The sequence below is a fragment of the Diplotaxodon limnothrissa genome, linkage group LG5 (genome assembly GCF_057381915.1).
Source record: "Diplotaxodon limnothrissa isolate DT_005_m linkage group LG5, D_limnothrissa_male_GT1.1, whole genome shotgun sequence".
NCBI classification, from domain to species: domain Eukaryota; kingdom Metazoa; phylum Chordata; class Actinopteri; order Cichliformes; family Cichlidae; genus Diplotaxodon; species Diplotaxodon limnothrissa.
The window spans coordinates 37863496-37986522 of NC_140600.1; the positions used below are offsets into that span (position 1 = coordinate 37863496).

The following is a 123027-nucleotide window of genomic DNA, read 5'->3' on the forward strand; positions in this document are numbered from 1 at the left end:
CTATGATGGAGTTAGGTCAGGAGTGAGCTGTCCGTGGTACTGTTTAGAGGCTACAAAATCCAAAAGCAATAATGCACCAAATACACTCAGTAGACCTGGCAGCATGGACAGAAATAAGACTATGCTTAAATGTTCACAGGCAAAAACAAAACAAAAACACAACAAAATAACTAAATTCATTGCAAATGTTTAGCCTTGTGATATCCCTCCCAGGGTTTACCCTGCCTTTTGCCCTATGACTATGGATGAACGGACAATTGGACGTTTTATTTTTCCATTTATACTGAAACAGCTGAATGTCTCCTTGGCACAGGATGGTAAATGCCAAAAATTTATTTCTATACATTTTTCTGATCCCAGAAATACACTCATTTAACCTTTTGATCACTGTGCTTTTCCCTGAAATGAGAACATAAAGGATCGGACTGTTTTTTTTCCCACTTTCAAAACAGACTGATAGGCATAACTTCTTAATTAATCCCGTTCTTTCATTCATTCACTTTTAGTACCACACATATAGAATATTTAATAAAGCTCCCTTCTGAATTTTGTTATGAACAATAAGAAGGAGTTGATAGCTAACATTTCTGAACACAAGAATTACATCAGAAAAAATGATGAGAGGTCCCCTACAGCCAGACATTTTCAGTTAGCTGGAGGGTCAGTGGTTACGGGGAATGGTGGTTGGGCTGTTGAAAAGAGTTGTTGACAGGGAAGGGAAATCATCAAAGGGAAGCCCATTGGATATATAACAGTGTATCCTGGAGGATTAAATGAGGAATTGTTGTTGTCCTGTTTTTTACGATTATTATATGTAGTGGATGGGTTCCAAGGACCTCTAGTAAACTGACGTATATTGTTCCATATAATGTTTTTTTAAGGTGTTCATGGACTACTAGATGTATATTTGATCTTTCTATTGAATCCGACAGACTGTATCATCTAAGATATTTTGTTCCTGTTATGGGAAAGGTGTTTTTAAATTCATTTCTTCTTTTGTGAGGTTTGGCTTTATATCCAGCTATATATGTGATGTTATGTACGAATAAAAATACGTATACAAATAAATATAAATCCACTACTGAGCAGGTTCCTGTGTGTCCCAGTGCTTTATTGCTGGTGATGTCCACATATGCAGAGGAAAGCCATTGACAGAAGCGCGTCCATTTTTTCTTATTGCCATTTTATACTAAGTAGTTTAACAGCATATAAAATAGTATTATATATGCAATTGTGAGTGCTTAAGTTCTATTAACAGTATGGCAGTTTAATGATTTGGAGGTGAGCACGACGTTTGTTTTTCTTTGTTTTCTGTTTGTCTCATATCCTTTAAATCTCTCCGAGTTGAGCTCCGTTTCTCCGAGACACTTAAAAAAAATCCCTCGTAGTCTTCCATAAAATACAAGTTGTGTATTTTGACGAATAACATCGGGGCTTCAGAGGAAATACATAGAATGATGGAGTGTGGGCGTCGACTTCTTAAGTCCCTTTACAGGAGAAACCCTACACCGGCCTCTCTGTGGACTCCCCCACTCCAAGTCAATGTTTATCGATTTCATTAGGCTGAAATAAAGACTTGCCAATGTGCCCGCTGAACTGGTGACACAGACGATGAAGCAACTTGGTTAAATGACCGAGACACAGCGCCACCTGGTGGTTCTACGTCAGACTAACATCGCAGCAAATATTCTCTGACTGTATTTACCGTTTTAAATGTGTCAGGCTTCATGACTCTTTGTGCCGATATTTGGGGAACATCTGCATTGCAAAGCAGCTGCAGTATGAATTGATGCCAGTGAGACATTTGCGTGCGATCGTTAAAACTGGACAGGAAGAATATATTACCGACATCGGAAGAATGAATGAGGCTCTGCAGGAAGCAGGCTGTGCCTTCATAACGCTAATACAAAAGCCTACCTTTTGCAGGCTTGCTGTTTGGTTTCCGCTGGTAGATCGGTTTGTAAAGCAGGAAAGTGCAGCTGTTTTTCACACGGGAAAGCCCTGAAACCGTGCTACCTCCGTTCAGCCCTGCTGCTACTACTGGGGTCCCATCTGGCTAATTACCTTGTCAATAAACCTTGAAGGTAATACCGCGAGAACGAGAGTTGGGGGTGAGCGCTGATCCTGACCCTCACTAATTATCCCATCCCAATTCCAGCACGGCAGGAAAAACAGTCCAAGGCAATAACTCAAGGTTTCAATATTATTCATGCACGTGTCCATTCATATTAAAAACCTGTCACTGTATTGCAGATTTCATTTAAAAAGGAACAACATTACAGTTTTTGCCCATCAAGGTGTAAAAAACAGTGTAGAACAAAGCTGACCAGGAAAATGTTTATTTGCATTCATATTTATATGTCTTATGCACATTTCTAATGCACTAACTTTTTTACTGTGCTGAGACTCTTTTGTTGTCACGTGCATCTTTTTTGTTGACATTATCCTTGAGATGGAAAGTTGACAGTGATTGGATGTAATATAGAAAGACACACACCCATGAGCTTTCACACTGCCTGTCAGGACAAACACTAAGCCATCAATCTCCAAAGATGACTTTATCTAACTCTAAACCTTTTCTTGTGTCATCCCAGCAGGAACAGTGGCCTAAATAAGTGTAAAAGGGAAAACCCCCCAAAAAGGTTTATAACCACCAAGACCTCAGGTTGCACTAAAAATGCACAAAGCTGTGAATAGGTGAAAATAAGACAAAATGGACTTTCACCTCATCCAAGAGGTGTTTTTTTTTAGTTTAAAAATAACTGATGGAGAGTCCCAAGTATTTAATACGTAGTGGATGCGTCAACCTGGAGGAGATCCTAAGGGATAACCCAGCTAGGTGTTAAATACCTGGAGTCTCCATCAGTTGTAGAACTGAAGATTCCTCTTGAATGAGAGATACAACGTCTTCACAGACAAAAAGTGCACAGCCTGTCGCAGTGTCTGTGTTGCTTTTTATTTAATCTTCTTGTTCTATTGGTTCTTCAACCTGTTTTCCTCCTGCCTACATCTCCATCTTCAGGATCCACTGAACAGTGTACACTATCCCTCTTCTGTACATGTCCAAACAGTCTCAGCCTTGCCTCTGTAACTTTGTGTCCAAGCTGCTCAACCGGAGCCCCATCACATTTCTGTAGTTTACCTTCCTGCTTCTGTTTCTTAGATTTAAAGTGTGCACGTTATTATCTTCTAATGCCATTTCTATACTCTTTTGCACAATCTCTGTCTCATTTCTTTTACATTTTTTTTAAACTCCATTTACTTATTTAAATTTTCATCACTGCTGTAAATATCAAATAGTGCTAAACATAAAAAATAGATATGAGACGATTTTTATTTATTTATTGCACTACCTCACACTATAGGCCTGAAAGTCTTAATCTCTGCCTCCTGTCATTTTATCACTGCCACCTTCTCCAGCACGTCTCATTACAATCTTGTAAACATTTCCTTTGAATCTTGCTACCATCCTTCTCTCACAAATCACCTACACCCTCTCCACCCTGCCTGCACTCTCTGCTTCACCTCTCTTGTGCACTGTCCCCTGCTTTTGATAGTTGACCCCAGACATTTAAACTATTCCACCTTCACTTCACCTCCTTGTATCTTTTCTTTCCTCTCTCATTGACAAATATCTATTTTGTATGAGAATACGAAACCGCGAATCCTTATAAATTTAACATAATATTTTTATTATTATGTAATTGTAGAATATACTTTTTAAATAAAATAAATCATGTACAGTAGTACATAATTAACTATTTGTGCACTATACAGTGTCCAAGTCCTGCTTTTTTAACTCTGCAGCGTCCTCTGCTGTACACAAGTTGAGCTAGCATAAAATCATTCTCCTGCAAACGAGCTTCTGAGATAATGTAATCGCTTTAATTACCTGTGTTGTTGTCACCAGTGTTGTTTATCACTGTCTGCGTGAGTTATTTAAGCCCATAAAGGCAAACAACACAACGATAACAATGGTGACAACAACAAAAATGCTCCCGGCATTTTTAGTTCTCTAAACAGGAGCAGCACATCCGGTCCGGCTGTCAAACCTGTCCGCCATTGGCGCGTCTCGTGGATTACTCTCTGGATGTGGGTCGTGCGTGTTTTTTCTTTGGCGCTTAAATTAACAAAAAACAGATATTTTCTGGTAACCAGTGAAACAGCAGGTGTGTCACGAAGGGTATTTTCGCGGGTTAGCTGCTTTAGTTCGCCCGTGCACTTTGCTAACGGAGAAACGCGCTACATGTCAAGTGAGCCGAAGAGACTCTGCACCGAAAACATGACCGTTACAAAGATCGGAACCCACAACGGGACCTTCCACTGCGACGAGGTTCTGGCTTGTTTCTTCCTCCGGCAGTTACCCGAGTACTCGGTGGGTGCAGCACGCTGCCGATTGATAGAAACATGTTTGGGGTTATTGCTAACTCCACGCTGTGCTTTGAATTTTTTTTAATGTAATCACTGTGCTCATCGTTACTGGCTAGGTAGAATTTAAATCCTCCCAGGAAGTCCTCACAGTAAGGATAAAGCCACATCTGCATTTTTGGAAACAACACTTAATCTTGTCTTCTGTTGATGGATCCAGTGTAATGCCAAAAAAAAAAAAAAAACCACCAAAAGGGGGCGCTGTGTGTAAACGGATTGCAAAAACGATTACAGCATAAGACGTAATACGGTGAATATGTCACACATTTCAGTGTTATGGTCTGAATAAACTAAAAATACATTTTTTGTGTGTGTAGCCAGGTTTGCAGAACATTTGAGGGAGTTTTAAATTAAGTTAATCTCAACCTAATAGCACATTTTGTCTCTAAATACTTAATATGGGTGATAAAATAATATTGATCAGAGATTTGCTGCACTGCCCTAATAAAACCTGTGATCAAACCCAGGTTATAGCCTGTCGTAGCTGTACCGTTGTTTTGTGGCACTCTGTTGTTTATATTTGTAATTTTTATAATTTATATTAGTAACAAAAATACCATATTTGATTACCTCTACATGTCTGTGATTTATGCGCAGTTTAACAGAAACATTTTGATTACATATTTGAATTGACGTATACCTCCAAACACAGGGCTGGGCTTCTATGGTCTAATTTTTCACGTGTTTTTTTTTTCTTTTCCCTCCGGTGAGATTGTTGTAATGGTCTTTTAACAGGTATCAATCAGAAAGCATTAAATCGACTTCAGATGGTGAAAAATTCAGCAGCCAGACTTCTTAGAAGAACCAAGAACACTGAACATATTACGCCAGTCTTAATGACTCTACATTGGCGGGCCATTACTTCTAGAACTGATTTTCAGATTATAGTCATTACTTTAAAAGCCCTTCATGATCTGGGCCCAGAATATATACTAAAACTGCTGTTCCCGTACCAAACACCAAGCAGCCTCAGATGCTCAGGCAGAAACATGTTAACTGTTCCCACATCGCATTTAAAGACTAATCGTTTTAATTTCATGCTAGTTTGTTCTTTTTTCCTGTGTTTCTGGAAAGCACTTTGAATGTTGGTGTTGATAAGTGTTATACAAGTAAACAAATAATAAAATAATAATTATTATTAATTTAGTTTGACATACATTTCTTTTTGTTTGCTGCACAGGATGGAGAAATCATTCGCACCAGGGACCCTGCACAGCTGGCGGAGTGCGACATTGTTGTGGACGTTGGAGGAGAGTTTGACCCAAAGAGGCACCGCTATGACCACCATCAGAGGTGCAGTTCTGGCAGTAAGCTGCTGAAAAGAGAGAAATTTATAGCTGTAGATTTCTAAAATATTATGTACTCTGAACTAAGACTGGGGGAGAGATTAATCTTCACTGTTCATCAACAGTAAGGGTCAGGATCATATCACAGATTAATTTTATGCCAGCTGAAAAATTTGACTTCAAGTTTAAGATTAAAATCTTGCTTTGTTCCAAGTGCTGTAAAAAACATGGTGTTGCATTTTGAGCTGTTCGTGTTTTCTGTCTGTATTGGTAGTTTTAAGGATCAACAAAAGAATGTTTTAAAAGATAAAGAAGCTTCAGGAGAAACACCACTCAGCCATGTTATGAGTGTTGATGTTACATAGTTTGTCCAACAGAGGGAACTCTCTATTTCCCTGTCAGCCACTCTGTTTAGATTTTATTTTTCTAAAAGTAGAAACAGCTGACATATCAGATTATTGGATTTTGAAATTACCAAATATTGGTATCAGACTTAACAATCCTATATCGGTCAGACTCTAATATACGCATGTACCAATGGAAGGAAGCGTAATCTTTAAAGTAGCTCACGCACCAATCTCCAGTCACTTCCAAGCGCTGAGGCGCACCGTCTCCAGCAAGCCAAAATAATTTATCGGAATTATTACGCCTGGATTTTTCCCACTTTAACATCGTCATCGTACAGCCTTTGGGATTTCTTTTCATTATCTGAGTTCTAATTATGAGAAACTACATTTCGGGGTGGCTTCTGCTCTGACATCTTTGAAGCACCCTGATTGCATGAATCATAAGGTAACAGGCTCTGTGTTTTGTGTAGAATTTCTTCCTGATGATTGCATTCAGTCTACGTCTCATCACGTTGAGTAATCAGCCTATTCCAGGTGTCTTGTCAGCTTAATGTCCTGATGATAATCAGCCATAGCTTTTATGACCACGGCGATAAAGATATGCCAGGGCTCTCTTCCTCGCAGGCGGTTAGTGATAATTAGCGCTCCTTGAATTGAACGCCCCCCTGCTGTCGGTTCACGAGGCACAGAGGCTGCAGCAGTGCTGTCGGGGCCACAGGAGGCTGTGGCTGTCACTCACATGCCCGGATGGGGGGCAAGATGGTTGTGATGGCACAGATGAATGTAAGTGGGATTGGTGCGACAGGAAGTTAGAGAAGGAGCTGGCGAGAACAACTGTAGTCCTCATTTCAATTTCACTTGTGACAGCATACAGATTGAGCTGACAGCAGTACCAATGAATCGCAGACACATTCTGTCAAATAAAATAGCATGCAATTACAAGAGTGCAAGTCATTAAAGGACCTGTGGTTATTATATATAAATATATTTACAAATATCAAATGACTACTAATTAGAAAATGTTTAAAAATACATTTTATAAATTTGAAGGCTAAGAAATATATACCCAGTTAAATTATTAAGATTGGTTGCTTATGCTCGGCTCACTCACTGCTTTGACTTAACAAAGAATTATAGGTGAGTAAACATATTTTTCAGCGGTGACAAACATGCTCTGCATTTTGCAGCTTGTCATAAACAGCAAAAGGAAAACCTTTTTTGCTGATTTGACTGCTACTCTCACTGAATTTGGACCTTTAACAATGTAGGAAAAATGATTTTTGGATACTGCAGCTTTCCTTCTCCCATGTATTTATTGCATATCTTCAGTGCATTATAACAGCGGTCCCCAGCCTTTTTTGCGCCACGGACCGATTTAATGTCAGACAATATTTTCACGGACCGGACTTTAATGTGTCGCGGATAAATGCAACAAAATAAAACGATACGACCGAGACAAAAACTGGTATTTGGTAGTTTGTAAATATAGTGATAAACGCAAATTCACAATGTAATTGTATAACTTTATTAGCAGCATCCTCCTGAAATGCACCAACAATATTGAAAGTAACATCCTCCTCTCTGCCCTTTAACGCTCTCTGGTTGCTGTGGTAACGCAGAAATATTTCTTTCAATTACAACACGGGAAAAGACCCAGGGAAACCCTGAAAACCCCAGGGGGTTGGGGACCACTGCATTATAATGTGACCAAATGTTGATCAGTTATTTAATATTTGGGATTGATCTACTGTAATAATGTCTGCATTTGGGTCTAAATATGAATATCAGTAATGGTGGTGGCATGGTGGTTAGCACTGTCACCTCACAGCAAGAAGGTCTTAGTTTCAAATCCACCAGCAAGATGAGCCTTTCTAGAATAGAATAGAAAAGCCCTTTATTGTAATTCTACAATAGATTGGCAGCCTGTTCAGGCTGTACTCTGTACATACTAATGTATAAAAACATTGCCGTTGCTCTATGTGAGTTGGAATAAGCTGCAGTCCAACAGTGACCCTGAATTCAATAAATGGAAGAAAATGAATGAATTTATGGACAGTAATGGTGCAAATTAGGGCTGGGCGATATGACCCAAAATTCATATCTCGATATTTTTTAGCTGGATGGCGATATAAGATATATATCTCGATTTTTTTTTTAAGCCATAAGTTAAGAACAAAAAGAGAGTTCTTAGTCACACTGTGTCCCAGATGTCACACGGGCACTTTTATTTACATACAGCGTAGATGTACATGAAGAAATTACTCAAAAATAAATTATCAGCATTTATTAAATAATCATGGTCCATAAATAAAAGAAAACAATGTTGTTTTTGTGCATAACAAAAAGCTCACAATTGTGCAGTCAAAATGTAAACTAATAGACGCTGAGCGTAATAACAAAGAGACAGATTTCACAGCTGCACCACGTCTCTAAACAGGTGCCATTTGTGGTCCTTATACACACACAGTACGTATCACTCCGCGAGGCTCCTCCCCGGTAGCCGTAATCCTCCGACATCAAGCCGTGCAGCTCCGTAGCTTAGCAAAGTCATATTAAAACATTTTTTGACAGATTGCTGAGCGCTGTGTACCACATAAAATCGGTTCGCGGTCAGTAAGCACAACCAGAATTCATACATAAGGCGCACTGTCGAGTTTTGAGAAAATGAAAGGATTTTAGGCCGTGCAGCCCCTCTGGGCTGCATGTCGTTAGCGCGGTTAGCTCGCTAACACGTTGACGCCGTCCAGCCCCACGCACGGGGCCATCCGCGGTAACTCGCTAACGGAGATTTTCCGCTTTCATCTTGTCATTGCCTGCAGGTGAAGCTATGGGGGAGGCGGAGTTGTGTTCAGTGAAGGAGAGGCGAGGCCGAGTAACGTTGCGTAGAGACAAAAGTGGACGAAAGAGAGGCAAACCTGCGGCTCCACAAGTATAATTATAACGTAACATAGGCTATATCGATATAAACGATATTGCCACATCTTATATCTCGTATGAAAATATATCGATATTTTTAAAAAACTCGATATATCGCCCAGCCCTAGTGCAAATGTATGGAGTCATTGGTGCTTGCCTCTCAAAAGTACAACAATTTTTAAATTAAATCACCGTTACTGCAATGCACTGAGTTGACTTAACAACTCTTGCTGAACTCATTCGATGGGAAAAGTGTAATCAGCAATGCCCCATAGATCATTTACTATCTGAAGCTCTCTGAGACTTAAACTATTGAGTCTGTTCTATTATTTGTTTACAGTTGGCTATAAATGAAAATGCATTTCCTTGTTTACTATCTGCCTTTCAAAAAACCCCACAAACGGGCAAAATTTGCTCTTAGACATTATCTCTCTTCCCAGCCCTCATTTTCCATCAGGTATTATACCGCACAGGAAACTGGGAAATTACCAAGTAATAGTATTCTTTTTAAACAGTGTTTGAGCCGAGTCACTACATTTCTTGCTGTATTTTCATGTGTTGTGAATTATAGTTATGCACAGAAACAATCCGAAAAATAAGTACATCTTGGTGTTCAATGACATGGATAACTTAAAAAAAGGAGCATCCAGCAGATTTGAAAAGAAGTGGACAAATCAAACCACACCAACACCAAACAGCTCTGTAAGTCTTTCTGTCATCTGTATTTCCACAATTCAAGAGCGTCACTCCTCCTGCTGTAGCATTGGTCAGAATTCATCCTCGTACAAGCTGTAAAGTCGAGGTAATATCCAGCATTTTATGGACATTTTTCCATGTTCACAAGAATTGCTGCTCCTAGAGTAATGGCATTAATTCTCATTATTTTGTACAATACAGCCAACCAGTGACAAGAAAACTCCACTTTCCTTGTGTACTTCACACATTACAGTAACCTGTGAATTTAGATGGAGGATAAGCCGGATGAGCCGCTACGACACTGACGTTCTGGTTCTGTTATTATTATCAGGAATATATGGAAAATAATCGCATCAGAGTAAAATGAAAACAAATCTCTTTAATGTGTTTTCTTCCCGGAGAGGCTGGTTTAAAAAAGCAGGGTGAGGTGCTGCTCTCTCCAGCGTGTTGCACAGATATGGTGTGTGTCACAAAAATGAGCTGAGCAGTTAGTAAAAAAGACAACTCTAACATGAAGAATAAATCAAAGTACTTAGATAACAATTGTCTGATTACATATTCAACATATTACATATCTGAATATGAAAGATATTTCTGTTTCTTTCGGGTTAGTGGGAGAAAATATAATGAGGCACTTTTAATCCAAGTCTCCATATATCCTGTTTGTCTGAGGAAATTTTTAATCTCCTTAGGTTGTGTGTATTAAGTCCTGATTAAGCAATTTTGTTGGAAGCGACAGAATTAGATGCATTAGATGACATTGTGAACTGCAAGTCTTTGTCTTTCGAGTCTGCATCAGAGTTTCTGACACTGACCAAATACAAAAACACATAATTTAGGTGCCCCTTCCACTTTGAGATGATCTGAACGACCGTTTTTGTTCAAAATGTCCACCACGGGAGGCAAAACCTGGAGACAGTTTGAATCTTTATCAAAACATCTCCAAGTTTCTACAGTAATTTAAGTCACTAAAGAAAAAGAGAAATTCACTAATAAGGTCTGAGTTAAGTTAATCTAAAAGTATTTTGAGTTAATGTGCTGTAATCAGTGTTTTGTAGGCAACATTTACATTTGGGGTTAAACACGGTTGTAATGAGGCATTGAGGCTACTTTGGAGTCGGTTTGTAGTCCAGCTCCTGGAGGTATCAGTGACAAATTCATCTGCATAATTCTGAATAAGTGAATTTCCTCTAATGACACAGAGAGACATCAGCAACATTAAGTGGTGCAGCTGGTGCAGTATGTGAAGCACACTATATGTTAATTATGTTTAAATAAAACTTAATTTATGCCTAAATATCACCAGCGCTCAGCTGAACTGTCCCATTTTAATGCAGCGAGATGTTGCTTGATCTTGACTTCACACAAACAGCTTGATGACTTTTTCTTCGTAAGTGTTTTTTCTTTTAGCCGTTCTTCGTTTCAGATTGTCATTTTCCTCTCTCTCATTCACTTCCATTTTATGATCGTCAGCATAGAAATGCCTCTGCACGGCCAATTAGCCCTTTAATGGCTGTGATTACCCCCTACTTCCCTAGTATGTCACTCATTCATTTGATGGTCGGTTTTCCGCTGTGCTGCTGCCCGAGCATCCTAATTAAGCCTGAATTAAATGACCAGCAGTGACTCTGTGCTGGAGCCCACCCATCTCAGCACGTGTCTGAGAGGCCTCCAGTGGTTATGTGAGCTCACACTTACAAACCAGTGCGTCATTATTGATAATTTCAAGCACATGGCTAGATGCAGTATTTTGCTGAAGAGGAGAAAAAAATATGAATTATTTGTTATGAGCAGAAAAAAAGTCTAGTGATTGGCCTTTAGAACAAAATATGAATATCACAAGTTTTGGTTTTTAAATAAATAATCCGTTCTTCTCTCGCTACACAGTATATATGGTAAAGTTTTCAAAGGCAAAGACTAATAAACACATTTTCTTCCTGTTGTTCAGGACCTTTTCAGACACCTTCAACAGCCTCTGTCCAGAGAAGCCATGGCTGACCAAGCTCAGCTCTGCCGGCCTGGTCTACCTGCACTTTGGCCATCGAGTGCTGTCGCAGCTCACGCAGCTGAAGGAGGACGACAGGCAGCTGGAAGTGCTCTATGACAAGGTGAGAGGAAAAAGATGACAGATTTATAGCAGGCAGTGGATTTCTACCGATTGTATGTTTATTCACAAAATAAACACGCCATTGAAAATGTGTTTTCCACTGGTCCACTTGTGCCAAAAAAAACATTTTCTCAGCTGGTGAGTGGAACCTGAACATTGTTAATTTCACGATAAAGCTGGAAGAGGGAGATTACAAAAATCTATTAAGTGGGCAAGCTTGTCAATTACAAAATTATAATAGAAAATAAGGGACACAGCATCCTAATTTGGCGTGTATTTTGCTTTTCAGAAGAATTGTGCAGATTGCATCCTGAAATCCTTCCAAACTGTCCTATTATACATAAACAATAGGGTTGGATGCGTTCTTCATCTTCTGTCGGTTATTTTGAAAACTAAAGACAGAATCGTGTGAAACGATCTGTAGTGTTGGGACACTGAGACACAATTCACCATTTATGATAATATCTTTAGCAGTAAGGTCAGAGGGGAAACAGGATGGATATGCTTGTGAATGAACCCTTTAGCCTCGAATCAAAGAGATCATCTGCTCTAAGCTAAATCTTAAGAGAGTTGTGATTTAGAAAATGTTATCAAAATGTTATCATTTGACTATTTGGCCAGATCATCCATTTCTACGCTTACATATGCCAGTGTTTTGAGTTTATTTTTGGATTTTCTGCAATCCACACAAGCTCAGATATATCCATAAACTGACTTAAATATTTTAATAGGGGGGTGCTGATGGTTCCACAGTGTCAAGTTAAAAGACAGTGCCAAAGGCTTTTAAATGAGCGATTGGCTACAACTGGTAGTTTCTCTATGTCAGCATAAAAATGATTTGTTTGACAGCACTCATTGGTCAGACAAGACAAAGATTGAGCTATCAGGCAACAATGACAAAAGGAATACATGGAGGTGTAAAGGTTAGGCTTGAGAAACCTGAGAACACTGAGCCATCTGTCAAGCATGGTGGTGGTAGCATCATGCTCTGGGTTGTTTGTTGCCAGAGGTTTTGGTACATTACACAACGTGGATAGAAACATCAATAAGGAATAACTTGAAATTCTTCAGCATCACCTCAACTCAACAGCCAAAAAGTTAAAACTTGGATACAGTTGAGTACTGTGGTTTTGGAAAGGCTAAAGCAGGCTAACCTGAACTCGAGCCTCTTGACAGTTGGCAGACTACGCTGGGTTCGTGCCAGGAAACCAGACAGTTTATATGAAATCTACTGATTCTGCCACGACGCGTGGTCAAATATCCAGCCAGAAATATACCAGAAGCTTGTTCATGGCTGCCAAAAGTGCAACTTGTTAAGGGACATTTAACCAGATATTAGTGGAAGTGTATTTATATATTTGACCCTGTGTGCATTTGTAGTACAATCATTCCACAGTGGAAAAAGAACAGTTCACAGAAATGATCAAATTCTCCAAATTACCGTCACATTTATACCCATGAAACCTCTGACCACAACTGTAGATTTAAAAGCACAAACTAGGACACTTTTTGGGATTTGCCTTCATCCCACAGTTGGCAGTAGAGTGTGAACAGATATAAAAGGACACGACAAAGTCTTTTAGCCAGATTTAAACAGAGTTCAGTTTCTTGCATTTTAGACAGCTTGGCCAGCAGGAGGCCTTGGCATCCATTGTGTTTTAATGGTCGGGCACATTAAGCCAGCCAAATCTTGGGTCACTATAAATATTAGCACTATTAACTCATGATATCATTTTTCTTTTGATGTGTCAGTTTGTTTAAAGCCCCGAGTAATCCTTTTACTCATGGCTCGGGCGCTACGTATTTTAGGATGCTGAATGTCATGTCCTTAGCCAGTTCCGACAAACTAAACATCGAGTTTTGCCTCAGAGCTTAGCTCCACTGATAAGTCACTTGTAAAATGTCAGCTCTTGCATGAATGACCTTCCAGTGAAGTTGAATTTTTATCATTTAATATGGCTGTTCCAGTTCATCTGCTCGTACAGTATTTTCGGGGATTTGTGAAGTAACAGCTTTTTTCCTATTTCATTTAGGTTTAATATTTTCTGTAACTACACATATCCTGTGGGTTTAATTCCTTTCCATGCATTCTTCTTGAAAAAGCTTTGTCTTTTTTTACTACTCTGATTTTATGCTTGGAATAAGTGTAAACACGAAACAGCTGATTCTGATGCCATAACAGATTGACAACCTCTGCCGCCACGTGCCTCTATCATGTGCTTACAGCTGTATGAGAACTTTGTGGAGGAGGTGGATGCTGTTGACAACGGCATCTCACAGTATGATGGGGAGGCCCGGTACAGCATCTCCACCACGCTGAGCGCACGTGTCTCACACCTGAATCCACGCTGGAACAGCACAGATCAGGATACTGAGGTGAGTACATGTGAGTGCAGCTGTACTCTATACCAGGACAGAAGGTGGCTTTTGACATGTGTGTGACTTCGCATCTCTTATATGGGATTAATTATAGTTATTATTTGTTTATCATTGCCTGGATTTCCACAGCAAAGCTCACCGTTTCTCAGCCTAATGCAGTAAAATGAGCTAATATAAGACTGTATAACTGTGGCATGCAGACAAGTCAGCATCTTTCTCTTCACTTTAATGTCCTCAGAACAGTTCTCTTTTATAATACACAAAATATCTCTCTGTCTGTGTCTTTGTCCCTGATCTCCTCTCAGACCATCAGGAGATGAGCGACCAAAATTGGCACACAGGTACATCTCAGGTCCCTGAAGGTTCTTAGCTACATCAGGCATTACGATGTTGCCTAGCAGCTACCTAGCATTTTTTTTAAATTCAAATAATTATTAAATTTTGCATTTTCTAACAAACACAAAAATACAACAAAAAATAACAAAAACAAAAAAACGAAGAGGTTTTAACATCTGTTGCATTAATCTGGAATTTCCAAGTCAGGCAGACATGTGGGTGGAAAAATTGTCCCATTGTTCCACCAAAGCTTCAGTCGCGTAATGTAACCTTCCCAACATCTTTTCTCCAGCAACATTCCCAATCATTTTTTCTTTCCACATTTTAAGCGTTGGAGTATGGGAGTCCTTCAAATATTCCAAAATGACACGGGCACATGTTACCAATGCAGCGCTTAACACTCTAAACTGATGTTTAACTGTGGCACCTCTCCTTTGTCTCCTAGTAGACATAATTTAGGTGATCTGGGCAAGTTACAAGGTATCCATGCCTGCATATAATTCAATACACTGTTCCAAACTGGAAAAACCAGCTGGCATTCCCAGAGGGCATGTATCAAAGTATCTTTAGCTTGTTGGAATTTCCAACATGGGTCATCTCTACCAGCACCTATTTTATAAGCCTTGAAGGAGTATAATAATATCTATTAAACATTTTGTATTCTGGCTTCCCTAATGTATAATCCATTATTCGACAGTATAGAATCCCACGTATCTTCATCCCCTGTAGACCCTAAATCCCTTTCCCATATTTTTTTCATAAAATGTACCAGTTTTAGCATTTATCCACCTATAAAGCATTATTGTGGGTCCATTGTGGTTTTACAGTTGTGCCTAATGTGAAAAAGATCACCGGTTCAATCACATTCACTTGTTCAAGTTGACGCAAATCCCTTAAACACTGCTTCAGGAAGGGATTCTGGTTAAAAGAAGTTATAAAAAATACAAATCAAAACTCGCTGCCCACTGTGCTGAACCCTTGTGAATAAAGAAACAACAGAAAGTAGCTTTTATGCACCTAAAACACCTTATAATGCCTGCCTATCATTTTAATTTCAGTTTCATTTATATCCCCAATAGCTGAATTATGCATGATGCTTTATAATGCCATCACAGTGCCCATCAGCTACCGAGAAGTTTGCTAAAATGACCTGTTTTTAACCTCTGTGCACTTAGAACACCCTACAATAACATCTAATTTATATCCACAAAACTTCAGTTATACATCATATATTATGATGGCATCAGGTTGCCTAGCAATCACCTAGCAACGTGCTGAAATGACCTGTTTTTTTTGCCTTTTTACACCGACAAGACCCTATGAAAGCATCCTATCATTTATTGACACAAAAGCTTAATTATATGTGATATATTATAATGTCATCATGTCGCCTAGCAACCGCCTAGCAATGGGGGTAAAATGACCCTATTGCAAAAAGCATCACAGCCCACAATACGAATAGGCCAATGACGATGCTGCAGCGTTGGCATGTACTGGCGCACTTAATACATACCTGTTTATGACCTCAGTTGATCTGTAGAGTTTTAACCTTTTAATCAATAAAATGCAAGAAGTAAAAAAACCCAAACAAAAACACTATACAGACGATTTTCATATTGGAGAAACCTGAGCATGGAGTATTGTTTTCCATGAAAAATTGCTAATGTTTTACTATTAATCAAAAAATGGTAGTTTATTTTATAATTGATGATTAGTTATCTCAGCCTACTGATTTGCAGCATCATCTCAGATACACAATATTGGAAAATTTAAGCAAAGATAATTAGTACAAACTAAAAAAAGAGAACTTAAAAAATCTAAATAATTATCCAAATGCAAACATACAACAATAAAATGCAACATGCATACTTTGCAACATGGATTAATTGCGATTTTAACAGACAGCTGTTCCACAGTAGTGCCCCAGTATAAAAAAAGGGATAAATTTAATTATCACACACAGTGAGCAACCTGTGATGAAGCAAAACTACAAAATAGTCTTAAGAGGGCAAACAGGTGCAGTGTGGTGCAATCAGTGCTCAGAGGTCATTGTGAGAGCTGTGCAGGACCAACAGAGTGTGAATTTTCTGTCTCTCATCAGTGTTTCCTGCACACTCACCCACAGCCTAGATATGCATATATGTCGACTATGCCAACATTTTTTTCCCCTTAAGTTACCTGCTTGTTTCTTGTTTCTTTTTTTTTCACGTTCCACTTCACATGATTATAATTCATGTCCTCCAAACACTGCAGGCGAAGCCATATCTGTGAAATGGGAAACTGAGAAAGATTTGAACTGGAAAATGTTTGGTAGACAACTTAATGGTAGAGTGACCTGTTGCACTCTCTGCACTTGCTGCTGCCGATAATTGAAAAACCTGATGGATTTTCATCTCCTCCAGCCATGACTGTTAATACTCAGGTCCAATGCAGCCCCCTCAAACAGATGCATACAGATTGTGCATGACATACCGCGTGTGTGTGTGCGCATGAGTTTGTGTGTGAGATATCTGTGCCGTGCTTTCTTTCACATGCTCCTCTTGGGCTTCTGCTCGTGAAACTATGCGAGAGTGAAATCGGGCTGTGGTTTGGGCTGCAGGGATCAGCAGGGAGGTAGTAAGACAAGACTTAATCACCCCCGTTTTGTCTGGTACACGGTCTCACGTAAAGTAGCTGATGTCAAACTGATGCTGTAGTAGTGATGAAAGAAGCTAAATGATCAAAAGAATACTGCGTTCAGCTGAGTCTACAGAGTTCTTTCTCTGTTAAAGTGACATCAGTGTTTTAAGTCTAGCCAGCTGTCAAAAAATCCAACATGTCTTTATTCTCACATATTTTAATCTCTATTTTATCCTTAGGAGGGTTTCAAGAAGGCACTGAAGATGGTTGGGGAGGAGTTCCTGGACCGTCTGGATTTCTACAAGTCCTCCTGGCTGCCAGCTCGTGAGGTCGTGGAGGAAACTGTTAAGAAGAGGCATCAGGTACGAAGCTGCCCATTCTGTTTCATTCTGTTTGTTTTCTTTATTTGTTTGCACCAGCAGCAGTGGGCCTCTTATTACTCTCATGGTTATCTGGTTCACGGAGGGAGTAGCCTTTGCAGAGATGCCCAGATGTCCCTCTCCCCTTCCACCTCCTCCTGCTCTTCCAGGGGGACACTGAGGTGTTAAAAAGCCATCCGAGAGATGTAATCTCTCCCTGGTCTGCCCTGGGGCCTCCTACGGACTTTCCTGGAACACCTCACCTGGGAGACATTCAGGAGGCATCCTTTAATGTGGAGTAGCAGCTCTACTTGCCACCCTAATGACCAAAATCACCCTGTCTCTAAGGCTGAGCCCACCACCATATGGAGAAAGCTCATTTCCACTGCTTATATTCACAATCTCATCTTTTTTCAGTCACCACCCAGAGCTCGTAACCATAGGCTAGGGTGGGAATGTAGATCAGCTTTGCATTTACTGCTGACACCACACCAATCCATCTGTCGATCTCCTGCTCCTCACTCATCAATAAGACTCCTCAACTCGGGGCAGCGGCCCAGTCGGTGTTTTCCCTGAGACACCGACTGTGGTTTAAATAAACTAAATAAATATGACTTTGAGGTTGATATGGAAACAAATGAAGCTAAACAGCAAAAAATATCTAAACACAGACCAGACAAAAAAGAAAAAAGCAGATGTAGGACACCTGATCTGTTAGCCCATAATGAGAAACTCACTGCAGAATTTCATGTTTGAGTATTTTTAATAAAAATCTGTGAATAAAGTTTGTTTTGTGCTCCTTAGATCTAATTTAATTTCTTTAATTGCTTTTTATTAAATTCTGATTCTGAGCATTTTCTGTCTTGTTTTGAAAACTGTAAATATTATCAAAAATGATGAGAGTATCAGGACTGTTGTTGTTTAGTTGAAGGAGACATTTATCACTTATAAAAGAAGCACAAGTTACGGTGAAAATGAGTTTAAAATGCTGCTGCTTTTCTTATACAGTGAAGCTTTCCACAGACACAGGCTTTTGTGTCTGTCCTTGATTTTTGCACATTAGTCACATGTGTTACACCTGTTCTATTCTTGTTTCCAGATAGATCCCAGTGGAGAGGTACTCCTTTTTTCCCAGGGTGGATGTCCTTGGAAGGAGCATTTGTTTGCCTTAGAGAAGGAGCTCCACGTGGAGACGCCCATTAAGTTTGTCCTTTACCCAGACCAGAATGGACAGTGGAGGGTCCAGTGTGTCCCTGCTGGGCTCAACACTTTCCAGAACAGGTAAATTTTAAGGTTATCTTTTAGTAAAATGTTATTGAAAACCATTTGAGGACCTTTTTTTCAGCTTTAGCTGTAGCATTCAGTCGCATGCGTGGAGGAGACCTCTTGCATGAGTTCCTTCAGCAGAAGTCGAGCATGCATAACTCGCAGGGGTTTTGTGAAACTGAGTCACGCACAATAAATTTTTCCACACTGGATTTTTTTTTTAACACAATGACAGCTTCAGAGTTTTCAACGTGTTGCGTTGAGCTCCGGTGACAGAGACAAACAATGGTCTATGATTTAACTTTCATGCTTACTGGACCGTGTGACAGCCGCTCACGGAGGGTTGACGTGTTATCCGGTGAGAGACGGACTCCTACAAGGATAGAAATGGTTGTTTATAGAATGAGGAAGATACTTTATTTAAGCCGAAGATTTTGTTCCCAGGAACTTAAAAAAATATAAACACAACTCAGCACAGCCACCTGCACAGCCCTCCCACTCAGGTGCTTCTTGTGTGTTTTTCTGCTCTTAATTATACCCAGTGCTTCAATACAGCAGACTGAAAGATATAAAGCACATGCCAGTTTGACTGGTAGGAGAGATGCTTTGATTTCAAGATTTTTTTTGTGAGCATGAATCAAAGTGAGATGCTCTGTTGAGCAACAAAGCCCCTTTGATTTTCTGCTTCTATGCTTTTGTAATATGAATACCATTTAGGCCACTCAACAGTTTAGAGATGTGCTCAGTCACTGTCAGTTGTGCCTGACATACATGTACATGCCTTTCCTGTTTGTCCTTTTGCACCAGTTTAATTGGGTGGGTGAGCAACGTCAATGCCAAACTTTAAGAACACGATAAGTCGAGAACGAAGTGACGTGAGATTTTCAGGTTGATATCATAGGTGCTACGAGGCTGAGTGGTCGCACTGGCAGCTGGTGGTATTTTTGCTGTTGTGATAAGCAGCATTTCGACATACTTTAGCAATAAAGATGACCCGAATCCTCAAACCTAGCACTTAAATGAGAGTGCTAGGCTTATTAAACCATGTTAGAGTTCCTGTCAGGTCCCTCACTAATGACAGTGATGACAACACCACACCCCCTGTGTGAATTTTTAAAGATGATTAGCACCTATCGTCTGTGCTTCTTATCTCTGGAGGGGAAAGTGTTTACCCAAAGAGCTTCTCGCAGACCGACCTACAATGCTGTTCTAATAATGTCACTAGCGGGCCCACTGGAGTCCTGTAGTGGGTGTGTTGTGCCCTAAATCCCAGAATGTAGCACACATAATCACCAAAGTATGGCAAACACTAGGCTGATCCTGGACGTTATCCAGATATTCGTCTCTATAGCTGCTTGGTGCCGTACGGTTGCAGAGTCCATGTTTCCCAGAGTCGTGTTAAATGTGTTCATAATCACAAAAACCTGTTTCCAGGTACTAACAGAGACATTAGCGACAAAAAAATCTCCTGGTGCAGAAAATCTTTCCAGCATTGATGTTCCTTCCCTGTTTCGTTTACTTGACATGAGCTGCTGGATATTGATCTGCGCTTTTAAAGTGGTAGCCCTAAGTGGTCAGCATGTGCACTTAAGAAGCAGTGACTTAGGTGGAAGAGTATTGGAAGCGATTTGCGCTTTACAAAGCTGTGAAGATGAGCAGTTTTGCCTCGGGGATAGATTCTAGCATGTGGGTTTTTCTTTGATCTTGTTTCCCAGTCTGTTTGTTAGACTCGCATCTTGTTACAGCTTGTATTTGTCTGGTGACAGAGCAATATGCAAACCGTGTTGTCAGAGTATTTTACAAGATTATATCAACTGTAGTTAATTAATTAGAAGTTTATTTATTCTTTGGTTGATGTGCTCTCTGCAGCAGGTTTGTGTATCTGTGCATGTGTGCGAGTGAAGAAGGGTCACCTGTAACACTGCTGTATTCAATTAAATTAAAATTAAATTTTACATTCAGTTTTATGAATATAAACCACAACAACAGTCACCTCAATGGGCTTTATGTTGTTAGGTACAATATTAGAGAGAAAACAATAATATAACCTGTTATGAGCAGGTACTTGGTGACAGTAGGAAGAAAAAAAACGCCCTTTTAACAGGAAGAACCCTTCAGCAGAAGCAGGTTCAGGGAGGGGCAGCCATCAGCCACGACTGGTTGGGGTTGAGGGGAGGAAGACGGGGCAAAAGACACACAGGACAAATTATATATACACATAACTCATCCCTGTTCATCTGGACGTAGCGTTTTCAGTGGGAGAAATGTTTCGTCACTCATCCAGGTGACTTCTTTGACCTCAGCTGACTTATTGTAATTGACTCTTAAACTTTTTTCAATGGAAGAACAAGTAAAAAGCCCTGTTTAAATGAAATAAAAAAGCTTTATAAACTTAACGCGAATAAAAGTAAATGCAAGGAAAAAATTCTGAATAAATAATAAACTACAAGTGTTTATGGCACAAGTGGATGAGTCGAGGGGAAAGGAAGGACAGGTGAGATTTCTGTTTACCTGTTATGAGAATTATTCATCTTAAGCTGCAAGAATCAGTCGCAGAGCAGAGCAGGCAGCTCGATTTGCACACTCTGTGTGAGGTGTGGGAGAACTTTGCCAGTTGGACGTATAGAAGTGTATCGGCTGATGTGAGTTGGCGTTGTGTTCAGCTGGTCCGCCAGTATTATAGCCGAGCTTGACTTCACCGTCTGTCTGAATTAGCGCCATGCTCAATATTTTTTTTCTTTTTTTCATTTAACGCGTCGGATGATTTTGGGTGGCGGTTTCTTCTACGTCAGATACAATTTTATCCAGACAACAAACTCAGCAGGAAAGCTAGACCACTTCCATTACTGAAAGCATTTTGTGGTTACAGAAGTTTTACTAATCGAACACACCGTCTAATGAGTTAGGAAATTTGTGCAAAGTGAACACAATCTGTTTTTTAATCCTCTAAAATTGGTAAATCCTCTTAGACGTCAGATCGAGTTATATCTGCTACAAAATGTTTAAACTGTGTTATAAATTGAGCTCTGACCTTTGTGACAACGACTAAAAGCTATGTGTGAGTTTTGAGGGGATTGCTTGTGGAGAACTGAAGAAGAATTGGGGATTGTTGTCTAGATTAAGACTCTTTCTTTCCTTCTAAGTGTGAGATGCTGATAGTTTTTGTCTGATTCCAGTTTTCTTTCTAAATACTTTAAGTGACAAACAAAAATAAACTTTTCTTCTATGCAGAATATTAATTTATTAATTAAAGAAGTTATTAACTGTAGTAAATTACAGGATTTCGCTCCCTTAAAAAAAAGCACAAACTGTAGATCACTAGAGACATTTTCCTCTGGCGCGATGAATCAGGATTGGCGGTTGCCAGGATTACTTATCTGACTGCATTGTGCCAAGTGTAGAGTTGTGGTGGAGTGGGATTATGGTGTGGGGTTGTTTTTCAGGAGTTGGGCTTGCCCCCTTAATTCCAATAAAAGAAACTCTCCCTGCTTCAGCAACAACATGACTGCACACAAGGTCCATAAAGACATGGCTGAACGAGTTTGGTGTGGAAGAACTCGACTGGCCTGCACAGAGTCCTGACCTCAGCGAGCCAGATGGGAACGTCATATTAAACCCTGAGAATTAGGAATAGGATGTTGTTCAAGATCATGTCTATGAAGGCAAGTGAGTGAATACATTTTCTAGTATGTTTATAACGTCTCTAGATTGGAGGATATTAACCCTGCTTTTACCCACTTTGATCCTTTGCTTATACCGAGGCTCACACTGAAGCGGCTGGTTTGGAGCTCTGGATAGCTTTAGCCACTTTTCCTTTGTTAGCTTCTTTATAATGTCCGTGTTTTGCTGGGTGAAGATGGTTTAAGTGTCTGACTGGGTTTGTTGGTACAAACATTTTCATGCTGGTCTCCCTGTGGTTTAATTTGGCCAGTTTTTCAGTCGTTACTCATAGTAAAGTGTTTCCACACTAATGTTAGAGATTGGCTTTACGTGTGCTTGTGCACATGCATGAAACGCCACAGATCATAATCGGATGACCAGCTGTCACCAGTCTTGACTAAACACAGTGGAAATCGACTGATTCTGGTCCCTGGATGATTGATCGCTGCTCCTCTAGCAGCAACTTAATATGCATCTGTGATACTGCATTTGAGAGTGAATAGTAAATTGATGCTGATATTGATGTAATGAGATAAAATTAGAAATGTGCCTCTGACAGTGAGAGCTACATTAAAGAGAGGAACAACATAAATACCGTAATTGTCGGTGTTAGGTATTTTATTTTTGCTGTGGCACACCTGAGGTTACTTGATTTTTTTGCTAGCAATTTTATCTTTTTAGTGAGCAACTTCTCGTTTTATGACCCCAGGCAACTTCCTGTGTCCTTTCTGCTTTTATTTACAAAACAACAGGCAACTTCCTGTGTTTCTATGTGGGCCACTAAAGAAGGCTCCTCAGTGTATCCCACTTGTTACTATGTGGGCCACTGAAGAAGGCCTCGTCAGCGTATCCCGTTTCTATGTGGATCACTGAGAAAGGCATAACACAGTCTTATAAAATAAAAGACGAGTGCCTACCTTCGTCAGGATCCCACTTCTGACAGTCGGGCTATAAGCCGCTACTTTTTCCACAAGCTTTGAACCCTGCGGCTTTTAGTCAGGTGCGGCTTTTCTATGGATTGTCCATGATTTTTGTCATATCGTAAGACGATTTGTTTTGTTTGTTCCGCTGTTGTACGGCACTACGTTGCCTGGCGGAAGGGCATGTGATCAGACACACAGTATCGGGGTTCAAGAGTGGTGTGTTGGTCACGTGTCCATCCGCCAGACAACATAGTGCCGTACAAGTAGCACGAAAAACAATGCGAAAAGCAAGTTATGCTCAACTCCACCGGTGGAATCTGACAGCGTGGAAAAGTGTGAAAACATCAATGATCACCAACGGATTTCGAAGGGCTGAATGCTGCATGATGGAGAGGAGGACACCGCCACAGCCCTTCAGAGGGTGTTCGACTCTGACACTGACAACGAGGATTTCTTTGGTTTTGAAAGTGACAACGAAGGAAAGAAGCTGAGAGTGGATGACGAAGCCATCCTGAGCCTGTTTGTATCCGACACTGGAGGAGAGGACTTTGGTGGTTTTAGTGGGCAGGAAGATGGTGGTGAATGACTGACTTTTCTTCTTGTTAAAGCCGTGTCGCTGCACCTGAGCCTAAAAGGTAGTCCGAATCTATTTTTCTGGTGTGCTGTAGGTTACTGTTATGTACTACATTTGTTACTCATTTATGAAGCACAGTACATGTTTCCTACTTGTAATTACCGCTACTTGTACATATACCTAAAAGGTTATGCAAATATGTACCCATAACTTGTTTTTCAAAATATTAATAAAAGGGGTGTGTCTCCAAACAGCCATCTCTTTCCTGACAATTCCCTTTGTGCATATTCTCTTACATATGATAAGTCAACATTGAAACACCTGCGGCCTTTAGTCAGGTGCGGCTAATGTATGTACAAAACAGGATTTTCCCCTGATTTTAGCTTGTGCGGCTAATATTCGGGTGCGCTTTGTAGTCCGGGAAATACGGTACACTAAATGGTTGTTGCTAAATAAATTGCGCTTATAAATAGTATCAAAAACAAGGAAAAAGCAGAAATCGTACCAGTCACATGATCTTTCTGGTCCTTCACGCAGTAGCTCTCCTGGTTTTGAACACATGACATCTGTTACATGTCTTTCTCTTTGTTGTCATGTGTGGGGTTTTTTTTTCTTGTGTGGTCTCAGGTATCTCTCACTGTGAAGCCCACCTGACCTCTGTTTCCACATGTCTTGTTACCTCCAGCAGTATGTGCCCTTGTGCTTTTATTTTTGGTTTGATGGGGCTCATTGTTGACTGCTTGAGAATAGTGGGAGACCTTCTGAACACATCATTCCTACAGAGACAGGAAGACGCTGGAATAGCTTTCTGATTCACTCCTGGCCTGACCAGTGGCTGCTCTCACCCCTTTCCTCCTCTTTTCTTTTGATTATCCCATTAGTGGGTTTTTTGTGCTTCTTGCTCTTTTTGTGCAGAGTATTTCTGTCTCAGTCCTATAATCACACTCCTCCATTTTGTCCCCCCCCCCCCCCCCATTTGTCTTGCTCTTTTCCCATTAATCCCTTTTTTCCCCTCCTCCACCTCCTCCTCCGCCTCCACGTCCTCTTCTATCTCCCCCTCCTCCGCCCTATCTCGCTGTCTCACCTTTCACACCTTCCGCCCCTCCCTCGCCTGGTCCCTCAGTTAGACTTTTTTCCACTTTGCTCCAGAATCTCATCAGGCGGCCGCGCTTTCAAAGACTAAAAAGAAAAGACACCTGTTTGTAGTCGCGGAGCACTTCAAAGATTTAATTTAATGCAAATATGCTGGTTGGTGTGGCGCTACATGGGAACAATAGCTTGTGTGATGGATAAAAACGTAGCTCCAGATGGCTCTTTCTATGGGTGGCCTGCTTTCTCCCAGCGGGCTTGTGCCGACTCTGCAGAAGGGGTGTTGTTATCGCCTGTGTCCCTGCTACTGCACCTGGGGGGGAAAGGGTCTATTTTTATCAGCATCGTAGTGCAAAGTAAATGTGAGCTGGGAGAACGAAGAGGGGAGTGAAAGCAGCCCTTGCTTGGAAATGTGCTGTATAGGATGATACTGTAGGTTGACAGCAGAATGAGCTGAGCCAGAAACATATACCTCTATTTCAGGAAATACACACTGGCAGCTGCCACATTTACCTGCTGTATCGCGGTATTGGAGGTGAACCTGATGGTTGTGACTCGATGTCTTTATCCTTTCTACTTCATCTGATTGTTATTTTGGTCGATAGTTTAGTCGATAAAGCGCCAGAAAATAATGACTGATGTCCTTCACAATCACCCGTCTCCTGGTGATCTCTTTAGTTTGTCTGAAATCTGAACATATGAGCAAAGGGCAAGACAAACAAAAAAACAAAACCCAGACTGTATGACATTTTTGCTTGAAAAATAATTAAATTGAGCTGGTCATCTGTAATCATGTCTGTAATTCCGAGATGAAGCAGCGATGTCAGGTATAAAATGACAGTGGATCATATGAGAAAATGCCTCGGAGAAAAAATGGGAATAATTCCATTTAATTTGTCTTCAAAAGCAGAGAAATTTTACATTGTGGAAGGGAAAAATGTGTATAATGTGGAAGATCTGTGGTCAGAATTTGGTGCATGTTATTGATGAGTAAAGGTGCAGAAAAATGCAGCACTTCAGCTTCTACAAAAGTGCCTTTTGTTCTGTTCTCAGTGAGGAACCAGAAGGTTCACGCTTTCGTTCATATCGCTGAAAACATGCAGTAATGAAGTCTCGAGGATGTGTCTCCGACTCTAAAGTAACATTTTTGTAATGACCCACTAATTGCCACTATCTGTCTCAGTTGAGGTCTTAGGGGGTCTTCTCTCATGAGACGCTAATTTGTTAATTGTGGATTTATTTTTAGACCGGTCATCTCGCAAGCGAAAGCTTCCTGGCCTATTGTAACAACATCAGCCGCCCCCTCCTACTCCTTCCCTCATCACCAGCCCTGTTGACCTTTCCTCAGAGCTCATTTTCCAGCCGCACTGTGCAGCTATCGATTGGTTGATTCTTTAATGGGGATTATAGGTTTGCCATGCTTGCCTCTCCAGGTAGTCCTATGGCAGTCTTATTAGGGATAAAAGATTTGACATAATGGAGTCGACATGCAAATCATTCTCATCATTATGGATGTTATAGAAAAATGGCAGTTAATGCTCAAAGTAAAGAGAACAAGAGAAAACACTTTGCTCGCTTCAAACTGATGCACCGTTTGACAACCGTGTCACTTTATTTCTGACAAATTCGACCGTGCTGTTCCATAATTCATCAAGTTTGCGATAAAGAGAAAGACGAGCCAAAGGTTTGTATGACATCCGACGCTTTTAGGGAATTTCGGCGTTTTAAAAAGCATTTAAAGTCTATTCCAGAAGCAGGCGGTGGGTGAAAGGTGAACAATGAAGTGCTTAATCAGGCCTAAATCGGAATGAAACATTGCTAAATATAAAAGTCCTCTGAGGAGAACAGGGGTCTGAGATAATGGAGATAATAACCCCGTCAAGGAAAGAGTGATATAAACGCACGCGCTAGATAACAGGTAAGGTGTGATTGGCAAGGCTGTAGAAAGATGTATGCTACCTGCAGTAGGTGGTAAATGAGCTGTTCTACATTTTTATGAATTTTCTCTGCGTGCTCCATCCAGAGACAAGTTTTCCAGGTCGGCTCGTAAACCATCGCAGAGCCAATCTTTCCCCCACTTTGCGAGATTGCCTTTTGACTCCACTCCGCTACCATAGGGCTCTCCAGTCGCTGCACTGAGGTGTGATTTTCCACATTGCTGGAGGAGAATAAAGCTGATTGTGTTTTTTTTGTTTTTTATTGTATTGGTCTATTTGTCGGTGCCCATTATAGTGGTGCTATGTGCAAGAGTGGCTGCACATAGCACCACTACCCCTGCAGGCATGAAAGCTGAAAGGATGAGAGTAATCCAAGCGTTTGTGCAAAAACATTCAGAAATTATGAAAGAAATGAGTTACAACCAACTAATATACATATAAAAATGCATTTTTCTGAGCTTTTGCCGATTAATATTCTAGTATTGTCTTCATGCTTTCAGTCAGTTTATATTTAGGACTTTGTTAAAGCTCAAGTTCACGTTCATATTTCTTGTTTTGTGAAGCAGATTTTCACTTTAGTACCATATGAGCCACGGAGAATTTGAAAAGTTTAAGAAGTGCAAATATATTTTGTTTTTGTCTGTAAAATGACTTTGTTAATCACTCTGTTTTGGGGTTTTTTACCCTAAACTCCAGAGTTTGCTGTTTTTCATAATGTACAGTACATTTTGTTTTTGCAAAACTAATGCGCAACATGAAGTGATCAGCAGACCACAGTGTCCATCTGTAAACCAACCTGCCCTTCTGTGCTCCTGTCCCAGGCTGTCGCTGCCAGAAGAGTGGCGTGGTGTTCGGGATGAAGCGCTGTCGGAGCTCAGCGGGATCAAGGGCTGCATCTTTGTCCACGCCGGAGGCTTTATTGGCGGGAACAAGACCCAGGAAGGAGCGATGGAGATGGCCCGCAGGACCCTGCAGGCCGCCGCCCAGTCCCCGGCGAACGGAAACAGCTGACTTAATTACCATGTTGTTTAGTGATATACCAACGCAGACTCTGGGCTCTGGGTCATCATGCTGACTCATAATATCCTTCTTCTCTCTGCCTGTTCTTATAAATGTCTGTTCTGGAGTTCTTTTGAAATAAAAGACTGATTTGACATATTTTTGGTCTTTGGTAAATAATTGAGCATTGGCTTGAATCCGGCAATAAACCTGCTGTTTTCCCAGTCTCTTGGCTGTCGCTCGCGCCCCATAATATGCTGCCATCTGACCGAACAACACCAGCATCTTCAAAGCCTGAGATACCGCGGCCTTACCTTTCAGTCGCTGATTTATAGAGACACCTGGACTACGGTTGCACCTTTCATTTCCAGCGTGCTGACATTAACCGTAGCACTACAAAGAGATACAGAGGCCACTTCCTTTGGCTCCGAGATCAAAGCGTCAGTAATAAGGCCTGATTAATTTGGATAAATTAAATTACCAAAGGAAGCCTCGTGACGGGGTTACCGGGACTGGGACGAGTCATGCAGTCAATTTCCCTGTAATAAAGTCGGTAGATGTGGCTTGAATTTTCTCATCATTACACCAGATTTCCTCCCCCTTTTGCTACCTGTTACTTCTTATTACATTCTCCACGGGTCTGACCTTCCGCTGCTCTTCGTCTACATAACGCACCGCTCTGGTTTTATTGCTGTGCATTTTATTTCCATCAGCGCTGGTGTCATTGTGCAAATGCCACTGCGGTGCAAAATAAAATGGACACGTTACAGCTGTAAATGTTGCTCGGCTTCATGTCTTTCTCCTCATTTGCCTTTCGTTGCATTCAGACTTAATTTTCTCCTAACACGCTCTTGCTTTTACTTTTTTTTGTGGCAAACGTTAGACCTCCCCCATCTAATGTCAAGAAAACAAGCTCCCACAGACAGCATGTGCTCATAGCAATAAAGCTCATGGTGTATCGTCTAATCTATATCTGCTCTCAACTTTCAGCTGCTGAATTGTTTACCATTTGGCTGAGAGTGCACTAACAATATATAATGGCTTTGGAAATGTGCGCTTCCTCTTGCAACTTCTTTTGCACGCTACCTTTGTCTCAGAAGCACACAGATACACGTTTTAGTGTTATTACTCTGCTCTCTATTGTGCTGGTCCCGAGCCAAGGTCTCAATCCAATCCATACACATTTGTCACAGCCTTTTATAGTCACATGGTGTTGTAATCCCTGCCAACTGATGCTGTATTGTTTTGGGAGATGTAGAAGATAACCCCTTTTCACAGCTTGCTTCACTCAAAGGAGCAGGACACAGCAAAGGTGCATTCATCACAGTGGCAGAATTGGAGACTCTCTGAGAGAAGCATCAGATTGAAAGGAGGAAAGAACTGATGTGTAGCCTAATATGCATCGATTTGAGCTTCCCAGTCTCCACTTTACCCTCACATGCACAGTTTCAGGCTCATTCATGGTCAAGTGCACTTGCCTGATTGCTGTGCACAGGAAATCACAGGGTGCTCTGTGACTATATTCTAAATGTTTAGTGTCCTCAAAAGCTCTGCTTTGCATTTTAGCCCATGCGCTGGTTTTGCTGCTACAGAACAAACGGGCTGCAAGTCTTTTGCTGTCACCCAAAGCCCCTACAAAGCAACATTTTTTAATACTTTGTTTTGTCAGCAGAGATGATTTTCCGTCTGTGTTGTAGTTTTTAACAACACAGCAGCAAACCAGATCTTTGTGTTAGTCCTCGGTCGTAAGCATTTTTAAGACGACTCCAGCACTACCGAGTCCCACTTGGCCACGCTGTGGAAAAATGGCTACTGAGAGCCTCAGCAGAACACCTGCCCCCAGCCTGACCTGTTGTTAGTGGATTTAATCCTGAGAGAATGACAGGCTAGTTACAAGAAATGCTCCACTGCTTTTTCTTTTCTCTCGCTCCCCCTCCTCTCCCTCTCTATACCTAATGGAGAGGTATAGCCACATGAGTTTTGTGGGTTTTATTTTTTTTGCCCTTTCTTTTCACAACACAGATAAAGAACAAAAACACGGACCGTGTGCACAGAAAGAACTAGATTTTTGTTTCTGGCTGGCAGATCTTTTCCACTGCCTCTTTGTATTTACAAATTTGTGTGGTTTGCTCAGTTTTCCCCTCTGAGGACAACACCCGAGCAAACAGATGATGCCAAACTGTTTCACTTGACTGCAGTGATGGTTTTCCTTGGAGTTCATATTGTCAGTGTTGTCATCATCGTGCTGCTCAGAGGCATGCGCATCCTTTAAAAGATCTTCATCCGATATTGTACAAATAGACCCTCCATAGCCTTCTCACCATGTGGTACAGCTTTTATTTTTCTTCCTGCAAATTGAACTTCGGACCCAAAATCATGCGATTCGCTCTCAGTTCAGGGAGCAAAAATAGACAATGTGCAATACTTTTTTTTTCTTTCTTTTCTTGAGTAGGAGATTTTTCTATCTGCCGCCATGTGCTTTCTCATTATGCACCCCTTTGTCCCTTGTTTTCTATCTGGAAAAACCACAAAACTCAGCCTGTCTGCCGCATCATGTCTGGCAAACATGGAAACAATCACCCATCAAGGGCAAAACATTCACAAGTATTCAGCTGGAATGTGGGGGCAAAAAAAGGCATTATACTTGCAGCGTTCTGTATTTGTCAGGAGTGGGAATGTCATAGATTTAGCAGGAGCGGGACGGGCTGTAGAGGCAGAGGAGGGATACGAGGTGCCATCATGGCTGTCAGACCCATCCTTTCCCCCCTGAGGGCTCTGCTGTACATGGGCAGATATTCTTGCTGCTTACAATAGAAAATCAGAGACGGAGCAGGTCACTCATCCCGAGAGTGCGCCTGCTCTCTGCATACATTCTGTTTTCTGCTGTTTTGTCTCCCGGTCTGATGGTGTTTCCATGTCATTTATGTGGAAATTCAAAATGTCAAGGCTGCCATATGTTCTGCTGCTCCTTTGTAGGTCCATGCTTATGTTTCCCTGCGTGTCCAAGTCAGTCTTCATTTTCAGCTTGATCCACTCTCTGTGTCTGCACACTGTGACAAATGAAGTCTCTTTCTACTTGACCTCCACTACTAAGCGTGGACAAAACAGGAGTGATTAGAAGAATCGCATTTTCCCTTTAATGCTGTTTTCCTTTCAGCTCTATCAGTCAGGACTCCTGTTTATCTAACTGTGAACAGCTGCAGGTAGGACTCCAGCCTGACAGCTTTTGTAAATAGCCCGCTCAGCTTTGCGGGTGATATAGGCTATTTATTATTTCGCATGCTATATCAAACAATGATTAGGCTCTTTTTTTTTTCTTTTTTTTTTTTGCTTACTTAAAATGAATAAATAAATTACTAATCTGTGTAACTGTGCGCATGGCTGAGTTTCAATCTGATTCTGCTGGAAAAATGGTTGGAAGAATCTAATTATATCTATAGGTTAATTAAGTTAACCAGCGTCTTCTCAGAAAGCTGAGATTGATTCCAGCTCTAGTGAGGGACAGAAGGAGTGGAGGGCACACCTCCCGCGTTTGTTTTCGTCTCACGCGCGCACACGCACACACACATATACAAGCGCGCGCGCACAAGCAGATACAGAGGGAGGGAGAGAGTTTGCCCCACATCTTTATCGCTATAACTACCCTCCACTAGTGAGACAGTCAGTGATGGAGCCTTCCGCAGGGGACAGACCGCCAACTCTGAGGAAGAGGATGATGATGATGATGATGTTCATCCAGTCTGTGGGAAGAAAAACTACAAACGGAGTCTAAATAAACATCCTCACCCGCCGCGTGGATCCAAACTTCACCAGAAACGGTTTTACAGGTGAGTTTATTTATGTTCACTTGGAAAAACGAGCCCTGACATTCAGATCCTTCGCGAATTGCTTCTCTCTCTTTAAAAAAAAAGAAGAAAAAAAGAAGAAGAAATGCATTAACTTTAGCCTAATAAGGCAAGCGGAGAAAAAAAGCTGCACATAAAATTCAAGTAACTTCATTTTTATCGCACAAAAGTTTAAAAATGATACAGAAAAAAATCACATTTAGTGTCACCAAACGGAAAGCGCTGTTTTGTGCACGCCCTTTGCTTCGGGTAGACTAGTTGACCTGTTTCACGCAGATTAATGTCATCTAAAGTCTGCATGAAATTTCACCGGCATCGTTATTATGTCGGTGCAGGTTCATTTTGTCAAAAACTATGTTGGGTGCAGGAAATTCCGAGAATGTCTTTTCTATTTCGGATTAAAGGCCTTTTAAAATTAGGAAGGGATATTAGAAAAAAAATAATTGGAAACTGCAGTCACCAGCTGTAACCACAGCTGTATTTGCTTTGGGAGCCTCCCCACCCCGGTCTTTCTCAATCCCATTCTTATTAATGCAGCAGATGATTATTTTTGCTAATTGGGGATTTGCATGCATCTGCATTCAGTATGTTAATAACGGACCGTTGAGTGCAGAGCCAAATCCTCTGCACAGTTTATAAGGCACAGAGGGCAGCTTGATGGACATCAGAGGGCTGTCACCCAGTCACCTTCAGGCATATCATCCAAATCTAGGCCGCTTGAGTCGGGGTTGAAACCCTCAGCCCTGCTGTCAGGACAATAGAGACACATGACAGTTTTTATTCTATTATGAAAATGGGGAGAAAGCGGAGGGTGCTTGACATTTTAAGAGGATAGTCTTTTAATCAAATTCAAGGAGTGTTTTGTGATTTCTGTCTGGGAACAAGAACATCATATGGCCATGCTTGTGTCAGCAAAACAAGAACAGGCTGCCCTCACACCACCTACAGACCCACATGGTTTTATTTATTTGTTTTAAAGAAAGGAAAAAAAAAACATATTTAAAGCAGAGTCCCAGTTGGTTTTGCTCATGTTGCTTTTTTTAAACTTTTGCCTCTAAACTGTGGGAGAAGCGAGCAGATGCTAACACCCAGATTGCTGCTGGGTTATTTTTTTTTCCAGCCCTGTCACTTATTGACACTGTGGGACTCGGGCAGGATTAATGTTCATGCAGTTAATAGTGCAGCAGGCAATGCTTGGGCTTATCGATCCAACCCCTTTCTAACCTACATCCTACAATACACATCTCCTCTACCTCACCCTTGGAAGATGATTAAGGGGATATGGCATCATGGGGAAATAAATACAGGGATAAATGAGATGAGCATGTATTGATGGGTGTAATGTAATGCTTTCCTTCTCATCTTAAACTTGTTATTCTGGAGGAGCACAACAGGAGAGGAATGGGAGGGTTTAAGATGATCTTTTATAATGATTTACGTCCCTTTAATGCAGAAGTACAAGAGAGGATTTTTAACCCTATTAGATCACTTAAACCGTCATTACGGCTTGAACTGTGATTCGTGAGGGAATCATTGCAATAAAACTTGCTGATGGTTCCACTGAAAGTCCAGTTTCATTTCAGAGTTATTAACAAACATTTTTCTTCGATATGCATGACAAGGGGTGATTTTCTAGCATAGAAACTGTCCTCTTACATGTTTGAGTCCATTTGTATTACATGCCTCTCCATACAGGAGGGCTTTCGTGGAATAAGCCGCGTTTAAGCTCATTCACTGTCTGTCTCTTTAGCCACTGACCTTTTTTCTGCCCCTCCTCCCAAAACATCATAATCTCCCCTTGTGAGCATTTGTTATGATTGCATGTGTTTGCAGATTAAGTAAAGAGAGAGAGAGAGAGAGTCTTCATTTCCAAACTGACCTCTTTTCTCTCAATCTGTCAGATTCTCCCAGCGCAACAGTGTGCGGCTAACTGGGACCTGGTGTGTGTCAGGAGGCTATGGTGAGGCCATGTGCACGGGCTGGTGTGAGGCGAGATGTAACAGCCTCAGTGGAGGAAGACGTAAAGGACTGGATCTTCACTCATGGCTTCGTGTGTCACTCCTGTTCTTGGCTCTGTGGGGCCAAGTGTTCCCACAGTGCCCGGACAGCTGCCACTGTGCCTGGGACACGGCCACGGTGTTGTGCTCGGATGCTGGGCTGCGGGAGATCCCAGAGGGGATCCCACCAGAAACTGTCTCCCTCCACCTGGAGCGCAATTACATACGGAACATCCCAGAGAGTGCCTTCAGTAACCTGGTCCGCTTGCGGGACCTGTACCTGTCCCACAACCGCATCGACTCGCTTGCCTCTGGGGCCCTGCAACATCTGGGGCCCGAGCTACGCCTGCTGGACCTCTCACATAACCAGCTGAGGCACGTCAGCAAGGAGGAGTTTGGTTCCACTCGTGCAAAGACACGTCTTTACCACAATCCCTGGCACTGTGACTGCACACTCCAGGAGCTGATGGAGACTCTGAACCTGGAGCCTGAGACAGTGAATGGGATAATATGTGAGAGCTCTGTGCGGGGGGTGGGTGAGGGGAGCAGGTGGGAGGATCCGGGGTCACTGGGCGAGCACGCAGGCCAACCGCTGGTTAAACTGCTGGACTCTGGGGTGAATTTCTGCAGTCTGCAGAGGAAGACCACTGATGTAGCCATGCTGGTGACCATGTTTGTGTGGTTCTTCATGGTCATTGTGTATGTAGTGTACTATGTGAGGCAGAACCAAGCCGAGGCTCGCAGACATTTGGAGTACCTGAAGAGTTTACCCAGCCCACGCAAGACCCCTACTGAGACAGATACTCTCAGTACAGGTTTCTAAACTCCTGCTCAGCTGAAATTTAAAAGAAAATGTTATTTTTACCAACCTTGACTTTGAAATTCTATGTGGAGTTATGGTGAAAACCAGCAGTGGAAGATGCACACACAGAGGAAACGTAGCTCCCGAACACCCTGCAAATGTCTTCATATTTCCTTTCCCATCATATTTTTTGCTAATTGTGGATAAAACAAATACTTGCTTACTCATCCCACCATCTCAACTGAGAGAAAATTTAACAATCCCTAAAAGTACAAAGTGAAAGTGTAACATGTAAGACATCTTCTTGCACCCCCTCTTTTATCCTCCCACCATGCTTCATACTGTGTTCTTTTATCTTAAATTAAGCTCTAATTAGGAGTCGTTGACCAACTGACCCTTAATAAAACTACTGAAAGGCACTAATCAGCTGGAGTGTTTATCAGGTCGAGGACAGTGTGCAAACGCTAATGTGTGTCATCTTATAATTGCTTGTCTAATATGTGTGCGTACGTGTGCACGTGCATTTTTGTGCATAGCTGTGGCCGTTTTTACTTTGATATTATTGATTTTGCGCAGATATAATTTAAGCCTTTTTTAATATATCAGCACTGACCCAGTGTTTGTGTCACTGGAAAGCCTCTGATCTAAATTTTCTCTAAGGAATCCATTAGAGCTGGAGGTGAACTATTGTGTGTCCGTTTAGTATACATACCCAGTATCGCCTGGTGTACAGAGAGTCCAAATCAATTTAGAAAACAATTATTAATGCACATATTTATCCAGAGAGGAGCTGGTAGAAAACCTCGAGTCCTGATTATTTGGGGCTGCATTTCTTTTTCTTTTCCACAACCCCATCCCAATCGATTTTCTTTTAAAAGGCAGTGTGAAAATAAGCAAAACACTTTGATAATAAATTGCTTTGATTAGAACACGACAGATTGTAGTGTTACAATTAATGCTATTCCTGTAGGTGTACCGCAGGTGCACTGAATCCTCAGCCTAGCTTTTTGCACGCATGCAGAACAAACCCTGCCTGGATAAACATCCGCATTTCACCCAGTATCACATGATTTAATTGAATTCAGATTTACTGTGGTAATATGTTAGCATTCTGTGAGGAGAGGGTGTGCAATGTGATTTAATAAATCTGGATTTGTCATCCTTCACTGTTGCATTAGAGACTGTAAAAAGCCCTATTTTCAGTTTGCTAGTCAACCTCTTTAAAACGTGTCTCCATACCGGAGTGTGGGATCATAAATGGGGAAAAGTAAGCTTGTTATTTACGGCATAATTTTAGGTTTCACTCTCATTGTATTCAAACACACACACAAAAAAGACTTTGGAAACAAGGGCAACAATGCAACCCAATCAGCAATGAGCGGTTTAATGGGAACAGCTAGTTTATAACATGTTTTTATAGGTATGTGAGCCACACAGATCTTCAGATCAATTTGTAATAATTATGACTTAAAAAAAATCTCTTTGGACCAAATACCTGTTGGTCCATTCTAAAACCAAGTTATGGTTATGGTAAACTACTAATACCAGTATGTTAGCACTGTCATTGTGAGGATGTTGGTAGGATTTAGCTCAGAGCACTGTGCTGAGGGACCATACAGTATCATAGAGCTGCTAGCATGGCTTCTTTTTTCATGTATCATCCGTATGTGATCGATTAAAGTGTACAAATGTCTATGTGGTCATTATATACAATAAAATATCTTATCTAAAAGCTGGGTTGGTAAAGTGGGAAGAGCCGAGGCACACGCTGGAATAGGTCAACATTTAATGTGTTATATTGATAAGTATGATTTGTTTACTTTGGACCCTCAGAGAGAGATTCTGGTTCAGGTCTGCGCTGTTCCCATGCTGTCAGAACTAGAGTCAGTTATTGATATTGTTACGATCTGTGTGTGAAACCAGTCTTGTTGGTAAACCGCAGGCAAGAAGAAGACGAGAATAAAACGGTGGACGCTCGTTATGTGACTTAAAAAGCAAAACTGCCTGTGAATAAACTGTATGTGTAACCGTACATACTCTGAATATTTCTTGAACGTTAGCCGTTTGTCATAAATCCTACATCTAGTGTTGATGTGCCTGAGCTCAGTTTCATATCTTTATAATAATGCTCCTGGTCTCTCCAGTGATGATTGTAACAACCCCAAAAATCAAATGTTTTTTCCTGTAGATTTTTTTTTATTATTATTATTATTGATGATGTATTTCCATCCCAGTGATTTGTTTTCTTGTCTGTTTGTTCACCCAAAAATATCCAAACAAGGGTAAACTCATATTGGAAAGTATTACATTAAATAATAAATGAGCCATGAAAAGCGACGTTGGGGGAAAAACAGAAAAAAAAAATACAAATAAAACAAACATTGCTCTACTTTGTTTATAGAAATGCTTCTTGATTTATTTCTACTGAAGATAGAAAAATGCAATTAGAAGAATAGAAATGAAGTACAGAGAGACAAATCACAGTATGAGCTGATCGTAGTTGGCAGTGTTTCCCATTTCTACTTTACTGTGCATGAAAAGTGAAGGAAACGATTGGAAAACCATCACAGGTACGTTTTTTTTCCATCATCAGTCAAGGCAAAATTAAACCATATCCATCACTGCTCTTCCCTGGAAATAAATCCAGATATTGGCACAGAAACATAAAATAGAAGCAGGGTAGATATGATACGTTGTCTTTTTTATTTATGTTTGAATGTTTCTTTTAAGGACGAGATATTTCATCACCGGGGAGAACAAAACGGAACATAAATAAAACGCAACTTCAGCCTTTGACTTGGTTTTGTCTTTTATTTCCAATTTACATTAATTAAAACGTAACAAAAACAAGTCATGATCATAATAATATAATAATGCTATTATTATTAATAATAATATTATTATTAATAATAGAAAATATACACAACCTCACACAAATGGACCCTCTGGCTGGCTGTAGGACCGGAGCAACAAAGTCAAACACGCTTTACATCGTGAGTGTGAAGCAGAGGGCGCGTGCTGTGAGGAGACTGAAGGCAGGAAGCAGAGAGGGATGAAGGTCAGGGCGGGTGGGGGGCAGCAGACTGGGCTTTAATGATCAAATTTTCAAATCTTCAACATGTTGGTCACACAGATGTAAAGATTTGAGGTGGAAAAGGCCTCAGTTTCAACTTGTCAAGATCTTCTTTTTTAGCGTGAGGTAGCTTTAACATACCAAAACAAATGTTAGGAAAAGAAAAAGAAAACAATTTTTAAAGAAATGAACATGACTTGATTGTAAAAATTTACGAGGGGGCCATATTTGTTTATGTACGAAGGCACGAAGCAAAGAGGGGGGGGCAAGCCGGGACTTTTATCACCCTGAAATCCAAAATCCTGGGCGACATGCTCTCTCTGAGAAACTGTATATATATGTATACACACATATACATATATATACATATATACAGGTCACTAAATGTGAGTATCTGGCTGATAAAAAATACAAACTGTTTTACAACAATAGCACCATTGACTTTATTTATAATACACAGTAACTTTTGACACACTGTGGCAGTAGAAATAGGAACACCTGCACTTTCTTTGCAGCTTGATTGTTGTCGTTTCATTCTTTAGTGGATATTGTACAGGAGCGATGGGATGGTTAGAAAAGAGGAGGAAGTACGAGAGAGAGTTGGTGGAAATTATTTGTGTGTAAGCCACTTTTCAATACTTAGCAACAAACTCAGTCCTGTCACACCAGGGATCTCAACCTAAACAATAAATAAATAACACCAACACATTGTTCTCTCTCCAATTCCTACGTATGCTCCTGTACTCTCCTCATACTTCCTCCTTCTTGTTCGCGAATATGCAAAAGATTAGTTGGCAGGGAGGGAGAAGGGGTGCAGGTGGGGAGGTAGCATTTTTGGAGAAAACAGGGAGTCCGTGGTTTGGGGTGGGCAGGGGCGAGCTGACTGGAGGCAATGCTGGATGAATCACAAATGACAGGTGCTGGTGCCATTCAGTGCAGATATCCTATGGAGTTCAACTTGGAAAAGCACTTTCTACTAAGAAAAAAAGTCCCATTTAAAAAAAAAGTGTCTTGATTTTTCTTTTTTTCCTCTTCCTCGCCTCCTTTATCTGAGGTGTGCTCCTCTTTCATGTTATTTTCTTTTTCAAATCTCCACTTCCTTTTTCTCGATAATTTGATCCCTCGTTCTTTACAAGAAGCAGACCGGCCCGACATCGACTCCAAACTCCTGGTCTGCTCCACCGATATCCATGGGTGCAATGTCCAGGATGGGCAGACGAGAGGTCTTCTGTGATCTGTATTCAATCACCGTCTTGCCCCATTTTCCCGTGTGTCTCTGTAGAGCGAGAACGACAGGTGCAAACAGCTGTTAAACAACCTCTAACTACTCCAGAACTGGAGAGAATGAGATTAGTTTCGTGAGTGGACACAGCAAGAAATTTGTATGAGCTTTATTGTTCTCTCAGCCACTTTTAACATCCCTCATTACGTTTTTACGATTCTCTGACAGTGTGGGTGTAATGTATATGGATGTCAGCAATATTGCCGGTCTTACCGTGCAGCCATCTTCCAACACAGCGTAAGTGAAGCGGCTGTTGCCCTCGGCTCTGATCTCCACGTCATTGGAGCCCTGCAGCAGCACGGCCTTCTTCAGGTTGCCTGTCGAGCCGTCCATGTAGGCCACGCTGTTCTTACAGTGGTAGGTGATGTTTTGAGAAGCCTCAGTGGACAGCAGTCTCAGGAACGTCATCTGAATGGCGGCAGTGTTGGGCGCCAGGCTGTCATCGCCATAGTTAAACTGCATTGCATAGGAATTGAAGGAAGGGAAAGTTAGAATAACAGTTGCAATTGTTTTTATGGTTCAGTTTATACGCATGTGTGTTTTTTTCCTGGTTGTTGAGATGATGTTTCAGATTTTAAAAACCTTACATACAGGGGCTTTAAGAGGGAGTCATTGATTTTATGTCCTCGCTCAGCCAAAATGTGCTTTTTATTCTTCTGCTAAACTTTATTTATAAGGTTTCTACTTGAGACCAAGATGCTTTTTAACTTTGCTTTAAGTAAGACTAGTATAGACTTAAGAGAAAACGATGGAAAAGGCACTGCTCATCGTGCAGCAGAATCCATAGACGTGTCAACCAATGATCAATATTTATGCTGAACTGCCGACCTGCCTCCACTGTTTTCATATCATTGACTTTTTAAAATAGTTTAACATGTGCATAGCAGTGAATCCGCTTCCCGTTTCACAGGCACAGAGAATTTAAAAATGTTGATGCAACTTACATGGAATCCTCCATTCATGCTTTCTCCGAACCAGACATGTTTGCGGTCCTTGCTCTTGCTGGTCCACCAGTTCTTGCGAGGGATGCTGGAAGGCTTGGGGTGGACGCAGGACTCCCCTGTCTCCATGTTGCAGAAGACCTTAATAGCATCTACGGTGCAGCCTTGATTGGGATCAATCCAGTACTCTCCTGCAGATGGAAAAAGACAGGAACATGGGAGCGCACCATTCTCGGTCTTTGGTAAATTAAAAATCTGATAATACTTGGAAATTTATTGTATAATGTTTTGTTTTTCTAATATTGAAAAAACAGACTAAATCAGCTCAATCCAAACACTCCCCAACTGCAGAACCTTGGCTAATACAAACCTTGACTTTACTAAATTGAGATGGCAAAAAATTCCTGTCTGTTTTCTCATCTCACCCCAAATTTAACCAATTCCCCTCGGTGTCACTCACCACTCTTCCAGTCAGGGTGGCACAGTTTCAGGTCTCTGCAGGTGCGAGCAGGGTTTTTCTTGGATCCCTCAGGGCTGCGGATGTTCTCAATCTGGTTGTTGAGAGATTTGAGAGTGGCGTCGACCTCAGCATCATGCTGTCGGAGATTTCCAGAAGCCTGGTCGGCTCTCATGTACCTGAGAGGATCGGGGCCTTTCTCAGTCTGACCCAGACCAGCGAAGGCAGACATATCGATGCCAGGGCCCGGGGGACCAGGAGGACCAGGGGGTCCGGGGTTTCCAGGAGGACCCTGAGAGAAAAGAATAAAGACGGGAGGGTTATATACTTCTTCTTTTTTTGTTGAGTCTTGCAATCATTGCACTTCTGCATTATTTTGCCCTTTTCTGTCAAACCCGTCAAGCCTCTCTTCCTGATGGGTTCAGGAAATCCTCTACAATCTGTTCTTGTATCTCATTTCTATTAACTTGTCTGAGACTTCACTCCCACTTTCAGCATCCACGTAGTAAGCGAGTCATTCATTTCCACTCATACTCACATTTAATTTGACCTTTGCTAAATTTTTCCTTCCTGTTTTTCAGTCCATTAATTGCCACTTAATTTGTCCATTTCTTGTTGCAGTGCACCTACAATTCCTGCTTCAATATGAAATTATGAAATGCAGATACAGTTTCTGCAGCTCCTACACCATAAGTGTGCCCTCCTTACAGACTGACTTTATGTCTTCTACTTATATCTTTAATAAGGACAACAAATTTGCTATAATCTGGTATAATAATAAAAAACAAACATTAAAAAAACTTATTGTCCCATGTGGACATTATGTTTCTGCCTTTTTATAATATTTTGCTGCTACTCTTTGTACCAATCAATAAAACGTGTTAATTTATATAATGGTTTTGATTTAAATTTGAACCCCCCCCCGACTAATAGTGTTTTTTCTTTTGCGACAGGGACAGAGAGGAAGGATCGTGTCATGACTGACTGTGATGTAAACCAGCGAATAATGTTCTACGAAATTATTTGCGCAAATGTTCAACTCACGTCACACAACTAAACCCCTCAGATCTCGCACTCATGATGTCATGAGGTCGTGACAGTCGTGCACAGTTTCCAATCTTGTCCCATTCTTGTTTTTTCAATTCTTGAAAACAACTTTGGTATTCTCATGTATTTAACACAAACCTGTTTTTTGCAGAATGTAGCAAAAAGTAATAAAAAAAACTATTATAAATATGTGACGGAACAAATTAAATAAAAAAAAAAAAGAGGAGCATGAATTGAATGAGCACAAAAAAGCACTCACAGCAGGACCGGTCTCTCCACTGCGACCACGGGGTCCAGGGGGTCCAATGGGTCCAGGCAGACCATTTGAACCGTCTTTTCCAGCAGGGCCAACGGGTCCAGGTGGTCCCTGCAGAGACAGTTTGAGATGTTAAGGTCTGAAGATGAAGCATTTAAAGAAGCTAATGGTTTTTCAAAGTGACTGCCACTTTTTATTACAGTTGAGTATTTGTACTCACACGTTGTCCTGCAGGTCCAGCAGGTCCAGTAGCACCCTGGTCTCCAGGTTGACCCTAAAGTAGAAGAAATACTGTAAATACCTGAAGCATGATGACAAGAAAACTGCACTACAGCAAAGGCACGAATTAGTTGAAATGACTGAGCTGGTGTACAACAAAGTTCAGGAGGCAGACGTATGTTTACAGGCAGAGAGTGATGCTTACTGGAGGTCCGGGGAGACCCTGCAGACCAGTGAAGCCTCGGTGTCCCTTCTGTCCTCTTTCACCAGCTTCTCCTGCCTCGCCTTTGTCACCACGGGGTCCTTGGGGCCCCTGAGAACAAAGCGTGGTAATATGTGTGTGAATTTCAAGAGTTAATTTAAGCCTTGTGGCAAAACCAATTTTCTTTTGTTTATTCAGGCCAGAAATTATTCAAGACTTGGCATGCAGCTTTGTTTCTCTCAGAAAGAAACATACAGGCATTCCTCGGGCACCAGCAGGTCCTGAAGATCCAGCAGGTCCTTGTGGACCCTGAAACACAAAAGAAACAAAAGGAATTATGGACCATACGAACACAATGACGATTATTCTAACTTTTAATAATCTGCTAGTAGAAATTTCATTAATAATTACAGTAAGTTTCATTTTCAAGATTTAGCAATTTGTCTTCACTCTGTACTTGTCATTGTGTACCAGCTGTGTACCTCCTTGTTCAACAATATGCTTGTATACCAGTCAAATATGTCTGCGTTTAGGAAGCAAACTGTGATAAAATAGTCTACAATTGTTAACATAGTACACTGACTGAATGTTATGTAAATGAGAAAAGCAAGCACAGAGTTTAATTTTCCTCTTAGACCACAGGTCACTCAGGGATAAAACACTTGAGACATACTCCTCAGCACTCGCTATCAGACAATATGCTAATTTCCAGCAGAGAAAAATCCACCTTATATAAATCTCATAAGGCCAAACAAACTTTGCTCTTCAGCTGCAGCTTTTCTAGAAACATCTTATTTTAATTTAGCTTGTCTTGGAGGTAATACTCACAGGCTCTCCTCTGTCTCCCTGTTTGCCAGTGGGACCAACTGGGCCAGAAGCACCAGGAGCGCCCGGAGCACCAGGAGCACCAGCAGGACCAGTGTTACCACGCTCACCCTGCAGAGTGAGAGCACAACAGTCAGGGATTTACATGTAACGTAACATAACTCAATTACTGCTATCTACTTAAGCACAAGGTTTGATAAAAGATGTTAGAACCAGATGGTAAAAATAAAAATTTAATGCACATATACTATATAAATACATTTTTATAAAACTGTGCACTCAGAATAAAGCTGCTCAAAATACAGAAGTCCAGCAGCAGACGAAGAAAAAACTGAGTGAATATGATTGTGTTTTAAACACTATTGCATGTGATTGTATATTACAGGAGGCTGAATCTATAAAAGCATCTCATCAGGCTTCCGGCTGCAGTTTTGCTTTGCTTCACGCTGCTGCTGTTGTGCAGTCTTATGCCACTATCGTGCAATACTGATTTGAACGTTTCCAAAATATCAATAAGGGTATTAAAAATTGGATGATAAGACCCAGACTTGCTTCTCACCTTATTTCCAGGAGAACCATCTCTACCGGGAGGTCCATCAGATCCAGGGGTGCCCTGTCAGATAATGGAACCAAATCAAATGTTAATAGTTTCCACCAAACCAGATGTCCCCTTAACTGAATACAGATCAGCTGCATAATAAACCTGCTCCAATGAGGCGCAATATTAATGTGGTGTAAACACAATGCAAATGTAAACATGACACAACGGCGGTGCATAGTAACGGACTTCACCTGTCGGAGGAAAACAGCTGAGAGCCCTAATGTTGCAGATATGAATCTAATTCACACATGCTGCATGCTAGCTATTCCCTGACCTCTCTGCCAGGCTCTCCAGCAGGTCCAGTCAGTCCAGGTGGTCCAACAGGTCCAGGGGGTCCACGGTCTCCAGGACCACCAGAAGCTCCTTGCTTTCCAGGCTCACCCTGAGGAGAAATGAGAGAAAAGACTTTTAACTGACTTCATTCAGTTGTTACCGTTATTATTATTTATTTAGTCGGATTAGTCCGCTACATAGCATATAACATGTTTGATGAATGCTGTCATTTTATGTTAAAAGCTTAGCTTCTGCTGTAAAATTAGGAAAACAAGAAACAATTCTGGGGTCTTGTGGATATAGAAATAATGTCATATTTAATTTGAGTATGATTCTGGTCTGTAGTCATTGTCCTTTTTGTCGACCAATCACAGCTTTGTGAATGATCAGAGAGGATTAACTGAGCTTATAAAGGTCCTCATAGGCCACCTTAAAAACCTGTCAAGATGGTCATTATATATAACTGGGATAAAAGGGTACATTTTTGTACATAGTATGCTTGTGCATATTCCTACAGTACATATCAAATTTTATAAATCATTCATAAATATTATCCTCAGTTTAAAAAAAAAAAAAAGTAACTGAATCCACAGTTCGACTTCACTTCCGCTACTAAAATCATTTTCTCTGCTTGAAACATTCCTGGGTGACTTTCCTGGCATCACTGCTGTTTCCTTGGCATCCCTTTCATGCGTACGGATGAATAATTGATGGTGAGGACATGCCCACTGAGATGTTGTAAGTAGGGGACAAGCTCATGTCACGTATCTAATAGTGTGAGACGCAAGAAGGGGAGGCTTCTTGTCACATGTCATCTTGTGCATCAGATAGACTCACATGGAGAGCAGCCCTAGCTCATGTGAGATTCGATTTGACTGTGACCCAATTAGGGCAGCAGAATGACAGTGGAGCCTGTCTGAAGGCTTTGCACATTCACTCATACTAAGTGACAAAACAGTAGGCTCTCTGCTCTTAAGGCGTCTTCCTGAATATTTATTTTACCACCCTGTTTCTGAAAAAGTTGGGAGGCTGTGCGAAATGTTAACTGCAGTGCAAGGATTTTGAAACCTTTTGCAGGTATGAATGCAATGCACAAAAACAGAATGGAAAGTAGAGATTTGTAGTTACATTTGTTTACATTTTTGTTTTTAAATTGACAGATATTAAGTTGCTTCCAGCAAAGATATGGAAACACCTCAATCTGAGTAACTACAGACACACAAGTGGAAGAAATCCAAATAAGAAAAACACTTCAAATCTATGAGCTCCAACTTTACTGGATTAGAGTTTAAAAAACACCAAAACGATTACATAATTACATCACCAACTATTTTCAACACTGATTTTCTTTTCTTAAGTTGTTTTCTTGATCAATCAATTAATGTCAAAATGTCAAAATCCAAAAAAAGGAGAAAATCAATAAAAAAAATCAACGGGTAAGAAAACAACCTTTGTTCTCTAGTTTATCTGAAGCATGGAAAATTAATTGTATTACATTATATATCACAAATATTTATATCACAAATGATTTTGCTTATGTCTCATGACTAATACATGAGCTTATATTGTAATTTTATTTCAGCTCTATTACTGTGAATTAAATGTCTACATAACATTTCTACAAAATAGATAACAAACATTTTAAATTTGTAATGTTTGACTCTTGGAAATTATGAGGATCATATTTTAGGATTTATTCTGACATAGACTAAATAATGTGTCGTTTTATTAAACTAAATAACTGACAGACAATTTGCAAGTTGAATTTTATGAGTGGGTGAGTGGGTATATTACTTACAGAAGGTCCAGGCAGACCGGGGAAACCTCTCTCGCCACGCTGTCCAGGGAGACCAACAATACCGCGCTGACCAGCCAATCCCTGAGGACCTGAAGGACCAGGCGGGCCCTGAGAGGAGAAAAGTGGCAGAGCGGTGGTTATATAGATTTTTACTATTATTATTATTTTGGGTGGTTATGGATTAATTTAACAACTATCAACAAACAATTTTGATCATATAGGTATCAACAACCAAGAAAATCAGCTGAGAAAAATCAAGAGATTTTACAGTTTATAAATTTAACTTCTAGTTAAAACAAATCTGAAAATCTAAACCTAATCAATAAAAAAAATCACCCAAACTAGAAAGTGCACAAATACTAAAACGAGTGAATACATGGATATAAAATTACAAACTAAACAATGTAATATAATATAAATAGGTTCAAGCACCTTTCATTCTGGTGTCCCATAGACTCTAATATATCTGCGTTTAGGACTAAATAATTTTAGCCACCGGTATAACAGGATGTCACACAGAAAGGTGACGGTGTCTTCAAAGAATTGTTTAAGAGAAAGAAAAATATATGATTGATAGTTAAGTAAGAGGACTGATGGGGCTCTAATTTCTATCCTTTTAATGTGAAGTTACAGTGAGAAGCCTTTCGTGGATAACAGCTAATAAAACACTCAAAGTGATCCATCAATCACCAGCCACTTTATAAGGCACGCCTGTTCCACTGATTGTTAGCGCAAATCTAATCATCCAATTATGTGGCAGCAAATCAGTGGCTTTAGGCAGGCAGACATTGTAAAGAAGATCTGCTGAAGTTCAAACTGAGAGTCAGAATGGGGAAGAAAGGGGATTTAACTCTTTTCCTCTTGAATGCGCAGTAGGGGTAATAACCCTTGTATATTTCAGGCCTGCTGATGGAGAAACAGAAGACCACGCTGGGTGCCGTTCCCATCAGCTAAGAACAGGAAACTGAAGCTGCGATTCACACAGGCTCACCTAACTGGTCAGCGGAAAGCTGGAAAGACATTATCTAATGAGTGTCTTCAGAACTAGGTTCAGGATAAAAAACATGCATGCATAAAAGTTGAGCATTGTTTAAATGCCACAGCCTGCATGTGTATTGTTGCTGACCATGTCTTTATGGCCCTTTATGACCACAGTGAACAGAAGGATGATGAAACATGTCACAAAGCTCAAACTGGTGTCTTGAACATGAGAATAAATTCACTATTCTCTGATGGCATCCACAATAGAGCAGCTTTGATTTGGGCTTTTTGTAAACAAAAGGGAGGGGGGGGGGGGGTCTAACCTAGCAGCAGCAAGTTGTTCCTAATTAAGTGGCAGGTGAGTGTGCACAGTTCATTTAACACATACAGACATGCAAAAAAAAGAAAAAAGCCCGGAGGTTATGCAGGGCGCTATTTCTTGCAGGTTTTGTGATGTGTGATGACTTTTTGAGGCATCACTTTTGTTTACTGACAAACGCTCAATACAGTTCAAATACAATGCAAAGCAAAGATGTGTTTGTGTCCTATGATTTATCTCTTCTGTCATTTGCTACACATGGGATTTTATTCCCAGCTGCAGTTGCACTTTTCAGTGTCAGTCTCTCCATCACCTCTCCTCATCGCCACAGCTCACTCTTTCACATGTCCTCTCCCTGAAAACATGTCCACTATAAACAACTCACTCCAAGTGACAACTGAGCACCCAGTTCAGCTGACAAAGACTTTGATGTGCTGATACATGGTTCAAGGCTGAAAATCTGTAATCTATAGGATGGACGGAGTCTTGGCACAGCAGCTATCTTGATGTTTGGGTAAGCTATCGTCTGTGGTATGTATAGTATGGTATGTCATTGTCTTGACTTGTCACGTGTTTGTAACGGGCGCGTGCAGGCAGCTCTGGGGGTAGGCAAAGTAAAAGCCTGGGCTCCTGTCATCAGTCTGTCACTGGCCTGTGCTACCCTGTGCTGTCAGATGTCTCGGTCTGCTATTACAGCCAGTGATGGACACTGACAGCTCTGTGCAGTAGTGGAGGGTGTTTCCATTACTGATAAAATTGGCTCTTTGGGCTGACAGAGCCACACAAACGCCGACAGACATGCAGAAAACAAACACATCTGATCATTTTCTACTCCCCAGAGTAGCTCTAACGACCGCCTAAATATGGTGCACTGAAGAGGTTTCAAGTATTACAAAGTAAAAAGGAGTTGCAGGTGATGCCAGCCAGTGTCTTGAGTGTTTTATGATGGAATCTGATTGTAGAATGAGAAACTCACAGGTGGACCATCCTCTCCAGCGTCTCCCTTCTCTCCGGGAGTTCCAGCGGGACCACGAAGCCCAGCATCACCCTGTCTGCCTGGAGGTCCACCATCTCCCCTCACGCCTTTGGGTCCATCTTTACCGGAAGGACCAGCAGGACCAGGAGGTCCAGGATTACCCTGACAAGTGTGAGGAGGAGGACACATAAATATGAATCATTACTGAAACATATGAGTATTTTTTGTTATTTTAACTATCCAGTGATGATATGTACAGCTCTATATGACTTCAAATAACACATAGACTGTATATTAGAACCCTTACAGGGTTAGCCTGTTTTCTCACAATATGTTTCTTTGCAGCATGTCTGCAGAAAATGAAAATCTAAGCAAACACCTACAGACACACTGTGGTGAAGTGTGGAGGTGTTGAAACAGCAAAGGTAAGCACTTTATAGGTGCAAATTACAAGGTTTCCTATGACACAAAGAAGTCAGGCAGCATTAGAAAACACATCCCTGTATCTGTTTCACAACAGTTTCTCTTGCTTATAAAACACAAATTAAACCAGCTGTTCTTTTTTCCCCATACCTGTGATAGATGTAGTTTTATCTTTATCTTTTTTATATAAACTCCACAGTCAGACAAAAATAGATTTTTCTGAAATTATATCAACTACAGTTATACACCAGCAAATATAATTACGATTTATGTTTTTTGGCTCGGTTTGGGAACCCAGTAAACCAATTCAGAATTGATCTTTTCAAAGGATGGCATGGATGCCCCATCAAAGGGCAATAGATGGTTGATGATTTTGAAAATATAGCTTTTGCAGATTTATTCAAAGCCATTTAAACATCAACAGGAGTTTCTGGAACTATGGGGAGATTCACCACCATCTTTAAAATGCTGAATAGGGAATATATTCAGCAGAAGCACACGATAATCAACAGCTTACAGAAAACACTTTATTTTTGCTTTTCCTTTAATTTTTCATTTGCTCTTATCATACTCTTAGTTTTGGTATCACCACTACACGTGTAAAGCTGCACATGGAGTCAGTTTGATGGAGGGTTTAGTCATCAGGACGCTGAACTTACATTGGGGCCAGGGGGTCCAACTCGGCCGGCAGCCCCCGGGAAACCAGTGGCACCCTAACAGAGATGGGCGCATTTAGACAGAGTCACAAATAAAATCCTAAAATAATGCTTCCTGCACATGTTATTATGAGACAAGAGTAAAATAATTTAAAAGTGAGACTCTTTGGTATAGATAAAAATCACTTACAGGAGGTCCCTGAGCACCACGAGCACCTTTAGGTCCAGAAACACCCGTGGGACCCTGAAATGAACATATTCTGTGTTACACTCTGACATTTGTTGTATTTTATAGTAGCTCGTTTCTGTCAGCTAGTTTCTTATTCTGCCTTATGTAGCACAATCACCACCAACAGTTGCTGTCACTTTGTAAACTCCACCATGCATGTTTAAAAGAGAGGTAGAAATGAATGTTTTGCTGATTTGTGCATACATAACAGTTTCTCTTCTTGTAGGAAAAACTGTCACTCAGTGCCTGTCGTACTGTTATATAAAGCTTTTGATTAATAAGAAAAACTGGGATACAAACATCCAGTGTTTTTGTGCAACCTTATTTTGGGTTTAGAAAACATATTTATAGTGAAATAATACATGTAGTGACACTTACAGCGGGTCCAGGGGCTCCAGATGGTCCTTGGGGTCCAGGAGCACCAGCGTCTCCCTTCTGTCCAGGTTCTCCCTGCTCTCCCTTGGTTCCAGGCTGACCGTCAGCACCCTGAAAGCAAAAGACAGAAACAGCTGTTGATATACATCAAAGGAAAAAAAGTGAAAGGACTATGTCTTAATAATCAAATACTTTCAAAGGTCTTTCACAATTACCTAAAAGAATTGTTTAAAGGCTCATTTTACACATGGAGTTCTGTTTACCTGCTAACACTGCATGTAACATGTAACCTGTGTGGATCCATTATCATATATTAAATGGTTTGTTAAATTATCGGTTAACAGATCTAACTAAAAAATATAAGATCTAAGATAAGATGACATATCTTCACTTGTCTTTTGTGTCGCTGCAATACCAAACTGCTTAAGTACCCCATTTATGATGGAGAAGTACATCAAATTATGCACAAATCTCTGTTTTTAAATCCCAATCAAGTCAGGCCATTGAGTTTATGACTCTCGTCTACAAGTGCTACTGGTGCAGCATTTAGCCTCGTTGTGCCCACAGCGTCTGTGTTACATACACTTTAAAGTGGACCTATTATATTTTTTCTTTCACAGCTCTCAGTTTAAAACATGACCAAAGGTTCAAATGATGCAGTCAGTGAATAGTAATGCCCAAAAGCTCAGGCATTAATCTGCAATAAATACTCAATTTCATGCACTTTTTTTCTCTTTTGAAGATGTGGGTCATGTAGGCATGTAGCTCTGTGTGGAACTACATAAGCCCCACCTGCATTTCAAATCTTCTGTCTTACTGGGACAGCCAATTAGAAGAAAGCTAGCTTAAAGGAAGGAGAGCTGTGGCTTTAGACCAGCGGTCCCCAACCTTTTTTGCGCCATGGACCGGTTTATGTCCGACAATATTTTCACAGACCAGCCTTTAAGGTGTTGCGTATAAATACAGTAAAACAGTACCGGTACCAAAAAAAAGGAAGATTTATTCATAATACACGTGAAAAGACCCAGATAAACCGAGGTCATGTTGTCCTCGGGTCAAAAATGGTCCCTGGGTGAATGGCAAACAAGTATATGGGAATCCCGAGGACAACACAAGGGTTTTAACGATACATACAAAAAAATAACACTTAAAACCGATAAAAACCCTGAAAACCATACATTTCACATGCGAGCCTGAACTCTCACGACCCGGTACCAAACAACTCACGGACCAGTACCGGTCCGTGGCCCGGGGGTTGGGGACCGCTGTTTTAGAAGATCAACTGAACTTGAGCTGCATTGAGAAAGGATAAAATAACAGCTGCTCTAGGAGAGTCCAAGAATACAAATACAGAGCTGGGGTAGGACATGAGATATAATTACACAACAATTTCAAAACTTTTAATTGCAGCTCCTAATGTACTGTGATAGTCGGTGTGCTCTGAAACAAATAGCATTTAGATACCTTGTAATGTTATTCATCCTGACAGAAAATCAATAATTAATCATTGTGTAAGGTAGAGAAAAAACAACCTGTTTAGAGATAAATTGTGCTGCCACAAATATATTGATGAAATCCATTTGGAGGGATGCAGCTTATTAAAAAACATCTATTTTATGTCCATCGTGAGTCTTTGGCAATAACTAAATGGATGTTTGACAAAAAGACACTAATTTCCCTCCACAGATATTACACCGAGGAAACAAGACATGTGTCAAGATAAAGAAAATAATAATTCACCGAGGCCTAAAACTGACGTAAAGGCAGTTAGACGTCCAAGTGTTTCTAGATATGAGCGGTAGAAAAGCCCCGCCATGTAGATGCAGTTATTTTTTTACTTGCAGTTAAATAAGCAAGTTGAACCACTTTAAAGTAAAATTATACTTCTATTACTTTGCTAACAAGTCGAAACATAAATCACTCAGGAGTCTGCAGTAAGATTAGTTCATGGTGATGGCTTTCTACTTACTGGGGGTCCAGCAAAGCCAGCAGGTCCAGGAGGTCCAGTCTCACCCCTGTCACCCTGAAAGATGAAGACACAGAGGCATTAAAAACTCAGGTGTTAGGCCAACTGAGAGAAATGGCTGATCTGTTGAGACCAATGTTTTAAAAATAGTTGCTCCAATACTTCAAAATGCCTGGCTCTAAAGGAAAACTGAAAAGCTTAAGTATAAATATAAGAATAAAGAAAGATGATGATAATTCAGGCTGAGGTGCTGAACTGTGACACCATAAACCAGGTGAACGAGATCTATAAGAGCATGCATGCTGCCTAAAAGCCTTAATATAATATACTAATATATGATGATTTGACCTAGTCACTGTGCATGCACCAAATTCCTAATCTGATATGTTTTCTTTACTAAAACAATAAACTGTGACACTCACAGGAGCACCGCGGACACCAGGAGCTCCAGAAGGACCAGCAGGACCAGATTCACCCTGCGAGAAAATACAGGAAGAACATCAGCAACATCATACAGAAGGTTAACTTTACATTATAGAAACCTACTTAAATAAAGACTTGTGCAGAACAAGACATTACATCATTTAGATCAAATAAAATAAAAGTAAAAACGCCTCACCTTCTCACCATTGGGACCAGCAGGACCAGGGGGACCAATGGGACCAGTGAGACCCTGAAACATGAAACAAAAAAGTATAGTTAGTATAAAGACTTGGAGAGGTTTGTAGTGTGAGAACAGAGACTTCACACTTTGCTTTAAAATGAGCAGCGGGAATAACAAAACACTTTTATTCTAAAGAACAAAAGAATGAATATTTTAGATTTCAGATTACATTTAAAGTATAATATGCTGTAAATAAGAGATTCACATGTGCAGATAGATATGTATGCAACATTTTATTTCCAGGAAATAAATGAAAGTCGCTCTATCTGTATTCAGCAGAAGCTACTGTCATTCACGAAAACCCAAATGAATGACAGTCACTCACTCTGGCACCATCTTTGCCTGGAGCACCTTCGGGTCCTTTCTCTCCAAGGTCTCCCTGTGGGGATAAAGAACTGAATTAAAGTCTGTCGTGTGACAAGAAAATATGCATAAATTTATACTCAAGTAGGGAAAATTCCACAAATTGAGTGTTTATGCATTCAGTTTGCTAACACTTGTTTCCCATCATGGCTTACTCTGTCTCCTTTGGGTCCGGGAATACCAGCACCTCCTCTCTCTCCAGGCATACCCTGCAGGCCAGGGGGTCCCTGAGCCCCTGCAGTACCTGCAGGTCCAATCGCTCCCTATTATTAATCAAAAATATAATGAGATGACAGGTTTGGGTTCAAAGACAGGAGACATTTCAACTGTTTACTTTCTCTAAGCACCTGCTACACATGCACAAAGATGTTTTATACCTCCTGATTCAGTCAAGGTCTTTAAAAAAGACTTGCAAAAAGGCTTGTGATGATGTTCTGTCACATTTCAGACAGATTCTGCTTGGGCTTTGTTTAATAACCCACAATATGAGTCAGAAACACAAACACGGTGCCGTCTCAGAGTGAGAGAACATCTGCTCATTCAACAAAAGAGGCCGATGCTCATCTTTGTCCCTGCCTGTTGTCTTCAAGGTTAACAGATGCCTAACTCTCTAATGAGTCGGTCACTTTTAATTTAAACATAAAGACATCTTAATTTCAGGTGTTTTGCTGTGATGGTGGGTTTACCTTTAATTCTGTTATTAAAAGGACAAAGGGCGTTTTATCATAAAGGCACGAATCTCTATTTCACACATCAAAGCTGAAACAATTGAAAGCAAATGCAGACTTTGATTGTTTTTTTAAAAAGTACTCCTATAGGCTCACTCTGAGTCAAAACTTCAGCTGTGCTGCGGTGCTTTATCGTGCAGCCTATAAATCAGACACACGCAGCATTTCTCTGCCTATCATTAAGCCATGACCACAGGGCTAACACAAGCACAACACTGGCTGTGAATACTATAGAATAATACTCTAACTCAAAGAGGCCGACAAACGATCCCTCTTATAAAACAAATCGTTTTCAGAGACTTGCTTTTCTACAGAGTGTTGGTTCATCCCTTCTTCATCGTCACCACCATCACACTCACAGTCTATAATCCTCATCCTCTAACCACTTATGTCTGGGGATGAAAACCTATGAACTGGGATTAAAATATGACCAGATAACAATCCCAAAGTGGGAATTGCAGCCTCTCTGAGCTCTTCCTCTGCTCACAGTGCCATTGTGACAAATCACTGCAGTGGCTGGAAATTGCTGACAGATGGCAAGTGAGTGTATAGCCTGACTGGAGACACACTGAGCCATCAGCTGCAGTGAATGTAGGAAATATTTTATTTTGTTTTAAAGTATTATAAATTTATGAAATAACATGAATGCAGAAAACAGAAATAAAGCAAACGTCCAGACCTGAACTGCTGACTGACGCTCAATTCTAGTTACTGATGGCTCTTCAACCACTAATCCTCAACTTTTGACAAAACTGTGTTTGCTTGTGACTCATATCTACAAAGCAATTATTCACAAGAACCCAAAGGAAGAAAGTTTAAAAGTAAAGGAGAGCTTGTTAAAAATATGTTTTCTTCTGTTTTCCACTCTTTGAATTACATCAGAGATCTACTATTTTAGTCAGTAAAAAAAAACCCTAAGGATGCTGAACTTAAATTGTCTCAGGAATTAGAATTTTTTAGCCTCTAGGGGAAAATAGGCTTTTACTCAGTCTAGGAAACACTGAAAGTTTAGCTTTGGAAGCAAAGAAAAAGCTTATTAAGGTTAGAAACCTGGTGGCCAAATGTAACTCTGTTGATTTAGCATTAGCTCAACAGTACAACCTGCACAGGAGCAACCTTACACCAACATTTATCAGGCACATGTGTTATTAAAAAGACAAATGCAAACATTAGATCATGAAGGAAAAAGCTGTTCTGTCTCAACAAAAGAAAGAAAAATGCTCTGCTTCAGTCCAGCCACACCGTAGAGACCTCAGTTACAGTCGGTGTGAGGTTCAGTCGATATCCTGAAGCACACACGTGAGCAAACGATGGTGTTTAATGACTTCTGCAGAATAACATCGTTAAATATTTAACCCTCATCTATTATTTTGCAACAAAACCACTCCATCAGATTTTTGAGTCTTTTGATTTCCCCCCCGCAGACACTGTAAGCATGTCCCTCACGGTTACGGTGTCTGCAGACATGACTTTGTTATCGAACTCTGAATGTCCAAACACAGGGATTAAAAAATGTTTAGATATTGTGCTATATATCTTTGGAATGGATTATGTTTCTCTGTGAGGAAAAATATGAATCTGAATGAACTGTACATAATTTAAGTTTAACAAAATGAACTGCATTGCATCTCAGTCTTTACTACACTATATTTATCTAAAGCAGCTGACAGCCTGCACAGGGAGCGCAGGCAGGATGGAGTGGATGAAGACGAGTGTCTGGGGTGATTTGTGACAGCAGGATCGTAAAGAGAGTGAAAGGGAAGGTTTAAAAGATGGTAGTGAGACGGGTATGATGTGTGGTTTGGAGATGGTGGTGCTGACAAAAAGACAGGAGGCTGAGCTGAAGATGTTAAATTTTCATCGGGAGTGACCAGGATGGACAAGATTTTACAATGTGTATTTTAACTTTGGTTTATTGATTTTAGGTGATGGTTAGATAGCATGTACATTTTTACCTAGCATGGCTCCTGTCATGCAATACTTCCAAATGTTCTACCAGGGAAAGGAAGGTTTGTGCTCTCTTTTTAATCCTCCTTATACTTTGTATCTGTAATTCTGTTGTACATTCTTGTATAATGACAACAAAGTATCTTATATTTACTGGAATAAAATAAAAGCTATAAATGAACCAGTTTAGATTATGACCTGTAGTCTGGGACCTGATAGGCACTTAAGTTGATTCGTTTTTTTTTCTTTTTTTAAAGAAAATGCAATGCGATTCAAAACTGGAAAACTGAGCAGAGGTTTTATTGTCATATACTGTCACATACTAACTAGACTGCTCAGTGCAGCAGGGTGAGGACTGATGCTGCCCGCTTTCTCTAATTTTAGGCTGAAAACACCAAATATACGCTAAAATGCTGAGTACACACAGCTTAACTCGCAAACACTCGAGCTAATTATTATTCAATTATACGCTCAGACTGCTCTGTTTCTGCTGCCTGTGATAAGAATATTGAAAATCTCACTGTGTTTCGCAGTGGGTTGGGTGAACCTCAGGGAGCAACATTTAACCCTTGTGTGGTGTTCGTATTTTTGTTACTCAGCCAGTGTTCATGGGTCTGGTGGACCCGCTAGAGTTTTGGCTTTCCAAATTAACACTATCAAACAATTTTATGTTAAATTACTCAACAGATGTTTACTTCATCCCAATTACAAGCCATATGAACAGCAAACATGATTAATTTTTTTCCCTTTCCCTTTGTTAGATCACATTTATGAATGAATGTGCTTCTCGGGTTTTTTTTGTTTTTTTTTTATAAAATGTTATAAAAAAATAAATCAGTTATAATCAAGTGGAGTGAGTGGAAAGACACAACACATTTACACGTGAAGCAATATGTTTCACAACTAAATGGGATCAGCTGCTCATCAATGGTGACATTAGGCCCAGGGTTGTAAAACAGGGGGAGGTGGTGCACATACTTATCCCACACTGTCCTGATGGCAGCTAGCTCGTCTCTCTGCCGTCGAGCTGGTCTGTCGTCTCGGTTATCAAAAAGGAATAATCCTGGAAATTTTGTGGAAGTTTTCCAGAGACATTGATGCACGGAAAGGTTCGTGCCGGTTTCTGCATCCCACAGGGATTCTGTGGATTCCCCTTTGGACCTGAAAACTCCAGCAAGGATAAGAACCCCAAAGTAGGCCTTTGGGGTTCTTAGATGAATTTGGTCCATCTCATTCCACCTCTCTCCAAAAACACACCTTCCTTCTAGATTACTGCAATGCAGAAAAAATTTCTGGATGGAATCTGGGATGAAAAGCTCAAATGAAGACTTGATGTCCTGCACATGAGTAACTCCAGCCGTGTTGGCCCTGGCTTATCACAGTAACAGCTCTGCAGGGTGGCTCATTTCTTGGGCAAGAAGATCATTCAATGTCACCAGTTACTGACATCCATATTTCTTCACTTGCTGTCTGGTGGGCTTGTTCTGGTCCTGGAGCTGGCTGCAGATGGGGTACTCGTCTTCGTTTTGTTACTAAATGGTGCTCAACCTCATCCTCTTCTTCAAAGTCATGGTCAGACTCTGAATTTTCAGAAATGTGAAATATTCTGAAACCTCTTTGTCAACATCATCATCCGAAGCCCCTCTCTCTTCCAAAATCAATTGCATGGCCCTCGCAGTAGATAATCTTTTGCCATCTTGATCAGTTGTGATAAAGAACCACACTGGCAAAGTCTTATTTATAGTATTATGCCCCTAATTTGCAGGTGGGACAGGGTATGAGAAAATAAAATTTGGATCCCTCAAGAAAGAGGGTAAAATGTGCGGGAATGTCAGAGCAGACAGTGTTGATAGTTGAATTTTCAACAATGTTGCAACTTTGTGCGGAGCAGGAGGGGAAGAAAACACTATCAGCAGCACCAGAAAGGAGGAAGACAGAGTGTGGGAACACAGGACCTACACTTTCAACACTTTTATTAGACCTGGGTCCAGTGGACCCGAACACCTTGTATGTAATGTAAATGCGTGGGGGGAGGTACAGCATTCGGTCATTGAAAATTAGTTCGGATTTATGTTCTTCACAGAAAATAAGCCAAAGCCAATGAATTTCAGGTTGAAAAAATAATTCATTGTTTAATTTTTCTCTTGAGAAAAACTGAAAACGGGTCTCACGGACCCGAACACCATACAAGGGTTAATCAGTTAAAAAAACATGCTTGTTATTGGCTGCTGGACTCACCTTGGGTCCGTCAGTTCCAGGAGTTCCAGGCAGACCTCTGGGTCCCTGCAGACCCTGAGGGCCAGCGGCTCCTCTCTCGCCGGGAAAACCACGTTCTCCCTGAACAGTAGCACAGTGACAATCAGCGGCATGTATGTTAATCAGCAGCCTACAGTATAATGAAATTATGTTAAGATCGTGAACTTACTCTAGGTCCAGTGGCACCAGCAAGTCCAGCCTCTCCAGGAACACCCTTGAATGGTGAAAAGAAAGAGAAGCTAAAAGACCTGCAAGACTATCGCTGTTGAGATACTTAGTTATGCTTTATACTCATAGCACTAACCAAACTAAATTAAAGCCAAAAAGCAAATATTAAGTGTAATTATATATTTTTAAGAGTTTAGAAATCTGGTAGATGACATCTTAAGTCTTAAGACTTTTGCAGTCACTGATAACGTTGGAAAAAAGCAGCAGCGCTTAAACTGTTTAATTACCTGTGTAATTAATCTGAATCATGACCTTGGAGTAAGTACATAAATTCCTATCTTATACTCTATCTTTGTATACTTTTTTTTTATCTTTGTCTTATTTGTCTTATTTGATCATGAAAGTGCACAAACCTGATCTCCAGGCTTTCCTCCCTCACCAGGTGGACCAGGAGGGCCAGGAAGACCCTGTGTGCAGGAGAGAAGAAGCATTAACACTGAATGCAGCGAAGATCCAAGTCTGCACCCCCCTACGCTTCAGATGGTGTTATTGTTGCATGAACGTGTCTTCAGGCCTGCAGTGCTGACAGGAGTTACATATCACTTCCTGTGGACTGAATTATGGCTGTCACGTATGACTCCATCTTCCTGTCAGTATGTGTCTCTGTCACCGGAAACTTGGGAAAGATCAGGTGATTTGTGGCTGAATAACAACATCTTCTTTTTTTCATGTTGAAACATTTTAATTTACTGCATTGCCATGGAAACACAGTTCAGGGAAAACTCATAAGCTAAATCGTTAGAACATCAATAAGGAGCTTGGGAAATTGTTAATATGCTCGGAAAAGATCTCTGCTGCTAAAAGGTGGCGCTATGACTGGAACTCAGTAATGACATGTACAAGTGAAAGAGCCGCAGTTTGATCCTGTGAGGGGATACAACTTCCTCTGGGGCTGCATCACAAAGGTCATCTGGTAAAGAAACATATCTGCCAACCTGTTAAATATGCAGAGCCACCTGCTGCAGCCATCCTTTCTGAATAAGGGAGCATATGGAGGAATGTGTGAGACCACGCCTCTTAATCTGTGAATTCAGGTGTTTTCAGTCCTGTTGCCACATGTGTATAAAATCAGGCACCTGGCCAGCAGACTGCTTTTACAAGAACGAATGGGCTGCTCTACAGAGCTCATCATATTCCAGCATGGTACTCGAACAGGTTGCCACTCGCAACAAGTCAGTTCGTGAAATTTCTGCCACTGTAGATATTCCACAATTCGCTTTAGTGGCTCACCATGTAAAGTCACAGAGCGGGTTTGCGAAGAGTCAGCAGAGCATCGTGTGTAAAAGTCACCAGCTCTGCTGACTCACTGACTGCAGAGATCTAAGACTCCTCTGGCATTAACATCAGCACATGAAGTGTGTGCCGGGAGCTTCGTGGTATTGATTTCCAAAACAACAGTTTCCTGTAGCTGTAACGTGCAGGTGGCCCAGTATCAAACACTGAAAAGGAACATTTGAGCTGGCAGAACAACAGTTTCCTTATTGTCACCTATAACTAAAATTTGTTGCACTGCTGCAGCAGGACCTAATGTCAAGTCACAGTTTTGAACACTTTGGATTATAAATGTCTTTAGATTTTGCAAGATTAAGTAAAATTGCTGCACAGGATACATGTGCCCAGCAAGTTTGGCACATCTAGGTGAAACCATACGTGTGAGCCATTCTGCAACACTCATACCCAACATATGACTCGGTGACAGACGTGCCCAGTTTCAGAGTTTTTGAGCCCCTTTAGCTGCAGTTTTCTAGCTAAATAGTAGACATAACCTAATCTTACCGGGCAAATGTTTCCTGAATGCTCACAACACGTAATTCATGTAATTAACATACATGTTAAATATGTGTCATTCCATTAAAATATACTTTAATGGAATGATACATATATTTCTCTGTTGCACCATAAACAACTGTGATCATAGAAAAAATAAGTGGTTCCCAATTCTGGCACTGCTCAGCAGAAGAAAAGCAATAAACTGAAGTTTCTATGTATAACTGCACAATATAAAAGTAGTGATACAACTGCTCATATATGCTCACAGGTGTTATAGCAAAGCGTTAAGTATGCAGACTCACCTGGAAGCCAGAGGGACCAGGCTGTCCTTGCTCTCCTCTTTCTCCAGCAGGACCCTAAAAGTCATAATTACAGTCACTTTACAATTCATTAAAATTGTGCAATTTCACGTCTGGCTGACAGTTAAAATGGTGGGAAAATTCTGCAAAACCTTCCACTTCTTAGTAAACATTATAAAAATAAAATATTTATCATATACAAAATGTTCTCTAGTTCAAAAAGGTTTGTTTAGTTTGCTGAAACATAATCTTCAAAAGAAGTTGAAAGTCTGTAAGTCAGTGATGGTGTGACGTGATGTACAGACAATTTGGTCAAAGACTTTTTTTTCCAGACAGAGCTACGATAGAAGCAGTCTGGGAAATGGAGATAACAAAGACTGCTTCTAAGTGCAGACGTAGAAAAGGGATAAGATAATATCGGTGTTGAAGGTATATAAAGTGGCATGGGAGCGATAGAGATACGTACAGCAGGGCCAGGGGGTCCAGCTGAGCCAGTTTCTCCATCTTTGCCGGGCAGACCCTGGGGAGACGAAGAAAGAGAGAGCCAGAGGAGGATGGGGTGGGAGGTGGAGGAGGAGGTTTGACAGATATCAGCACTAAAGCCAAAGGTGATGCTCTTAACTGGGCAGACATCTGACAGATATATAACTGAGGCTTCTCGTGCTGAAGCTGGACTCTGTGAAACTGTGTACTTGAAAAATGAAGCTAATCAAAAGTTTATAGTTTCTGACAATAACAAATATTTGGCTCTAAAAAGAGACTTTACTTTAGCATAACATGTTTATGTTTTTATGCACGTGATTAATTAATGCTTCATAAAAACACAGCAGTCAATCTGAGGAGCGTTAGTTTCAAAACATAAAATGGAAACACGATGAACGTACTCTCAGACCAGGAGCTCCAGCCAGTCCTTTCTCACCAGACTTGCCAGGTTCACCCTTAGAAAAGCAGAAATAAAATCCAGTGGTTAGTGAAAATGCTACTGCTGATCCCTTTGCACCTATTGTGAGAACAAAGGTGGATACAGGTGATGATGCTCATCAAATTATATAAAATTACTCAGCAGCACTCCACATGTTGCTGAACAGGTACTGTGCAGTTTTGAATCATGCATTTATGTTTTAGAAAGGACAAATAAAACACATTGCAACACACTGTAAAATATTACTCCCTTATAGAAGGTACTTTTTTTTCTTTTTACTTACAGTTGCTCCCTTTGGTCCAGGGAATCCCATGACTCCAGGCTGTCCTCGGGCTCCCTGTGGACCAGGAGGTCCTGGACGACCATCCTCACCAGGCGCTCCCTGAGTAAAGTCAAGCCAAACGGTAAATAACTGCCATATGTTTCTCTAACAAAATTAAAAATGTGACTACAAAATCTAATTAATATACAGCAAAATTTATGACACACTGTGTATAATCCCTCAGTAATGTTACATCCATTCATTTAGTAATCCAACCAAAAAATTTAGCTGTTTGTTGCACATTTAGCCAAATATCATAATATTACAAATCTGAAATCATTATGCAGAAATGTATGTTGTATATCAAATAAATGTGAGTTGCACTATTTCAAATCCATTTATTTTTTAGGTGTTTAAATTAATTAGTGAGGCTTCAGTGAGTGGTGCAGCTTACAGAGTTTACGGCTCCACCGTCACTACTAACAAAGTGTATAAACATAAGGATTGAATGTTATCCTTAAAAACAGGAGACTGTGTGGCAAACGGAGCCCAAAGTGAAAGAGAAAAAACACAGCCCCCTGAATTCAGCGAGAACGTGGAAGAAAGCTACAGTATAAGGCTGGCGGATAATGGGCGGATAAATTTCCCACAATTCAATTTGATGAAACCACTCATGAGTCATTATGTGATCAGAGCACATTCGGTAAAATTACAAGTCTCTCCCTGGTTGTTTCACATGTGATATTAAAAATAACACACAGCTTTTAATACAGCAAGCGGATGCACAGCGTGTAGTTATTTCTCTTAATTTACAAGTAAACAACAACGACTAATTAATGTCTGTTACAACAAGAAACGTGTACATGAACATACAGAAGGTCCAACTTTGCCTTGAGGCCCAGCATCACCGGGGCGTCCAGTCAGACCCTGTCAGAGAAAGGAAGGAGAATTACTGGCTAAATCTGGATGAGTCATCGGGCATCTCTTTGCAGACATATGCTAAAGAAAGGTGGGATTACAGAACATATGGCACCATGTGAGACTGATTTTACACCTCTGACTAGCCCCCTGTGCAGGAAGCAGCACCTGCTGATGGAAATGACTAAGAACGGAAACATGAATGAGAGCACATTGCTCACAGGCTTCATTAACTCTGTTTTCTAATTTCATTTTGGTGACTGCACATAAACAATCTACTGCTGCAGCTGAAATTAAATATTTGAGAGGAAGAGGAAGAGGAAGTACAACTTCTCTATCTATCTATCTATCTATCTATCTATCTATCTATCTATCTATCTATCTATCTATCTATCTATCTATCTATCTATCTATAAATAAACATGTTCTTCTGAACACTTTTGAGATTTGTGGAAATTTAAAGCACATTTCTGCAGATCACCAGCATCTATGCGTAATAACGCGCTGTAGAGGAAGCACTTACTCTGGCACCGGGCAGACCGGGCTCTCCAGGGCGGCCGGGGTCACCGCTGGCACCTTTGGGACCGCTGGCTCCTGAGGGTCCACGCTCACCGGGGGCTCCCTGTATTATGAGGAAGAGTGTAAAGTCAAACACAGAGGACGGGAAACATCTCAAAGTTCAGAGGAGATGTGTTTCTCTTTTAGTAGGATGAACAAATTTCATTGACCTGCAGGAGATGAGAAGATTAAATTCAGACAGATTAATTGTGATATAAATGAAACTGTCCGTGGAAAGATAATATTTAATGAGATGTTGGCTTTGGTGATTTGGGACATGTAGGTCAGTGTGCGTGATGGGTTTGTGAGCTATGCTGCCATCTTGTGGGAGGCTGCGTGCATCGCTGCTGCCTCCTAAAGTGTGCAGGATGAAGTCAAAGGGAAACAAGTGTGCTGACAAATGGCACTTTTTTTTTACTCTTCAAGGAAAATAACATTTTTATTATGACCTTCAATAATTTGTGAATTCAGAGTGAACCCCAAAGACGTGCCTCATTAAGCGCATCGTTTTAAAATCTGCCAGCTGATTTGTGCAATTTAACTTGATTTAAAAAATGTTATGAGTTAATGAGGGGAAAAATGATTTCTCAGAGAAGTCATCACGGAGACCAGAGTCAATTTACGCTCAATAAAATGCTTTGTGGAAATCAGGTCAGCTGCTTTTTTCATATACATCGTGTTTTACCTTTTACAGTGTAGTCAAATATGTGCAGATTATTTATCTTTTCTGACAAAAATATATTTTGGAATTTTAAAGGATTTATACATTCATGAAAAACAAACAGCTAAACTGAGAAATAATCCTGTTCTTTAGAACTTTTACAACAGTTTCAGCAGTTTCAGCTTTCACAACCAAGAAAGTAAAATATAGATATGAATATCTCAGTTACACAGTTTTCAAGGTTTTCTGATGGCTTCTAGTCTACGTTTGAAGTACTATTATTTCAAAGTATGCTGAACTATTTTTGCTTAATTGGTCTTCTGAAGCGTAAGTTCGCCAATTATTAACAAGCTTATATCATCACCATCAGACTGGAAATGCTTTTATCGCTCAGTGAAGTAAATATTACTCCCTCCATGCTGCATGTCAAAATTCTCTACACTACCTACACTAAAATAATAATAATAATAATAATAATAATAATAATAATAATAATAATAATAATAATAATAACAACAATAACGTCATGACACAAACATCTTTTTTATGTCTTTTGGAAAAGTTTAAATTAAATGTCTGTGTATCACATATAACTGAATGTATTCACACACATTTATTCACATATACAGTTTTACACCTGCAACTACTGACCAGATGCCTAAAACATGCTCTACTCAGCTCATTTTGGCTGTTTGGAGCGCTTCACTTCCTTTTCACAAACAAAAACTCTTCTCTGGAGTGTCAGTGAAACCATCATGAAGCTTACCTTTGGACCAGCCAGACCATCTTGACCAGGGAAACCACGGTTACCGGGAGCTCCCTAAATGGAAAACACAAAATTAGATTTAATCTTTATTTAAACAGCAATATCCCAATCTCACAGTGGGCCTTAAATGGGCTGCAAAGTTTTACCCAACGAATACACACCCATCCATCACAGAGTAAGCAATAACAGTAAGTTAGGTGTAGGAAAACCCTGACACTGTGATATTCTGTGATATATTTAATATTACTTTCCCAAGAGTTCCCGAGCAGCATGTTTTAAAGAACTGGAAAAAGAAAGCATGCTGTGCACTTACTCTCTCTCCAGGGGGTCCCAGTGGTCCAGCAGAACCAGGCTCACCTCTGGGCCCTCTCTTGCCTTCTTCTCCTAGTGGGCCATTTGGTCCCTGAAGACCAGGTGGTCCCTGATGAATAACAGACAAGGTTAGTACAAAACTGGAAAAAAATATGTTGTACTTTTACATATTAAAGTAATACGTTTTGTTAGGTTTGCGTTCCTAAACTATGTGGAAATGTGTACTAGGTCTGTCAGATGACATAGTCTGAAGTGTTTGTACTGTATCAATGAATTCTGTTTTGCTGATGAACCGATCAGGGTATACAGACACAAGTCGAAGGAAACAAAACTCACAATTTCTCCTTTGGGTCCAGCCTCTCCCTTGAACCCTGCGATACCTGGGTCTCCCTAAACAGAGAGACGGAGAGAGAAACAATGCATGAGTTATTATGCTTTTAAGACCTGCTTTAATTATTTGGGATATGAAATGGACAACAAACATCAAGTGGTCAATTAAACTGCAAATACATTCAGATATATAAATAGATTAAAAGTAATATAACTCCAATGAAGGGGGCATCCTGTCTGTTATGAATGATTCACTCAGTACATACAGATGTTCCCTTTGGACCAAGAGGTCCAGTGGCTCCCTGAGGCCCGGGAGGCCCACGAGGTCCAGGGAAACCAGGAGCACCAGCGATGCCAGGAGCACCCTATAAAAAAGAGACAGAGAGAGGTCTGAAGTCAGTCAGCTGACTGATCACTGAATCAGAAGTATTTCATCTCAGCTTTTAAAGCTGGAATAGAAAGCTCAACATCATTCACTGCTTAATCGGTCAGATTCAATAAGAGATCACTGTAAATGTTCTGTATAGGATGCAAATATTATTAGATGCAGTAAAGTAACTCTGAAGTTGCAAGAAAAAAATTACCTGCATGTCTAAATATGAAAACGTTAAGTGAGAAGGTTGCACTTTGAAATACAGAAAAGGTAAAAATGCTAAACTTACAGCAGATCCTTTCGCTCCAGGGATGCCATCAGTACCGGGATTACCCTGCAAAAAAAAATAGCCTTTAATCAAATCCTATTAATTTAAAATGTCAGGTGATGTTGATGGAAGGGTTCAGGGGCTCATCTGACAGGATGGTGTGGGTGGGTCTACCAACAGTCTGTCCAAACAATGTTAAACTACAGCAAAAAGCTGCTTTTCCACAGCACAGTTCTCTCTGCTCACTAAAGAGAGTCTGACAAGTTTCTGAGAAAAACATGTAATAAAGAAACTGAGCTGCACTTTTCACAAAAAAAAGAAAGTGGTATGAACTGACAGATTTAGATAAAGAGATCTAGCATCACTTACAGAAGCGCCAGAGGGTCCAGAAGATCCAGGAGTACCAGACTCTCCACGAGGTCCCTGAGCACCCTCAGGTCCACGAGCACCAGTAGGTCCGGCTTCTCCCTGATCCACAACACAGAGGACAGATGAGTAATGTGTAAGCAGAGTACACAGAGTAACTGAAAAAGACTTCCAGATGGGCTTTTAATAAACAAATGTAAATAGAATTGAAAAGAAGAGTGATTAAAAAAATAGTTTAATTTAATTGATTTATGTAATAACGTCATATGTCTTTTAATAATAATAATAATAATAATAATAATAATAATAATAATAATGGATTGCATTTTTACAGCACCTTTCGAGACCCTCGAACCGGCAACCTTCTGATTACAAGACAAACTGCCAACTCTTGAGCCACGATCGCCCTTTTAATATGCATTATGGGATTTATAGGTTTCTTGGTAGTGAAATATAAATACTAGTGCTTGTAATTATAAAAAAATGGTATTGATTTAGGATAAAAGTAGATGCAAAATGATGCTGCAGACGTGGCTCTTTCTTATTGCAAACTTTATTTAAAAAACAGGAAGTAGATTTAAACTCTTTATGAACTTCTTACATTATGAATATCTTCTATTAAAATACTCAGTGCCCATTGCAATGTAGAAGTGCTTAAACCTGATCTTTCTCATCACCAGCAGGGGGCGACATCTCTAGTTACAGAAACAACAAGTCTGATTGTGTGGACATTTATTTTAAAACAGCCCAGAGGATCACTTCTCCTGCTGTATCCTCTCAGTAATCATTTTCCTGAAGAGTTTAAGGGCTCAAATGTTTATTCCAACTCTTACTGAAAACAGCACTGTGTTTATTTAGCAAATTGTGGTTCCATTTATAGCAAAATAGATAAAACAGCAGGGCATCAACTTGGTTGGAGCCAAAGTGTAATTGTTATACACCTACATGGTGACAGTTAAAACGCTGAGCTTGAGCCCTAAAGACAGAACCTGTGCGAAGTCTTGGTGGCTAATGCCATCTTTTATATACAGTTTGTGGGTCGTGGGAGCAGTTTGCCTTCAGAGCGTTCTGCCAGAAGGCTTTCTTCTCATCTTAACTTTTCTCCTGTTGCCATCTTACTTCCCTTGGTATGTCTGTTTTTTTTCTATGTTTAATATATCTCTAATATTCATATTGTTTATTGCTTTTGGAAGCTTTTAATATCTGGCTAGGAGGACTCTTTATCCAACAGCATAAAAGGCCTCGAGGTGACAGTTGTTGTGATTTGGAGCAACAGCATTTAAATAAAATCGAGGAGTAAGGATTAGATGTAGGAGGAGAAGATTTTTCAAGGTTTTGTGCTTCAGTATTAAAAAGCCTAACTCAATATTCTGAGCTCCCACCTCCTGCGGACGAAAGCCAGAGATTTTACCACAGTGGCAGTGTGCAACTTCATGCTAATGCATGAAATGTGTTTGTCATTCTTGCTGCGTTGCAGGCTTTTCACATGCAGTAGTAACTATAACCTCACATAGGTCAAAGGTATGTGCAAAAACATTGATGTTACAGCCTTTTGTAAATGCCAATAATTTACTGTCTCTAAAGATGAAGACAAAATGAGACCTCTGCCAAATTTGTAGTTTTTAAATTTTCCTTTAGTGGGGGAAAAAATCTCAGTATGTTAGAGCCAGTAACTCAGTCGCTGTTGGATAATAGAATTCATCTGCAGCAGGAGCTGAAGAAAAACTGTCCATCTCACATTTGTTTATTTCACAACGATAGTTTCTTTAGTTTTTGCAGTCAAGGTTCATATGTGTATGTTGCTTCTGTCTTATTAGCTTTTTTTGTGCCAGGACTGAAAGGACTTAAATGAGGCAACATCTCATCAACACATTTAAGAAGTTTAGGTTCCTGAAGGCATCGAAGGCATGAAACATAAACATACATAAAGCCATTCAGACTTTTCTGCAGATAAACACAAAACTATACTGTGCGTGTTTTTGAATATAACATGATGAAATTTCCAAACACACCCCTTCCCTCGTTTTGAGCCTAGCTTGCCTTCGCTATTTCAAGGAAACACTCCTGAATTTTCTAAAGAGACGCTCCATTTGCAATTCCTATGAGATTTCTTAAACAATCAAGGGGCTTGAAGAAGAAAGCAAACCACCAGCACAGGCCCCTTGAGCACAGATCTGAGCCTGTTTGCCATGGAGGAGAAATAAATCAGATTCAAACCAGAGACACAAAAGAAGAAAAAAGACAGTAAGGGGAGTGAGAGAGGGAAAATAACACTTTAAACCCCCCCCTCCTCCCCAATTTTCCACACAGATGGAGGTTTAAAGCACTTTTCAGTGCAGCACAGGCATCTCCAATTTCACTGAAGCATTTCATCTTGTCCCCACAAAATCCTCCCTGAGCTGGGTACTGACATTTTCTGAGATAATAACTTTTTTCCTCATATAAAGAAAATCTTCCTAAAACTATATTCACTTTAACTTTATTTTCGTGCAGAAAAATCCTAAATAAGTGATTCAAGTTTTTCTGGCAGTGTTCTGACAGAAAGAAAGAAGGCAAACAGTGCAAAAGAGAATAACCAGCACAAAGGTGAATATGAAGAGGTGCTGAGAGCTTCATTTAGATAAACATGTGACTTACTTTTGCACCGGGCGAGCCAGGGAAGCCTGGAGCTCCGGAAGGTCCAACGGGGCCCTACAGAGAGAAAATAGCCTGTCAGTTTGGCTATTAATCACTGACACATCCAGGTGTGAAAGATCAGATACTATCATATTGTGGAGATGTGCATGTAGAGAAACACAGCTCTGACTTCATGTACAGTATTTCCTACCAGATCTCAATGCAAATGTGGACAAAATAAAAGGAAACTACATGACATCTAAGAGGACACTTACAGGTGGACCAGCAGGACCGGTCAGGCCATCATTTCCACGAGCTCCCTGAATAAAGTGAACAGTGCATTATGAGGACAAGTCAGGAAAAAACACAGCTGGATAAATGATTTCTTATAATCAACAAATAACGCGACACAGTGTTTAAAGGTTAATGCAATTACCGCCATAACTGCCTAAAAGAAGCACCTGATAAATGCTCTAAATTTACTTCTTTACTGCTAAACAAAGAGAAGGGGTGACAATCCAACCATCTGTTATAAATTATATTAAGTTTTGTTTCCAACACCACAGTTTAGAGAGAAACATGGCACCTACAGCAGCTCCACTGGCTCCAGGACGTCCTCTCTCACCAGGCAAACCACGAGGTCCCTGTGAGGGAAAAGAAGAGGAGAAGTTCTCACCATTACCATCATTTACCAAATGTGTGTGTGTATACCTGTTTAGACATCTTTGTGGGGACCAAAAATTGGAATGTTACTATACTTGTGGGGACCAACAGGTTATGGTTAATTTTAGTCTGAGGGTTAGGGTTAGGCATTCATTTTTGATGGTTAGGGTAAATGGCTAGGGAAAGCATTATGTCAATTAAATGTCCTCACGAAGATATAAAAACCTGTGTGTGTGTGTGTGTGTGTGTGTGTGTGTGTGTAATGCCCACAACTCATACCATTGGTCCCGGAGCGCCGCTCTCTCCAGGAGAACCAGATTCACCCTGAACAGAGGATTTAACTGTTATTATGGTTCAGCAACTTGGGGGATTAAACAAGTGTCAAGCTGTGGGTCTGTCAGAAAAATCACTACATCTCACCTTAGCACCAACAGCTCCAGTCTCTCCCTTTGCACCGTCACGCCCTGGATAACCCTAAAAGACAGAGACGTCAGGTTACATGACATATAAACACCCGCCTGTTTATGCTGGAATTTCTAGGACAACAAACACACTCACTCTGTGCCCCTTGATGCCAGGCAGACCAGGAGTTCCCGGGAATCCACGAGCTCCCTGTGGCATGAAAGGAAAAGATGTAGACCAACATAAACAGAGGGAATCAACATGAAGCTAAGAGTATAAAGGAAATTACTTTCTCCACAAATACAAAGAGTCCAGTTTAGCAAACAAAGAGAACGAGAAATATTAAAATTCTTTCTTAATTTACAGATTTAAATAAGTTTGCATTTAAATGCATTAATAGTTCATCATCTAACTGGAATCAGCACCAGCTGACTGGAGTAACTCACCTGAGGTCCCGAAGGTCCACGCTCACCTGATTTTCCAGGTTTGCCAGCTTCACCCTAAAACAGAAAACAAAGACAGAGACAGTGAAGTGAAAACCAAAGTAAACCTGCATTTGAAGTTGTTATTTTGTGCAATTCTTCCTTACATATAAAAAACGTCTGTGTATTTTTTGTCTACTTGTATGTAGTTGAATAGACTAAAGAGCACCCTAGTGGACACAGCGTGTAATGTCACATTTGCTGCCATCATGTGGCTAAAAGGAGGAATTACTTTTTTTTTATGTCTGTGGTCCAAATGCTGTTTGAAGATTCTTCTGAAGATTGAATTCACAGCATACTTTGAGCCTCTACTTTGAGAAGGATTTGCGGAACACTTCAGTCAGCTGCAGAGCTGTTACAGCTAAAGGAGTAACAGCTAGTAACACCGCAAAAAACTAACTGAGTCCAAACTTCTATACAAAACAAGGATTTGCTCATATAAAACAGCATCACAGACAACATTCATCTGTTTATGTGGAGAATGCATCAGGACTCAGACTGGAAAGTCCTGCTGCTGAAATCACATGAGTGCACTTTTCTACTCTGAGCACTCACGCACTTTATACAACTAATTCATTCACCCGAGCCCTTTTTCTAAACTGTTTAGTGCTTACTGTCTAACATTCACACTCCGATGAATGCGTCGGAGAGCAACATGGGGTGAGTATCTTGCCCAAGGATATTTGGCATGCAGTCTGGTGGAGATTGAACCGCCAACCTTCCGGTTAGTAGTTGACCTGCTCTACCACCTGAGCTACAGCCACCTCACCTTTGCCAACCTGGCGAAGAGGTGAGGCATTTCATTTTAGTTGCAATGGTCACACTTACATCATCTCCAGGTTTTCCAGAAGGTCCAGGGGGGCCACGGGGTCCCATGGGTCCCTGTTGGAAACAGAAAAAATGAGCACAGGTGAGAAACTGTGAGAATCAACAGAGGGCAACATTATACACTTTACGTTTTAATTCATAGGAACTGGTATTCATAGCTGGTGTCTGTTTCCTGACAATCAGCTCTGTTTTCACAGTTTAAGTGCTACGCTCACTGATGCAAGCCGCCAATATTGTTTACTTATGCAAAAAAAGATAATGAACGCCTTAATTTAGAAAGGACACCATACTGTGTTAATCTGAAATGGGAATTGCTTTTGCTGATTGTATAAGTTACGTAATAATATTAATAATTATAAATAAAAGTATTCTGTGTCTCAGTAAGAAGGGTTTTGTAGGTCTTTACAGGCTTTCTTTCTCTCCTCCCTGGGTTGTTGTCTCATGACTAAGCAGCTGCACAAAAAGTACAGCTTTGGTGAAGGACAGAACAGAAGTGCTGATTATTAATCTATCGATGTACTGGCCTCCTCTTTGATCTGTGATTTTCCATGACTGGACTTTACACTTGGCCAACATTTTCACCCCTCTACAACTGTCAAGTTAGTTTCTGGGAGGAAGTTTGATTTTAATCACTCCTAACGATGCACTGGCACATTTTTAAAAGGGAAAGGCATCTCCGAGACGTTCTGTCTGCATATCTAGACTCCACATGAGCAGATTAACACAGCAGTGGGGAGACCTTGCATTGTCTACCTGCTGAGAGAATAGTGCTGGGTACAGGAAGGGGTTGGTGGTGTGGTTTCAGTGAACTTTGGGGGAATGAGGAGAAAAAATTAAAAAACTTAGAGAAGCAAATGTAGGAATAGAAAATAAAAACTGATTGGAAGAGATGCAATCTCCTCTCCAAGATGAGTTTATGGAGATAATGAATTGTAAAAATAAATATGTGAGGAAAGGAATGATTGCAAGGATAATGGAAGAATCAGATTTGACCTTTTTATTCAAAATATGTGTGTAGTAAGGTGGAGACAGATATTAATGTCAATATCTCAAGGTCTATATATTTCATAATTTCCATATTGCCACAGTTGGCAAAACTAACAGACTGTGAAATGCAACACAGGTATGTACAGTAAGCCACAGCCAAACTACCTAAAATAAAAAAAAGTGTTTAAACACACTTATTCTGGACAATTGGACCTCTCTGGGTTTTTATTTTTTTTATTCTTGGGTTGTTCTTGTGCCCATTTTCATACATGTTGTACCAAAATTATTATTTTTAAAAATATTTTTTGGATTTTATGTTATCATTCGAAGAATTTCAAGCTTTTTTATGGTTGAAATACCCCCTTAAAAACAATCAGTCACAAGAAAGCAGCTCAAGTCAAGCAGCCATGAGAAATTAAAAAAACAAAAAGAAAAAAAGAAATAAGAGCAGAGGCTTAGGGGTTTAGAGGGGACATGCAAAACCTCAGGAGGGTGGGATACTTACTGAATGTCCAGGCTCTCCAGCTTCTCCAGGATTACCTTGGAAACCTTGTGGACCCTGGGATGTGAAAAGAAGAGAGAGTCAAACTGTGAAACATTTTTTATACACTGACAAAGAAGATATTAATAAATGTCTGCTAATCTAACTACATCTTCAAAGAGGTATTGATTAAAGGGAATCTATTATGCCAGTTCCTAGCTGCATAATTTCTTTCTTGGACTCTGCAGGCTTTGTGCCATTGTCAAGCTTTGGTTTGGTCAAGGAGATAGGCCACCTTCTGTCTAAAACAGGCCATTTGAGTCCCTCTCCTTTCAAGTCCACCATCCCTTTAAGCCAGATTTCTTCTGATGAATTGCCCCTTGGACACAAAAGAACAGCAATGACATTTCAGTACTCACAGTTGGAGCTATGAGCCTGAAGTGGCCATTTTTAACTGCCTATCACAGGGAGCTGGAGCCTATATCCTCTTTTATTGTCATCACACAGAGCCAAGGGTGGAGAAACTTGCTGGGATACAGAGAAGTTTGAAATCAGGCTGAATTTTACGCTCATATAGAATACTTGCACATATGCCAACTGCAATATTTGAAATACAAGTATCCTTCATTGTAATGACGTGTATACGATAGAAGATAATCCACATTTGATCCCTTATGGCATCCGTGTGTCTGTTTTTCTAAATTAAAAGCTTCTAAGATTCAAAAATATACCATAACTTTAGAAAAGGAAGTCCTATCTAAAAGCAGACCAAAGTTGTTTAAGGTGGAATTGCATTTCTGCAAATGGGGGCTTTGGGCGATAAAATGATCAAGTTGAGGCAAGTCAGGTGGCACTGCCTTCAACTCAGCAGCTTCTGGATTCTTTGAGTAAGGGCTGCAGGTGGAGCTGGGTTACAGGCAGGGGTAGAACAAGGCAGGGCATTTGCGTGTGGTGGGGGGTGTAAGGTAAATTGTCAGGTGTTCTATGGTATGTCTGGGTCGTGGCACAGGAAAAAGCCCCGGAGCCTTCAGGGAGATGAAAGTATTCTTTACTTGCCATCTTCCTCCAGAGGAGAGCCGGAGCAGACGCTCGTGGTTGAAGCAGGGCTCAGTATAAACAGTCATTACTTAAAGCCTGTTGTATGCACTTATTCCTGAGGTTTGCACGAGTAGTGGCCATTTTAAGGTCAATATTGTTATTAAATACATTAAAGGAGCAGACAATGTAGCATATGCACATTACACATCACATTACAATTATGAGATTTTGCCATGTGTACCCTGTCTGTGACCAACCACAGGATCCTGTCTACAGGTGTGCCCTGTTTTGTGCTGTTTTTGGGAGTACAGGAGGTACTTACAGGTGATCCAGTTGGCCCAGGTGGTCCTCTAGGTCCCATGGGGCCCTGAGAAGAAGACAAGACAACACACAAGCAGCATGAAGATAATAGCAGATAAATCCACCCGTCCATGTTACACACATTTGAAAATACATAAACACGCAAATTACACAACAGCACAGTTAACTTTTTACAGTTTGCATTACTGGTAAAATTTGTTAAGTGGTCATTTTATCCACGCGAATTCACTGAGAAGCTATAAAAACACATCACCTGCTTTGCCTCAAAGCTACATAATACTCAGCAGCTCTCCTGTCAAAACCATAAATCATTTGAAATTCCTCCCGGGATCAGATTTTCTCTTCACTTCTTTCATCCTTCTACTTTCCTCAGTTAATTTTTCCACTCACTGTGTGTTTCTGTGGTTCAAAGGTCATAAGCTGAAGGGTTGCATTTTTAAGAGAGGAGGCTGAACTCTGCATGGCTTCTTGCATGACTCACTGTTGGTTATAGTGAAAATCTTCATCTTAGATAAGTGAGATTTCAGGCACCGGCTAAGCGGAAGAGTCTTAAACTAAATTGAACTAAATTATCTCCGACTGCTCTGCAACTGCGTCTCGTCGGAGTTGCCAAACTAATTCTGTAACAGTTTTGAGACAAATCCTTGTGCTTTTTTTTTTCAGTTCAAGGGAGTGAGCTGAGAGCTTTCAAGACCCCGAGTTCTTCTTATTAAAAAAAAGTTTGACTTCCGATGACTTTTGACAGCTGCTTGCTTGGATAGAAACATATTTCTTTCAGTAGTGTGGCTCTTATGAAGCCTCATACAAAAATCAGGGCTTGCAGCCAAAGAAAATGTCACAGCCGGGCACAGTGGTCCTCAGAATCAAATGAAAGTCACCTTTCAGTGGGTGTGGGAAGCCCTCACCACACTGGGGAGAAACGTATCAATGGGGCTTTATATCTGCAGAATGTTTGAAAGTGTGTTTGAGGGGCACACATATGTTTGTGTGTGTGCGTGCATTTCAGTAGCAGCATTGTTTAAATAGCTATGTAAGGCCAGGATATGAGCTGGGGTATTTACAGGTATATAAGAGGGTTTTAAGCTTTACTTGTGATTTAACATCAGTCCAGTTTGCTCTTCCACTGCTCTCTCCAACAGCAAGCTGGCATAAGCCAAAGTAAACGTAGACTTCCTTCAATAAGGCTCAGTGTTGTGGTGAGCTCTCAGACAGACATACGGTAGGACAGTCAGTAGGAGTTAAGCCACACACACACACACACACACTCTGACGCTAGCTGAGGGGATGTGATCGCCTTCAGTCCCCCTACCCTCAGAGCGTCTCAAACCACTGCTGGGCTGAGAGACAGCCAAGCCTCTCTGTGGCTCTTTAAACCAAAATAGCTCCCAGTATGCTCCTCACTCCATCACGGGCATGCTGCCATGCCAGCAGGAGCGGTTTTTCATGAGCTTGAAATATAATGAAGATCAATGGCTGCTTCCTTGGTTTATAAAATTACCCCTCTGTACTCCATGTGAGGTGTTTATTTTCCATTGTGACCCAGAACTTTGCAGCTTCTTTCCTCCAGCAGCAGGAAAAACGTGCCTTTTATCTCTTGGTTTCATCCATAAACCAACAACAAAGAAGGAAAAGACAAAAAGGGAACACTGAGTGAAGTCTTCATTGTTTCTTCCCGTCCCAGACTTTAAATCCTGCTTTGGCAACTACTCTTCTAAAGGGGAATGATGATGTTTCCATCTCACAGTTTTCACGTTTGATGACCAGGTGATGCTTCTCTAGTTCATGGAAAGAAGTTGTTTATGTCCCCCCAGAGCAGTTAAAGAGCAGGATGGGGATGCAGAGCAGATGCGGGCTGATGCAGATCTCTAACCCAGGTCTTCATGTGGATAGACTCAAAGCGCTTTGTTTTTGAAAACTTCATAACTTTAGCCTCATTGCAGATGAAATCAGGCGGTGATAAAAACAACACAGGAGTGGCAGCAGCTCTCATCATCACTTGCTCACCATTGGTCCTTGCATCACACCCATTTGTGCGCCGCCGGCCTTCTCGTCAAAACCACCAGCCATCTGAGCAGCAAAGTTCTGGAGGAGGCAAAACAAAGGACATATTTAGGATTTTTATAATAAACAAAAATGGTTTGTGGTTTATTATGTTTGTGAAATCTCAGGGAAATAAAAGTATAAATCTGGGTAAAGTATTTGACTGGAACAGAGCGAATAGATGACTTAATTTCAACACTTGCAAAGCATGTTCATGTGTCATGCATCACTGCATGATGCTGCATCGTTTTGGCTGGAGAGAGAATCAGCTTTTGACCTTCTTTTTGTCAGTAGTAGAGCTTAGCATGTGAATTCTGATGCAGACAGAGGAGAGACAGAGGGCATGTGAACCGTTCTCACAAAGACTCTCTTTCTTTTTAACTCCACCCCCCCAAAAAGCACTTCTTCCCTTCCCCTTCTTACGTCTATCATACTACCTCCACCACCCTCAGTCACCCTCCTTTCTTTTCTGCTACAAAGCATGAGAGGCATTCGATCTATTCTTTCCCTCTGCATCCCCTCACTGTTGTCTTTCTGCCTCCTCCCAACACCAGCAGTTTCCCACATCTTTTGTACTCTTGGATTCTTTCTTTGCTCCATTTCACCCCTCTCTCTAGTTATTCCAAGCAGCCAAAGTGAACCCATTCTTGGCCTTGAATCAGTATTCAACCTGTCAGCTCCCATGTCTGGAGTGAATGCTAGCCTATCGCCCTTACTAGACATGCGATACTCACTCCACCAAGGCCAGGGGGTCCATTAGGTCCTGGAGGTCCAGGGGGGCCAGGGTTTCCGGGGGTGCCAGGCTCGCCATCTCTGCCACGGGGGCCAGGACCTCCCTTAAATATAAATATAAAATTCAGATGAATTGAAAATCTCGTGTTTCACAAAATGCCCCACAAATCATTTTGTCAAATCTCAAAAAAATCAAATCGAGAAGCATTTGCAACAGATCAGCTCATAAATTCACTCACTAACTTCTTTCCCTCTATTCAAATATTATATGTTTCTATATCTGCAGCTGTGTTGAACTGCATTAATGCTTCTCACAACTGAGAAGACACAATTCAAGTACCAAAACAAATAGGAATATCATCTTATTAAGTAATAATCTTCCCATTTTGTTGCAAACGTAAGAGAGAATAAAACATGTGTAAGAACATGAAAGTGTTACATAACATATTTTAATTTAGCATTCATTAATTCCAACCTGTGGCCAACATTTGAGCTTGTGTGCACTCTGAATAAATGATTACACATTTACTCAGGTGATGATTTTCCTGGCCAAATTGGACTACCTGCATTCCTCTGTGCATGCAGTGACAAATTACCCTGCAAGGGAATCTCAAACAAAGAACCCGAGTACCTAAAAAACCCCCATGATTCTTCACAGTGGTTAGCCAAAGCTCGATCCGTCCTGCGCTTAAATCTGCATAAACAAGACGACTACATGGCATAAACTCCTCGCCTGCGGCCATTAGCACATCCGAGTGATGTTACATTATTGAGATGATCAAAGCCTTGCAAATGTGGTGGTGCTGATTTCCCACACTGACTGACTATGGGCCCTCTGAGAGCAGCAGAGGTTTACATTATGAGTCTCCGACAGCCTCACATCTGTTAAACACCCCAAACCTCAGCAGACCACACAGCCTAATGGAAATGACAGATGACTAGTTAGGCTGAGTCGCTCAGTGAAAGGCTACCATTCTGCAAACCTGCAACCTATAACAGATCCCCCAGCCCACTGCCCGAGACCTAAAGCTCCGATTCAATGACACATACTGTACTTCTTAGCTGGGCAGGGTTTGAGTTTCCTTTTTTTAAAAGTAGAAAATCAAGAGTCATTGAATTTTTTTTCTTATATTTTACACGTTACACTGACCTTCTCTCCTTCATCTCCTCTTGGTCCTCGGGGTCCTTGCTCTCCTGGTGGTCCCTGGGTGAACAGGAGATGGTGAAATAACTTCAGGCATAATCTCAAAACTTGTGTGTTGAATAACAGCTGAAGCCTTTTAACTCTACTACTGTTATATCAGATCAGTTTCCATTTCCAGTCACTGCTCTGCCAATTAAATGTAAAACCTATATAATTACTCTAAACACGTTCAGATACTACGCAGTGTCTGTAAAAGTGCTCAAAGGGGAATAATTATGAGAAAATGAGGAAATAGGTGCATACCGTTGGGCCAGGTGGTCCTCTTGGTCCTATAACCTGGATAAGACAAGGACAGAAGAAACAAACTGATAAGAATCAGCTGGTCTTGAATAAAACACATTTTTTAATCTCTGGGCCTAAAACAAAACTTGACATTTTCCAGATATAGTTGCACAAGAGAGGTTTTGGGAAAAATGATCTGTCTCCCATCAGAGGAGACTTGTTAACTGCTAATCTCTTCGGGCAAAGCGTTAGAAGAAACATACAATAAACAATGCCTTTGTATTTCCTGCCATGAGCTTGTATTGCCTCAGTGGGGTAAAGCATTTCCAGGTGCAGCACCGCAGCAGCAGCAGCAGCAGCAGGGAGCTCACTTTCTGTCCCTCCTGCGCTCTGCTGGCCTGTGAGGATCTTTATGGGGAATGTATGGAGCCATTATTGTGCTTGGCTGTCTTCTTGATGAGCGGCTTGGCAGAAGCGCTTCCCTTCTCTCTAACACTCTCAGTCTTATATAAACTGGTGGTGTTGGTTGTGTTTTGAGTTCATGCACGAAAACTTTTGATAGTTTCAGCTTAATGTGACATTATGATTTTATAAACAGAGCAACTTAAAACATTTTAAAATAGATGAATTTACTTACGCATTAATACACCAGTTATACTAATAATGGATAAAACAGTGGGGATTTCTGGCCTTCTGCTTGTGTGTGTGATGTATTATCTTTACTGCTGGTTTTACTAGTAGTTCAGTTACCAGTAAAGTACCTGAACACTTCTCCACTGCAGGCTCGCGGCGAGTTTTGAGTGTGTCTTGTGAGTTTAAAAGAAATCTCTGTCACTTCAGGGTTTACGGTTCTAACATAGTTAACAAACAAGCTTTTCCAAATGACAACACAGATATGCTGCATGTTATGAGTGTGGCATCAACTTACATCCGTAATGTCTCCGGGTTCGCCTTTCTGGCCCTGAGATAAGAAAAAGGTAAGAACACAACAGCAAATAAGATCGGCTCTATTAGTAGCTGAGAGTTTGATTATTTTCAAACATCTCTCAGTTCCTGTTTTTTTCTCAACCACACTCTGAAAAACAGCTCATAAGAGCCCATCTGATGAAAGCTTTTGATGGAATTTGCAGTTTTATCGGGAAATTGGTCACAGCAAAATGTTCAAAGTGAGTATCCCCCGCAGCGCCAGTGCACGTGTAAATATTGCACGCAGTGTGAACAGGAAATAGCTATTAAACATCTGCCAAAGCTCATTCATATCAAAGCCTCATCTCAATCCTTAAACTACAGGGCCCTCATGCAGCCCTGATATAAGTCTGCAGTGTTGGGAAGGTTACTTTTAAATGTATTCCACTACAGATTACAGATTACATGCCCCAAAATGTCTTTTGTAACGTATTCCGTTACGTTACTCAATGAGAGTAACGTATTCTGAATACTTTGGATTACTTAATATATCATCATGATTTTTACAACTACATGAATGTACTATTGCGGTGTGATTTATTACTATTACTGAAGGTTACTTGCCATAGCAATACCGACTAGATTTTTAAATCTTAATATAAATGAATAACAGTAGGTGGAAACTAGGTAAGGCTGAACTTTTTGCAGCGATCTCATAGAAAACTATTCCGCGTGTATATAAAACAGGTCCGCGGCTCCGAACCGTAGTAAAGGGACCTCTGGCTAATATGTCAGCTCCCGTTTCTGCTCGGTGACAGCTCGTACTTTCTGACTTTTTCTCTCTCCCTCACTCACAGACACATAACAGGTATGCACTAGTCCATTCTCCCTGCAGCACGGACTACACTGCCCATGAGGCTCCATTCTTTACGGCTATGCCTGTAACACTCTGCCTATTGCCTTCATATTAAATCATTTTTGTGAATAATTTTTTAAAATATTTCTTCACGTCATTATGCGGGCCGCAAGTAGAGGTGACATGGGCCGCGAGATTGAGACTCAGGCATTAGAGCCTCTTAATGCGTGTTTTGTTTGGGTTTCCACCAGCGTGGAAAGCAAAAACAAAGAGGGCAGAGCCTTATGAAACAGGAAAATACCGCCGTCTAATCCATTCATTTCAACAAAGTAACTGTATTCTGAATACCACCTCTTTAAACGGTAATTGTAACGGAATACAGTTACTCATATTTTGTATTTTAAATACATGTATTCAGTTACTCCCCAACACTGTAAGTCTGGGACAGATATGGCTATTATTGCTGGGAGAGGTTGATATTAAACACACGCACACACACACATGCATAACGATTGCATACACAGACAAATACATATGCAGCATTTAAACATGTACAGTGTCTCACCTTAGCACCAGGTATTCCTGTTATGTGTGGAGCAGGAGAGAGGGAGAAAACAGATCATAGTTAGTGAACAAACTATGTTGGCCTTGCAGTACGTCCTGGAAGGAGAAAGGCTACTAATACCGGGAATCAATTTTATGTTCTTGAATTAAACTGCTCCAAAGACCACCACCAAATCATATTTTCATCACACAAAGAGCCCATCAGGACTGTAAACAAGTGTTGGTTGCATCGCCATCTCGCATTAAGAGCTCAAAGCAAAAGCAAACCAGCTGCAGAGTGAGGGTAAGAGTAGAGAGCAAAGGAGCTGGAGTAGACTGCAAAATGGTATTTCTACTGAAACGTTAAACCTTCTGTGCCGTGGGCAAAGGCAGGAACTCTGTTGATTTCACAGTATTTTAAGCTCATTGTTCCTTTTTTTGCAACTCAAAGAAGTTAAACTATGATGATCAGTAAAGCCAAAGCAGCAGGTTTGGTTAAAAATGAAAAATGTAAATAAGTATTGTTTTAAACACTTTGACACAAGAGTGCATAGGATTCTTAAATATCAATAAAAGCATCAAAATGACATTTTTGTCAAGTTGTAACAGTTTTTTCTGCAACACTCTTGTTGAAGATGACATTTATCTTTAGAATTTTGATATACATACACTAATATGTTAATATATACATATACATGTACATATATCAGGAACTATCAGATCAAATAAAAGTCAGTACAGATCTGACAGATGCATAATGCTGTTTGACACAGTCAGATAGTGGGTAGTCTGAATATATTTCAGTTTTTATTAGCTCTGTTTTTATGTGATTAAAAGCTTAAATTCAAAATTCAGCAGTTTTGCCTTCAAAATAAGAACAAGTATATTATAAAGCATTTTAATCCAGAAGCATGCAATGAAAACAGTGACACATGCACTGACACAGTGACTTCACTCAAGCTGACCTTATTTATATTTCCAAATGTGACCCATACAGTTTGTATATCTGCAGCAATGGCATTTTCAAATGTGGTGAATAGATCCTTCTAATAGTCTGAACTCTCAGTACGCAGTCACTGTGTTTTCTTGCCATCAGATCTGCAGAAATCCACAGAGAGGATATAGAGTAGAAATGTGAAGCCGTGTCTGCTTGACTGAGGTATTTCCTTAATGACTCCCACATGTTTTCATGATACTGAGAGAGTATTCAAACAAGATGGGGCCAAGGTGAGCCAGCTATGGAAAAATTACGGCGAGGTAGCGTTTCAGTGAAGTCCTGTCAGATGTGTCACTGTTGTTGTTTATTTCTCATCATTTGTTTGCTTTGGGGTTCGAAAACTGTATTTAAATCAAAGGCTGTCACACAGTAGATGTCCAAATAGAACATTAGAGTGAACATCATGTTAAACAGCAGCTACCTGACCTTTGATTAATACCAAATTTAGGCGATGTGGCGTTTTCTCCCCCAAATAAACAATATGATCCTGAGCAGTAATTTATTTATGTGAGATGTGAGATAAATAAATTACAACCAGAGGTTGGAGGCTGGTCAGCAGCGCAGATGGGGCAACACTCTCCAAATGGGATTTCAGGTTTGGGGCAGTCTTTTAGCTCCTCGCAGACAATTTCATCACACAGGACGGTTCCAGTGTCACACACACAGATGCGACAAGGCTCTGGTTTCCACACATCCTTGTCACTATAACGCTGTCCATCTTGTACACAGCTAAACGCGTCCTCTTCTGTGTGTGAGACCATGGAAAGGGACACACAGAAGAGGTGCGGGTAGGTAGCAGTGGAAGGAAAAAACGAGAGATTATATATCAGATGCGAATAGGAGTCAGTGTCGTGTGTTTCATGACAGACAAAAACAAAACAATGTCATATTCAGCTGTGAAACATATGCTGTGATATAATGCATGCAAAATAACGCCATAAACAGCCTTTCAGTGAATGTTTTTCAACACAAGTGCAGAAAGTTAAATTAAAGTAGGGAGTGTGTAGACTATTTAACACACTATATCAGCACAGTACTCTTAAATAAAAAACATATAATTGTCAGTGACAGTTAATCTGGCAGTCCAAAACCAGACCAGATTTAGTTTATAATAATGTAAAGGGGAACAATTAATTCCTCAAAGAAAGGCATTAAAAACAAAGAAAAATGTCATTGTTCCCTGATTTATTATCATAATTATCTTTGCTAATTTTTCTCTTGTTGACTTATTAATGCCCTGAGGAACGTCTACATAAACCACAACTTCCCTGCTTCAAGTCAAGCTTTTCTTCACTTGACCGAGAAATGCAACCTCTCAAGTAGCCACAAGGTGGCAGTTTAGCCTCGCAGAATTACAGACAAGCAATGCAAGACCTGCAGGAAACCCCCAGTAGCTTTACAGGAGCTGGAGGCCATGTGTAGGAATTCCTCAACAAGTTAAGTACAGGACAATTAGAGCTGGAGACACCCTACTGTACTGCAAAAGAGGCAAAGTTTGCACTGAGTTAATGAAAACGTTTGGATTATTTTCTCAGGCCACATTCTGGTGAAGGGCGCAAGAGAACGTGCTGGAGGCGGTTCACTTCTGAATACATCTGCTGTATGTGGTATAAATGACGCCACTGGCATCACAGTTTTACAGTAGATCCGGGTAATCAGAAACGTGTTCGTTTTCCAGCCTGGCAGCCAAACACCTGCTTGAAAATAAAAAATGGAGTCACAGAAACTGCGGCCAGGTGATGAAAAGAAAGGCCCCAGGGTGCGCACTGCTGAGAGGTGAGAGGACAAGGAGCAAATACAGTAGCTATATTTACCTTTGAGAGCTGCTTAAGTCTAAGTATCCAAACGGACCTCAGCAGCCATCAATGAGGCCTTTTTGGAAAGAAACAGTGGGCAATTCACAAAGTATTGCCTTGTATAAACACGGGGCACATTTCAATCCCCATCTGGAAACCATAGCTGCGTCAGATGCCAGTTCAAACCCACCGGAGAAAAGAAAATGGCCAGCTTTCATGCACATACCTTGCGGTTTTGACATGAACTTCTACAGGCCTGGATGCACCATGAAAGGGCTGCACCTGTCCTTTCATTGGCTGTAATATGAAAGATTCTCCTGTAATGGGGTATTGTAAGATAAGGGGTCCTCTATCTACTGGAGAACTGACAGAGAGCTGGCTTTTCATCACTGGGGATAGTTTGTGAGTCTCCTCTCCCATATGCTGGCAACCATACTGTTTTCCAGGAGAGTAAAACAATGAAAATTGTAAAGTGAATCCAGGTGTACTTTGAGGACATTAGAGTCAAGCGCGTTCTTATTTATTTAGTAACTGTTTAGGTCTCAGCGCTAATTCTACCTATGTCTGATTAACTTTATGGCCTCAAGAACGGTCACTTGGTGGCCTCAAGGTTTAGAGCTCCAGTCCTCTTGCTGTGCTAGGGTCACAATAACACCTCTATACCCCGTCTCCCTAAAAAAAACAAAAAGTGCTAGGAAAGAAGGGCTCGCATTATAACCAGGAATCCAGGAACTGACATCTCTGAGAGGGTAACCTGAGACTTCCAATTGCTTTGGCATGACTATTCCCCTCTATTCTATTCTGGGAAAAAAGGCATCTTTTTTTCTCCAGCTTTCTTGAACTCAACTTGTATATTATTAAGAACACTGCACTTTCTTCACATCAGAATAATAAAGTCCCCGCTTTATATTTTTCCAGTTACCCCTCTTGCACCCTGGCTCTGTCTCTTTCTGGACTGACTGTCACAGCTTATGGGTAATCTTTTAAGCAGATGGAAAGCCTGAAATCATATGGAACATTATTTCTGGCCCCAAATCTGCTGGCATACCTTTACTCTCAGATCTCTCTTGTGGATACTAAAATCAATAATAATGATTAAGAATCCTACTCCAGTTATTAAAAAAATATAAACAGTCTGCAGGAATGAAGGACGATTTGTTCTCAACAGGGTGAGTATCGTGTCAGTAAACTAGTTATTTTGAAATATTTGATGGAGCTTTTAGTTATTAGTTCAGCTTTCTGCCCCAACAAGCCATGATTTGCCTGGATGCCCTCAGAAAGCAAAGGAATGTGAATACTTTTCACCAAAGGCCCTTGAGCCTGACCACCTTTCACTTTTTGCTCATCCCCTCCCCCTCCCCCACTATATTAAGTGAATCTGCAGCTAAAAGGAGAGTCTGCGAAGGCCCTTAAAACACCCACAGGTGTCATGCAGCTCGACTTTGAGAAAGAAGGGGGAAGGTAGCTTTTAAGGCAATGAGCTGAGTTCAAAGTAGGAATCAGAATCACATGATCTTCGGTTTTAACTTAAACTAGGACGAATAAATGCAAAAGTAAATAAGAAATAAAAAAGAAAAGCACGCTCTGAGGGTTTTTTCCCCGTTAACTTCCACCACATCTTCATCAATTCCATTCTCGCGCGCGCCCGCAAATGTGACATTCACTTACATCCTACATCTCATAGAAATTAAAACATAAACAGACGGCAGACCGAAGATCCACAGAAATCATCTTTCTGTCATCACATAAATAACCTTTCATGCACAGAAAACATCAAAGATATCAGTGACTTTTCTGTGCGTAAAAGTTCCAAAAACTTCCACACGTCACGTACTGTGCTGAAACATTATTTACAATATGATTATTCGAGTAACTCTTAGTATACTCTTTATACAAGTTGAGTTTTTTCTCATCAGAGAAATAAAACTGTCACTTACGGTCGTCTTCCACCTGACATCTCACAACGGCTAATAGACAAACTTGGCTCGCTACAAGTAGCAGTATAGTCCTGGAATCCATAAAGCTGAACATGTCTAAATATTAGACATGCAGGGCCCTTGAAGGAGAAAAAATGGTGCGAAAGGAGCGGAGGCTTCTCTCGTTATTTGGTGTTTGTGTCCCCAATTACAAAAGCCAGACCATTCGACCTTCACCCTTCCCAAAAAACCGATGGGGGAATCCAGCGGCAGGACCTGGACCTGCAGCACAAACTCAGCACCGACCGCTTCAGGCCAGACGCTGTAGTTTTATGTCCCGGTTACCTTCAATGAATCTTCGTATATTCCCAAATATCAGGCCGGCCCCTTACCCCCTGTCAGGCTGTAATCCGAGCCCAGTTTCCCTCCCATCTGTCTCTTTGGTCCCATTATTGCGCTCCCAGGCCACTCCTTTCCCCACGTGCTGAACTGAACCCAAAAAAAAGCCTGAAACTTTTTCTCTCTTATTTTGGTGCCGTCCCCGCTTTCTCACCCTCCGTGTTCATAGAAAGCATAGTAACGATGTCACAACCTGTTCGTCACGCAAACTGACAGCGTTTCTATTTATTTCATCATGTAGGTTCAGTGACATGTGTGCAGTAAACGGAGGCAAAGGCACATTAAAACCATCCAAAAATCACAATCACGCAACCATACATTAATATTTAAATATTTATGAGGGCAAGACTAAAACAAATAATAATAATAAAGGTTAAAAAAAACTATATTGATGCATATTTTTTTTATAATTTATTAGCTACTTCCGTTTAATGGTCTCTCTCTTCATGTAAGTTATTTTACTGTTCCTGTGGTCTTAGTAAAGCTGGTAAACAATGCTTGGTACACCTGTTAACAGACTTTTAATTAGCAAGCTCTTTATTTATGACTTCATACTTCAGCAGTTTTAAGCTACAAGTCAGTGCTGACAGTCATCCAGCATCGTGGAGATTGGAGCTGAAATGTTTTAATCAGTTTTGTTTAGCTCTAGATCCTTAAATTTGAGATCTCACTGCTTTGATGCCACACAGGTATACTTACAGGAAGTGCTGCCTGTGTGATAATTAGGTGCTGTAATGACTCTTATTTCCTTGCCAATCTTCTTGATCCAGCTGTATGATCTTTCAGATCCAAAGTTTCTCAGACTATCTGCACTTTGCTCAGACAGTTTTCTAACTGCAGTGTTTCATCTGCTCTGTAATTTCTGTGTCTCACTGGTTTATTTTGAGAATGAAATAACTGGCTCATTAAACCAGTGTGAAAATATGGGCTATTTAATATCAGCAGATTAAGGGAGATGTGAATGTGTCATTAGAGTAGAATATCTACAATCTTTCATTGGTATTTGACTTCCTGTTGGTCACACAGAAAACATTTCTAACCCTTAATCTGGGCAAGCAAACATCAAAAGACATGCTGCTTATACAGTTTTTTTTCACCCCGGTGTGTTACATTCTGAATAGAAATACAGTGACCACCAGCATTGCAAGAACACAGCTTTGTTAAATTGCCAGTTTCACACTCAGACTTGAAAGGACTCCAACTGCAAACCAGTGTTTTACAGTGCATAGCGGAGCATTGTAACACATAAATACTTGAACTCACATAATGCATAGTTGTGCTACGACCAAGCCTAACCAACATTTCACATGCAACTCAGAATCAGCTGATTCTGTTCCGACTAAAAAGAGGAACCTTTATATTAAATTACACGATATTTTAGAATTAGACACCTTTTGTTCTTTTTTTTTTTTTTTTTTTTTTTTTGCCTGTCCCGTTTGGCTCTTTTGCATCAGAATTGTTGTCTAAAGGCAAAGAAAGATGCCCAACGGATTTACTTTACCAAATTGACCATCCCAGCCTTGCCGTAATGGTCCATTTGATTCACCTTTTATTGTTTATTTTATTTTCACTTACTGAATACGGGACAGACTTGACTGGGGGAAAGAAGGGGAGAAAGAAAGAGGGAAAGAGAAACAGCTGAGAAGAGGGACGGGGGAGAAGGGCAAAAGACAAAAACCAACAGAACGGGCAGAGAGAAAAAAAAATGCATATATCAATCACCTGGGACTACACCCTTTTTGGCTCCTACCTCAAAGCACACTGTGTTCTGTTGATCTTATGTGCTGCACAATAATGTTTAATATTTAGTATTTACTGTCATATTCCCATACATCATTGTGATGCTGTTTATTCTATTACTCTTGTTCTCTTCTGCTTGCTTTCTTTTTTCTTTCTCAGCAGGTGACACCTTTTGTTCTTATTAAAAATAGACAATGACTGCTTCTTCTAACAGAAGACAGGCTTTAAAACCACATTCATTCATGCATCCCCTCACACTTGTGAAGTTTAGTTTGAGCAGTAATGACCCACTTGTTCCCACTCCAACCACGTTACATGTAGCTGAGGTTACAAGTAAATGCTCATGGAGATGCATGAAGAGCATCTCGTGCTCTCCAGCTACAGCTCTAGCTATAAATAATTGGCCATGGACAGTTTGGTGGCATCATTTATGCTGGGTCCTCACCCCGCAGCAGGTTGTGACCTGAGCTTTGACCTTTGAGACACAGGAGCAGCTGATGTGTCCCGAGCGTGCAGCATTCACGCTATTCCTGCAAGTCGGCTGTCTCAAAAGAGGCGCGGCTGTCCAGTGGGTCAGAAAATTGCACTGCAGTTTAGTTTATTTAGTTGTTGAGTATTTAAACTAGGTTCAGGAAGACTATATCACTGATCTTTGATTGTGCAAATGTGTGTTGTAAACACATGCAAACATTCTAATGACCGAAACTTCCAAGCAGCCATCTAAAACTTTAAAAACAACACATACATGGTCAAACGTGAATCCACGTCATATTTAATTTGCGTTTTCCCTTCAGTCTATTTGTTTTACTTACTTACGCTGAGGGTTGTGTTTTCCATGTTTTCACTCACAAACTGTCGTGAAAGTTGAACATCTTGCAATTTTAGTAGTTGTGACATTTTTCTACACTTTGGACTGAACAAAAATTCAGTGTGTGACTATCTATAGTTGTGTTCCTAGTAATTTATAATTGTTTTCCTTTTGTGATCTTGTGGCTGAGACATCAACCCTGTTAAACCCAGGGATCAATGACTGCTGATCACTAAACTACTAATTATCTATTCATAGGCTGGAGACCTAAAATCAGCACTAGTTTGTTATTTAGTCATCGCTCGTAGTAACTGGGTGGCTACACTGCTTTGTACAGAAAAGTTGTACAGTTATAAAACAAGGCTGCACACACTACTGCATGATTTCAAGTCAGGGTGTTTGAGATATTTTGCTTGTGTTTAGCCAGCACTTCGCACACGTCTTTGAAGATGAGCCCACTCAGAAATCCCAGAGAAGTTTGGACGCGTCTCATCTCACTTTCTGTTAGTGTGCACGGACAGTTTAAGGATTGGACAGGTTTTCAAAGCTTTTCTCTGTTGAACTGACAGCTGTGTTGCCCTCGGAGAATGTTAGGAGTTTATCGATAATAAGAAAATAAAAGAGATGAGGAACAATCCTCGCTAATGTGTGGTTGGGGAAACAATTGTTTTACATTTGTGGTGGCTTGCTTTTAAAACCAAATGCTTTTAAAGTTAAGGAATTTTAATATGATAACACATAAATAATAACAACAATTATACTCACTCCATTAATAAATACAAATTGTTTGGAAGATGATTGATAAATAGATGGATGGATTAGCAACAATGTGACAGTTCTAGTTTACTGTGATGTTCAGTCTGCTGTGCCTCTAAAGCCGTTCAAGTTTATGGGACTTGGTAAGTATAGGTCTATGTTTTGGCAATGAAGTCAGTCTGTTAAGATAATCAGAGTATAGAGAAAAGGCAGGTACAGAAATGGGGATGGGGTAGACAGAAAGGGGCAGTGCTGAAAAATAGAAAATGAGCAAAAGTGAGAGAAAAAAGTGAAAGAGAGGAGGGCTTGGGAAGCCTGAATGGAAAGGAGGCAGATGATGGAGAGAAAGAGAAGACGAAAGGGAGAGAAGGAGAGAGAGAAAAAGAGAGAAGGGGCCACACAGCAGGGAGAAGCCATGTGAGACTGCTGAAACAACAGCCATGACATCACCACCAGCTTGGTTGGCACTGTCACTTTGACCTATGGGCATAATAAGATTATTTCTACTAGCCTAGTTTCTGCTACAGAGCCAAATGAGGATATCCTATTCACAGGAATTGTTTTGTTCTTGTAGAAATTCCACAAATGTTCCCATTTCTATTTTTCTTTTTATTAAATGAAAAAAATCAAATTATGTAGCTGGCAAAAAATATCGATCCGTCTTCTTTCACTTATCCAGTTTAGGGCTGTAATAACTCAACGACAGGCAGACTATACCACAGCAAGTCATCAGTTAACCTAACACCATTCATGTCTTTTACCTGTGGTGCTCCCAGAGTATCTGGAGAGAACGCACGGAGAGACAGCGAGAATATAGAAACTCCACACCAAGGCCTCAGCCTGTGAAGTCACAGAGCAACCAACCGTATGGTCTGATATGCCAGTGTTGGTGTTGATCATCATAATTAATGTTGGTTCAAGCTCAACATTGCAAACGACCAACCAGATTGTTGCGACGTCACAGTTTTGCGACACAGATACATTATCACACCGCACACAGAATCCTAATCCTAACCCTGAACATTTAACCAATAAACTTTACACCATCATCTGAGACGTATTTCTAAAGATACATTGTCCATTTATTTTCAATGTATTTATTTTATTTCGATTAAAAAAAGGCTGATTAACATTCTGAAACTACTGTGAACTCTGGTTGTTAGCAAAACGTAATCCAACAGGAGCAGAAAGTATCTGCATTCATCATAATGATGAACAAGTCAGCAGTCCAACAGTGAAAGCCATTAATTTGATCAAAACTGGTTTTAGTAAGAAGGCTTGTGGTTTGAGGTTTATGGCACAGATAAATATTGTGTTATATCAGTGCCTGATATACAGATGTGCTGGTGGGATCAGCATATTGTTGGTTTGGATCTTTATATGTCATGTGTTGACAGTGAAAATAACACAGACATCTCATTTCACTAATTTTAGACTCAAAATGACATCTGAAGCCCACCACCCTTTTTTTTCTTTTACCATAAATGACATCATGATTTAATCAGCCAACAGCCCTTAATTTAAAGCAATGAAATCTGACGCTTGCCATGTGAACTTGGGTGTTTATTGGTTGTTTATTAATGGGGCTTGAAAAGAGGCTGGGAACTACAAGTCTTATGTGCTTCCAGCTTGCCTAAATAAACCAAACAAAGTGTAGTCTATTGATTTCCAACATTGCTGTTAGAGTTATGACTAAAGCCTATTTGGAGGCAGCAGTGTTTCGGTATGTGCACACAGTGCTTTCCTGTTTTCCACAGGATGTTAAAATCTTGACTTTGATAGGGACATTAGCAAGTAGCCGAAATGCTTTTTCCACCAAGTCAAGAGAAGAAAAAATTTCACATCTCCCAGCTACAACAAAGGTGTCAATTTTTGTTTATTGTAGGAATCAAAACAATATTTTCTCACTGTAACGGTGGACTGATCAAACTGCACATTGAAATACTCACCGTCATAATTTCTAATTATGAAGGAATGAAGTGCAATGGCATCGTGTTTCATTACTGTGTTAATGCAGTCTACTGTGTGTCTGCATGGCCACCTTTGAATACCTGATGATTAAAACTCAGACACACCCTCCTGTCTGCTTTGAACTACATCAGTCCACAACTCTGCACAGTTATGTTGACATAAGTCAGTGACCGTCCCACACAAAGACCTCACTGTTTGATTTAGCAGCAGCTGACACCAAAGTGTCAGCCCAAAGATTAGGAGATGTCCAGATTTCTTTTAATCAAAGTCAGGGTATAAGGTTTGGATATAAATAAAGTGAGAAGAAATATATCACAAATGAATAAACATATTTCAGATATCGAGAACTTTAACAATTGGTAAGAGTTAAAAATGAGAGGAAAATAAAGGAAAGCAATAGAACGTGGCAGCATCTGTGGAAATCTCTTAAAGGAGTCTGGGGTGGAGTGCGCTCTGAAATAGTCCAAATCTGTGGAAGAGCTTGGTTTCACTGGTCTGAGCATGTGTTTGAGACTCCTCCACTCTGAGAGAGAGAGAGAGAGGAGATGATGATGAGGGAGAGCGGTGGGTGTAAGAAGTGGAAACTTCACGAGCATGTGTGAATGCTGACGTACACATTACTGAACTGCTTCACATATTTTTCAAAAGAAAGCGACTTTTAAAGTATTTAAGAAGAGGAAATCCTGGTAACTATTGCTGATTAGCTTTCTGAGACAAGCAAAAACTCAGGTATGTATGTCTGTATATGTAGCAGACTGCAAAGGATTACAGACATTACAAACATTTCAGGTAACTGACCAAAAATAGTTTAAGTAGAAAACAAACATTAAGATTTTACACGTCATTTCCCCCCCCCGAGTGTATCTTTGTTCACTTCTTTCTTTGTTTCCCAGTTTTCTTCCCCTTTTCTCTGAATGTATCTGGTTTGTCTATCAGTGTGATCAGTGTTCCCACCGCTATAACAGCCCAAGCTTTGGGATTCTGGATTTTTGCTCTGCAGGGCTGTGAGGCTTTCTGCCCTGAATACCTCAAACAAATCCAACATGTCTGTTTTGTCTGCAAAGCTCTGAATTCATTATCACAGGCCAAAGAAAACTGTCATGCTAAAAAAAAAAGTCTTATTCATTTGAGAATTTGTTGACTGATCTTGGATGATCTTCACTGGTTTATTTAAGGTGTTGCTCTTGGCTACTAATAATAACGGTACAGTAATTTATGTTTATCTGTGTCCTGAATCTGACCAATTTTTCTTAAATTTAAAAGATTTGAGTGGTTTTTTGAAATAAAAACCTCAAAAAGGTGAAGTGAATCATGTTAGCATAACTTCCTGAAACACCAGTTTAGACAGTTTAAGTGTCCGTGAAGTCTCACACCAGCAGCAAACCTTCACATCTGCTCTCTGCTGCCTCTTGAGCTTTACAACTGAAACCGTCTGAAGAGCTGGCATTTAGCTGAACTGTAAACTTCTCGCCTACCACAGTTTCTCTTTCTGCTTGTTTCTTATTCTGAAGGCAACTGAACCAAACAGCTGACTAAAAAAAATTACCGTTGTAAATAACATCCATCCATCTTTGCTTCCATCTTTTTGTTCATCCATCCACCCGAGTGTCTGTCCAACCCGCCCATCCATCTTTCCTTCCATCTGTTTGGTCGTCCATCCATCCATCCACCTGCCCACCTGACTATCCGTCCGTCCATCTGTCCATTCGTCTGTCGATCCATCACCTACCCACCTGTCCGCCTGTCTGTCCATCCACCCATCCACCTGCCCACCTACCCGCCCGCCTGTCCATCTGACCATCTGTCTTTCATTCCATCTGTTTGTTCATCCACCCACCCATCTGTCCATCCGTCTGTCCGTCCATCCGTCCATCCACCCATTTGCATCCAAGGCTTACAGTGTGTCTGCAGCCTACGCCAAGTACCACAGGGTGACAGACTGGGCACATGATAGTTAGGTTGCCAGTCTGTGATAGGGCTAACACAGAGAGACAGACATCCATTCACGGCCACATTTATGGCTGCAGCCAATTTAGGAAAACCTATTAGCCTAACATGTCTGTGAAGGTTCTCAGTCATCCAGGTCATCGTAGTCAAAGGAGCTGCAAAGAAAAGCGTCTGGACTTCTTTAAGTTACTTGAAGACGTTTCACCTCTCATCCGAGAAGCTTCTTCAGTTCTAAGGTCAAATGGTGGAGAATCCCAGATATAAACCTAGTGGGAGTGACCCCCCACAGAGGGACAAAAGGACCCCCTGATGATCCTCTAATCGCCTGAGCCAAGGTGTGAAACTGGGTGTGGGTCCCAATCAGCCAGAGTTTCGGGTGGGTTCGTTGTGAAACCTGGCCCCACCTTATCATGCGAATTCCTGAGGTCAGATGGCCCAGGATGTGAGTGGGCGTTAAGGCGTCTGGGAAGGGATCTCAAAACTGGATTATAGATGGCAGAGAGTTGGTGTCGTAAACCACCGCCTCTGTTCAAAGATGGTCGCTCACAGTGGACATAGATGGCTTCTTTCACTCCTCTTTCAAACCATCTGTCCTCTCTGTCCAAAATGTGAACATTGGCATCCTCGAAAGAGTGTCCTTTATCCTTAAGATGCAGATGGACTGCTGAGTCTTGTCCTGTGGAGGTGGCTCTTCTGTGTTGTGCCATGCGCTTGTGAAGTGGCTGTTTGGTCTCTCCAATGTAGAGGTCTGGGCATTCCTCGCTGCACTGTACCGCATACACCACATTGTTAAGTCTGTGTTTTGGCGTTTTGTCTTTCGGGTGAACCAGTTTGTGTCTGAGCGTGTTGCTGGGTCTGAAATACACTGGGATGTCATGCTTGGAGAAAACTCTCCTGAGTTTCTCTGATACACCGGCTACATAGGGGATGACAATGTTGTTGCGTCTGTCCTTCCTATCCTCCCTCGCTGGTGTCTGGTCTTCTTTTCTGTGCCTCTTTGCTGACTTTAAGAACGCCCATTTAGGATAGCCGCACGTTTTGAGTGCTTCCTTTACATGTGTGTGTTCCTTCTTTTTTCCTTCAGGCTTAGAGGGAACATGTTCTGCCCGGTGGTGTAGGGTCCTAATTACTCCAAGTTTGTGTTCCAGAGGGTGATGGGAGTCAAACAGGAGGTACTGGTCCGTGTGTGTGGGCTTCCAGTAAACTTCGATGTAGAGGTTGCCGTTCTCTTCAATGTGCACAGCGCAGTCCAGGAAAGGCAAACAGTTGTCCTTTGTGTCTTCCCTGGTGAACTTGATGTTTTTATCCACAGCGTTAATGTGCACAGTGAAGGATTCCACTTCTTGTGTCTTGATTTTGACCCAGGTGTCGTCTACATATCTGTACCAGTGGCTGGGTACTCTTCCTTTGAAAGAGCCAAGAGCCTTCCTTTCCACTTCCTCCATGTAAAGGTTGGCTACAATAGGTGACACGGGGGAGCCCATGGCACAGCCATGTTTTTGTCTGTAGAAGCCTTCGTTGTACTTGAAATATGTAGTGGTGAGGCAGAGGTCTAACAGTGTGCAAATCTGATCGGGTGTGAAGTTGGTCCTGTCCTCCAAGGAGCTGTCTTCTTGTGGTCGTTTTCTGACAGTCTCCACTGCCTCCGTGGTGGGTATGCAAGTGAAGAGGGAGACTACATCAAAGGACACCATGGTTTCATCTGGATCCAGGGTAAGTTTCTGGACCTTGTCGGTGAAGTCGGTGGAGTTCTCTCGTGGGGAACACCCCACACCACATCAAGAACTCCACCGACTTCACTGACAAGGTCCGGAAACTTACAGAAAGAGTACCCAGCCACCGGTACAGATATGTAGACGACGCCTGGGTCAAAATCAAGACACAAGAAGTGGAATCCTTCACTGTGCACATTAACGCTGTGGATAAAAACATCAGGTTCACCAGGGAAGACACAAAGGACAACTGTTTGCCTTTCCTGGACTGCGCTGTGCACATTGAAGAGAACGGCAACCTCAACATCGAAGTTTACCGGAAGCCCACACACACGGACCAGTACCTCCTGTTTGACTCCCATCACCCTCTGGAACACAAACTTGGAGTAATTAGGACCCTACACCACCGGGCAGAACATGTTCCCTCTAAGCCTGAAGGAAAAAAGAAGGAACACACACATGTAACGGAAGCACTCAAAACGTGCGGCTATCCTAAATGGGCGTTCTTAAAGTCAGCAAAGAGGCACAGAAAAGAAGATCAGACACCAGCGAGGGAGGATAAGAAGGACAGACGCAACAACATTGTCATCCCCTATGTAGCCGGTGTATCAGAAAAACTCAGGAGGGTTTTCTCCAAGCATGACATCCCGGTGCATTTCAGACCCAGCAACACGCTCAGACACAAACTGGTTCACCCGAAAGACAAAACACCAAAACACAGACTTAACAATGTGGTGTATGCGGTACAGTGCAGCGAGGAATGCCCAGACCTCTACATCGGAGAGACCAAACAGCCACTTCACAAGCGCATGGCACAACACAGAAGAGCCACCTCCACAGGACAAGACTCAGCAGTCCATCTACATCTTAAGGATAAAGGACACTCTTTCGAGGATGCCAATGTTCACATTTTGGACAGAGAGGACAGATGGTTTGAAAGAGGAGTGAAAGAAGCCATCTATGTCCACTGTGAGCGACCATCTTTGAACAGAGGCGGTGGTTTACGACACCAACTCTCTGCCATCTATAATCCAGTTTTGAGATCCCTTCCCAGACGCCTTAACGCCCACTCACATCCTGGGCCATCTGACCTCAGGAATTCGCATGATAAGGTGGGGCCAGGTTTCACAACGAACCCACCCGAAACTCTGGCTGATTGGGACCCACACCCAGTTTCACACCTTGGCTCAGGCGATTAGAGGATCATCAGGGGGTCCTTTTGTCCCTCTGTGGGGGGTCACTCCCACTAGGTTTATATCTGGGATTCTCCACCATTTGACCTTAGAACTGAAGAAGCTTCTCGGATGAGAGGTGAAACGTCTTCAAGTAACTTAAAGAAGTCCAGACGCTTTTCTTTGCAGCTCCTTTGACATTAGCCTAACATGCATCTTTGGTCTGTGGGAGGAAGTACCTCGATAGAGCCAGACACAGGAAGAACATGCAAACTCCCCTCAGAGGAGAAGTTCCAGATTCAAGCCAAGAACCATCCCATCTTAACAAAAGCCTTTGTAGAAATTTAGGACAGACAACTTAGACTGAAATGGAAAGAAAGGTTTATCACTAAAAAAACAAATGCACCTAACACATTAAATCGTGATATATTGAGCATATGTATTTTGGCAAATGTCCTGTGTGGACTTCTCGATTTATTTAATGTAATAAACAGAAATGTCATATTTAATTTTTTGAGTTTTCTGCAGTGCTCTTTTAATTGCATAATTAGTTTTTGCTGCTAGGCGTCTCAGTGTGGGAGGCAGGTGCCATGAGGCACCTGCCTCCCACACTGAGAGATGTCCTTGGTCAGCAACAATTTTTAAGTGGAGTCTGTGTCAAAGAAGCATTCACATCAGTTCCAGGATTTCCAGGCTTTCCCAGCAGAACATTGGATTGTCAGTATTTTTAATGTTATGGCTTATCTGTGTAGGTTTAGAGGCTAATCAGTGACAGCTGCACTAAAATGTGTAATTCCCATTTTAACTGGCCAAACAAACAATCAGAACAAAGACAGCAAAGAAAAACAAGCTGACAAACTGCCTCACTGTGATCTATATGAATCCATCTGGGAGTGATTCTTTTGCTCTGATTTGAAGAGATGCTGGCAATGAACTTATTCTCCTCTTTGCTGTTTTTTTCAGGGAGAACAAACACTTTCAAAAGCTCAGCCACTACCATTTCACACCACTATTGTATCATCGCAGGATCTTCAAGTGAAAGGATTCCAAGTATGAAATGAGTTAAGCAGAAGCAAAGTGTAACGCTAGTTTTGGTACTGTGTGCTAACATCAGTCAAGCATGTTCATTAATTTTGTTTCCACTGTAAGTGTCCAATTGAATGAATGGATTTAATATGCGTTGTTTTAAAATATGCATGCAAGTAAAATACTAAAAAAAAAGTAGATCCAACCTTTCTCCTCCATTCAGATTATGTTTCCCTGACAAGAAACTGTTGAACACATCAAAAGGATGTTGATATGCATCTCATAATTGATGGCTATGACACAGTCAAAACACTGGGGGCCCTGTTTGTGAGGGAGGTACTGTATTGTGGAGTCTCAGCACTCAGGACGTATGGAGCTCATTTCCTGCAGGAGACCCGTCTCAGTCATGCTTGTGAATGGGACCTTTTATGAAGGCTGTGGATTAAACCAGGTGGTGAAATCTTGAAGGGGATGAAAACAGAGATTTAACTTGGAATCATTTTAGGTTTTTTTGCGTCCATTGTAAATTTATCAAGAAGGTTACCATGTATTTTACAAAGAAAAATAAAAGACAACAAGAGGATACAAACCATTTGTGACGACAGCTTACACCGCACAGGCAGATGAACAAAACTAAAGACGGGTTTTGGGGTGCATTGCAAATGAAAAAGAAAAAAAAATATAGGACAGGGAAGTAAAGTGGTGGGGGCAATGGGCTTTCCATCCCCGACATCATGTGGGCTGTACTTATGTGTGAGACTATACACGCAAACACACTAGTTTCATGATGGCATCATGTTAACCAAATTTGTCCACAGACGGAGAGACAGGCAGACAGAGGAAACACCCATGAAGTGCTTAACTTCAGTTTAAGGCAGTTCCCACTACATTAGGCATCATCAGGACCTCAATTTTACCAAGATAACACACAGATGCACACATGCACCAGAACAGACTCAAGACAAGGTGAAAACAATACCAGCCACTTTAATGGCTTCAACAAAAATACAAGTGAAAAGTGCAAAAGATCATCGAAAAGCTTACGGTGTGTTCACACCGAACGCGATAGACGCGACCAGAGCGTCAGGCTTACATGTCGCGAAAACGCGTCAAACGCAAAGTAGCACAACTAGCGCGTTTGACGCGTGCATAGAAATATGTGCGTCAGTCTTTGTGTTGCATTTTGCGCATTCGCGCGTATCGCGTCTACCGCTCGAGTTGGAAAAATCTGAACTCCAGCGTCAATTCGCGTCACGACAACCAATCAGGAGTCTGGTGACGTGGCTCTGACTTAGGTCAAAGGGGCCGGTCCAGCCAAAGCCCTTCATACTTCATTCAATATGGAGGGAAGGCTAATCAACGCCGTAGCAAACCACCCGGAGCTGTATGACACCTGTAGTTGGTGTCTAGGCGGGCGATGCTTGGACCGCCGCGGGACAGCAGCTCCTCAAACTGGGCGAGGGAAAGACGGTGGTACCGCTGAAAGCGGCCGCCATCCAGACGCAGCTCCTGGAGCAAATGGTGAAACTCACCAAACTGCTCGCTTCTGGAGGACCTGATGGACCCAGGTACAGCGAGGACGTCCTTAACACCGCTGCTCTGCTCTCCACAGTAAATAGAGAAGGGAGACTCTCTCTTCAAACGCTAGATCGACAGCTGTCATCTTGCAAATATACCGTCTGGCACTACGTCCTCCCACATTTCCGCTTCACGCGCATCAAAATTGCATATTTTGAGGCGCTAATAATTCGCGTTGGACACGCGTTGAGGTGCGAATGTGCATGCGTCAAGCTAGGGGCGTCTGGTGCGTTTTGGTCGCGTCTATTGCGTTCGGTGTGAACACACCGTTAGACTTTGAGCTGTGTTATTAAAATTTATTTTAATCATCTTTATGTTTTTTTATTGTTTAAAAAAATCAACTGGATGGGAAGCTTTCAGCTGTTTGACCAACAGCTTAAAATCTATTTTAAGAGTCTCTCATTTCTGCAACTAACTGACAACTTGATTCATTAACTAATCGCTTCAGTTTTATAAGGTTGCAAATGAGGAATGAGTGAGTAACATTTGCTTTTGTGTAGTGCTGCTGAATAAAGTTTACTTTCCTGTAAGAAAAAGAAAAGACAGTATCTGAGCCTCCTGAGAAACCCAGCCTGCTTGGTACAGATTTAGAAGAAGGCCATAGCAAACTGGTCTTCCATAACTCATCGTATACTCACACACCTGTGACACACCTTTGACCGGCTGCATTGGAATGAAAGATGAAGAATCAAGGGTCTCCATGTCATATCTCTTTTTTTGTTAAATGTCCTTCTGCATCATATTTTCGCCTCACACACTCTACACAGAGCTCAGCACTGTGCAGCTTTCTGAATGTATCAATTATGCTGATGAAAAGGACAAATATCAAAGTGCGACCACCTCCTCTCAAATAGTTAAGCCACCCATCAAATGACAGGAAGTCACAGCAACTCAGGCTCTAACTTACCACACCTACATTTGGTAACAATTATAAGGCCATCAGTCAGATTAATTGGTGCCATGTTGTAGGGAACGAACAATTCACACAGACGCCTCCCTCCTCCCATCCTCTTTATTCATTTATCTCCCTCTGTCTCGTACACTCAGTCACATACACTGTATATGGCTGCTTTTTATCTCGTGTCCAAGTTTACTTGAACTTAATTTGAAGAGTGGGACACATAAAAACCCAGACAGACACCAGTCTGGATGAGCCATGTGTTTTTGTATATTGATAATAGGGTAATGTGGCAGAACCTACAGTAGGTCTTATAATCTACCAATTAAAGTCGCTTTCTTGATAGAGTAATAGTCGGGTTACAGCGTGCCGGAGCTTCAGATGACAGGCATTCATATAAAAACATGCCATTAACTCAAAGAGAGGCCGTTTTCTTTCTTCTTTTTAATATTTCATCAGCTTTGCATTCAGTCAATTTCAGTCATTCAGTACCTTGTTAAACCTGACAGCTATGTCTCTATTTAAGACCCACACTCTAGCGATTTTATGAAATACATTTAATATGTTAGATAGTTTAAAGAACTACGATATTTCAGAGCATTATGTGAGTATCAATCAATTTCAAGCTTATGCTAAGCAAAGATGAGAATGAGTCTACTGAGGTCCTTTCTTCATATCAGCAGAATATTTTAGTCCTTGGATCTACTTCTTCATGAGGCATTCTTCAGTCTTCACACATTTCCTCTAGAGCCACAGAAGGCTTTACCAAACCTTTTAACCCAAAGGGAGTGTCTCCCCACAACACCTGTAAACAAGACTTTGTTGTTTAAAACTAGTGAAGAACCCCAAATTCATCTGCTCCTCTCTCGCCTGTGTTTTTGGGCTGCTATAGAGTTTCATAATATCAGGACAAATAGTGCCTGCTGCTGGAAATGGAATGTTCCACATACAAATGCACAGTCGCAGCTCTTGGCCAAAAACCATGAATCATCTGAATGTGGAGGAAAGAGGAGAGAAAATTTCAATAAGTGGGACCAGACATAGATAAACTCTCAAATACATCAAGGTGGATGTGGTAGAGAGACTGTCCAAAAACAGGAAAAGGAGGACAATTCTCCACTGCAAAGCAAAAAGTCATTGAGCTGTGTGCCTTCGCGCTGGAAAGATGTTCCCATTGCCTCAAGTTGGACTGTGTTAGAGGGATCAAAAAAGGTAAGCTCGAGCGTTAATGAAAAACAGAAAAGTTGTACTTGTGTCCTTTTGCCGGACAACTTTATACAACGGACTGTTTGAAAAGTTTCTGATCAGTCATCAGTCTCTGGCTTATTCCTCAGTGTTTTTCTCTTTCATTTCAGAGTAGTTAATTTCATACCTCTCTCAAACTACACTGTCATTCCCCTTGAAAAACTCTTGAGACTCTTCCCACCTCAGCTCATCTGGTCTTCACTCTTTAAAAAAGTCCATTGAGAGTGCTCCACAGTGTGCTGCTGTGAACACAGCTGCTGTGTCTCTGCAGGTCTGAAGAAAAACAGCTAAAAACAAACAAATAAAAAATGGGTCAATAAGAGAATAAAAAAGAAGCAAAATGCTATTATATCAATAAAATATAGTATAGTAGTCATCAGTAGCCAAATAATACTAACATATAGACATAACGCAATCCATGTTTATATTCAACGTTTATGTTTTAGGTAATTTTTCCACTACATTTTTTTTTTGTGTCCTGTTTGGATCTTTAGCCATCAGAATTGTTGTCTTAAGGCCAAGAAAGATGCCAAGTGGATTTATTTTACCAAGTGGATCATCATGGCCTTGCCATATTGGTCCATTTGATTGACCTTTATTATAATTATGAATTTATTTTATTTTCGGTTGCTACAAACGGGACAGACATGACTGGGGGATAGGACAGGGAGAAAGAATGAAAGAAAGAGAGGGAGAGAAAGAAAAAACAAAAACAAACAAAACACCTGGATCACCTGTATGGAGAAAAAAAAACAGAAGAGAAAGCAAACAAAAAAAAGAGCAACATAATAAAAAAAACAGCACCATCACAATAAACTAGCTAGCAGTAGATAACAGTAGATACTAAATAATAAACGATATTGTGCAGCACGCAAGATAGACAGCGCACAATGTGCTTTGAGGCAGCAGCCAAGAAAGCTGTAGTCCGCGTCTGTGAACACCCGTGTGTACACCTGTGTGCATACCTGTGTGGATCAGCATGCTTGCATTCCAAAGGTTTCTCCATGTAACGATCTGCTAGGGAGTGTGGGGAGCCATAGCCCCGTCCTCCAGGGTATGAAGCAGGTATGGAGGAGATCCAGGCCCCAGACATCCAGAGGCCCCAGAGTACAAGGACCCGAGGAGGACCACCAAAAGGGGGGGAACCGTGCCACCCTCCTGGGAAGAGTCGAGTAGAGCCCCAAACGAGGGGTCACCCAGCAGCAGAGGCCAGAGGGGGTTGCAGTGGCGTGCCCGCGGGCTCTGCCGGCAGCCAGCTGTGCCAGAGAGGACCGAGCTTCAGGCCCAGAGGCCAGAGGCCTGAGGGCCTCCCACCCCCCGGAAGGAGCCCAGCCGGGCCACAGGCGCCAGGCCCCGCCAATCGGCCACCAGGAGTGAGCCGGTACATACATGAGCGTTCAGTATGTACTACGTTATATGTTTAAAGTGACTCTTCATGTGTCTCTGCGTGCTTTGCTTTATGATTCATGTGAAACTTTTATTCTTTTCACAAAGCAGGAAAAGTCTTCTTGCTTTTAAAACAGCCTGTGGGGATTTTAAAAGTCTACAGTCACATAAGACCTGTGAGAAATTAAACACAACCTTATCCGTAGAGGCTGGAGTAGCAGTCAGGTGCTGCTAATCAAGTGCACTTATTTAACTGACCATCAGCAAGTGTGGCCATTACTTTAAAAGTTTGCTGGTCTGGAGGATTCACGTGTGTTAACACAATGACACGATATTCTCAGTGGAGAAAATGCAAAAAACCCACGAGCTACATCTCAGAATCTCCGTCTATGAAATCTAGAGAGAATGAAGAATTGAAGTAAAATTTCCTAAGCGTTTGGATTACCCAGCTCACACTTGAGTACGATACTGATGACATTTATGAGACTCTTGCACCAATGGCCAGTTTGGCCACAGACGGTGTTTGCGCAGGATGGAGTCCCGCCGTAAATTTGGTGGTGGAAATCCTTTGGACGCTGTCTGTTGCAGTTCTGACATTTGCAGCTCTCTCACTCCAGCTGAATCAATAAAAGCCAACACTGTCACAATGGTGCACTCCTGACCCCCACCCACAAACACACATACACAAAGACAAATAGATGCTTAGTCATGCAGGCAGACAGTGGCACAGACACACAGACTCTTCCCAAATGCGTACATTCCTCACACACGAATGAGATTCTCGACTCCTTCCTCGGCTCTGTGCCCTCTTAAACAGCAGTCGTGTTACACAGTTTTGTTATCTGAGTGTAGCTGTGCACTTCACTGATACAACACTCAGTTTCTGCAGAGAGGTGCTGACATCACATTCAGCCATACAGATAAATGTAAACCTTTACGACCCTCCAAGTTATACTGGCTAAAAGCAAAAAATGAATTTATAACTTTGACTTTTTAAATTCTTTTAATGCTTCTACATTTATTGACTTTGAGGCAAAAAAAGTATATTTTTTAGAATGAGATCAAATCTGTAGAGTTAGGTTATAACACTCTTACCTACAGAGTAGGGAAAAAACATCCTGTCTTCCTTCTCTCACCCCAACCGGTCACAGCAGATGGCCCGCCCCTCCCTGAGCCTGGTTCTGCCGGAGGTTTCTTCCTGTTAAAAGGGAGTTTTTCTTTCCCACTGTCGCCAAAGTGCTTGCTCATAGGGGGTCATATGATTGTTGGGTTTTTCTCTGTATGTATTATTGTAGGGTCTACCTTACAGTGTAAAGCGCCTTGAGGCGACTGTTGTTATGATTTGGCGCTATATAAATAAAATTGAATTGAATTAAATTTTACTTTGTGTCACTTTTTAGTGAAATTACTTATTTATGGAAAAAGTGTTAATTGTTTTTTTCTATAAACCTGCAATATTTAGAGTTACAGAAACAACAACAAAAAAAAAAAATGTCATAAATAGTGCCTGCAACATATAACATATATCAAATTCAAAGCAAACAAAGAACATAGGTAACATGTTCTCTAGAATATCATCAATTTAAAAGCATAAATTAATGCAGAGTTGACGTTGCAAGCACTTTGGAGAAAAAGGATGATGATGCTATTGATGTTATTAAGTCCAAGTAACAGCTGAGATAGTTAAGTGGAAGCCTGTTAATCTGGAGCTCCTGTCTTTTGCATGCACATCTTCTATTTTTACCTCTTTTAAAATGTTTGTATTGGAGATTTAGAAAATGTTTTTTGTGCAGTTTATTCATTTTACCGAAGATGTATTCTCATTTTACCAAATTATATTTCTAGTAAAGTGGCAAAGTTTAAAGAACAAAGAACATTTCACACTGAAGCATGATCTGAATCTCAGGACTCAGCTAAAAATCATTTTGGGCAAAAGACTCATGGGGAGACTTTGATGAGCTCATCTAACACATTCAGTCAGGAAAGCACGGTATAGAACCGATGTGAAAAACATACTGTAACAGCTCACACTAATCTACCTGTTTTGTAAAACGATGTGAGTGTATTTCTCTATCTGCCCTTTTCCTGCCTGTCCCCAGGTCTGACTCTGTAATCTGTGTGAAAGCAGGCCACATGGCTCTGTATCTCGTGAGGAGATCCCTCTGTGTGGCTGCTCATTCTTTTCAGCAGAGATCTAAGCCTCTCAGGAATGCTGAACTCTCAGACTGTGCATGAGTCCAGTTAGACATTGTGTGTCAGCTTGTGTGTGCCAGTTTTTGTTTTTTTTTTACCTGTATGATATTCTTTAACCATTCATTCTCATTAGATATTAGTGTATTTACTGTGAAGCAAATAAGGTGTGAAACACAGCCCTGACTGTATTTCAACAAATCGCTCAGGGTATATGACGCATAAAGCTTTTCTTAACAAGAAAACAACATTGTTATTCAGACTCCTGGCCCTCCTGGACTTTCAGAGTCTTACAGAATTATGTTTCTGAGTCACACGTGGTGATCTCTCAAATGGGTCCAGTTGAACTCATTAACCTTGAGGCGGGTGAAATGGGTCAATTCGTGCACTACAAAACATTTGCACAGAGTTTCGCTTGTACTGAAGTAGTACAGGAATCCGAGTATGACTTATATCCATAAACCAAATGACAAAACTGATTGCGTTTCATTTGAAACTCCACATTTGACTGGAATTCCCCTTTTACATTCCTTAACACCTTTCTTCTTCTTCTTCTTCTTCTTCACTCTCACACAGTTTTATGGAAATGTAAGATTTCAGAAATATTTCATCTGAACCAATTGCAAAATAAAATAAAATAAAATCCCTAATATCTTTCTTTCTTTCTTTCTTTCTTTCTTTCTTTCTTTCTTTCTTTCTTTCTTTCTTTCTTTCTTTCTTATTATTAACAATAACTGTCCAGTAATATCACATACTCTGCATAAAAGTTTTCTGGATATTAACCAATTTCTACTACTGTAAGTATTTTTATTTTGTAAGTATACTTGATTCTAAGACCTATACTTGTAACATCCAGCATAGTACTACATAAACCTAAACTTTGTTAATTAGCAGCAGGTCAGACTGCTGGAGTTCTCCTCAGGCTTTAAGCAGTTCAGTCCCCCTCTCGTCTATTTTTTACCCACCAACCCAGACTGAGCGGATGGGGTGGAGGTCTTACTCTGGCACCTCAGGTATGTTATACAGCACTGCACACCCCCTCAAATTATACCTTCCCTCATTCCTCTTGCCATTACTCCTCCTCCAGGTCTGCTGCCTTGCTTTGAAGCCTTGGTCTCCTCAATAGCCTTTTTGAGCAGGACTGTTTATCTATGAACACACTTTTTTCAATTAAAATAGGGTGAAATGTTGATGGTGGGCAATTTCCAAAAGCAGTGGAAGTGTGATCGGAAGAAAGGGGAACAGAAGGTGGAATGAAAACACGGGTGATGGAGGAGAGTGATATGAGGGAGAAAACAGGGAGACAGAAAAGAGGAAAGGTGTGTGTTTGTGGGTGTATGTGTGTGAAGAGGCTGTGCAGTGCTTTGTGGTCCCCTAAGGTGGGTTCAGTGGCAGCACATGGTGAGAGGTTGGACTGCGTGCTCCCTCCCTAACACACTAACACAATGGGGCTCTGTGTGGTGAACTTGAGGAATGCTGAGAGATGGCAGGACTGTGGAGAAAGAAGGGAAGAGGGGGTTTGGGGGGGGGGGGGGGGGGGGAGTGAGTTAGGGAAGGGCTCTTTATTCCCTATCAGCTACCAGCTGATAGGGAATAAAGAGTATGAGATAACAATAAAGAAGAATACTTGGCAATATTGCAGTAATGTGCTTCTCAAGTGTTAAACTGCAGCTGGCTCAGGACTGACTGCTGCCATTAACTGTAGTGGTTTTAGACTTTGTTCCTTTCACACTATTATTTTTAGATTTCTAGAGTTTATTCTTAGATAGTTTCAGGAGTGTGAATGCTTTTTGCATGTCTCAAAATCTCCTCTAAAGGATAATTTGATCTGAACTGAAGAAAGAAAAAAATGAGATAGATGACCCTCTTTTCTCACTAATACTGCTATAGTGTCTTTTAGAAAGACATATAACCCCTAATATTCATTGGCATCTGCTCTGCGACCTGTTCATTCCTAAATGCAGGATACTGTATGTGACTCCCACTGACTCGACCTGAGCTACTCTCACATGTCTGCATTTGGACAGCAAACAGACTTTAGGAAGCTTATTTGGGAAGCTGACAGGTTAAAGATCATCTAATGTCCAAACCGACTGTTGACTCTTTTCAACATTTTGTAAAAAAGAAAACGCTGCTGATTTAATATATGTCTGCTATGAGAGCCACCGGTGGATGACTGATCTCATAAAAAAGTTTTTAAAAAGAGGAAGAAATGGAGAAATAAAGGTGCTTCTGCTGAAACAGAACGTCTGCAGTGTAATTTAGGAAGGATGATTTCAGCTGTGTGTGAAGGTAAGGAAGAAAAGGCAGGGGGCATCTCTCAGAAATGAACAAACTGAGCGTGTTTATTAAGATGAAGCGAGGCTAGGTAAGTCATGGTGGAGAGAAAGAAAAATATAGAGAAGGAAAAAAGGCAGGAGAGGTGATGGCCAGTTTGTTTACAGGCTCCCCTACACTGAGAAGGCTCCAAGGGTCTTACAGGAGAGTAGGACTCCTGAGCCACACAGGCTGGTTTAAATGTGTGTTTAAATTGCTCACATAGGAGATAATAACCGACACCTGGAAATGTAAGACAAAATCTGAAATCAGTCAAAGAAAATATATTAACAGGAAACATTTGAGAGGAATTTTTTTTATTTTATATTCTAAATCATACTGGGCATATCAGAGCAAGTGGTCATATAAGCTTTGCTCAAACAGCTTCCATGCATTTAAAAGCTGTCTGATAGGTCAAGTCCTCACTCACAGTTAAATGTTATCATCTTTTCTTTCTGTTTTATTGGGATCCGTCTCAAAATCACATGATGGGAAAGATCTTAATTTTGCATAGGCCAGTCTCACAGTTAAAAATAATTAAATATTGCTTCAGTAGTGTTTTCACTTATTTCCATGTTTTTATTTAGGGTGCCCGGCCTTATCTTTATTGTGTAACTGAATTTATAGTCACGCTGACAACTGACAACAGTTGACATGAGAGAATCCAGTGAGCTGTAATTTCACCATGTGTTCACCAGACTACATTTGCTGTGGTTCTGCTGCACAGATCTTCAGTTTGCATGTTATACACATGTAAATGCAGTAAAGCTTTCATTTCTTTATCAGATATACAGTAATTGGAGGAAAGGAAAACTCAGCTCTTTCTCTCCATTTCAAAAAATAGACATCTGGAAAATCCCAAACTTGCTTTTGTGTGCTAGAGGTGGAGGAGGAGCGAATTAAAGAGGCTTGCATTCATCATATTATAGACACATCATCCTTGATATGATTCTTGGTAGAGATGTACTAATTGTATTTCTCATTCTTCCTCCAGAAAACCCAAAGAAGAAATTCTTACTGGTCTTTTAAGACATGGATAAAAAACAAAACATGGTTTTCTGCAAACCCTGATTGTTCAGTCAATCAGTCACTCCATTTCAGCAAATAGATTTCTGTGAGGACAGTGTGAAATTTCAAGTCTGTGTTGCAAACAGGCAGAGTTCCTTTTTTTGTTGTTCTTGGCACTATGAGGCAAATCTCACTTATCAACTCGTGAAATATGGATGCCTGTAAAATGCCCCTGGCGTCATTTTGACTGTATGTAAGCATGAACCTGTGCCTGAACATAGCCTTTGATGGCTTTTGTCCATAAGCTGCTGGTCAAGTTCTTCCCATTGCACAGAAATTGCCCCAGCCTCTTTCTATATATAGTGATTTTGTTCAATTTTGCTAACGTGGTGCCACCAAAAATAACTAAAAGCCACTTTGTAAATGAGCTCAGCTCCAGCTGAGGGGAGAAATATGAGATCAGGGCTACTTAGAAAACCAGGAAACGGGTCACTGGGCCAACTAAGAGGACTACCTGCATAGGTGGACAAAGAAACAGTGTTCTGGAATATTCCGCCCATGTGGTGGTGATAACTCTTAAATAGATAAAAAGAAAACCAAACATATCATGGAATATTTGCCTTGTGGCTGGAGTTACTTACAATGTGTGTTCGTGAATATGAATCTTTTACACAGAGAAGCATGTGTGAGGGGTGGAAATAGTAAAACACAGTGTTTAATTTTAGTAGACTGGAATGATTGGGCTGTGCGACGAGTGCAACTCATAGCCACATGAAGCGAGACTACGTGCATCATGGTGAATGCTTTGTGTGTGTGACTGTATTTGTATGTATGAACAGGCAACATGCATTTATACCAAAAATTAGTGTAGGGCACAAATTAGTTTAAAATGGCAGACATTCAGATTAAAAGGCCCCCTTGTGGGAGAAATGCATGCCTGCCCAGTAAAGGAGCAGCAGTACTTTAAGCTGATTATAGTGCACCATTAAACAACATGAATCAGGATTTGAACATTCTTGCCAAACAACTGTGGAGTGTCTAAAATGGCAGTGCTGGCATTATCATCTGTTTTTAATGAGCTTATTCCAGAATAATGGACTTACTCTCACACAGAAGGCTGTATTAGAGTCACTGTAGGTAATGGAGGAGAGATCTGCTGAATTGAGGTTATGCTTTGGTACATTTCTGCATCCACATCTCTGTTCTTCCCCTGTGGGACCACAGCCATTCATACTCTTATACAGTATAGGACTGTTCTGTGACCACCACTCCCTTACTAACACATGTTTTAGCACCACATTGTGCAGGTATAGTATTTTTTTTTAGCATTTTTGGACTGAGCATGCTTCATTGGCATGTGGCAAAGGTCCAGTGAATACCTTTGGAAATCAGGTGAATAGCTGTTCTGTTCACCTGTGGTAAGGCACACCGGACCTTCTCCAGTAACTCGCATGCAACAGAGAGATGAGACGACAGAAAAGTGCACAGAGTGCAGAAAGGAGTGTGGATGAGCTACATTTCTTTAAAACATTATAGCCTAATAAATAACATAAATGACACTTACTGGGCTGATTATTTTTCAACTGGCTGCTGAATAGACTCTGAATCTGGATGTCTGACTTTTGGACTAAAAAATAAAAAGTTACAGACATGATTAGCCAAGATAGCTAGTGTTATGTCTACCTCATGTGTTGGTACTTAAGTTTTTTCAGTATGTAGAGGCTTTGCTGTGCACATGATTATTGTCTCAGGAAACAGCACGCCTGGTCTGCTGAGCCCACTTTTGTTTTCAGTTTGGCCTTGTGTCATCAGAGGAGGAAGGGCTTAGATGTGAAACAGTCGAGTGGAGGGATGACATACATATCCTCCCATGTTTTGGTTCCAAACAGTGAGGGAGCGTAAAAGAGCTGATGAAGTCGGTTAGGGTGCCAGTTGTGATGACTTTACCCCCCACTTGGAAAAATTCATCCAGCTGCTGGTTTAGTGTGGGAGTAGGGGGTCAAATTCCCTCTCCAGCAGATTTATTTTGAATAAATGAGCTAGGATTTTTAAAAAGTCCTTCTCTTTATGATGTTTCCACAGGTAAATGTCTGTTCTGGAGCAGAAGCTTTTTATGACATTGCACAAACCCTTGCATGAAATGAAGGTTGGGGAAGCAAACGATGCTCTGTTTGCTCCCCCAAACAGATGAGTGCAGTACAGCAAACGTTTGACGAGAGCCTTACTTACACTCAGGAAAATAAAGCATCTTTTGTGCAGCTGTAAGACTGCTTCCTCTGTCATAAACGTACCCATTTTTATTGGATTTACTCCATTTGCAAGATGAATATACTCATGATTATACTAAATGTTTAAAATAACAGTATAAAATCATTTTTTCATGGCATTCTGCTGATCATTCAATGATATTTCATGATATTATTTAAAGGAATAGTCATAGAATCTGGCATGCAATAGTTAGACATCTAAAAATGTATCCGTGTTTAGTGTAAGCCCAGTACCCCAGATATCACATTTGACGAAAATCACTGCTTGTGGAAAAGTTCAACTCAACTTCTAACTGTCTCTACACCTTTTTCTTTTTATTTCTTCCAACGTTACTTTTGTTTTGTTTCGCTGTCTGCTCCGCTTTTACTGACCCAGTGTGGTGTTCATACTTCTGACTTTCTCTTTTCACATTTTTTGAGGTATGGTTAAACAGTCTGCACAGGAATTTCAAACACAACACATAAACAGTTGTGTTTAACCACTGTGTAGCACACATGTGACAAAAAGTATTATGCAGCTTTACGAGTTTTACATTTTAATTATATCTAGGTTCACTATAATTACTGAATCACTTAGTTATGCGGTCTGTTCAGAATGAAAACAGCATTACTTTTGTGACCGAATCTCCGACTGTCACTGGGTTATTTCAGTAATTAAAAACTGGCTCTTTGTGTCCCACTGAACGCTTCATGTCTGGACAATTACTGCTTGCTGTCTAGATTGTGAGGTTTCATAACAATAAATGGAGCACAAACTGAAAGTAAAAGGTCTGTGAATAGAATCACTGAACAAAAGCTGGCGTCATGAGTAAAACAATGACTTACATTACTGTGCAAAAGGCTTGAACCATGCCTCATTGTTTTATATCTTGGGGACACAGGTATAGCAATCTATTGAAACATGCACACATAGAAAGAAATACAGTATATAAGGCAAAAACAGAGTTTGTACAATTCTAACAAACTTGAAAGCCAGTATTTGATATGACCACCTTTATTCTACAACATAAAAAGTACACAATCTGGTCCTTTTCTGCGTTTATAACTCCATCGATTCTGACAAGCTCTCCAGGACCACTGCCTGAAATCAAGCCCTAAATTGTGACAGAGCCTCTATTGTGTTTTACAGATGGCTGTAGATTCCAAATTTGGATTCATCACTCCCAGTGGTTGCCACTGATTTTCAGTCCAGTTCTTATTTAATCTGGTATACCTCAGCTTTTCCCCTTCCTTATAAATTGCTTAAAAACAACCAGCCTCCCAATCCGTTTCTGATAATGTATCAGGGAAGAGAAGATGGAGAAAAGCCAGAAGCACCTCTTGTCCTGAGTCAGCTCTTTGTTTCGTAAGAGCATCGCTTTCAGATACCTTTCATCTGCTGTACTTTTAAGGACATACTGTGCTCAGAGTCTTTGGCTTTTGGGAATCCCCTTGTTGGTACAAAAATACAGTTTTATTCCTGTTAAATTATTTTTCCACATTCACCTAAAAACAGGAACAAATTACGTGTTTTTGTAGCAGGCTGCTAACAACAAAGTACCTAAAAATATAATTGGTTCTTTACTAATTTGAAATCACAATCATTACCCACCCCGGCTACCATCTTTTTAACCTACTGCCTTCTGGCAGGTGCTTCAGATCCATATGGGTCAGAACAAACAGACTTGGAGATAGCTTCTTCCACAAAGCTATCACCATACTCAATTCAAACTTGTACAAAAGTAATTTGCACTGAAAAATCTGCACTGACCACTGCACCACTAGACACTGTGCTTAAAATTGTCCATGTCATCATTCTCTGGCTGTCTGTCTGTGTCACCCGGTGCTGTGTATTTATATTATGTGTATAGTTATATTATTGTGTAGTTTTTTTATAATGTGGTAAGCACATACACACTTTTATAGAGCTGTTTTAAATCTCGTTGTACTGTGTAGAATGACAATAAAAGCTTTCAATTCAATCCAACACCGGTGCATCCCTTGAGTTTGGTGACTTTTTGCGCTTGAATGATTCATAGGTCAGTATTAAGTCACTTAACACACACACAAAAAAAATCCTCTGAAAATGGTCAGGTAGAAGGACTGGACTGAAAATGTTTGAAAAAATATAAAGAACCAAGTGCCAAAAAGACATTTGCAGTCTTTTCTGATATTTTTTAACATTCACAGTTTAATATTCGCATAAACTTGTATTTTGTCTTAGCCTAGTGAGTTTGTTTTTTTCAGTGCCATTTGTGTGTCTTTCATGATGAAAGACTTTTCATCCTCACATTACTCGCGTTCTCTACAGAAAGCTCTCTATACATGAATCCTTTAGGTCATCGATGTGGAACTACGCCGTCCTCAGGTAGCTAAAAGTCTGTATTGTGAAGTGTTCACCTCATTCACACAGGGCACGCTTTCAGGCTACAGAAAACAGGGCTGTGTCAATACTGGCAAGACAAGGTCCTGATTTATCCAGGGGTCTGACGCACTAGAAATAGCTGCATTACCACTTTCCAGGCCTATCTGAAATTTCTGCTTCTCCCGAAAAATGACTTACAGTTACATTAATGAGAAGCCACTTACTGCACAGAATTTCCGTAGGTGTATTATGTGAGTAGGAACGGCAAAGGAGAGAGGCTTACAGCTCAGGGCACAGGTACAATGAATAGTAAGGGTTTATGTGGCTCATGGGAATGCCTTTATGAAAACTGCTACATTAATCAACTTAACGAATGTGACGCTGTCACTCTGCATTTTTACTTTACTGCACTGAAGAGAGAAGCTTTGAAAAGCTTCTGAAGAAACTCAAAAGCAGACATCACCGCCTGTAATGTACTGAGCGAGTTCTGTTGCAGCCAAAATAACAATTCAACATCCATCCAGAAATCTCTCCTCATATCTCTTCGTAAAACAATCCAATACAGTTGCTGAATTCCAAACTTTTTCTTCTTTTGTTTTTCCCAGAATTCCTGGCTCTGCAGTTTAATTACAAGCTTGGCAAACATGAACCCTAGTTTGGCTGTATTTTGAAGCAAAGAAAGATTTATGAAAAATTCAGTGACAAGTAAATGCCAGAAATCGCTCATTCTCATCTGACAATGTATCCTTTCAAATTAGTCTACAGTCAGTTATGCTGCCAAGGTTTTGCGGATTGGGACATCTGCACGTTGTTTGTGAGTCGTATGGGTAAGATCAAGTTTCCTGGCAGCCCATCATCCCATGTGCAAACTCAGACAGTCCAATTCAGTAGCAACTGGGCTTTTTTTCTCTCGAGTATTACAGGTGCTGCATGTTTCATAGTAAATACTAGCAAAAATGTTTTGTTGTTAGTGGCATTTGCTTACAAAGACATGAGGAACACAGGTTGATTGACATGATAAAGTTACATTATGTTTGCTTTCTATACCTGTGCTCATGCCAGTGCTCTTCTGGTTGGCTGGCTCAAGCCTTTCATTGGAGTTTGCATGCTTTCACTTTCCCCTGGGTGTTCCACTTTCCTCCCACAGTCCAGATACATGCATTCTAGGTTAAATTACTCAAAATTGGCCATAGGTGTGGATGCAAGTTATATAAAGTGCATGAATAGGCTTCTAGAAGGGTAAATTTGGCTCATACTGTAAATCTTTAGTGGTTGATGAGATTAGAAACCATAGAAATGCCAGTTTACTGTTGAAAATTCAGTTACACAGAATGTTTCTGAATACTGGAGATTGTCTTTCACATAGTGCACCATGGGGAATTGAAAACTCAAGCTATGCCAATTTTCAATCAATGAAAATAAAAACCCAAACTATGGATGGTGATTTTAGGAGCCAAGGAGCAAATAAAGCTTTTCTGCTGAAGTTGTGATCAGGAGACAGAAATGCATAAAACAATTGAAAGGGAACAACAGCTTCACATGGAGAGCAGCTCTGAAATGTAGTCCACTTGACAAAACATTTGTGTACTGCACATATGGTACAATTTGTCACCTTGTGTTGTCACTGTTCAGTTTCATTTTTTGCCCTTTGTGTGCTGCCATTGGCCAGTGCTCATGCCTCATTCATATTAAAACCAAACCATCCATACGAGCAGTGTGCTTTTGTGCCTCCTATTTGTGTACTGTGCCTGATTGTGAAGCAGACTGCTAATGATCAAAGTCTTACATAGGTTTTATCGGGAGAAAACAGTCAGCCATTCCAGTTCAACACCTACAGCAACTTGGATTACTTCCAGAAATTAATCAAGTGTCTTTTGAGAGGAATACTGCCATGCTCTGCAGCACATCTGAAGCTCTGACAAAACAAAACACTTTTGTTTCTCTTTGGAAAAAAAGGGGAAAAAAAAGGAAATGCAAGACATGAAACTGGAGAAAGGAAACAAATTCTCTTTTATCTATTGTCTCTCTACATAAACTGAGCATGATCTCTGTGTTTATTCTGGATGAAGCTCTAACACACTAAAAATATCCCACAATAACTCTTACATATAGAGAAAAAAAATTCCTTTCTGCAAGAAAGACATTAATCATTCAGCATATACTGAATTCATATTTAGGTCAGCTTGTATTTTATTTTATGTTTTACAGAGTTGTCTTTACAACTATTATGTTTAAAGTCTGGTTTAAAGTTATGATTTAGAGAATTAGTTGAATTTCTTGTCATATTTTACAATGTTCTTGAGGAAAAGCTCTCCGGGCTTTATGAAGGTATTTCAATAAGGAGAGATAATTTCAAAGACCTGAACATGAATTATTGAGCTAGAGAAATTAATTTATTTGGCAATTAGACTCCAATGATCCATCATGGCAAAACAGAATCCCAGCAGTGATCAGACTTAGAACAGGACCCACCAGAGTCTAGAGATGCTGGTGGTGGTGAACATGAAGACTGAAGCTTGGATGGAGCTCTGACTGAGGTGTCTGTGAGGTGGACATGAGGAGGAGGTGGGTTGCATGAATGAGAGACTGAATTGGAGAATGACGAAGAGTATAGATTTAAACCATGGAAAGTGGAGACTGATTGGCTCAAATAAGGCGGGGAAGAAGATAAGTAATGATGTCAGTATTGAAATTGACAGAGTGGGAAAGTGGTAGTGATGTAAAGAACAGAGAAACAGCCTAATGTCCAGATGAGTGATTACAGATCTTCCTCATTGAACTTATTCATAAGCTTCATTTCAGGTTTCCACTGTTGTGTCCACACATAACAGAAAATTCAACCAAGAAACAATTTTAAATTGTATCTTTGTATTTTGGTCAATCTGCCACAAAATTCCTAATTTGTTTCCATTTCTTTGACTGAATCTATGAAAGGTTACATAATTTGACAGATGTAGAATAGGGTTTTTCTACCAATAAGCTATTTCCCAAATTCTATTAGGCAAAAACTTTGCCTACTGGACAAGTGGAGACAAAATAAGAAGTGATATTAAAAAACTACAGCTGGTGAACAGTATCTGGAAGTCATGTCCTTTAGTAGAAAAAAACTTCAGCAAAGACCTGACACGGCACCTGAAGGATGCACCTGCCCCATCAGAAATCCTCTCAGTGGAAGGTTGAAAAAGGAGTCATTCTTAAGGAAGGGAAAAAGAAGGGAAAGGAAAAGGCTGAGGCTAAAAATCAGGTCTTGAGTTATTAATCTCAATCATCATCAATATGTATGGAGTAGGTCAGGAGAGAGGTACAAGAGTGTCAACGGCCATCTATAAAACACAGAGCAGATTCTATCATGTTTTGGGGATGCCATCAGGAATCTTGTCAAAAGTGATGGAATAATAAACATGGGAAATTACAGTCAGATTTCAATCCACACTACAATACCATCTGGAAATCTCATCTCATTTGTCAGCACAACAATGTTCTCAAACACACAGTCGGTGCAAAAAATGCATAACTGGATAGTAAAAACACAAAGTGGAAAAATATCAGTCTATTGGCCTCCCCAGAGCAGATCGTGACAGAGAGTGGAACAAAAAGGCAGAAACATCCAAAGAAGAGCTTTGAATGTTCTTCAGGTTTAGGCTATATTGAATGATAAAGGCAGCCATACCAAATATTGACTCCTTAGAACTGTAAAAGATGTTTTTGACTTCATGTTTCCAGATTCTCGTTCATGCTTGCACGTTTTAAGAAATTGCCACACCTATTTCCTATTTTTCTGTTTAAAAAATATATAAAGGAGGAATGGCTAAAGACCTTTGCACTGTAGTGAATATTACATTTTTATAGTACTTATTATTGGCAAAATATTTGATATGTATACATGATATGCGTCCATCACACCTTTTGCCAAATCATCAACTTCTAGTCTTATCGCAGTCTTATATTTTAAAACCTAGCGGATCATATGCTTCGTAAGTAACTGGAATAACAGCTTCATGCTGTAAAAGAAGACATCATCCAAAGAAAACCTACACTCAAAGTGTTGAACAAGGTCAGCGAGTCAAGAGGCTTTCACTTTATGCTACATCAACAAATCTCTTACGCTGAGAAAATCCAAAGAGTAGCTCAATGAAATCCAATGAACTCAATAGGGTAAAAATTTATTTTGCTTCTTTTTGAAGCGCTTGGGAAAATTAAGCATAATAAACAGGAGACCCCCCCTTAAAGGTCCACAACAAACACAAATATTCTCAGCCTGGCCGTTGCTTTATTGACGGTCAGCTGGTTCCCATTAGAAAGGCTTTGTGAACTGCTCTCTCTTCTCAAGAATCCCAAACAAACTGACCCTCAACTATTTGTCTCCCTCTAACCCCTTTCAGCATCCATCATGCTTCTCCAAGCAATATCCATGGATACCACCAGACATTCATGAAAAAGGGTTTGGTGTTTGTGACCTCTTTGACCACTGATGTTGTGACAAAGCTACCTAGGTGTATATGGTGTTGAATGATTGCAGGACATAAATATTCCGTTGTTTCTTGTTGACTGAAGACACATTTCCTGCAACATCTTTTCTTAAAGGAGTTGATGGGCATTTTGGTAAATTAGCTGATTTGATTTATGTCTTCCGCTTCCACACTTTTCTGTGCAATAAGAGTCAGAGGTGTACAGTACACCTTTGACTCTCACTGATTTTTCTATTTTCTAACTTCTGTCCTGTTTATTTAATAGTGTTCATTGCAACCTTTGGTACTGTGTTAAAAAAAAGACTAATTATTAAACAGGTTTTTGCTGGACTACTTTCTTTGGGAGCATTAACTTGAGACTTGATAGCACTCCACTGGTACTTTGGTAACATTAATAAAGTCATTTTGACTCACTGGCTGTGCTGACTGAAGATAAATGTTTGTTCAAGACTTCTCGCAGTTATTTATAAAGTCACCTTTATAAGTGCTATTTTCCCAAGCAGATTTGGTGCCTAACTAACAAGGTACTTTGGTCTTCTCCCTTATTTCCAAAGGGGCTGCCATAGTGGAAGGATCCATATGTTTGATTTGGCACAGATTTTCATGCAATCCTCTCTTTTATCCAGGCTTAAGATGGACATTCACAGTACACTAACTAGTAACAACCTGAGGTTGGTGCTTAAACACAAAGTTAAAAAAGCTACTACTACACTGCACGTAGTAGAGTAGAGATCAAAAAAGGAGTTTCTGAGTAAAAATGTGCTGATGGTGACAAGTGAGAGATGAAAAGATGGAATTTTTCCTTTTCTTCACCAAACAAAGTTGGTCAGACCTGCAGGACTGAGAATCCTTTGTTGAGTCCTGGCCCTTGGGGCTTACTCATGCTCTCAGATGGCCCCATCTGGATCAAAGGTTCACCAGTGCTTCCCTGTCCTTCTTACTTCCTGTGATCAAAAAGGCTCAGACAAGAACAGATAGAAGAAGAGATACATACAAACTTTATTTTTTAGAGAGCAAAGGTTTAAAAGAAAGGTAAGTGAAGGCAACTATGCCAGGTGTGAGATTTGGGGTGGGTGCAGTGGTGGTGATCATAAGGGACTCAAAGACCTGAACATGAACACCCACCAACAAAGCTACCATTCATCCTCCTTCCCCTAATGGAAAACGTTTCCCTCCTGACGCTGAAAAAAGAGCAAGGGGCAAGTCTGCAAAGACAACAGACAGGGAGAGGTCTCCGCCGCTGTGGATTAAGATCTGCTCGCTGTGAGCCACATACAGATACTCACAGAGTCAAAAGTAACCAGGCATCTGCACCAGAGAGTGCAGAGCAGGGAGGAAATGAAAGGCCCACTCTTATTCCTCTGTGGGCAGAGGGATCATATGGCCTTGGAGGCCAGGGGGACCTGTTGCGTTCCTCTGCCTGCTCAAATTGGCCTTTGTGGTGCCGCTGGACACGAAAAATGTAAATCCAGATAATTTAATGCAAGATATAGAGTTCTGTGTGATTATTTCATTTCTTCCCCTCCAATCAAGTATGTTTTACTGCTTCACTGCAAAGAGTTTAACCAAATGGCAGCTAACGTGACTTGACACTATTCAAAAAGTGCCAACCTCTCTGTAGAAATACTGAGAAAGCAATTGTTTTAAACAAGTCATTATGGTCTTAATCACTACTTCTGTGTCCTCTAATACATGGTCAGTTTGGAGATAATTGCTCCTTTAACTGCTTTGTCATTAAGATTTGAAGGCTTTGACGTTTGCTGGGTGGCTGTTGATGGACAGTTAAACGCCCTCCTGCGTCTCTGGACGTGTTGAATTGGACTTTGGAGCTTGTGTTAAAAGAGAAGAACTTGATGTTTTTCCAGGCACACAGTTTTACTGTATTTGTTTCAGTTTATTTGTGTTACACTGAATCCTGATTTAGATCTATGACACATGTGCAGTGCATACAATGCATACTTACACCATCTCCAACAAATGTAACTGTACAATGCAGCTATGCTGACCACAACAACTGCATCTGATCTTCTTCTTATGAAACAAAATGCAATTTGTTATAGGCTATAATTTCATCGGGGTTGTTCACGATGCTGACACAACAGCCTGTATCCTGCCATTACACTTAATTGTCATAGCTCTGCCAACATAGATTCAATTAGTTTCAGTACACTGAATCATGGGTAAAGAGAGCACATTAGAAAGGTGAAGATTTGTTGTTTTTTTTCCACCATTTAAAAAAAATTGAGGGCAATTGGCTTTTCTACTTACTCAAAGTGCTTTACACAACTTGTCTCATTCACCCATTCATGCAAGCACTTTATCCCTGTGCTCTTTCTATGCAAGTGCTTCTATCTAACATTCAGACACATTCATGCTGCGATGGATGCATCAGAGAGCAACTAGTTAGTATCTTGCCAGCCTTGGCATGCAGATCTTGATCGAACCACCAAACTTCTGATTAGTAGGTGACCTGCTCTACCACCAGAGTTACAGCCATCCTGCGGTGAGATCACTGCTACACTATAAAATCAGCATGAAGAGCACAGAGGTTGCACTGCACTGAGTTTGGTAAAGAGTCAGAAACCAACAGCCAGGCAGGGATCTGTTACGCGGCTTTGTAAAGTCATTAACGGCGACTGAACTATTGCAGTGCACAGTTTTGGACTGAAATGTTATTTAAATGATTTGATTATAAAAAGAAAAAAAATCTCTAAAATTTGTTTTTGAAGTGTTTTCTGTACCAGGCTTTATGTCTGTGAAGGTTCTCAGTCATCCAGGTCATTGTAGTCAAAGGAGCTTGCGAAGAAAAGTGTCTGGACTTCTTTAAGTTGCTTGAAGACGTTTCACCTCTCATCCGAGAAGCTTCTTCAGTTCTAAGGTCAAATGGTGGAGAGTCCCAGATATAAACCTAGTGGGAGTATCCCCCCACAGAGGGACAAAAGGACTCCCTGATGATCCTCTAATCGCCTGAGCCAAGGTGTGAAACTGGGCGTGGGTCCCAATCAGCCAGAGTTTCGGGTGTGTTCATTGTGAAACCTGGCCCCACCTTATCATGCGAATTCCTGAGGGCAGATGGCCCAGGATGTGAGTGGGCGTTAAGGCGTCTGGGAAGGGATCTCAAAACTGGATTATAGATGGCAGAGAGTTGGTGTCGTAAACCCCCGCCTCTGTTCAAAGATGGTCGCTCACAGTGGACATAGATGGCTTCTTTCACTCCTCTTTCAAACCATCTGTCCTCTCTGTCCAAAATGTGAACATTGGCATCCTCGAAAGAGTGACCTTTATCCTTAAGATGCAGATGGACTGCTGAGTCTTGTCCTGTGGAGGTGGCTCTTCTGTGTTGTGCCATGCGCTTGTGAAGTGGCTGTTTGGTCTCTCCAATGTAGAGGTCTGAGCATTCCTCGCTGCAATGTACAGCATACACCACATTGTTAAGTTTGTGTTTTGGCGTTTTGTCTTTCGGGTGAACCAGTTTTTTTCTGAGCGTGTTACTGGGTCTGAAATACACCGGGATGTCATGCTTGGAGAAAACTCTCCTGAGTTTCTCTGATACACCGGCTACATAGGGGATGACAATGTTGTTGCGTCTGTCCTTCTTATCCTCCCTCGCTGGTGTCTGATCTTCTTTTCTGTGCCTCTTTGCTGACTTTAAGAACGCCCATTTAGGATAGCCGCACGTTTTGAGTGCTTCCTTTACATGTGTGTGTTCCTTCTTTTTTCCTTCAGGCTTAGAGGGAACATGTTCTGCCCGGTGGTGTAGGGTCCTAATTACTCCAAGTTTGTGTTCCAAAGGGTGATGGGAGTCAAAGAGGAGGTACTGGTCCGTGTGTGTGGGCTTCCGGTAAACTTTGATGTTGAGATTGCCGTTCTCTTCAATGTGCACGGCGCAGTCCAGGAAAGGCAGACAGTTGTCCTTTGTGTCTTCCCTGGTGAACTTGATGTTTTTATCCACAGCGTTAATGTGCGCAGTGAAGGATTCCACTTCTTGTGTCTTGATTTTGACCCAGGTGTCATCCACATACAGTGGGGCAAAAAAGTATTTAGTCAGCCACCGATTGTGCAAGTTCCCCCACTTAAAATGATGACAGAGGTCAGTAATTTGCACCAGAGGTACACTTCAACTGTGAGAGACAGAATGTGAAAAACAAATCCATGAATCCACATGGTAGGATTTGTAAAGAATTTCGTAAATTAGGGTGGAAAATAAGTATTTGGTCACCTCAAACAAGGAAAAATCTCTGGCTCTCACAGACCTGTAACGTCTTCTGTAAGAAGCTTTTCTGTCCCCCACTCGTTACCTGTATGAATGGCACCTGTTTGAACTCATCATCTGTATAAAAGACACCTGTCCACAGCCTCAAACAGTCAGACTCCAAACTCCGCCATGGCCAAGACCAAAGAGCTTTCGAAGGACACCAGGAAAAGTATTGTAGACCTGCACCAGACTGGGAAGAGTGAATCTACAATAGGCAAGCAGCTTGGTGTGAAAAAATCAACTGTGGGAGCAATCATCAGAAAATGGAAGACATACAAGACCACTGATAATCTCCCTCGATCTGGGGCTCCACGCAAGATCTCATCCCGTGGGGTCAAAATGATCATGAGAACGGTGAGCAAAGATCCCAGAACCACACGGGGGGACCTGGTGAATGACCTGCAGAGAGCTGGGACCAAAGTAACAAAGGTCACCATCAGTAACACACTACAACGGCAGGGAATCAAATCCCGCAGTGCCAGACGTGTTCCGCTGCTGAAGCCAGTGCATGTCCAGGCCCATCTGAAGTTTGCCAGAGAGCACATGGATGATACAGCAGAGGATTGGGAGAATGCCATGTGGTCAGATGAAACCAAAGTAGAACTTTTTGGTATAAACTCAACTCGTCATGTTTGGAGGAAGAAGAATACTGAGTGGCATCCCAAGAACACCATACCTACTGTGAAGCATGGGGGTGGAAACATCATGCTATGGGGCTGTTTTTCTGCCAAGGGGACAGGACGACTGATCCGTGTTAAGGACAGAATGAATGGGGCCATGTATCGTGAGATTTTGAGCCAAAACCTCCTTCCATCAGTGAGAACTTTGAAGATGAAACGAGGCTGGGTCTTCCAACATGACAATGATCCAAAACACACCGCCCGGGCAACAAAGGAGTGGCTCCGTAAGAAGCATTTGAAAGTCCTGGAGTGGCCTAGCCAGTCTCCAGACCTCAACCCCATAGAAAATCTGTGGCGGGAGTTGAAAGTCCGTGTTGCTCGGCGACAGCCCCAAAACATCACTGCTCTCGAGAAGATCTGCATGGAGGAATGGGCCAAAATACCAGCTACTGTGTGTGCAAACCTGGTAAAGACCTATAGTAAACGTTTGACCTCTGTTATTGCCAACAAAGGTTATGTTACAAAGTATTGAGTTGTATTTTTGTTATTGACCAAATACTTATTTTCCACCCTGATTTACGAATAAATTCTTTACAAATCCTACCATGTGGATTCATGGATTTTTTTTTTCACATTCTGTCTCTCACAGTTGAAGTGCACCTCTGGTGCAAATTACTGACCTCTGTCATCATTTTTAAGTGGGGGAACTTGCACAATCGGTGGCTGACTAAATACTTTTTTGCCCCACTGTATCTGTACCAGTGGCTGGGTACTCTTCCTTTGAAAGAGCCAAGAGCCTTCCTTTCCACTTCCTCCATGTAAAGGTTGGCTACAATAGGTACCAGGCTTTAGACTTTCTGCCCTAAAGATGGTCTGTCAGGATGGAGGTTTAAGCTGCGTGGAATACCCTGTGTACATAAGATGTCAGTTACAGATTTTGCATTTTGAAATTCAGTCTTTTGCAGCAATCATCAATCAAGAAAATGTGACTAATGTTCTTGCAGCTTTGGCAATATGTAATTTCCTCCTTAAGAATCACAATTTTAATGCTAACAATATAATGCTCAGCTCAGCATAAAAGCTGCTCCTAATAAAGAAACTGGAGTCTTATCTTGTTAGAAGCCTACACATTAGAATGATGGACACCAAAATGACTGAGCTATAGTGAAGCATCCATCACCGGACTGCTTGCAGGAAGTTTAAAATTTACATGTTTTTAACAACCAAAACACAATCCCTCTTCATCTTATGAATGAGTTTGTAGAAAGTCTGTTTAACTTGGAAACAGATTTGCTTCTGAAAAGATGCAAAGACACAGATGAAGGAATGATCAAAAGGGAGAAAGGGCTTTGGGTGGCCCCTGAGCTTCCGATTGTCCCATATTGTGTTTTGGAAAAAGTTACTTTGTTTGGTGGTCTGAGTTTTCTGAGGGCACTAGTCTGATCCGGGACATCCTGTTTCCTGAGTCAAAGACATTTGCGTTTTCCCTTCTCTGTCCTGGGGTGCTGCCCACAGGGCTGGAGAAACTTGAAGGATTTGGCTGTTTATGTTTTTAATAAAAAAGTGTTTGTTGTAACTGGAAGCAAGATGAAGGTTCATATGTAAGATAATTGCAGTAATCAGGTCAATAAATGTAAGAGTTGCTGTCAGTGTGTAAAATACTGTGGTGATGAAGGTTATTTGATAATCAGCTTGATCTTTTTTTTTTTACATTTTAGATTTAACAGAAGACAGTCTGCTAAAAGAAACCAACATGAGAATGTTTCACTGATACAAGTACAAGCCTAATTCATTCTTTTGTGGTTCGCTTAGGTTTAGCATGCCAGATAAGACAGAAGAAGAATCTCTTGCCAGGTGGTCCAAAAATATAATTTTAATTAGTTGGATACAATAGTGAAAAAAACTTGTCATGGACACCAAAATCCCCAAGACCTGTCAAAATATTGATTCCCTAAAACTGGAGCAGGGGGGCTAGGACTAGGAGGAGGAGTTGGCCGTCCGACTGCGGTCTGGAGTGTGGAGCCTTCCTGCTGCTGCGGAGTCGGGGCGGTCTGCCTCCCCCCACCGCAGGGAAAAGGGAAACACCACCTGGGTCTGGGTGCAGTTCCCCCCTCCAGGGGCGGGGGCACCTAGACCCGGTTTGTAGAGTACGCTTGGGGAGTGTGATCGTGTGTACAACGTCTCTTTATGTCTGTCTCCACGTTGGTTGAGTGTGGAGTAAGTGCATATGAGAGCATGAGGGTGGGAATGGATGTTTGTATCTGTGTGTGCCTGTATGTCTGTGTCTATATGTCAGGTTGGGTGTCAGGCGCCACCTCTCTGGGGACATCTCAGGCCCTCCAAGGTTTGGAGGCCTATCTCCCCCTACCACCACTTCCCCTGCCAGTGGCGGACCCCCTCAGACATCGGTGCGTTGGTGGTTCTTTGTGTCCGGG

At 40.9% G+C, this 123027-nt stretch overlaps 3 protein-coding genes across 3 annotated transcripts; 2 read left to right on the forward strand and 1 right to left on the reverse strand.

The window, feature by feature from the left end:
- Positions 1–4053: 4053 nt before the first annotated feature.
- On the forward strand, positions 4054–28041 carry myg1 (myg1 exonuclease). The gene is made up of 7 exons (XM_085354724.1): positions 4054–4375; positions 5609–5721; positions 11622–11781; positions 14007–14156; positions 17354–17476; positions 18573–18754; positions 27744–28041. Exons 1-7 carry the CDS (start codon positions 4091–4093, stop codon positions 27931–27933), a joined length of 1203 nt encoding a protein of 400 aa, XP_085210850.1. The 5' UTR covers positions 4054–4090; the 3' UTR covers positions 27934–28041.
- A 5693-nt stretch (positions 28042–33734) lies between these two features.
- On the forward strand, positions 33735–34586 carry LOC146632812 (leucine-rich repeat-containing protein 3-like). Its single transcript, XM_085354725.1, has one exon. It carries the CDS (start codon positions 33735–33737, stop codon positions 34584–34586), a length of 852 nt encoding a protein of 283 aa, XP_085210851.1.
- A 3454-nt stretch (positions 34587–38040) lies between these two features.
- On the reverse strand, positions 38041–84800 carry col2a1b (collagen, type II, alpha 1b). Its single transcript, XM_085353566.1, has 54 exons — positions 84507–84800; positions 81309–81518; positions 79799–79815; positions 78400–78432; positions 77493–77525; positions 77196–77249; positions 76048–76149; positions 75278–75355; positions 73275–73319; positions 71939–71992; positions 70447–70500; positions 69583–69636; positions 69293–69346; positions 69155–69208; positions 69014–69058; positions 68662–68715; positions 68347–68391; positions 68093–68146; positions 65459–65557; positions 65111–65155; positions 64715–64813; positions 64455–64508; positions 64120–64227; positions 63807–63860; positions 62345–62443; positions 61777–61830; positions 60925–61023; positions 60604–60657; positions 60186–60239; positions 59723–59776; positions 58004–58057; positions 57592–57636; positions 57405–57503; positions 52647–52754; positions 52454–52507; positions 52084–52137; positions 51887–51940; positions 51468–51521; positions 49502–49609; positions 49085–49138; positions 48898–48951; positions 47816–47977; positions 45540–45647; positions 43743–43850; positions 43427–43480; positions 42871–42978; positions 42298–42351; positions 42046–42153; positions 41842–41895; positions 41625–41732; positions 40322–40610; positions 39865–40052; positions 39134–39376; positions 38041–38914 (listed from the first exon to the last, which is right to left on the reverse strand). Exons 1-54 carry the CDS (start codon positions 84598–84600, stop codon positions 38768–38770), a joined length of 4476 nt encoding a protein of 1491 aa, XP_085209692.1. The 5' UTR covers positions 84601–84800; the 3' UTR covers positions 38041–38767.
- Between the last annotated feature and the right edge of the window lie 38227 nt (positions 84801–123027).

What these genes read in the sequence shown, in the direction of transcription:
- myg1 (XM_085354724.1), top strand. Translation starts at nt 4,091, where the DNA reads ATGTGGGTCGTGCGTGTTTTTTCTTTGGCGCTTAAATTAACAAAAAAC. An exon ending in TGGAAGTGCTCTATGACAAG is followed by an intron (nt 11,782 to 14,006) that starts GTGAGAGGAAAA and finishes ATGTGCTTACAG; the next exon opens with CTGTATGAGAACTTTGTGGA. An exon ending in CTGTTAAGAAGAGGCATCAG is followed by an intron (nt 17,477 to 18,572) that starts GTACGAAGCTGC and finishes TCTTGTTTCCAG; the next exon opens with ATAGATCCCAGTGGAGAGGT.
- LOC146632812 (XM_085354725.1), top strand. Translation starts at nt 33,735, where the DNA reads ATGTGCACGGGCTGGTGTGAGGCGAGATGTAACAGCCTCAGTGGAGGA.
- col2a1b (XM_085353566.1), bottom strand. Translation starts at nt 84,600, where the DNA reads ATGTTCAGCTTTATGGATTCCAGGACTATACTGCTACTTGTAGCGAGC. An exon ending in ATGGTCTGGCTGGTCCAAAG is followed by an intron (nt 62,444 to 63,806) that starts GTAAGCTTCATG and finishes CTCATAATACAG; the next exon opens with GGAGCCCCCGGTGAGCGTGG. An exon ending in TGTTGGAAGATGGCTGCACG is followed by an intron (nt 38,915 to 39,133) that starts GTAAGACCGGCA and finishes CTCGCTCTACAG; the next exon opens with AGACACACGGGAAAATGGGG.